The sequence below is a fragment of the Misgurnus anguillicaudatus genome, chromosome 3 (genome assembly GCF_027580225.2).
Source record: "Misgurnus anguillicaudatus chromosome 3, ASM2758022v2, whole genome shotgun sequence".
In the NCBI taxonomy this organism is placed as follows: Eukaryota; Metazoa; Chordata; class Actinopteri; order Cypriniformes; family Cobitidae; genus Misgurnus; species Misgurnus anguillicaudatus.
Genome location: NC_073339.2, coordinates 7007501 through 7121078, shown reverse-complemented (window position 1 = coordinate 7121078; position 113578 = coordinate 7007501). Strand labels below are relative to the sequence as shown.

Genomic DNA, 113578 nt, shown 5'->3' with positions numbered 1-113578 from the left:
CACTCAGAGGTCACTCGCAAACAAATCAAATGCAAAACCTTCATCTGACAAATACAACTAGAACTCATTTGAAAGACAAAGCAAGTCGTCTTACCTGTTTGCTTTCAGATGACATCCTCACTCCCAACTCACATATTGACACTTGGTCAAGACCCCTCGGTGTCATTGTATGATGAGCGGGGTACCCCTTCAGCGTCTGTTTCCTATGGGGAGGTTTTCGACCTTTGACGTCGTCTTTTAATGCGCAGGGTAGTCCAATAGACTTATATAGAGCTCTGAACCGGAACCTAAATAAACAAGAATAAATAGGAATAGGCAACAATAATTGATCTATGCCAGCGCAAGTCAAATGTGGCACCCAGATCATATTATTTGGTCATTCAATTGGTTAGTGTTTAGCTTATGGTGGTAGCAGTGCTTGCCTTCTCTTTGATATAAACACAAGACTAGTCCCAGACTAACATAATTGTTAGTGTTGTCTTGACGGAAAACAACTTGCTCTGACATATCTTAAAATATATCAGTGCGAGTGTTGTGTCTGAAGATTAGGGCTGTAACGATTAATCGCGTGTCCCATTAAAAATGCCTGTCTGAAATCAATTCTGAATCGCACAGCTCCGATTCTGTGTTTCACTTTTGCTCCGTTTCTTCTTCTTCTCCGAAATGAATCGCATTTTTGAGGGCCTAAACATGCTCAAAAACTCATTAAACTTTGCACACACGTCAGAAGTGACAAAAATTTACATGTGGTAAAGGTGTCAGAAGTGGGCGTGTAGAAATTAATCGATAGCGCCACCCATAGATATGTAGGCTATAAAGGCTAGATGTCTTACGGCGGAGTCTCTAACGTCATCACCTGGCAGCCTTCTTACCACAGACAGTTCGCTCACTCTAAGCATTGAGTTTAATGGTGCAGGTACTTTTAAATGACCACAACCTGCTCAACCTTCCACCAATTCTCAAACTGTTTGGTTTCTTACAAACATATAATTCTGGATGCTTTAACATTTTTCATGAATTTTTTCTATTTTTTTAGTGTAAGCATGCAGTGTCGTAGGTACATCTTTGACATTTATAACAAACCAAACCGTTTGAAAATCGGTAAAAAATTAAGCAAGTTATGGTCATTTAAAAGTACCTTTACCATTAAAACACAATGCTATGAGTGAGCAAGCGTCATGTGGTAAGATGGCCGCCAAAATGTAAACGTTCCACTCAATTGGCCAGCAGCGCGGGCGAGACATCTAGCCTTTATACATATCTATGGCGCCACCTGCAGCCCTCCCGCTTTGAAAAATTTGGTAGGGGTCATCTATCACCTCACCTACAAAAAGTCCATTGAAACCAAGCTCTAAACCCCACAGGAAGTCGGACATTTTGAATTTCGCTGTGATTTCTGTGCAAATTTTGGCATTTCCAGGCTTTGTACTTTAACAAACTCCTCCTAGAGATTTCATCAGATCATCATCATATTTGGTCAGTCTCATCTAAAGGCCTTTGCGATGTTAATTTGCGGTGATCTTTTCGTTGGAGGGTGTGTCTGTGGTGGCCTGCCAAATATCGACGTCTTCGTCATGAAACAGGATGTTGTTCTAACTCAGGCTTACAATATCCGATCTGACCCACGCTTCACATGTTTGATAAGTGTCCTGTCCTGAAGACATTTCCATGCCAATATTCAACTACAATTATAGCGCCACCTAGTTTTACGCTGTGATTCACTGCTCTTAGAGATTTAACCATATTAACATATTTGGTCACTCTAATCTTAAGGTGTGTTATGTTGATTAATAGTGAAGATCTTGACTTTTCATTAAGGGGCGTGTCCATGGTGGCGTGACAAAGTATGGTGGAATGAATCACATTTTTTTGAGGGCTTAAACATGCTCGAAAAGTCATGAAACTTTGCACACATGTCGCATGCGGGGAAATTTTTCATTTGATATAGGCTTCAGAAATGGGGGTGTAAAAATTGCTCTATAGTGCCACCTACAAAAATTCAAGAGAGCAGCCCCCCGCTATGTTTAACATACAGGTACGAAATATGGTAGGATCTTGTATCACTCCAAGACCTACAAAAAGTCTCTTGGAGCCGAGCTCTAAACCCCACAGAAAGTCGGACATTTTATATTTTCTGTGTAATTTGGGTGCAAATGTTTCCCTTTCCAGGCTTCATACTCCTCCTACAGATTTCATTAGATCAAAACCATATTTGGTCTGTGTCATCTAAAAGCCTTTGTGATGCTAAATTGCTGAGATATTGACTTTGTTGAAGGGTCTGTCCGTGGCGGCCTGAGAGATTTTGGCTTTTCGGCATAAAACAGGAAGTTGTTTTTAACTCAGGCTTATAATCTGACCCATGCTTCACATGTTTGTTGCAACATGATCTCACAAAGTTCCGTTGGATAGTCACAGAATTTTGCGCACATCCCTCCGTGGCATTCTCACGGATCTTCGCATTTTTCCGTGGCTCTGCCACGGACTGTCTTTTTCCGTGGCATTCTCACGGAATGGCCACTCAACTGCCCTTTCCCACCTCCAAACCATTCTCGCTTCGGTTTAGGGTTAGATTTGGTGTTTGCGTTAGTATGTCATTTTAACTATTGGTTTATACTATTTTTTCTGATTTATTTTTTTATATTTTCTAAACTTTAAACAATTGTTGCCTGGCGTTGGGGTTAGAGTTGGGTTTGGGTAGGGATGTCATTTCATGTAAATCTAACCCTAAACCAAAGCGAAAATGGTAAGAAAATAGGACAAAACAGTTGAGTAACCAATCCGTGAGAATGCCACGGAAAAATGAGCACAAAATTCCGTGACTATGCCACGGAAATTCGTGAGATCAGGTTGGTTTGATAAGTGTCCTGGCCTGAACACATCAATATGGAATTATTCACATACAGTCTTAGCGCCACCTGCTGACAGCAGGAAATGTCAGGTTTTAAACTGTGATTTACTGCTCATAGAAATTTAATTGGATCATCATCTTATTTGGTCAGACTGATCTTAAGGACTTTGTGATGGTAAATTGTCATCGGGTGGCAGTGCACATGCGTCCGAGGGCCCTTCCATCGCTGCTTGCAACTTTAATTTCCTTTGTATTTTTATGTATTTTATTTCTTGTGTTATGTCTTCTTGTTTATGTGGTTGTGACTATGTATGTTTACTACTCTGTGTTCTGTACGTTCTTTGCAATAAAAAAACACTTAAGATAAATGAGTTAGTATGAACTCCTGAAAGTTTAAACAGACCATAAAAACCTCTAACAATTCATCAATAATATGAGGGCACTTTATTTCTATTTATTACACGCCTCTCTGGAATGCTTGATTCTGATTGGTCAGTTGAGACATTTGCAGGTTCGTTCTTTTCAAATAATAACCGCTCCAAAGTAATAACCCATAGCCGGTACTACTTGTATGGTTTAAATCCCTCCGCGCCAACAAAGATTACTGTTTGGCACCATCTTGTGACAAACACTGGACAACCACAATTAAGAATGGAAAATTTTGACATTCATTTTAACATGTACGGACAAAACAAAACATTTAAACAGTGGATAGAAGAACGAACAACGACAAGACACAGAGAGCTTACTGAGACTGAACTTGACAAAATAGAGCATGACAGCTACGAAGCCAACACAAAAAAAAATACAGAATGGGCGCTTCGCGTCGGGTCCTGATCACACTGTCGGGGCTTATTTCCCGATAACTACCGGCTGCCTCTACATTATCCCTTACTTGTACTGTAGAAACATGGCGGCGCACAAAATGGCGACATCTATGTAAGGGGACCAGCGGTGTATTTTGGAAAAACAGGCTTATTGTAAGGTAATAAAACAATACAGTTCATTATGTAAGGTCTTCACTGAAAACAAAGTTATGTAAATTATATTGTGTTTCTGTCAAGAGATACTTAAAACATTTACACACTGCACCTTTAAGGTAGACATTATTGCACATGCAACGCATTTAGATTTACAGTTAAGCATTTTATCCCAAGTGACTTACTTGTGGTCATCATCAGAGCACTCACTGCATACAAAACAGAAAAATGAAAGAACTGAACAAGCCTATAAGAGCTGATTTATATGCTGAGTTTATTGGGCATAAATGACAAATTTGTTGCATTTATTTTAGAGTGCTGAACAGTTTAGGGGCAGTCAGCAAAGTAATCCGAGGCAACCACAGTGCTACACTCATTCATGTGCAAGAAGTGCATCCTAGAGGACACAAAACAAAAGTCAATAACTAATTTATCGCATTTACAGATTGAATAAAAATAAACATTCATCTGACTTAAAATACTACACAGTCTTCAAAATAAACTAAAAAGTTTGACTATTTTTTAAACTGCACACTGAAGTGCGCAAGTAAGATTGAACTCAAAGCTTTTTATGATTGAACCATTTCATCTATATTTGTATTTTAGTATTTCAATAAACATTAATAGATTTATAATCGTGATTTTTCATTGTTCACTTACCCGGTAGCAGGAGGATGTGGAGCATCTTCTATGCTTTAATGGAAAAACATTATAGTAGTATTATTATAGTATTAAATTATATTAGGCTCCAAAAACAAATGTTTTTCTTAGCATTTGGCAGTCTGCCATTTGTTTTATGAAAAAGTCCAGTTGATGATGCAGTGACACAACAAAACTTAATTTACACATCTATTATTCAAAGGGACTTCAAATTGAGAAACAAAGTTGCAGTATAAACACGTGTTGGTCAAAATGAAAGCATTCTGTAGTGTTGCAGGTGTAAAGAGGATTTTTCCCTCAAACTTACAGAATGCTCACAAACTTCATCACAATCTTCAGACAGCGAATGTCATCGCTGAGGTCGTCATCAGTCAGAGCTGTGAAAAAACAAATTTACACTGAAAAATGCAGGAGATCAGATATCTTTCTTTATCTTTTTTTTTTGCTGCACTGTAAAAAATACTTTGCTGCCTTAAAAACTCGGATTTACAAGTCATTTCAACTTTCTATTATTTATCCTGACTAGAGATGAGTTGTTATAACTACAGTTGAGTTGTTATAACTTATAAAATTAAGTTGACTTTCCTCAACTATATTTTATAAATTGTGACAACTCATCTCTGTTGACATTACTTGTAAATCTGAGTTGATTTAACAAAAAATGTTAAGGCAGCAAAGTATTTTTTACAGTGTGAGGTTCTGAAATAGTGTAAAAATAAATCTGTTAAGTGATCATTCAGGTCACTCACCACTGCAATCCAAGCGGCAGATGTTCAGACTCGGGTTGGATCCAGAATTGCAGGCCACACGATCGCTCAGCAGGAAGAGTCCATAAAGGTTCATGGTGGAATTTGATCCTGGTGCCTGGACACTGGTGGTAAAGCCGGTGTCGAGCCCTGAAGTCTTTTTCATTGAACACATGACTGAAAGAAAGATGGAAATACATTTGGACTGGGAAGCTTCACATTTATACCAGTATAAAGTTCTGCAGCAGACACTTACGTTTGGCGACAACGTCCCCGACTGTAACTCCAGGTGCACCATCGATTGTCTTTTCAGCTGCATCTGATCCATAAGCTTCTTCCATCTGAGCCTTCAGTTGACATTTATCCAGAACACGTCCTTCATTCACACTCGACCCCAGAAGAACCAGAGCCAAAACTGCCAACATCTTTATTGAGTGAACTCTCTCCATCTCTCTCTCTGATATGAGATCAGTAGAGGAAACACAATAAATCAATCCAGAAAACTCATAGTTCACACATACAAGAAATTTCGGTGATCATTAACAAGCTCTTCTTGAATTTTTGTCATGATACAACATTAAAACATGTTTATGAAATGGAAGCATTGGGGTACAAGAGATAAAAAGTGACTTTACCAGTAGATGTAGATCTATAGTCGTCTCTCTTGCTTGGATCTGCTGTTTGTTTCCAACGTCCGCTGTGTGTTGAACGGTTGAGCGAGGGGTTTATATACAGAAGTAAAGACAGAGACGTCATGATCTCAGAACATCATCAACTCATTTAACTTGTTTATTTATTACCACATGACTGAAGTTTGGCAAGCAAACATTTTTACCAAATAATGCAATAAACTGTGTTGTTGCCATGAAAGAAAAGGTATTTTTCATATTTATGTTTTAAAATTTTTTTTTAAATATTGTTGTAATATTATTTATAATTTCATTTATTTACTATGAAAGACAAACGGTTATTGCAAACCAACTTAAACAAATACTTCAATTGCTATTTAAACACTTTCAACTTTTTACACTGTGTAAGCCTCATATAGGGTGTGGTAATAGGCATAATTTTTAACCACTTTACAAGTTTTGCTTGCATCTTTAAAACAAATTTCGTTTGATACAATTTATTTCTTCATTTGAATCGATGTTCTGTTGGTAAATTTTGTGAATATAAATAAAAAACAACAACTTAAAGAATTAAGTAATTACAACCCACTGTCATGCTTCAGAAGGAAAAACATCCATCATTTTTTATAATGTAATGTAAAGGAGACTTCACTGAAAAAAATGATTCATTGAATTTAATCAATTTTTTAAGGTAAGTGGTTGCAATCAATTTATTTAAGCTACATTTAAACAAAAAAAGATTAGTAAAGTAAAATGAAATATAAAACTTTTGTTTAAATGTAGCTTAAAAAAAATTGATTGCTACCACTTACCTTAAAAAAATTGATTAAATTCAATGAATCATTTTTTTCAGTGTTGTTTGATCCAGTGCATTATAATGACATGCAGAAAATGTGCATTTATGCGGTATGGCTTCTTTAAAATCTCCCATCCACTGTAAATAGTGAAAAGTTGGATTATGTCAATTGGTAAAACAATTTGTAACACCTAAAAAGTTTTTTACCTAAAGTGAAATTTTAAGTATTTTATTTTATTTTATTTTACAGTGTATAAACACAGACATTTTCTGCCTAAATATGTATTTTTATATAAAAATACCATACAAATACGAAAGTAGTTATCACGAAAAAATAAATAAGCTGAAACTACCTCAATGGCTACAGTATAATAGAGGGGAATACATAAAAAAGAGTGTGTAGTTTAATAAAGACCAGGTTCAAGTTGAAGTTAAGGTTAATTTATTTGTATAGCACATTTAAAAACAACAGATGTTGACCAAAGTGCTTTACAAAATAGACACATCAAATCTAAAAATTTATAAAACACAATAAAAATAAGAAATAGATGCAAGAGAGTACAAATAGATATACAAAAGACCAATTAAGAGAATAATAAAAGAACAAGACCTGACACTAATCAAAGATAACAAAATAATGATAAACAGTAATATGTTTATTGACTTTTTTAAGCAAATGTTTGTCAAGCAACAGTTTGTTGACTTTCTTAAGCCAACATAATAAAAATAAATTTAGACAAACAACAGTTTGTTGGCTTTTATAAGCCAACATAATAAAAATGTTTAAGTTAAAAAACAGTTTGTTGAATTTCTTAAGTCAACATAATAAAAATATATTTAAGACAAACAACAGTTTGTTGGCTTTCTTAAGCTAACATAATTATGGCAACATAATTACTGCCTTTGCAGGCAAATGCAGAAAAGTTTCAGTCTTTGATTCTGATTGGTCAATAGCCGTGTTTAAAGTCCTTGATTATTACGCCAGAATGAGAGTATAGTTCCTAGCCATATCTGACTAGAAAATCACAACTTTTAATTTTCCATTGGCCTTAGTACACAATATAACTACAGAAGAGTCTAGTTTTAAATAGGAAAAAGATCGAAACTCTTTGGTTGTTTTAGGGCGATGCTAATGGTCTGATCAGATTCAATGGATTATGCTAAGCTATGCTAAAAGTGGTACCGGCAGACACGGAGATCGGCTGAATGTTTAACTATAGGGGAGCTGAAAAATAACATATTTTCAAAAAAGTGGAGTGTCCCTTTAAGAAAAAAACATTTTTCTCTGGACTCTAACATAGTGTGATATTATAATAATTATACTATAATGTTTTTCCAATACAACATAAAAGATGCTCCACCCCCTCCTGTTACTGGGTAAGTAAACAATGAAAATATCAACATTATAAATCTATTCACATTTATTGAAATGCTAAAAAACAAATATATATGAAATGGTTCAATCTTAAAAAGCTTTGAGTTCTGTGTGTAGTCTTAAAAATAATCAAACGTTTTATTTTATTTTGAAGACTGTAGTATTTTAAGTCAGATTAATGTTTGTTTTTATTCAAACTGTAAATGTGGTAAATGAGTTATTGACTTTGTTTTGTGTCCTGGACTTCTTGCACAAGAATGAGTGTATCACTGTGCAATAAACTCAACATATAAACCAGCTCTTAGACTTGTTCAGTTTCATTTCTCTGTTTTGAAGCCAGCGAGTGCTCTTATAATGACCACAGTAACATACACTATTGTACCTATCCTCAGGTGCGACTTTTCTGTATGGGCATTGGGCAAGTGGAGCAGTGTCCCATCAAATATTAATCCACTATAAAACTTTATCAATTCTAAACTCTCATAAATGTGTCAATATTCTTCAACAAATACATTTTTTTAAAAGTGAGAGTAAGAAGAAGTTAATCAGATAAAGAGCATCCTTGATTTTGAAGCATTCATTTTACTATGATTTCATTCAATGACATGATCTTACTCAGTCAGTATTAAAGATGTCATTGTTATATTTTTTACAGAATATTTTTTCCATTTAGAATGATTTTGTGTAGAAAACAGTAAACAAAAAAAAACTTGGATGGGTTTTTACAGGCAGGGTTATAAGTATCTACAGTCAGTGTATGAAGTTAAAGGTTTTTGGGGAACGGGTTAATACGAAGCAAATAACGTATTTGCTTAAGAATGTTGCATTTTATCTGAATATTTGATTACTGTACTGTATTTTTCTATAACATACATTCAGCCATGGTAGGTTTTTGACTAAATACTGATACATAATAAGCAAAAAATAATAGGTCTGTATTATTAAATTGCAAACAAAGATTTTGAAAAGCTAGGTTGGCTTGAATTTTCGGAGCCAAATGAATGCAGTAGGAACTTCATATTGTTTCATAAGGACAAATATTGCTAGTGGCACCACTGAAGTAAATGAATTGTATTTAGCGACTAAAAAATTGCATTTGAATGTAAACACATTTAGATGTAAAATTACGACACAATTGCATGTCAGTATGTAAGACGATCATTTGTTCTTGCATGTCTGTTTCATCCCAACGCAAATGACAAATAGTCATGAGTAATTACTTTAATTGGTACACAGCAATGAACACTGCTAGGTGTACATGAAGAGTTTGTTTTTCAAAGCGCAATAAATCCCAATCTTACAGAGAGTTAAAAAGTAACTCTGAACTGCAGTATTGTCTTTTCTTTTCTATAACATAACATGTTTTAAACACACAAAGTTATAGCAGTTGAAAAGAGCTAACATGCTGAGAGTCAAGTCCTACTAAAACAAACACTGATCACAATAATGGTGACTTTAAATGAAACAGCCAACATCTAAACCTTAGTTAAGAAAATAATTCTGCAAGTTAGATGTAAATGCAATTTTAGGTTTCAAACACAGATGGTGATAGAGAGGATAAAGTTACAGCTTTTTAACTCTCTGTAAGATTGGGACAATATGTAAACCCAGCAGAGTTAATTTAACTATGGGGATTTTGCTGTGTACAAACTTTCACATAACATCTTTAGGTTATAATTACATAAAAAAATCAAAATTCATAATTTAATTTTCAAAGATTTATTATAAAAACTGATTATTTTTTCTGCAAAATGCAATAAATCCATGATAAGGTTTTTTTTTCTCAAAATGTTATAAATCTGTTAAATCAATCTATAAATGTGCATTCATCTTTGCCATGTTATATTCATTTAGTTGACCACTGCTAAAAAAATAAACAAAATGGCATTAATCAAAACATTATGAACACTGTCAATGTTGTTGTCATCCTTGGGACGTCCTCGCAGAACTTTTTTGACAGCGATCAGCTGTAAAATGTTTTAGTCCTGTTCGATTTTTGTTGACTTCAAGTAAAATAATGGAAAGTTTTCATAAAACCCCCTGAGGTCAATGTGTTAGCATAACAGAAGCTTGATGCTGTCGTGTGAGAACAAGCAACAGGCGGCATTTTTCCTTCGCCGGAGTGCCTCTCGCGTAAATTATTAGATTTTGATGGCTTACGGTTTTTCCTTGTAACAGAAAACCACCACAGGTTTATCAATGCCATTAAAATTATTATTTTGTTTTTGTTTGTTTGTTGATCACTAAATACAATGTAGATGAGGACAACTAGGATTATTTGTTTTTTAAATTGTTGTTTACAGTGCGTGAAATGGTGCGCTATTTGTTGAAGGATTTATTGCATTTTGCAGAGAATGAAGACTTGAAGGAGAAAAAATGACATCATAATACACCAGATATATCGGATTTTGCGTAAAATGAAGAATTTACTTTTTAATACTGACCTAATACAATACTGATTTTGGCAGTAACTAATTTCTTTTAAAAATTGTGTTTATCGCGTTTTGGAACCAAACTCTTCATATGTTGTCCCAATCTTACAGAGTGTTAAAAAGTAACACTGAAGCATTACAGCTGCAATCTGTAACTTTATCCTCACCATCTCTGTTTGAAACCTAAAATTGCATTTTACATCTTACTTGTAGAGTTATTTTCTTAACTTGGGTTTAGATGTTGTTAAAGTCACCATGATGGTGATCAGTGTTTGTTTTAGTTGGACTTGACTCTTGTTCTTAGCTTTTTTAGCCAGTGCAATTCTATGGTGGTGGTTAGTATATAAATCAAACAGCATCACGGTTAAAAATTTGAAGTTTTTTTTACCTTAAAGGTATTCACCTTATTTTTCATGACAACATGGGCGTCACCATTGCGCTCATTTTGTCAACGTACTTCCGGCTGCATAGAGGATGAGCAGCTGAGGCAGTGGCGGAAGGTGACGAGTTACACTTACAAAGCTCACTCAAGGGCCTTTATGTTTGTTTCTTACCAATTTTAATGGACGGGAAGCCGACTGAGGAACACCCTTATCCCAAGTAATGGTTCAACTACGATGTTCCGGTAACTTTAAACCACGCGGGGTTTCAGGTAAGCTATCTTAGTTAAATGTGCTCTTTTGCCTAACGTTTCATTTGTGAAGTCCGTTCTGCGAATAACTTAAGATCAGTAACGTTAGTTTATAAAATGCAACTACTTTGAATGATTTTAATTGCTCGCCTATATTTCTATATTTACGATAGTGCAACGAGATATTATAGTACATTACATTCTTACAGTAGCCCACGTGATTCCTACAAGTTCTGTTTAAGTATGGGTGCCATTTATATATTAATTCTCATGATGCAAGTTTATTCTAAATGCTAACATAAATGTTTATGGTTATATTGTTTTCACAGATGAATTGATGTGTATTGATGCAGTGGACAACTGAGGATGATACAATCAACATGTTCCTAAACTGTGATGATTTGCGGAAACACAATAGGAGGATTCATCCGTCTCTGACCACAACTACACTTTAAAATCACAACTCAACCTGGAGCAACCTACATCTGATATTGGAAAACAATGGTGCGGTTTCCCGGACAGGGCTTATTCTGGTCCCAGGCTAATTTGCATATTTGAGCTACAATAACATGCGTCAGAAGTGGGTGTGTAGAAATTACTCGATAGCGCCACCTACAGCCCTTCCGCTTTGAAAAATTGGTAGGGTCATCTATCACCAAGAATTACAAAAACTCCATTAAAACCAAGCTCTAAACCCCACAGGAAGTCAGACATTTTTAATTTTCACTGTGATTTCTGTGCAAAATTTGGCTTTTCCAGGCTTTACTCCTCCTAGAGATTTCATCAGATCATCATCATATTAGGTCTGTGTCATCTAAAGGCCTTTGCAATGTTAAATTGCAGTGATATTTTCGTTGTAGGGTGTGTCCATGGTGGCCTGTCAAATTTCGACGTCTTCGCCATGAAACAGGATGTTGTTCTAACTCAGGCTTACAATATCTGATCTGACCCACGCTTTACATATTTGATAAGAGTCCTGGCCTGAACACATTTCCATGCCAATATTCAATTACAATCATAGCGCCACCTAGATGCAGCATGAAATATGATGTTTTATGGTGTGATTCACTTCTCTTAGAGATTTAACCATATTAACATATTTGGTCACTCTAATCTTAAGGCCTGTTATGTTGATTAATAGTGAAGATCTTTTTTCATGAAGGGGCGAGTCCATGGTGGCGTGACAAAGTATGGTGGAATGAATCACATTTTTGAGGGCTTAGACGTGCTTGAGAGGTCATGAAACTTTGCACACGTGTCGAATGCAGGGACATTTTTCATTTGATATGGGCTTCAGAGGTGGGGGTGTAAAAATGCCTCTATATCCCTTATACTTTAACAAACTCCTCCTACAGATTTCATTAGATCAAAACCATATTTGGTCTGTGCCATCTAAAGACCTTTGCGATGCTAAATTGCTGAGATCTTGACTTTGTTGAAGGGTGTGTCCATGGCGGCCTGCCAGATTTTGGCTTTTCGGAATAAAGCAGGAAGTTGTTCTAACTCAGGCTTATAATCTGACCCATGCTTCACATGTTTGATAAGTGCCCGGCCTGAACACATCAAGATGGAATTATTCACATACAGTCATAGCGCCACCTGCTGGCAGCAGGAAATTTTAGATTTTACACTGTTGCTGAGTCCCAATTCGCCTACTTATACTACGACCTAAAAGTATGTACTGTTTTTGTGAGGAAAATGTACGTACTTTTGAGTGTGTAGCAAAAGAGTATGCACGTTCTGGGACGTACTTCGATGACGTCATGCAACGTGAACGACAACGTGGTTGCCTAGTTACGGTACGCACACCAAACGCAGGTCGTTTGTGAGACGGCTGGTTATGATGTTCATGTGCAACAATGTGTGTAACGAAAGCTACTTATTTTAAAGTCAAAATAGTTAAAGTTTATAGTATAACTATTGTTTAACGTATTTTATGCTTATTTTATACTTATGTATGCAAATCAAAAATACCGCGATGAAAATGAACCATGCTTTTACTATAGTAAAAGTTTTGTAACCATATTTCTTAATAAAGTTAACATTTGTACAGCCACAGTATTACTACAAATAAGTCAGTGTGGTTAAACTAGTGTAGTAAAAGGTGTTTATTTTCATAAGGGTTTAAGGTTATAAATCTAAGACAGAAACATAAAAAGAAATACATAAAAAGACACATGCATGGCACAGTACTACAGCCATGGTACTTTATTTTCACAACATCAACCGAATATTACGAGACAATGAAAGATAACTTTAATTACGGTTAAACATTTGAATTCTTACACTTAAAAGGTGAGGGCGCATCTCGTCTTTGTATTTTTATGTATTTTATTTCTTGTGTTATGTCTTCTTGTTTATGTGGTTGTGACTATGTATGTTTTCTACTCTGTGTTCTGTACATTCTTTGCAATAAAAAAACACTAAAGATAAATGAGTTCAGATTTTAGTATGAACTCCTGAAAGTTTAAAGAGACCATAAAAACCTCTAACAATTCAGTAATAATATGAGGGCACTTTATTTCTATTTGTAAATAAAATTAAGACCTATTATGGAATCTGATTAGCCGTATACACCATCCAGCTATAAACTAGAGTAATGACTGGTGAAAAAAAAGGCTTTTCCATCATGCGTGAACACTGAAATTTTAGATGAATAATGTCAGGGCTGACCAGAATGACACCTCCTCAATACAGTAATGAGTTAACGCTCACATCTTTATTATCATCTGTTCTATGCTATTTTATCAGTCACCTTAAATATGAATGTGAGAATCACTTGCTTTCACACAGAATATTATATTTAGGATTGCCAACTTTCTCACTCTGAAATATGGGACAAAAGATGGCCTGCTGCAGCAGTGAGGATATGGTTTTGTGTATACAGTGTATTTAAGCCATTTGTCAAAACGATAGCTTATCTCCTAATTAAATATTAATTTATAACTTTTATCCCTTGGCAACAGATTTAGGTTTATTTGTTCATTTACATCAAAGTGAATTTCTGTAATGGTGTCTTTTGTTTTTTTTTTTTAGCAGGGCTAGTTCTGTCTTAAGCTAATCCCTGTCAGGGAAACCACCCCATAGTTTTTTAAATGATTTTAAAAAAATCAAAAAAGAAACGCCAACTCGGTTTTAGTATATCAGCTGAGTAGCATCTGCCTGCACAAGCGGAGGCTGCAGTTTCGAGACTGCAGTCATAGGACCGCAGTTATAGGACCCTAGGTTTTTAGTGACAACGCCACCTAGCGAACTAGAGGACCAACAAAGATAGATGACAAGCAGAGTGTGAGTATCAAGTGTGAATAATTTTTTATTTGAACATTAAATACAATCGTGATGCATTTCATTGGAAAGTTAACATAGCCGAAGTGATTGTGATTTGCTAAATAGTCTTGCATATCCATCATACGTAATATGGCAAGGCACGTTTATTTGTGTAGCACATTTCCTACACAGAGGTCATTCAACGTTCTTTACATAGAACACTGCTGTAAATGACTTGTTAGCAAATTGGTTTAATTAAACTGTTGCATAAAAGCTTGTGTTGACTTAGTGACAGTACAAGAAAACTGTATTACGCTGGTTGTAAAAACTTGTTAGTTCCTTGTTTGTTTGTTTTTTAGTTAAAATAATATAAATATGGGTAACACTTTAGAATACAGATCCATTGTTAATGAATAACTACACAGGAACAAATCAGTAATGCAGTATTAACAATCTAGTAACTACTGTTAACTAACAAGGAACTCTGATTAACAAACTGGTAAGTAATAGTACACAGATGAACGTGGTAGTTCACTATTAACTAATCAATAACTACTATTTTTTCATACTTCCAAAAAAAAACTACTGAGAAGTTTTATAATTCATGCAAACTAAACGACAACTAATATAGGACAAATGAATAACACTACATTAACACGTTTACTACTGTAAACTAATACACAAGACTGTTTACATTATCAATAGGTAATAGCAGACTTGTTCTCAGGAACTTATAGATTCGTCAACCATCTAACTTAAATGCCATACATACAGTTTGTGCAAAAGACTACGCAGTCTCACAAAGTTTCGTGATATAGTCACGTATTTTTTGATTATTTTTTCGTGATGTTATCACGAATTTCTGCGTTTTTCGTGATCGTATAACGAACTCCTGTTTTCGTGTGATTATCACGTATTGGTTACTCAACTGTTTTTTTCCTATTTTGAAACCATTGTTGCTTCGGTATTGGTTGCGCCTAGTAGGCATGGTTATGCTGAAGTATCGAGACTCGCGCGTACGGAGAGAAATAACGCGAGATCCTCTGTGGCAGTTGAGGAAGGTACATGTGCTGTCTTTCTAAAGTTTGTAATATCACAGATTGATGACATAACCGGTGAATAAATAACAGAGTGATGAGCGAAGAGAAGTTTTCGGGTTGGATTGACTACAGGTGGTGTATGATTGCATCGGAGTTCGCGGATATATGACGAGCCTCAATGATGTGCCTCAATAAAGATTGTAAGTCACTCTTGCTTATTATTCGGTCTTATCTTATTATCTGAAGAGTTGTTGGGTATATTGTTGCAAGTATTCAGATTGGATAACATAGCTGCAATGTTTTATATATTTATACATCAGATGCGTCCCAGCAAACATTGGTCCGACCGCAACGTCGTGTCCCTGGCCAAAAATAGTCGCGGTATGACGGCACAAATCGGTGAAAATATGTAACACAGAACATTTCATAAAAATGCATTCAGATACATTTGTACATGTCTATAGTTCTATGGGGTTGCATGTATAATTGTTACTTTGACTTTTACTACGCGTGCTTCAATATTTATACCCTGTTGTGAATCGGTTGTAAGAGGACGTCACTAGGTGACGTCTTTTACACGTGCATTTATAGTCCATCATGACCCTCTATAAAAAATCATAAACCTTTTATAAAGTCATTGTGAAATATGCAAATGCTGTGCTTACACCTTGGTTAATACTGCAATAATTAATTTAAGTGCAAAAAGTAGGTTTTTAAGAGGTTGTGAATAGACGTCCACTGACGTCTTTTACACGTCTAGACTAGACTAGTAGGAAAAAAACAGGATCATCTTTATGAAATACACGATTTGTATACAAAGTAAATATATTAACTTTATCTTGTTTAAATAAATTATAATCACAAAGTGCCCAGTGTGATTGCAAAGCCACACTGCATTTTAGTCATTATTCCGACCTGTTTTATTATTGAATGTATGCATATAAATGTAAAACAGATACATATCCGGTCACCATTTAGGTCTGAGTTGGATGTAATTTCAAAAACTGTGCTATTAATTTAAGAAATATAGTGATAAATCTGGGGATATTACAAAATCCCGCGATAGGACAGATTATCTCGCGAGATATTGGTGACGTCACGCGTTCTTCCGGAAGTTCACATTCAAACACGAGGAGCGATTACGAGGGAGTTTTGTCTATATATCATTCAAAATCTACTGTTGGGTAAGTACATTGTGTATTATTTGATTAACGTGCTTAAGTTTTACTTGTTTGACACGAAGGCTCCGAAATAAACGTTGCCAGAATTGTCCACACTGAGTATTGCAATAATTAGCTAGAAGGCTAAAAGCTAACGTACTTTGAACTTATACATGGTATAAAGTATGTTTAAGGATACAGTCAAAGTAACTTATTAATGTAGCCTCTTGAAAGTCTCTTTCAGAAAGTAAATTATCTGAAAAATAAAAGTTATTTGGCATTAATGGAATTACAATGATTTGATTGCCTAAACATTGCACATGCAAAATATTAAATACTGTTTTGCATTAAAAGTTTAGCAGAAGTGTTTGTTTGATTAACTTCCTTTGCTTTTGTTTTGTACAAAGGAAAAGCAGAACCTCATCCAAATAAAAATAAACAAGCTGTTAAAGGCACTGTGTCCTACACAGACCCTCCAAAATATAACCACCCAAAACCCAAGTCAGGTAAATGTCTCAGTTTGAAAATACATTAACAAATTGGAGTTGTTATTGTGGAGTTAATATCATTAATTACAATTTCGTTTTATTTACAGTTGAAGGTCAACACAAACCAAATAAAGATGTGCATTCTACAAACAATAAAAAAAGGTATGGAAAACTGTAGATATGAATTTTTGTAGATATGACTTAAACAGTCTACACATTTGTTAATGTTCTAATGTGTCATATGTCCTTGTTTGTGCTAAAGATCAAGTTTTGTGTCCACCACACTTAGATGAGGCGTGCCCGACCCCTGACTTTGTCTACCCTACATTAAGTTGTAAGTTTTTGACTGCTTTTGCTTAATACTACGAAAAAACATGATTCTTTCAAAAATGACTTTTATATATTTCGATATGAAACTCAAAAATGTATATAAATTGTTTTGGTGTATTTTGTTTACACAGGCACACTTCATGACAGTAAACATCGGTATCACAATGGTGTGATTGATCTATACCCTAGAATAAGCTGTGACACTATGAGACGTACGTGCTACTGATGCTTTTTTTTTGGTGCATTCCCACACTATACAAACACATTGCTTGGCTCCTAAGTGCATACACTTTTGCCTTTATAATGTCATTCTCATTTTTAGGTAAAAATGTATTCCATGAGTCAGGGTTTTGCCTGAATGTCAACATAATATCCAAAAACTTTTATATAAAAAGTGATTTATTTTAATATTTTACACTACTATGTATTTTTTAAAATACATTGTGCATGTGTATGTTTATTGTACTTAATGAAATTACATGCAAGGTGTCATGCAAGATTTTACATTAGTGACAACAAAGCTAAGAGTATAAACATATTTACATTTCTCTGAATCTGAGTTAATAGTTACAAATACAGAGCTTATAATATCTGTCATTGCTCAACCACAAAGACCTAAAAGTACAGCCAGCTGATTTCATAACTAATGCAGTATTACACTGTGAAGTGATTTACTGTTAATATTTTACACTACCATATAATTAACTCTATTTGTACAGGTGAGGTAACACAACAAAAAAATTACTGGATGGAGACTACCTGATTCTTCACCTCTGGCCTCAGCTTCAAATGCAACATGTAAGAAATGCTATATGACTGTGTATTGTGCATTATGAATACATCAAATATGTTGATAACAAGGTGATCTGCGTAAGTTGTGACATAAAGAATATGTATATATATTTCCATCTTTCTTTCTATAACATTATTTCAATTGTTTTCACATTTAGGTCCAGCAACTGTCTGAGTTGGTGGATATTCTGTCAGAGACTGCGTGAACAACGTTATGAACAGGTATGTATTTCTCTTGATTTGTGTAATCCTGCATAATATTTAAGAAAATATTTTGATTACCACCATAATTAACCCAGCTATTTATATTACTTCAATTCAGGATTTAATCCGTCACACATCACTTGTTGAGAAGTTTTAATGTTCGTAATGACTTAAACAGTCAGCCATACTGAAAACAAGAAATCAAAACATAATTTCAGTGTAAGCCATTACTTGTCACCCAAAGTTAGGGATGAGGATATAGTTCATAGCACTTGTTACATGGTAGATGAAACAAGTGAAGTTGTGAAGTGTTAACACATAGTGTATGTTTAAACATTGTATGCAATTGCTCATTACTGTTAATTGTGATTTATTGACCTTTTAGGTTATTTGTCTAAGGTGAAGTAATCTTACATTTCTTTCACAGAATGATGTCAAATTGTCTTATGGCAAAGTTCAATATGAGGGGTGGTGGACATCTGGAAAAGAAGTCTTTTAAAGGCACACCTTTGTATTATGTTATTCAAGGTAATTTGGGGAATGTTGATCTAAAAAAACTTGTTCTTGTGTATTGATTGTAATTTTATTGTTATGCTTGATCTATTCAGGGGACATCACAGCTCACCTGTCTTTATCAGAAATATCCTGTTCATTTTTTGACACACCTAGTTAAGGGTCTTTCTCAAGGGCACCACAGTGGTTTTGTAGAGGGAGGGGACAAATGCTGTATCCCCCACAACTGATCTAACACTTATTTAAAGCAGAGCATATTTTGTACAATAATATATATATATAATATTAATATATCATTTTAGCTGTAGACCATCAAGATTTTGAAAGTAAGTGCATGTCATTTACCTCAAAATTTTAATTGTATTTATTTAAAAAAGAAACATTCTTCTCTTCCTTCAGATGCTGTGAAAAGGTGGAGCCCAAATGCCACAGACTCGGAAATAGATGCAGCTATGGCAGACCACCTCAAGCACGCTCCAGGAAGAGCTGGGGGTGGTGGATACAAAAAAGCCAAACAGCTGTGATGTGTTAAAGAGAGAGTTCACCAAAAAAGGAAAATTGTTATAATTTTCTTATCCACATGTTTCAAACCTGTATACCTTTATATTTTCTGCTGAACACAAAGATTGAAGAATGTTTGTAACTTCACAACCAATTAACTGTCAATATTTTTTTTACAATTGTAGTAATGGGTTGTGGGATCTGCTTTGTTAAAAACATTCTTTCACATATCTTTGTGTTTAGCAGAACATAGAAGGGTATACAGGTTTGAAACATGAGAGGGAATAAATGACTAAATATTAATTTTTGGGTGAACTATCCCTTTATAGAAAGTGTTTTGAAATTGTTATTATAGTTAAATGGTTAAAAAAAATAAAAAGTGCTAAATCAGAACATGCTTCTTTTTTTGTTATGGCCACAAATAATGTATTCTTTAATGTGTTTGTGAAGTACACGTGGTTAAAACGGTTTATGGACGTTCAGGTCTGACTGGACCAATTTTGAACTGATTTTGAACCTTTGTGAATATGTGTTAAACCTCAATACAATTGATTGCCTTTCACGATGTTACACAATGGGTGTATATTCATTTTATATGCATACATTTAAACTATGCAGCAACACATTTAAACATCCAGAAGACGGCACATTTAGACGTCCAGGGACGGGCAGAAAAGACGTGTAATTCACGGCCAAATGACGTCAAAGACGTCCGCTCAACTTTAATTTAGGGTATTTTTCAACCGCGATGGGACGTGACGAAGGGTCGTCTTTTCAACGGTCATAAAACGTCCACATGTTTGCTATATGAGGGCTTAAAACATATATTTAAACTATGCAGGAACACATTTAAACATCCAAAATACGGCGCATTTAGACGTCCAGGGACGTGCAGAAAAGACGTGTAATTCACGGCCAGATGACGTCAAAGACGTCGGCTCAACTTTCATTTTGGATATATTTTTCAACGCGGACGGGACGTGACGAACGGACGTCTTTTCAACGGTCATCACACGTCCAAATGTTTGTTGGGGTGTCTCACGTGTTTAACGTTAACCTTTTAAGAGCAATATTATAAAGTAAGTTAACGATTCTTACAAATGGCGCTTTATTTGTTTTATTCTAGAACCACATCACACACACACACACCGACATACATAAAAATCCCGGGTGTCACGAGCAACAATAGAATATCATCGCAATGAACTCCAATCCCTTCATTTATAAAGCAACGGATGGATCTGAGGAACACCTGTTCAACACGTGAGGATTTCCACCATACTGAGGAGCATCTCTATTTCAACACAACGGGTTACATCAAGTAGACATTCCCTGAAACTATTGGGACTTTGCTATTAATCACTGATCTTGCTTTTTATTATTCATTACGAGATCTCCAATTAATATTTTTTTATCTAACTTTGTTATTTCTTTATTATTGTTAATGTTGTTATGCAGGATTACACTTTGTTTTGTTCATTTATTTGAATGCTTTATTATGCTCAATGATTCATATTTTAAATACAATGATACACTTGAGAAATTGTACATTGTGACTCTGGCTCTTTACTGTCCTCGTGGTCCCTGGGCATTGGTTATTTGCCCTAAGGTGATTATTACCGGAATATTAAGTAGTGCATTGTACAGTCTGTCAAACACATATATTTTTTGATAATAATTTTATAATCACTGTTTTATGTATGATTTGAATCAGTGTTCTAAAGTTAAGATCACGGTAACACACTAGTAATTACTTTAGAATGATGTAGTAACACTTGAGTCATTAGTAGTGGGTTACCATGATCTTCACTTTAAAATACTGATCCCAAAAAATAGTAATTAATCTAGATTGATGTAGTAACACTTGAGTCATTACTAGTTGGTTACCATGATCTTCACTTTAGAATACTGATCCCAAAAAATAGTAATTACTTTAGAATGATGTAGTAACACTTGAGTCATTACTAGTTGGTTACCATAATCTTCACTTTAGAATACTGATCCCGAAAAATAGTAATTAATCTAGATTGATGTAGTAACACTTGAGTCATTACTAGTTGGTTACCATGATCTTCACTTTAGAATACTGATCCCAAAAAATAGTAATTACTTTAGAATGATGTAGTAACACTTGAGTCATTACTAGTTGGTTACCATAATCTTCACTTTAGAATACTGATCCCAAAAAATAGTAATTAATCTAGATTGATGTAGTAACACTTGAGTCATTACTAGTTGGTTACCATGATCTTCACTTTAGAATACTGATCCCAAAAAATAGTAATTAATCTAGATTGATGTAGTAACACTTGAGTCATTACTAGTTGGTTACCATGATCTTCACTTTAGAATACTGATCCCAAAAAATAGTAATTAATCTAGATTGATGTAGTAACACTTGAGTCATTACTAGTTGGTTACCATGATCTTCACTTTAGAATACTGATCCCAAAAAATAGTAATTAATCTAGATTGATGTAGTAACACTTGAGTCATTACTAGTTGGTTACCATGATCTTCACTTTAGAATACTGATCCCAAAAAATAGTAATTAATCTAGATTGATGTAGTAACACTTGAGTCATTACTAGTTGGTTACCATGATCTTCACTTTAGAATACTGATCCCAAAAAATAGTAATTAATCTAGAATGATGTAGTAACACTTGAGTTATTACTAGGGGGTTACCATGATCTTCACTTTAGAATACTGATCCCCAAAATTATTAATTACTTTAGAATGATGTAGTAACACTTGAGTCATTACTAGTGGGTTACCGTTATTCATATAGTAGTTAATGGAAAGCTAATCTTAAAGGGGAGAATCTTAACCATTTACAGACTATTCACATATGAGCTTGGAGCCATACATAAAGAAAAAGGTAAGAAAAAAATCACTGTATAAGCTTTGGATGGTTGATGAATCTATAAGTTCCAGTAGTCTTTCAATGATTCAATGAGAACAAGTCTGCTATTACCTATTGATAATGTAAACAGTCTTGTGTATTAGTTTACAGTAGTAAACGTGTTAATGTAGTGTTAGTAATTTGTCCTATATTAGTTATCGTTTAGCTTTGCATGAATTATGAAACTTCTCAGTAGTTCTTTGGGAAGTATGAAAAAATAGTAGTTACTGATAAGTTAATAGTGAACTACCACATTCATCTGTGTGCTATTACTTACCAGTTTGTTAATCAGAGTTTTGTGTTAGTTAACAGTAGTTACTAGATTAATATTGTTTAATTACTCATTTGTTCCTGTGTAGTTATTCATTAATAATGGATCCGTATTCTAAAGTGTTACCTAGTTGGTAAATGAATTGTGAACTAACATGAAAAAACAATTAAAAGCTTTATTTAGCTTAATAAAGATTAAGGTTAATAAATACTGTAACAAATGTTTTGCTTATGGTTTGTTAATACATTAACTAATGTTAACTAATGAACCTTATTGTAAAGTGTTACACTATTTTTTTGTGTGTGTTCAAATTCAACTGTTGCAAATATAATTTTATAAATACACAAATTTTAAATCTACCCCCAGAGTCATCCTTGTGTATTCTCTCTGTACTTGAATATGTGATTGACTAAAAAGGCAAAAGTACACAATTCCTTGTTTATTTTACTCGATGAGTTATTAAAAAATGCAACGTAGAGCCAATAATTACTTAACATTCCTAAAAATCAGATTTAATTTAAATAAAGAAAGCAGTATTTGGGTGTAATAAACCTTTAAAAACATCTACAACTTTAAAAGTAGTTTAAATTGGGTGAAAATACTGCATTTGAGGCACTTTTTTCGAGTAGCATCTGCCTGCACCACCAGAGGCTACAGTTTCGCTAGATGGCGCTGTTAAAAAAAACGAGGGTCCTGAAACTGCGGTCCTGAAACTGCAGCCTCCGCTTGTGCAGACAGATAATGGCCCTGTCCCAAATGGCGCACTTCATGTGGACTTTCGGTCTCGTGGCCTTAAATTGCGCGTGCTTGCTTAGTCCACGAGTCCGTAGGGTGTCCCATCTGTCATTTTTACACGTTGAAGTGTGCTCATCAGCGGCTCCTTTGCCCCTTGATGCGGTCTTCAGAGAAGCCCGCACTGCAGCAGGCTTCACGCACTTTACCAACCCAGAAGTCCTTGCGAAAGAGCAATCAGACCAATCAGACGACGGAAGGGAGGAGCTCACACTGACGGGCAACTTCTCTACCTATTTCCGGTGTGACGCTCGAGTCTGTCCCAAAATACGACTCCGTTGCACCAGTGGCGCCCCCAAGGGGGGGCCGCGGCCCCCCCTTAAAAGTCACTGGCCCCCCAGTGGCCCCCCCAAACAGAATGAGATTTTTTTTTTTTTTTTTTTTGAGATTTTTAGATTGAAATAATAGTAGTAATATGTATTCATTAAAATGTACACTAAAAGCTATGTAAAAAAATAAAATACATTTGTATAATGTGTTTAATAGAATACAACCTTAACCCCTCCCCTCTCCTTTACCCGCGATTACGCGCAGCCGCACTATCATCCATGTGACGTACACGTGACGTCCTGTTCGCTCCTGTTCAGCCATTGCATGCATTACAGAAGAAACTCACAAACTAGTAAGTAAAACTCAGTTAATTATAGGTTATATAAAGCATATTGTTTCAACTTAGATAATCACTGTCAGGGTTTAAATTGGGCTGGGGCCACCCGGGGCTAAACCCCGGCACCAGAGACGTCATGCCCATTCAAACTGACCCTTGGTTTTTGAGCCAACTGGATTTTGCATGCAACCTCAAAATCAAAGAAGCATCCATTAAGCTGTTACTTGTCTTTTAATCTGTTTAATATGCGCAATATTATCAATTCTGTGCTGCATCATTGTCACTTTCACTTGTCATTTTCGCCGCTTTGATCGTGTTAAATTTCTTTATTCTGGCGTCATCAGCGTCGGAGCGCGCTCACAAGCTTTGCTGTTGCATTTGGCTATCTGAGGAATTAAAACGTCTAAGAAACGCTCACAGCATTTCCAAACCCCAGGACCGTCTGGACTTTATATTAGTAGAGATTTCTAGATTTATCTTCTTGGCACAACGCCAAAGTTCGCCAGAGTTCACAGGGGCGCAGAATCACACATGCTCACATACGAGGTAACATTTAATGCAAAAGTTTGTTACTCTAATAATTTTATCTAAACATATTGTTTTAAATCGTTATTGAACATTACAATCAATCACGTGGCTATAGCTTATGTCATTTTCGTTGTTATGGATTTAAAATTACATTAATTTCATAGGATAATGCAGTTGTTTTGCAAAATGCATTAATGACACAATTAGAAGTCATTAAACAAAACGTAAATAAACAAAACATGCCGTTTCAGATGTAAATATGATGCCAATATGTCATTAATCCGATTGAATAGTATTTGATATAAAAGTTAGTCAACACTTTTGTTTTGGAGGTTTTTGCATGAAGGCTGCGGGGCGCTCAGCTTATTACAAATGTAAGTGCCATAGAAAAGACTGAAGAATCTATAATATTTCGTTTGATGTCTGTGTATGCACACATTTCTGTGAGCTGTGCACACTGTGCCCCTTAATAAAATGGTGCATGACGCCCGTGCCCGGCACATAGGCTGAAGGTCTCGCTCTACTCTTGCCAGTGTACCCGCTGCGCTTGTGCGTGTGCACTCGCTGCCTGCGGTGCCACGAAGGGAATAATGTGTTTCCATTCATTATGTGGCATACTCAACAAACGAGTAGATTACATACAAAGTCAATGCAAAGACGCAATCAGACAGACGCGTCCTCGCAAGGGGCGATGCGAAATGCCAATGATGCGAATTGGGCTGCGCAATTGCCGAAAACACGCGCTTTTCCCTTCAAACGCGTCTTTGTGTGTATGTGTATGTTAGAGATGCGCGGTTGGCGGTTACAGCCGCGGACTTCGCGGATAAACCGCGGATCGGGCGGATGACGTGACGAAAAATATTTTTTTAATTAAATTCGGGCGGGTGGCGGATAGACTGCTTATTAGCTGTGTCCTTCTAAGCATGCAACCTTAAAAGGTGAGCACTGTCTTTCAGGGTGGCAGCCTCAGAAGTTCTCAAAGAGAACTGAAATGAGACGGTCTAGCCTTCTGAGGACCCATAATTTGCGTCACCTGTTGCACGCGCCCCCAGTAGCGCCCACCGCGCCTGTCGGCAGAAAACAGCGGAGATATTTCTGACTTATTAAAATAAATATGTAATCAAAAATATTAATTTATTTTAGAAAATGACACATTGATGTAGATTAAACAAATAATCAACCTTAGAAATATACGCAACATAAACAGAATAATATTAACACAAAACATAACTTGTAATACTAAAACAGTGACAAGAAAAAGTTTTCTAATACACTTTTATTTAATAAAGGTTTTAATTGTTTGGGATAGCCTCGGCTGTTAAGGATTCATTCGTTCTATCATTATAACAGCACGGAGAAATGAGGACGCATTTTGACACAGCTCTTATCAACGCCGGCGAAGGAGGTAACTTACATGGCAAACTCAAAAAATAAGAATTGAAAACAAAGGAAATAGAAGGTCAGAAAAGGGTTGCCTGGAATAAGTTTTACAAAGTGGTAAATCAGGATGATACCAGTGCAGACTATGTAATTTGTGCGTTTAATTTAGGCTATTTATTTATTTATTGTTGTCCCATGTGCGCTGATCGGAGACTGAGTTCACTGCTGATATTCGAGAGCTTTAGGCCCTGTATATATTAGAGCATTTGCGTTTTAAAACGGCATTTTAAAATGAAAACGATCCTAGTTTATACTGGCATTTTAAAAACAATCTTCATCCACACTATACACCACCATAAATGCATGAAACATGCACAATCATGTAACTGGGCATGCGCATAAAAGTGTAAAATAACTTATTACTCTAATAATAGCTTACCTTTGCGCGTTTATGCAGCCTGGGGGTGTGCGATATTGACAAAAATTCATACCTGGGTCCTTTGCTGGCAACTATAACAGACACTATTTTTGAACCTATAAAAATGTGTTTGGGAAAGCCTTATACTGTTCTAGCTCCCCCCTACAACATATTTATATGATTAATAGGTTAAATTTGATTTTATAACTAAACAGAAAGGTCTTTATGATTTAAAAAGAAAGCATTCAAGTGAACAGTACTAAACAGTAGCGAGCTTGAAGCAAAAATAAATTTCAGCAAATGCAAACTTCAATCAAGCATAGTAAGAGGTGAAGTATTGCTTTAGCCTACCAGAAATGCTTATTGCATTAATTTTTAAAAGTGTGCAAGGTCCGTGCACGTCCTCCGCTAGCAACACTAGCTAAAAGCGCCTAAACGAGCATTATATATTTATGACGTTGAGTTTATTGTTTTTATTAATTTATATTCACAAAACTTATCAACAAAACATCGATTAAAATTAAGAGACAAATTATCTGAAACGAAATTCATTTTAAAGTAGCAAACAAAACTTACATTAAACTGGAAAATAATGTCTGAGCCATTACAATTCTCCCTTCATATTGGCCTTTACAACGCCTATTTAGCGTTTAAAATTACAGTCTATCTTTCGTAAGCTAGCTAAATTTAAACAAAACATAAACACATTACAACAATATTCAAACCCAACAATACTCAAACGTTAATATAAAACAGACATTATCTATAAGGATACATGTTAAAACAATCTGATATAGCGTTTATAATGGCTGTCATCAGCAGCGCCTTGCATTGCCCAGTCAGCGGATGGCGGGTGGGTGCGGTTTTGAAAACTGGTCAGAAACGTTGGTGCGGATGGATGGCGGAAGGATGATGAGTTTTGTTATGCGGTTGCGGATGAAATAATAGCCCATCCGCGCATCTCTAGTGTATGTGTGTGTGTGTGAGAGAGAGAGAGAGAGAGAGAGACAGAGAGAGAGGTAAGATTGGTGCCCACGTCGAGAAAACTTTATAGAAGACTAGAAACGTGTTAAGGACTAAAGTATGTCACTCGTTTAATTACAGTATGTTAACTGGATAACACTGGATATAACTCATTGTAATAAAATAATGTATTTTAAATACACAAATCAAACGATGATCGGTCGATACTCATCTTTGATAGATTAATACTATTCCACCATCTGATCTTTAAATTATTTGCAATTTTTATTTGTCTCTAGTAAATCATATACTAGTAATAAATAAGAACAACTATACAAGTAGCATTAAAAGCAATAGGAAAACTGTTGACCATTAGATTCAGGCATAATAATTTTTTTAATTGTGCCACCCTAAGATTTGTACTGGCCCCTTTGTGCCCCCCCCATGAAAACAATCCTGGGGGCGCCACTGCGTTGCACCCACGTGGACTCTCATTAATGGTCCCTAAAGTCTGGACTACGTGATGTCATCAAAGTGTGGACTCAGCTGGGGGTGGCCTTTAAGAATAGGGCCAATCAGATCAATAGATAGCAGGTTCACCAGAAGCAGAAGCTCGGAACACGCCCCGGGAACACGCAAAGTAAAAGTGAAAGTAAACTTGTGTGCAAGCCATCGCCGTTAAAAAACAAGAAAAAAGAACTTTTGAGCAAGGCTGGCGTCGCCATTTTAGTACAGCGATTAATATGCCCACAAAAACTTGATTTTAACGTTTTAAAAGCGTGCGCAAACATGTAACTTGCGCGTGGTTCAAGACAGGATAACACATTTTAACGTGAATGTAAACCGAAACTGTAATGGCGAGACACGTATCTGATGATCTCTTTACATGTTGTTAGCTGTTCCTGCTGGTACATATCTGTTTTTGTCTCATTCTTATTGCTCTTTAAATTTTTGTTTATTCCTGATGACAGGTCAGAGTATATCTGGTACATGTTTCCACATTCAATGGGTGTTTCCGTCTCCTCGTACTGATTTAAATTAACACATGAGGTATGAATATTTGTTTATAAAGTCATGCAATAACTAAAGTTAAAATCAAAATGTAAAATGTTTAGTTTAGATAACAGCCTGTATTTTGAGTTCTGAACATCTGTAAACATTCCAAATATCCATTTAAATCAGTAGAAATTTATTTTCTGTTGTAATTGCAACAATTAAAGTTATTATAAATGCTGGTAAAGAGATATGGTCATTTTCCACCAACTAAATAGGAGGAAGTTTTTATTTCAATTTAAAATAGTCCACTGCTGTTTGTAACTGTAGAAACCCAACTATTTTTTTACTGTGTGTGATTAACTGTTTACTACATAAAATTATCCTATTATGTAAAGAACATTCTGTGAAAACATATAACCTCGATATCTTTAATATTTAGTGTCAAAGATTGAAATCAATGTGAAATCAAACTTCGATGCTTGTAATCTCATTATAACCTGAATTTCACAGACAGGGTCACGTTTATGCACTTATTGTGTTGTTTTCTGAGAGCAATCATGAAGTGTTGTGCATTGGCCCATCATCACTGTTATGAGCTGTATCTTTGTCATTGAACAAAATTTATTACAAGAGAAAGTCAGCAATTTTAGTTGAAAGACAAGGCATAAAAAAAAAAGTTTGGTTCCGGTTGGTTGTCAGTTTAGGTCATGGGTCGGTAGGGAATTTATTTTATTTTATTTTTTATTTTTTTTTACAGTGGCAGCAAGGGATAGGTAGGAAATTGTTAAATATTTAAATTGAATAGCGGATATATTTGAGGTGACTTTGGCCATATTGCGTATTTGTCTCACGCAGCGCAGAGCCACGGATCTCCACGGATTATCTCTTTTTAATTGTGTGTGTGTGTGTGTGAGAGAGAGAGAGAGAGAGAGAGAGAGAGAGAGAAAGAGAGAGAGAGAGAGAACAGTAAATGCAGCTGAACGAATACACTGCGTGTTTTAAAGTAAAAAAATAAATAAATAACGAAACGCAATATGTGGAGGCCGGTGTTGAATCTGTCTGTATGATATGATAAATATCTTACGTGAGCCTGTGGCTAAAGTATAAAAGTGGAACTCTTTGTAGCATAATCAGGGCTTGACATTAACTTTTTTGCTCACCGGCCAAAGTGGCTAGTTGTTTTTCAAAGGTACTAGCCAAAGTTAAATTGTATATGATTAAATTTAACTTTGGCATCCTAAAATTACTTTAATTCGAGCAAATTTACTTGCTAAATTAGATGCAGACTGAATTTCAAATGCAGTCTGACTACCCGAATTAAGACAACATTTAGCTGGTATATAGCTGGTATATCAGTATAGATCATATAAGATGCATGAAAAACATGCTAGTAAGTAAGGCATAAATAGATTAACTTTGAATGAATATATTAAAAGTAGAACAGGGGTGTAGAAGAAACACTAATTCTAAACTGAAAAGATAAACACAAAACCCATCGATAACCACTTTAAATATTTATTAACAACAGCAGTAAATACTGTCAAAATATGTACATTCATTTTACTGTCATGCAGATGTATTTTATAAGCTAAATGGTTTCTGATAAAAGTGATTTAAGACTTTTAATGACAAATGTCGGGAGGGCATTATTGTTACATTAAAATGATGCGCGAACCTCTCGATGGCGGGTTTCTTTTGATTTCGTGTGCATTCAGATATGCGCTGAATTTCTCTTCGCTCTTGCCCTGAGAGTTTGCACGCAATTTATATCTAATCAATCACTTCCATGCAATTGTTTTATCTTTCCCGAAGTGTGTATGCGCTCAGACTGCGTCCTCTTGTGCATTCGCAAATCCGCAAATCAGCTCTCGCGCGCTCTCTGGAAGGTGAAGCTTTGGTTCGCAACGCCCCGCTGATCGCGTGCGCGTCTCTCAACAGATCTCTGTGCGTTGCTCTGGGTGCAGAATGCTCATGGAAGTTGTAGTTTCCCAGTGTCGCATTGCGTATTGTTTATCATTTCGCATAACTTTTAAGAAAACAGACCCGCCTTACGGCCGAAATCTTACCCGCGTTTGGCGGTGTTAATGTCAAGCCCTGGTCATAATACCATAAATTCAAATATTATAATTCACTTACTGCCAGCAAAAATGAGCCTTGGTTTGTGCTCTCTGGAAGAGAAAAGCCCACTTGCATATCGTTGTTCAGCTCATCTTTTTTTGTCTGTAATTTACAACTTTCGGCGGGGCAAAAGATCACGTTGCTGTGCACGAAACAGCATCTCGAATGCACACCAAAAATTACCACATTACCAGTGCCTTTGTAAGTGGCGACAACGATCTGTGAACTATTGTGTTAACGACTGTGTAGCTGCTTTGTTTGTTGCTGGAGGACGCGTGCTTTACAAAAACGGTGCTGTACTAAAAGGTAAATTATAGGTCGCCTCAAAAAATTTTTTATTTGTGTATTTATTTAATGTGTATTATTTCTTCCCCAAGCTCATAAAATAAATTTGGGTCGCACATAAATTGGCAGGGTCGGTCGGAAACCGGAACCAAACAAATTTTTTTTTTAGGCCCAAACATTCTTTCTTATACAGTCTATCATTATTACACTATCTTTGTCACATTTTCTCTTCATGTTTTGTCACAGTCGAGTCCAGATGGACAGATCAGATCCCAGCTGTGTGTCCATGAAGAGTGACCGGTCTATAGATCCTTCACCTCGGTTACAGGAACACAATGATCTTGACTTTGGGTAAATGATACACCAAACATGTTGATCTTATTCAATCATTTTTAAAAGTGTAATCATTTGTCCTGGAAACAAAACTAATGTTTGTGGGGTTTTTTGTGTATTATACTAGGACATGTTTACACAAATATAAAATTGTTTTAAGAATAATTAATTTGAAAGAATAATAATAACATTTAAATATTTCAGGCAGTTATCACTTTCTGAATTTTTTCTTGAATGTTTTCAGAAGTCTCAACAAACTTCAAATATCAGAGTCACCAGAATTCATCTGTGTGTCCATGAACAGTGACCAGTCATTGAATCTTCCACCTATTCAGGAGAAAGGTTCAGATTTTAGGTACAGTAAAGTGAATTACATCAAGACTGTTGATGGTCAACTTTGATGGCCCTTAGAATATTTTCTGCAAAGAATATATAAACATCAAAATAAAGAACCAAGCCTCTGCTTAAAAAAATAAATAAACCTTTTCTGTCTTCATGCGTTCATTTGAAATCACCATTTGAGTACATGTGAGTTTCGTTAAAAACTTAACATTTTGGACAAAAAAAAAGAGAAAAATGGGAGTGTATTTTCAAGCAAAATACATATACTAAAACAAAAAAACTGCGTAACCATTCCCAGAATGTAAGGGGACACAACAACTTTTGTAGTACAACAACGTCTCCCTTCTCAAACCCTTATGTGCACCCTTTGTGTTAGGCTGATACATATCACAGAATTTCAACACGAGTTGATCCAAGACAGGCCGGACTTTGTATAGCCTGTCAGTGTCATTGGCTGACCTCGCTGTAAGTGAAGAAATCTTCATATTTTATCAGTACATCAGAAATGAACCAATCAATAAACTCTTTAGGTTCTTCTGATTCAAGAGCAGCAGCATCACTGAGAGACCCAGGATGAGAGGAAGGAAAATTTTTTGGCTGACAGTTTGACTCTTGCCACCCATGGCTAACTCAGAAGCTTCAGCCGGATGGTTCACAGAAGCCCTTGTTTGGTCAATGACATCTGCCTTGTTGCTGTGTTCTACCTGTAAATAATTATATGAATAATTAAAATTACTGTAACAGTGACATACACGCGCGCACACACACAAATAAACAAACATGCACGCACACAAGCATGTTTGCAAGGACACACACAAGCATGCTATGGCACTCACAAACATGCATGCAAAATTGCCCAGCTTGTCAGTGAACTGCTGCTTTGTGTAGTAAATGCCGCTTTATCTGAAAGCAGGTGATGGCTTTTTACCACTAATCATGAGCATGCCATTTACACAAACATGTTATATATAAACGTTAAATGCGCACAAGAAAAAAACAGTTTTAAACATTGTCTTATTTTGTCTTACCTTTATTCACTCTGGCACGTGGGAACAGGGACGTGCACAGACATTTTGAGGGCAGGGGCTCAAGTGAAATAAAGGGCACCTTTCATAATTATGTATATTTTTTTCTTTCTTTTTTATTTTAAACAAAAAGTATATATATTAACACAATTCTTACTTCCTTTTTAAAAAAAATATTTAAAAAGTTAATTAATTTTATCTTCCTCAAACTCCTGCAATTGTTTAATTTTCAAAAGATGTCTACAAAATAATCAGTTCACACAGACACCATGGTCTCCTTAGTATTCTAGGTTTTTAGAGCAACAAAGGAAGCCATTACACAATGTGCATGTTTTGAAAACATTAAATTACACATTAATTACAAATTTGTTAAAATGCTAAAAACAAAGTTGTGACTGCTGAGTTAGCGCTATATGCCAATAAATGCTATATCATATGCTAGCGTTTAGCTGATTAGTTGTTAGTTGCTACTCAAAATCTATTTTTGTCTGATAAGGGCTCAAAATATAAGGTCTGTTTACTAATGTGAGCTTCTGGCATGAGCCTCAGAGCAGAGCTCAACATTATTATTCATGACCCTTTCAAATAGGGCAAAAATAGACCATTTAATTAAAATGACAAATTCTAGGGTTGTAAATAGACATATAAAAACGTTTCTGGATAATTTTTGCACTTAATAAAGCAACATACCTTCCATGTAATTGTCAAAGAACAATTTAACATATTATGACAACACATCCTATGGCACCTTTAATCTTAGGTTTCATATTTATTAGGGTTACACATGTCAGAAACAACAAATATAGATTAGGCCTATTTTATTTGTATTTTATATTTTACTTTTTTGTAATGTCAGTGAAAATTCAGACTTGGCAAGTAAAATACTGAACCATCAGATTTCTTCCAAATCTACTCCAGCACTCCAGTATAACACATTATAGGTTACTTATTTAACAGCCATTACAAAAAAACGCAAACAAAAAGCTTACTACTGCAGTTAGCAATTATTTTATTGTTTGTTCTTTATTATTTTATGAGCAGTCTGTTTAAACTACATACACTACACTGTTACAAGTTTGCAACTCTTCAGGTTAATATGGGATTGCCATGGAAAACAATGTCCCTGAATCGTTATGTGTAACAACGTGTCTCATATTTTGTGCATAAAACTGTTAATATAAGAATGCTTTCTTCTTCACACACTTACCGGTAGCTGCCTGCATAATCATGCACATCGCGTCTCCTTGAGCTTTGGCGCTTGAAGCGCGAATGATGCAGCACGAGTGTAGACAAGCCAATCATAAAGGGAAGTGAGTTAGAGAGGCGGGACCAAGGAAAGGTAAAGCCAATCATATTAGCGATGTGAATTTTGGAGGCGGGAATCATCTGTTAACCGTTTGTGTGCCACAAATAGCGCTATTTTTCTTTATATAAGAGTTTAAATCTCATTTAAATGATTCCTGGATAAATGCATGTTAAATTAAATAAGCAACAAGTAAAAAACACAAGAAACAGACCGACATCAGTTGTTATATGAATAAAGATCATATTATTATTATTTTTTTAAAGCACCCCAGAAAAAAAGGGCACTTTCTCTCCAGGAATAAAAAGGGCAGGTGCTCAAGCCCCCTTTGATGTCTATGTGTGCACGTGCCTGCGTGGGAAGGTAGAACAAGACCTCGGCATTAAATTGCTCCATGAAGTGTCTGACGTATCGCTGTCTGACTCTGAACTATCAGTATCCACACATTGACACACCGGGGCACTTCGTCTTCGTTCAGAATGAAGGGTTATTGGGCTATCAACGACATGACTAGAACTTTGTGACACAGACGCGAAGCTTTATATGTCTGTAAAGTCGTCCCCCTCAGACTGTCCCCTTCCTGGTCAGATTCAAAATGGTCAAAACATGAGTGATCGGAGTCCGAGTCTATTAACACCTCCAGTGCCTGTTTAAATGTATACCTCTTCATTTTTATATGATATTACAATCTACATTTTCTCTGATACTTCCCTATAGCGCCGATCATTGCTGTAGTTTTGATAACGCACCTGCAAGTACCATAACTCATTTAGGAGATGCGCAAGAGCCTTCTCTACCGTAATCAGGCCCGGATTAAGAGGACCTTGGGCCCTGGGGCTATAGCAAACACCAAAGGCCCCCCTTCATCTGATTGCCAAGCCAGTCTTCTACCGCAATAGCCTACATATTTTTTATTGTTATTAATCAATGTATTTAATTAATGTTTTTCTTTATCATTATTTATTATTATTATTTTTGCACACTAAAGAGTTCAGGCTATTTAACACAGTAACCCTCCACTGCACAGATTTTGGGAACATTTTATTGATAAAACATTTGTACTCTATGTAGTGCATTTACTCCAGATATGAACTCAAAAACATAAAGGTTGCCAAAAATCAGCAAAAACATTACTCCTACTTCAGTCATACTTCCTCAATAAGTACTTAACCATGAATTATTTAGGTATAGTTCAAAAACATCACCCTCATGTTGATAGCATGAGGGTTATTAATAGCCTACATTTACACTCCATTTACAATTACATAAATGCTATGATTGTTATTTTAGAAGAGTTTATTGAAGAGCTGATATACAAGGTGATTTTGGCTACACTACCTCTCAAGCATTGCAGAGCTTTACGCCTGTTTCACACATACTCCATATGCAGTGCGTTTGCTGTGCGTAATTTTTTACGTAGCCATGTTAACAGGTTAGAGCTTTCACACAGCATACGTATGCGGTCCGTCCTATCCGTTGCAGATGCGGTGCGGTGCAGCAGTGCTGCGATCGTTTCGGCAGCGAGTCTATTTTTGCTGTATGGCACGCAAGCTGCACGCGCTGATTTAAAGTGATAGCGCATGTTTTGTGGTCAGAATGAACACGGATTTACACAAAAATGCAGTAATTTCGCTCTAAATGGATGTAAATAAAGTTTTTCAGTAGTTTTTCTGTAATCTTATTTGTTTAATCCCAGTATGAAGCAATTAAGGCAAAACACCACGAGTTAAAAAAATTATATGTATAACATCTTGTTAAATATTCTACCGTGTTTATATACATTGCATATACATAAAGTATGCTATTAATTTTACCATTGTTTAATTATACTAACATAGTCTTTTAGTTTTTATTTGTAAAACAACAGTAACCAAATTTATATTGTCTTATAACAATATCCATAACCATGGACATTTTAGTTAAACTAAGGTAATACAAATCATAATCAATCTGACAAAAACCACTTTGTCAAACGTTAAAATTATGGTTAATTTTTCTAAAGAGAACTATACAAAATGATCTGTTTGATAGACGGGGAAGCGCACCTGTCAATCAGCGCTATTATAACAGAGCGAGGCGAGAGACGAACGTGCTCAGTAATATGGAATAATGTGTTGATCTTGAATGATTGTAAGAATACATTTGCTTTAAATATAATGTTTGTCATACAACGTTTTGGGAAATAATAATGATTTTTTCAATTGTTATTGAGCTTATGTAGACTTGTTGCAGTTATAACAGCGTGTTTGGCGTATTTAGAGTTTATTTCAGTAATAATGCTGTTTTTCCGGTAATAATAATACAATTTGCATGTCAATCTTGCTTCCTTTTCTGTTTATTCATGTCATTATGCTGTTATTTTAATTATTTGAGAATATTTCTTGCCATATGAGCTTCATTGCCGTTATATAAATACTCTCGTCTATGCAAATAGGAAATGTAGCCTATAACGTAACCATGCCTGTCACCTATATTTTCTCTTCAAAAGTTATAATGCTAATTTATATTTATGATATGTGGAGATAAATAGACCTTTGATCCTTTAATGTGTCCTGTCCATTACACTAGAGATTTTAAACATCCTAGTCTATCAAATAATATCTAAAGTATATTGTTTTGTGAAGAAAAAAAACACAGCAGTCTATTTAGTTTATAAAACACGCTGATCGGGGACGAGGCAGGGGGGTGAAGCTTGTTTTCCTTTTTTTGTGAAACACTTTCACTTTTTTCAGCATTTTTTAACTCCAGCGGAGATGGGTATGTCTGCAAGAGATGGGCGTAACTATTGCTCCAGCGAGAGTTTTATAGCGCTACAATGTTCATGAAAGCATAACGAAAAGAGGCGTTTCCCAACGTCATGGCGCAAATTGTAGAGTTAATTTGATTGGGCGGTGAATTATATCATTCAAGTCACATTTTCCAATAACGTCTTGTTATTTTATTATACACAAATCAACCACCTATGATTTGACAATCTCATTTCCTCCAGCCAATCACGGGCCCCCTAATCCCGCGGGCCCTGGGGCTTCAGCCCCACCTAGCCCTTATGTTAATCCGGCCCTGACCGTAATACACCTAAAACATGGATTGCAGAAAAACCCGTAATTGGCGGGGAAGCATTTTCTCGCAGTTGATGAGATAACTTGTAAATGGCGGCGTAAGAGTTAATAGCAGCATTAAAATATTTATCTATGAAATAATTCAAAGAACCTGATAAACACAGTACATTAAATATATAAAGAAAGAAATAAATAAATGTGTAACATATCTAATAGTCTAGTAGTTTGGAGGCCTAAAATGTCATAAAGCAGGGGGGATTGTAAATTGTAGGAATTACAACTGTTTCTTTATGAAATTTTGCTCTTTATATCTCGGTACAGTTACCTTTTTAACTCTTTTGTTCCTTTAACAGCCCTAACCCTAAATGTGCTGAAGTCTTGAACACATTCAGATCAAATCTACAGAAGAAGTTTCAGTGTTTGTATGAGGGAACATCAATGCAGGGAAACCCAAAAATACTGAATGAGATCTACACAGAGCTCTACATCACAGAGAGTGAAAGTGGAGAGATCAGTAATGAACATGAAGTGAGACAGATTGAGACACAATCCAGAAGAACAACAACAGAGGAGACACCAATCAAATTTAATGACATCTTTAAACCTTTACCTGAACAAGACAAACACATCAGAAGTGTGCTGACAAAGGGAGTCGCTGGCATTGGAAAAACAGTCTCTGTACAGAAGTTCATTCTGGACTGGGCTGAAGAGAAAGAGAATCAGGACGTCCACCTCATATTTCCACTTCCTTTCAGAGAGATCAATTTGATGAAGGACAAAACACTCAGTCTTTTAGATCTTCTTCATCTTTTCTTCCCACAAAAAAAAGAAATGGAAATCTCCCATGATAAATATAAAGTGTTGTTTATCTTTGATGGTTTGGATGAGTGTCGTCTGTCTCTGGATTTTCACAGCAGTGTAAAGTTGTGTGATGTAAGTGAATCAACCTCAGTGGACGTGATGCTGACAAACCTCATCAAGGGGAATCTGTTTCCTTCTGCTCTCATCTGGATCACCTCCAGACCAGCAGCAGCTGATCTCATCCCCTCTGAGTGTGTTGATCGAGTCACAGAGGTACGAGGATTCAGTGATCCACAGAAGGAGGAATACTTCAGGAAGAGAATCAGTGATGAGAGTCTGTCTGATCAAATCATCTCACACCTGAAGTCATCCAGGAGTCTCTACATCATGTGTCACATCCCAGTCTTCTGCTGGATTTCAGTCACTGTTCTAGAGAGAATGATGAGTGAAGCAGAGAGTCAAGAGATCCCCAAGACTCTCACTGAAATGTACACACACTTCCTGATCATTCAGACAAACATCAAACATCAGAAGGACTATGAGAAGAAAGTGAAAGATGAAGAGATGATCTTTAAACTGGGTAAACTGGCGTTTGAGCAGCTTGTGAAAGGCAATCTGATCTTCTATGATGAAGACCTGAGAGATTGTGGCATTGATGTATCAGAAGCATCAGTTTACTCAGGATTGTGTACTCAGATCTTCAGAGAGGAGTTTGGTTTGTATCAGGGGAAAGTTTACAGCTTTGTTCATCTGAGCATTCAGGAACATCTAGCAGCTCTATATGTGCTGTATTCATTCCTGTTATATAAGAAGGATATACTCAATGAATATTTACCGTCAAAATATGCAAACGAGTTCACATATGACACAATATCAGATCTGCATCAGAGAGCTGTGGATAAATCTCTACAGAGTAAGAATGGACATCTGGATCTTTTCCTCAGATTTCTTCTGGGTCTCTCACTGGAGTCCAATCAGAAACTTCTGCAGGATCTTCTGAAACACAAAGAGAAAATCTCCTGGAGCAAAGAGAAAACTGTTAACTACATTAAAACCAGAATAAGATTGAATCCCAAACCAGATAAATCCATCAATCTGTTTCACTCTTTAAATGAACTGGGTGATCAGTCTCTTGTGAATGAAGTCCAGAAGTATATACAGTCTGGAAATCTTTCAAACAAGAAAATCACCTCTTCTCAGTGGTCAGCAGTGGTTTTCATTTTGCTGACATCAGAGCAGTTAGATGTGTTTAAGTTGAGTAAATACACAAACATACACTTAAACAAAGATCACATGACATCAGATGAAGTTCTTCAGAAGCTGCTGCCTGTGGTTGAAGCATCTAGATCAGCTGTGTAAGTCACAATGGGTGCAATCATTAAGTGTGTGCGCGTGCATGTTTTTTTTCTGTATTTTGTGGATTAAATTGTATCTCTAATATTTTGTCGTTCTCAGGCTTACTTATTGTGAACTGTCAGAGAAAAGCTGTTCTGGTCTGACTTCAGTACTAACTTCAAAATCTTCATGTCTGAGAGATCTGGATCTGTCTGGGAATAAACTAAGAGATTCAGGAGTGAAGCGGCTCTTTGATGTACTGAAGAATCCAAACTGTAAACTGGAGAAACTGAAGTAAGATCATAAATGAGTTTCATCTTTAACAGATGACTTTTGTGGGTTTATATCATCACATTTGTCTTCAAATTCTTTACTGATATTATTTAATAACACAGTTTTGATTTTTACAGTGTTTCCTCTCAGTTTCTCTCTTTTTGTATATAAACAAACAAGCACAACAATCATTTATTTAAAGCTGAGCTGTCTTTTGATTTCATTCATTAATTTAACCAAACTTAAAGAAACATTGATAAGCACAATTGATGGGTGATTTTGCTTATTTTTTCAGAGACTTTAAATCTGAATGTATGTGATATGTAGTAAAGTGAGAGAGTTCAGTGTGTGTTATTGTTCTCTACAGGTTGAGTGGTTGTAATATCAAAGATGAAGGTTGTGCAGCTTTGGCTTCAGCTCTGAAATCAAACTCACATCTGAGAGATCTGGAACTGTCTAATAATTCTAAACTAAGAGATTCAGGAGTGAAGCGGCTCTCTGATGGACTGAAGAATCCAAACTGTAAACTGGAGACACTGGAGTAAGATCATAAATGAGTTTCATCACATCTTTAACAGATGACTTTTGTGGGTTTATATCATCACATTTGTCTTCAGTGATTCTTTACTGATATTATTTAATAACACAGTTTTGATTTTTACAGTGTTTCATCTCAGTTTCTCTCTCTTTGTATTTAAACAAACAAACAAACAAACAAAACAATCATTTATTTAAAGGTAGGGTAACATATTTGATCCTGAAACATTTTAGTTATGCTGGTTAAAAGTCTCCTCACATCCTGATAGCAATCACTGTGTTAGGTTGTTGTGGTGTTTAACACACTTTAACAGGACACACGGCACGCTGTGTACAACTCACATCATAACTTTATTCTTCTCTTGACACATCACTCAACACAATCCCTCATTAGAGCCCCTAGTGGTGCAGTTCCACATTAATGTGTTATATAGCACTTACTATGAATTGAACATTAAATATTGTATGCTTCTTAACACAACACAACAGTTGTTTAAATGTATTTGTAGAAATTTATGTCATCTGTGAAAGGCGTAGGACCAAAGGCGTAGATTTTGGTCCGAACGGGCGTTTCCTTTTTTGTCCCTCATACGTAAGCGTAATTTGAATGCCCACCGCACAGCGAGTCCACGCAGACACCATACGTCATCGGCGCGTTCACGTGCGCTCACCTCCTGTCTGTAAACAGCAAGAACAGCAAACTTTTCTGCTGAATTGACAACCTGTACATGAGTCACAAAACGAAAGGCATCTTTTATAACAACAACAGCAAAAACTGCCTGGATCAGCAAAGAGCAAAAACCCAAATTAACATTAGGAACTTTACTGCTTTACCATGACATGCAAACAGCTGCAGAAGGCAAAGGGTCTGAAAGGGTCATTGCCAGAGCCGGATTAAATAAATGGACTACACTATGCAGGCTGCATTTTTGGCCCCCCCCCCCCCATCGAGGTTATTTATGAATTGAAATCTGAAACTTACCAAAGTTACTAATAAAAGTTAATTCACATTTTACATAGCCTAGTCTTTGGTTACAAATTGGTTGTTTGTATACCAAATTAAGTCATGTGTTGTATATTAACCAGTCTATCAGACAATTTTTTGCTAAATTTATTATTTATACGTCATTACACTGCTCTATTAAATGCTATTAAATTATCCTCACCTTATCCATTGGGAGTGTCATTGTTAAGGCAGTAGTACCAGTAAATAACCAATAGGTGTCAGTAATCCGCGGGAGAGCTTCGCTGCATATTTCTCTTCAAGATTGAGAATCGCAACGAAATCCTCGTCGAGCAACACGTCCACTGAGGTAAATGTCCTCAAAACACTGGTTATTTATGTTTAATTTATATGAATTATATAATAACAGTTTTTATATTATGTATAACAGTTTTATCTCAAAGTAATGGTAGTGCTAAAGTCTAATGTATCGTTTCTGAGGCTGCTAGATTTTTCTTTACGATATTCACGTTTGTGAAGTGAATTTAAAACACAGATTGCTTGCAGTTGACTTAGTTAGCCACTATCCATTGGTTTTGTTATCATGTTTGGTATCTAACCTGATTTTTGTGGGGCTTAAAGAAAAAAAAATCTTGACCCCGCTAGTTCTTGCAGTCATGAATTATTATGCAAGGAACTGTTTTTTTTTTTTTTTGCCTCGTTATTATACGCTAACATGCCTTATATAACGTAGGGAAATTATTGTTTGTCCTTTATTTATTTATTTTTTGCAGCAACCATGTCTGTGTCCTTAAAGGAACTCTGTCAGGTACAGATTAGAACTATGAACTTGAAAATCAACCATTCTGATGACTGGCGTCCCCATCCAAGTCACCACCTCAGACAACAACAGTCATAAACTCACAAACACAAATACACTCAGTAATGCGCTTAATAAAGAAAGACTTAACTATGATTTTATCTGTGTTAACCTATGATATCAGTTATTGATGTATTTTAAATATTTACGTATTACTAGGCTTATCATACATGCATTGAAGTTTTAAAATGTATCTAATATAAAACTTTAATTAAATTGAATGTTTTGGATACCACCATTAAATTATTTTGTGCATGTAAAACACAAGTAGCAATGTTTTATTGAATTCAATTTTGAATTAAATTGAATGTTTTGCATACCACCATTAAATTATTTTGTGAATGTTAAACACAAGTAAATGTTTTATTTATTGGAGATAAAATGGCTGTTTAATTAATATAATACTTCTGTTTGTTAGGCACTAACAAGTGAAAATAGTTAGGTTTGAGTACATTTATTAAAACTCAATAGCTGTAATGCTTCTGTGCAGAAGGAAGCCCGTGAGCCACGAAGGTAAGTTTGCGAGCAGATTCATTTCCACTTATTAGACAGCAGTCCGCTCATCGTGTTTTGTATTGCATCACTTAAAGATCGTAAACCTTTAAAATCGAGTTTAGTAAGATGTATACTACAGTCAGCTTTGGTTAACTATTGAAGCATCGTCTTTAAGGCTCAATGTGACCGCAGTATTTGTTGAACACTGCTGGCAGCGGCGACGTCTGTGTCCGTATTATTTTTATCAATGAGAGCATAAGTTCGTATCTCTCTGCTCCGGAGCCATAAAGCTCGTCTTTAATGAAATAATGTTTAATAACTTAAAAAATACGGCGTTTTTTTAATTTCCTGAAAAACAATGGTTTTGGACATACGGGGATCCCGCCCGACAGCTGCGAAATTGTAGATGGGACATTTGTAAAAAAAAAAAAATTCCCCCTCTGTCTGGGCCCCATCCCGCCAATCGGGCCCTAGGCACGTGCCTAGTTTGCCTTTGGGTTAATCCGGCTCTGGTCATTGCACTGTTTATTTTGGTAAGGTAGGTACGCAATATGTTTGTATTGAGATGGATTCAGATATTCTACTTTGATGAAACATCGTGTTGCTTATGAAATTTGTTCGTTTACGGATTAGCGTTAGCCTGACGTTGTCATACTCAATTCTAGTCAGAATTTGAGTCTGCTACCGCTCCATTGAGCTACAATTATGAGGCGTGTCTCAACCGAAAAATGCCTCTCCACTCAATTGGATAGACCTACGACCAATCAGAGCAACGGAGTGTGTGACGTATGTTGAAATGTCGTCTTTTGCAGCCTGACCGAACTGCTAGTTATTTCGCTACAATGACACTTACATCATTGTGATTATGTCACAGGGTGACTATGGTAGGGCGGAACCAAAAGTGGTGGAGATTGGTTCAGCCTGAAGATGGTTTCCGCCCGGACCCGATTTTCAAGACACGTTTACTTCCTGGTCTCCCTGACAACACAAATTATGGATGAACGCGCAACAGGTGCGGCGATTTAATGTGGCAGCTCCGATTGGAAGAGGAAATGAGGACGGGCAATATAAATAGAGCTGTAGAAACACAAAGAAGAAAGAGTTGATTTCGGGGTAAGCTCCGTTCCGCCAAGGGCGGATTAAACATCCACTCCTCTGAAGGCGCCGTTGACCCGGGGATCGCTAAATGCGAGCGGAAAGAAGACGGCCGAAGGAGCCGAAAGAAAGGAGTGGAGGTCGTTTTATTCAAGGAGCACCACAGAAGAGGACACGAGAAACCAAGTTGTTGTTGTCATAGGCTGTTGTTGCTGGTTGCTGTCATTGGTTACAGTCGGCGGTGGTGCGGCCGTATATGGTGGTGAAGTGGATATTGTACTGCTGTGGCGTGGAAACGGAGGAAGAGGAGAATCGTTTGGATGAGTATATCAGAAGTGTTTTGACATTGTGAGAATACTGACATGCATGTGATAGTCGGATGAGAACGACTGGATTACCTGCAGTGTGAAGGAAACCAGCCAGTGTGGATCTCGTGGAGGACTAGGAGAGAAGAGCGATAACTTACCGTGAGTACAAGGAACGTACGACTGGAAGTGGTTATTGAGAGTGCATTGTTTAATGTGTGTGTGAGCCCCCAGCGAACTAGGATAACGCCCCTATCACGGAGCAAAGTGGTGGGCAAGCCGGCAACGTAACATTACAAGGAAGGAAGACCATCGCAGCAGCAACCTTTAACCATCAGCTTTCCATGATTACAACGCCCCGCAGGTTCGCAGCCCGGCTCCAGGAAGATCATGGCCTGACCTTACTTTTTGTCACTGAAGTGTGTCGTGGGTGAGTCTTGACTTTGCAGTGTGTGTGTACACTTGATGTCTTGCCGTGCCGTGCTGTGTATCTGTTGTCAGGAGCCATTATAGGGAGTCAGCCGTGAGAACAGACGTCGTGCGGTGGGTGGAGTGCTCTTAAATTATATGCTGTGCGGCGATACAGTGTGGAGACGGTGGTGGACTGTATTGAAGACCCAGACCTTTGCGTGAGTAGAAATTCAGAGTGCTAATGCATATGTGATGAAGAGGTACATTGTTGTGGAAACTCAGTGTGTAGTAACTTGCCTGTCGCGGAGCCTCTTCAAAGGTGCGCCCCTGTCCAGAGCTCTGGAGCTATACGTATGGAGAGGAGAGGGCAGCGTTCGGCTTGACGGTGACAGTGCTGTTAACCCATCGGCTGGAACAGAGGCCTTGGAGGTAAATACCACGAGTAGACATCTTACCACGAAAGGTCTGTGAGTAGATCCATCTCCTGTGAACACGATAGGTCATGGTAAGCCACCCACTGTGCCGAGTCCTCTAAAGGGGGAGACCACGAATCAGTTACCTGGAAAATACTTACCGTATCCACTGCAATCAGCCACCTGTAAGAAAGAAGAGTCACAGTTAACAGAGAAGTGTGTTCTTGTGTTTGCAGTGCCGAGCCTTCTACAGGAGGAGACCACGAACCAGTTACCTGGAGAATACTTACCGTATTCACTGCCATCAGCCACCTGTAAGAAAGAAGAGTCACAGTTAACAGAGAAGTGTGTTCTTGTGTTTGCAGTGCCGAGCCCTCTAAAGGAGGAGACCACGAACCAGTTACCTGGAAAATACTTACCGTATCCACTGCCATCAGCCACCTGTAAGAAAGAAGGGTCACAGTTAACAGAGAAGTGTGTTCTTGTGTTTGCAGTGCCGAGCCCTCTAAAGGAGGAGACCACGAATCAGTTACCTGTAACGTACCTACCGTGTCCACCGCTACCAGTCATCTGTAAGAAAGAAGAGATACAGTTAACAAGGAAGGGTGATTCTGTGTTTACAGCCACTAACCTTCGAAGGGAGTAGACCACCAACTGTCTGTAAGAGAGAGAGAAAATTACAGTTACATATATAAAGTGACAATTCTGTGTTGCAGACGTGAACTAGAGACCAACGAGAACTGACCGTAACTGCAGCTATTCCCCCTGAAGTTCTGCCTCCAGGATAACGGAGGGCGCCACGGATAGAAGAAACCACAAAAGGCCCCGTCCCCTCCCTTTCCTTTTAAACTTTGCCTGGAGGCCAAAAGAGGCCTTCATTTTAAGTTCCCCTTTCCCCTCTCCAACTTACTATTTTACGGTCAACGAGAACTGACCGTAACTGCAGCTATTCCCCCTGAAGTTCTGCCTCCAGGATAACGGAGGGCGCCACAGATAGAAGAAACCCCAAAAGGCCCCGTCCCCTCCCTTTCCTTTTAAACTTTGCCTGGAGGCCAGAAGAGGCCTTCATTTTAAGTTCCCCTTTCCCCTCTCCAACTTACTATTTTTAAATAATTTAAATAAAGCTCATTTTAATTTTACTTGTACCTTGTGTGTCTGGTCATTGGGGTGGCTTTGGGAACCTCCTCGAGGTGGAAACTAGGAAGGGGCGTGATCCTTTAGCTATCTCGGGTCCGCTCCGACCTGTGACCATTATACTAAGTCTGAGTTAGCGAACGTACATCAACACCTACTATGTTTACAACATTTCATTTATATCACAACATTAAGTATTTACTAAGTCATACAGTAAGACTATCTCTTACCATTTGTACATTAGTTGAACTTCATCCACGATGATACCCATTACGTTGGCTGGAAAAATATCGGAGCCTAGCATGTCCCTCCACTTATTCAGCAGTCACGATTCCGGGGTTCCGAAAAGAAGCTGCCAACGACCGCTAATTATATCCATCTCGTCGTGCACGCCGAGTTGCATCGCCGTGACACTCATTTCAGTTGCTTCTTTAACTTTGTCCTCCATAAGTGCGACCAACTTTTGCCGAATCCCGAAGGAATGACGGCAAAAACATAAACAAATGCCTTGATCGCGTTTCTCTGTTCCTCTTTTTAAGTCAATGCTCTGTCGATATCTTTTAGAACAGACTCAATGTCAGAATCCACACATCTGAAGTCTCCAGCGGCAGCCATTTCATTGTAAACAGATTCAACACACGCGCTCTTTGGTGACGTGGTTGATACGTTACTGTTTATCATCTGCCCATTATCGTATAAAGCCCGCCCTCACAATTTGATTCGTCGACCAGCTTTGGGACTCGCATAGTAGCTCCTCAACGGAAAAACGCCTGATCGATCTTCCCGTTTTTTCAAAATGTGGTGGGCGGGGCTAAGATCGGCTGGCACCCAGGCTAGATTAGCGTAACAATATAGTTACTACGTCTACACAACCGAACGTGTGCTTTAACTAATTCTGATGTAAACTAGTTGTTTATGTTGGTTATTTTGGAAGTGTTATTCACTTTGTACTGCAAAGTTTTCTCACTGGTGAATGAGACATGAGATGTGACTGTCTGATCTGCAGTGTTGGGCAAGTTACTTCCAAAGTGTAATACATTATATATTACAAATTACTGTCATTTGAAAGTAATTAGTTACATTACAATATTACTGTCTCTGAACTGTAATGAGTTACACTACTTTTGCGTTACTTTTGAGTTACTTTCATCAAAAGAACAGAAGTATGACTAGGCATTATAAAATGTTAAAATGTAGTTTGTTGCTGCTTATAAATCTAGAAGTTATGTGTTGGCCCTCGACCTTTGAATAGGCCAAGTGAAGACTTATACAGTAAAAATCACTGTCAGAATCATAAACATAGACAAATGATCTGGTAAACGTCTGGTAAATTATGGTACACATACCAAACACAATAGAGCCCACTATAATGCAACCTATATACTAATAACATGGTAAGACACGCAACCTCTTTTCATTTCTATTCTTTAGTTCACTTTTAATTCAGATTCACAGCACAAACCTGGCATGCACTTGGTTGACACTACTTATCAAAAAGTGCTATTGGAGGATCAGGCCTCAAGGAATACAGCTCATTTCAGTACAATATAAGGATTACATGTAGACTAACATATAAAACACAGACAAACAGAGGAACACTGCTTTTTACCACACAATGAATATAGGCTCCCATACAAAGACCGGTAAAAACTTTAAACAGTGATGTTTAAATGTTCTACACTGTTAAAAATAAACCGTACATTTTACGGTAGAAAACCGGCAGCTGTGGTTGCCAGATCTTTACCGTCAAAAATACGGTAGCAATGTTATTGGTTTTACGGGATTGCACCCATTGTACTGTATATTTTACAAATTTTAAATGTTTTTTTTACAGTTTATAATCTGTCAAATTCAAGGGTTAACATTGTAATATTTATGGTTCATTACCATTTTTTACAGCTCAAAATTATTTATTGTAAAGGTTTATGTTGTACAAATGACGGTTCGGTACCATCTATTTTACAGCTCAGAACTGTCTAATTTAAATGCTACACTGTAAAAAAATCAGTAAAATAGATTACCAGTACTATTTCCATTATGTTTATAGACATTTCCTTTAATTCCATTAAATTACTGTAGATTTACAGTACATTCTCCGTAGTCTTTACAGACACTTTAATCCGCCTATGAAACGCGACAATGGTGACATTCAACAACAAAGCTTCATGCTGCAGTGCATGCTGGGTACCAGGATTGTAGAAAACTCATTCATAACTCCCATCATGCATTGTGACATGACAAAATTGTGCAACTTTCTTACCATTTACTGTCACCATCGTTGAGATTTGTATCCAAAGTGTTGATGTATAAAGAAACTAAAAAAAGGAAACTAACTAAAGCATTACAGCAGTCTTGTTCAAAACAGTGTCATTTGCATAGAGCATCACTTTTTTTGTGCTTTATATCTTTAATGTTCTTTTATCATTTTATGTTCATAAAATATTTATAAAATTTTATGCATATAAAATTATATGCATGACATACAAGCAATCAATAGATCACATGATAGTTTTTCCTACTCCCTCTAGCAATAAACAAGTGGTCTTAATAAAGCACTGTTGCAATTGCTAAAAGAGGAGAGCTAGGTCAATAAAGGTCACAAGGACAAATGCATAACTAAAGGAAACACTAATTACAATAATGGTGACTTCAAATGAATCTTAAACAACCACAAACTGGAGATTTAATAGGATAAATTTGGTGGAAAATATCCATTTGACTTGTGATTACATCACGTCAAAAGAAGATTTGTCTACTAAATCATGTGTGTGGATGCTGGAATAGTTGAGCACTTGTATCTTGTTTTGACAGCAGTTGTAAACTTATCGTCCATGTTTAGAAAATAATTGTAATTTTATGTTTAAAAGTAAATTTTGTGTGATAAAAGTAGAAACTTGATGACAAATGCCTGCATGATGACCACTATAGTGCAGACTGATATTATTCTAATTTTTAAACTCTATCAACAAGGATTTAGTAAAATATAAACAGATGTTTCAGTATATTGGTAACAAATATATTCTCTAAAAGTTTTAATGTTACACCAATAACGCATAATGCCATATCTATTACGCTGATATTGCTCAATAATTTTTTTTTTCATTTTTATGGTAATACAGTATCTTGTTAATTTTACTGAAATAAACCATATTTTTATATGTTTTTTACTGTTAAATGTAAGGTCTTAGTCTGTAAAACTAATTAAAGTTTTTCACAGTGAATCCTACGGTTATCACATGTTTTGTGAAATACGGTTTTATTCTGTATCACTTATACGGTATTTTACTGTTTAATTTACAGACATTTTTTACAGTGTATTTAGATAACCATGTTTAAGTCTTCACTATGTTATGTTGTAGTTTAGGTTGCTGTTTGTAATAAAACTGTAGATAGCATAGGAATAGCCTAGCAAATAGCAATCTATTTAACACGGTCTCAATGGCGTCAATATTTGACGACACTTGACCATGCGTCAATATGTTGACGCGGAGGGTATACCTTTCGCGTCATTTTTTGACGAACTGGGGACTTCAATACTATTAGGTACGCGAAATTAAACAGTTGTCGCCTGGCATTGGGGTTAGGGAAAGGTTTGGGTAGGGATGTCATTATGTAAATCTAACCCTAAACCGACGCGAAAATGGTAGAAAATGGTAAGAAAATAGGAAAGAGAATGCAACGGACTTAATAGTATTGAAGTCCCCAGTTCGTCAAAAAATGACGCGAAAGGTATACCCTCCGCGTCAACATATTGACGCATGGTCAAGTGTCGTCAAATATTGACGCCATGGGGTGAGACTGGGTTGATCTATTATGTAAATAGACTGTAACCACAGCAACGTTAGCTTACCTTGTCATTGCTGGTGTGATATGGATACTGGCAACATTTGTAAAAGTATCTTTACTTCTGAGGTTCAAGCAGCACAGGAGACCGATAGAAACTTTCTATTGCTTTAACTTAGTGCTCTTATTCGCAAAATTATGCGTGTGCGCGCTACCGGACCTGATTGCGACCACTTTAGTCAATGCTTATAAAGCCGCAGACTTCCCAGATTCGGCTCTTTAAGAAACATGTCTATATTTGACGCGCACCGCGTCCAAAATCGCATTTCAAATACAAAGTCAAAGTAAAAATGAATGTGGAAACAGACATACGCTGCGTCCCAAACCGCCTACTTCCATACTATATAGTAGGCAAAGAGTACGAGAAGTAGTGATTTTCGCCCACTGTATAGTATGAAAGTATGCGGTTTGGGACGCAGCCACGCAGCTTTTTCATGTGTGGATGCTGGTCGCGCGCATTGGTCAAAAATAAAAAAAATAAAAATAACACGGTCTAAATTTGAAATGCATTGTTGTAACGCGCTTGTTACTAAGACTGTAACGAGTAAAATATTACCAACATTTTATTAGTAATGCGTTATATTACTGCGTTACAGCAAAAACTAATATATTACTGTAATATATTATATTTTGTAATGCGTTACTCCCAACACTGCTGATCTGTGCGTGTTCATGTGTTTTGAAAGAGGCGTGACTTGGATGGCGATTTGACTTGAGGGTGGGGTTGTGATTTCATTGCTAGACGGCTACCGTTAGCATTTTTTAAAATGTGTTACCCTACCTTTAAAGCTGAGCTGTCTTTTGATTTCATTCATTAATTTTACCAAATTTAAAGAAGCATTAATAAGCACCATTGATGAGTGATTTTGCTTATTTTTTCAGAGACTTTAAATCTGAACTTATGTGATGTGTAGTAAAGTGAGAGAGTTCAGTGTGTGTTATTGTTCTCTACAGGTTGCATAGATGTGATGTCACAGATGAATGTTGTGCAGCTTTGGCTTCAGCTCTGAAATCAAACCCATCACATCTGAGAGAACTGGATCTGGTTGATAATGGTCTAAGTGATTCAGGAAAGAAGCTTCTCTCAGATTTAAAGGAGGATTCACATTATAAACTAGAGACACTGGAGTAAGTAAATAATTGTCTTTGTTGTCACATTTTCTGAAGTGATTGTTGAATGATTATTATGATTTTAAATGGACTGGTTATTAAAATGATTAAAGTTGCGTCCCAAATCACAAACATATGCACTATTCTACGTCATTTTCTAGTAACAAAAGTTTAAGTACTGTGTTCACACTGAAAATACCACAGAAGAAAGTGCATTTTAAGTACCCAGATGGTGCAATCATTTAAAAGAAATTCGAAGTGTGCAACGCTGGACACTTTATACACTCAACAGTCACTGCTTTCCTTATGTAACAGAAGAGAGGCGGAGCTATCAGATGCTGTAAGAGAGCAAAGTTTACCTGCGGAGACACTTAATGAAGTCATGTTGAACAAAACAAATAACATTAAAAGAACTGTACAAATAGATTTTCATTTATTTGCCCTATACTGTGTTGTGCTATGTGTTTAAATTCATTTGACCTCGTCTTGTAACCACTTACATTTACATTTAGTAAAAACATTGTGTTCAATTTGGGATGATACTGCTCTTCTAAAATTCATACCCTACATGATCAAGTTCATAGTGCATATAGTGTATAGTATGTCATTTGGGACCCAGCTTATGATTGGACTTATTTTGATGATGAAGATTATGATAATGATCTCTTTAGGATCTGATGATGATGATGGAGCCACTACAGTGATGTCACAACTCATTCAACAGAATGAACAAACACTGAAGACACATGAGTTCAGATTTCAGTATTAACTCCTGAAAGTATACAGACATCATAAAACCTCTAACAATACATCATGTAATCTGAGAGCATTTTATTTTTATTTGAAGTAGAAATTCTGACTAGCCGTAAACACCATTCAGATACCATGAAAACCCTGTATGCATTTCACAATCACATTATAAATCAATCATAGTAAAGTGACTGTGAGATGGTTTAAGGTGTGATGATAGGAGACTCATGTTATCTGTCCAGTGAAAGTTATCATTCATGATCAAAGGAGAATTATAATAAGTTGGGTAAAGTCTGAGTAAAGTCTAATTTCAGAGATTTGTAAAACTATACATATATAATTCTCAAGCCATATTTGCTTTAACATGTCTGTGTTGTTGTATTGTGATAAATAAAAGTTATTTTATATTATTGTTATTTGTTATTCTGAGCATATTAATATTTGTATTTGGTGTGCCACTGTGGGCTTGCCCACAGAAAAAACCCAAACAGGGCCCATATGGGCTAACCCATGCAGGCCCCTTATTACTTTGCCCTTTTGCGCCCCATGAGGTTTTTTGTGGGCCATCCCACTGTGGGCTTGCCCACAAAAAACCCACACAAGCCCCCATTATTTTGCCATTTATTCTTGGATCCCTCACATCCAAGTCACCCCATTTTTTAACTTTTGCCATCTGGCCGGTGCTTCAGAGCCGCGAATACCAGAACAGTAAGGCACAAAAACAGTTTCTTCCCCCAGGCAATCTACCTCATGAACAGTTAAATGTTCCCCACTCATGCTCATGCAAAAAAGTGCAATATCCTTATATTTATTTGTTACCCCTCCATTCTAGTACATCCCTGCATCTTATTTAATCCTATTCAATTGTCATTTATAGCACAATTGTTTACACACCTATTTATTTGCCTACAATTTTTGTCTGTGTGTTGGTGTCTTTGTGTACTGGAAGCTTATGTCACTAAAACAAATTCCTTGTATGTGCAAGCATTCTTGGCAATAAAGCTCTTTCTGATTCTGATTCATTTATCATAGTAATAATATTTTTTTAAATATTTGAATTATTAAAATAAGTATAATTATTATTAAATTATTAAAATAATTATCATTGGTTGTTATTATCTTAGCAGATAATTTCCTTTTGATGTTAATTGTTGTTGTTAAATCAAAAACCATAGTTACTACACTTTTGCTATAATAAAACCATTTTTATAAATTTTTATGAAGGTCTGTCCATTTAGAACAAAATGTGCATGCATGTTTATGTAGAAATAATTTAACACACCCCCGGATAAGGATCTTAAAAGCTATGGTTTAAAGCACAAATTTCTGTTTATTTTAAAACAATAAATATTTAATGTTAAACAAGTTCTAATTTTCAGTCCGTCTGAATGCAGTGCTTCGCTATGAGAAGCACTTTCTTTACCATCTTTATTGTTTTTTAACATGTTTTCTTTTGTTATGTGTTATTAGCACTGATCTCTATAAATGACTGGATTGCGCATGACGTAACAACTGTGAAGCCACCGCGCCGCCATGTTGGTATACCCAAACATTCTATTAAATAAATGGACGCGATCAGATTTTAATGATAAAACATCACTTTACTAGTCTTCGTTTTTATATCTGAAATTACCCTGTACATTATTACAACACAAACATCCTAAGCATGTACATAGTTATTTGCTGAAAGTTGTACATTTTAGTTTTTAATCAGTTATTATACATTTATCTTCATTACAGTATCAGATCACCAGACAGACCGCAGCATATTTAGTGTGGCCAGTGGCGTCAGATACTTGAGGAAACTGTATAAAATTATATAGTGGTCGACTATGCCACCCGGTATATACACCGGGAACTCAGCCCCAAAACAAGGGACACAGGTTCGTAACCAAAAGAAATGGGTGAGCAAAGAGACATAGGCCAGGGAGTACCAAAGATAAGCAGCTTTATTCAAATACAAAAGTAAAAAAAAAACCCAACACATTGACATCATAGGCTCAATAGCCACATATCAAAAACAAAATGCAACACTTTACAAAACTTCAAAAAGAAAATGAACACAGAAAGAAAGAGATACACGAGAAGGCTTAAGGGGTAGGGTGATGGCCTGCTATGACCCTCAATACACACGACACGCTTAATATCCGTACATGACACACTTAATATCCACACACACCCACACTGGTGAAATCAAGTCACTCAATGCACTGCACTCAGTGTGAACCCGTTAAATAGCGGCTAAACCCCTCCTCTATAAACCCTCTTCGTCACGCGATATATAAAGAGTTAAAGACACACAATAAACATTAACCTGGCAAAAGCCAGCCCCCAAAAGGGAAGAAAATCAGTTCACAACAAAACAAAACAAAAAGAAATAATAAACAAAACAATATTAATGTCACTCTCATTTTGGGAACTCAACTAAACTTAAATCTAACAAAGAAAATAAATTAAATTGCAAAATACACAAGTGAACACAAAACAAAAGAAAACAAATCTCATTTATGATTGGAAACAAAATGAGACACAAATCAAAACAAACTACAATCGCCGACACATTCAAAGAGCAGGGCAAACCAGCGAGAGACAGCCACGTCCAGGTTTGCTAGAATGAAAGTTTAAATTCTCTCAAATAAGGAAACAACAAAATCAGTACAGGCAAGGCAGCAATGCGTTCATTAACAAACGCGCATCTCGTCCCATAATATAAAGATGAAACCCTTGAGCCTTTCACTCCATCTGTGAAACATGAAACGGCAAAATTAACTAGAAAATGCACTTCCAGAGGAACCGCAAAAGTGTGCTTGCTCTGGTGCGGTCACTAATGTGATTTGTGAAATGTAAAATTTTAGAATATTTTTATCTTGTGCATCCTTGCATTGGAAATCAAATCCTCGCATTGTGAAAGCATTGCTGAGACACACACACACACACACACACACACACACACACACACACACACACACACACACACACACACACACACACACACACACACAGAAATGTACACAGGCTTGTAACCAGGGATGTCTCCAGCATTGAAGGCCATCCGGGGCTTAGCCCAGACCATTTTATGTAAATACAGGGATCACTAGCCTACATCACCTGCTCTAGCTAGCCTAGAACCAATTACAACGGCTGTACATGTTCAGTGTTTTCTTACAAAAATAAATTAGAATTGTAATTTAAATAATTTTAATTTTGGGTGAACAATCCCTTTAAAGTGCCCTATTTTCACACACTAGTTTTGTACATAATATACCAAAAATTCTTCTTTAGTACTTAAAGCTCCACTGTGTACTTTTTTGAGTTAATTTTTAGCAAAAACCCATGTTTTCTTTCAAAAGTATGTGCTCATTTATGTGTAATTACTTCCACCCACTAATCAAAGTATTCTTGTAAGTGTAGAATCTGCTATTTAAAATACATACGTTCGAGTCGCTCGACTGGCTGAATCCATGTTGCGCCTCCATCTTTGAAATACATTCGCCGACGAGGGACATTCCTGAAATTCAAGCTCCGCCTTTCGCGCTTTCAGACTACACTCAAGCTGGCCGCTAGCTGAAGCCTCCGGAGGTTGCATGTGTAGGCGGTATACGTCATCAAGACAGTCTCGGAATATTAACAATTATAAAGCTGACAATTATTCTTAGTTAATTGTAAATTGATGTAATATGCTTATGACTTGCTAATGTAATGCTCAGTTAATTTAAATAAACCAGGCTTGATGACGTATGCAGCCCAAATATATGCGACCTTGTAGACTGAATCCTTCGGATTAAACAACAGCTGCATACCGTGATGATCCCGCAATCTAATGGCAGATTTGAAAGCCTGTTGAAGACCTATTTTCGAGGACATTAAAACACGTTGCCAAGGAATCGAAACAGGGATTTAAAACGACAACGTGACAGGAAAAACAACCAGACCAAAGTCAATATTGTAGTAATATTTAGTTTACCAAGATGGGGCTAAAGGGACACCGAAGTTGCCTATTTCTATCTTCTCCACAAGTAATTAAGCATATTTGTTTACATCTATACAGTCTATGTTGTAAACTTGAAGTTTTATAGTTCTTTGGCTAACTATGAGATGGTTATGCATAACACTTGTTAGTGTAAACACGCATGTGGTTTAATGTGTTAAAACAGCCACACGCCGTCTCTCCACCCATTTATGTAATCTGAGGTACTGAGATAAATGTTTTTCATCTTTTCTTTTTAGCCTTTCATTGTTAAAACTAACGCCGCTGATCTGCGCGTCTTTCGTATTTTTTTACAAGAGTGTGAAAGTTGCGCGATCTTATTTCACCAATATCAGAGAAAGCTCTTATATACACTGACATGTAACATGTTTACTTAAAACATAAGCATTGGACTCTGACATAATATTAGTTTGTGTACATTTAAACCCGTCATTACTCCCGCTCATGATTAAATGACAGGAGAGGGACTCGTCCACAGACCATCTCCGTAATCTGGAGAGAAGCGGTTGAAAATGGACAAAAAGAGAAGGATTTAAACACCAAGTGTAAAAGTGATGTGTCTCTCTTGTCCACTTGTGATCCGATCGGCGAAAACGCATCTTAAAAAATACCAAGTGTAACAGCCCCTGGGATATTTTTCCTTGCGTTGATGAAAAAGGAGTGTCTAAGCTACGTTTATGGTTGCTTGTTGTATGTGATTTTAAGCGGACATATCATATAAATCAGACTTTTTCCATATTTAACATAAATCTGTGTGCTTTGACGGATCACAGGCAAAGGACATTGCAAATTGTTAATTTATTTGATTGCTTTTGCTTTGTAGCTACTGGAAGCCATGTTAACCTTGGCATGACACAGCCGGGCCACCGTACGAGGTAAAACGCGTTCCAAATGGGGGGGGGGCTAGAAAGTAATATTCAGTTGGTTGTCAAATAGAATTTTACCGCTAGATGGGAGTAGATCCTACACCGTGGAACTTTAAGATAATCTTAAAAACATGAGGCTTAAAGGTGCAGTGTGTAAATTTTAGCAGCATCTAGTGGTGAGGTTCCAAATTGCAACCAAAAGCTCAGTTCACAGCTCACCCCTTGCTTTTGAAATGCATAGAGAATCTACGGTAGCCACCACCAGACAAACATGTCATGATTGGAGACAACGTAATAAAAAAGTTTGTCCATTAAGACTGTAGAAACATGGTGGCACAAAATGGCGACTTCCATGTAAGGGGACCCTCTGTGTATGTAGATAAAAACATCTCATTCTAAAGTAATTAAAACATAACAGCCATATAAGAGCCATATGAAAGGTCTTTATACACCCCTAATAATATAGTTTTGTATATTATTTTGCATTTCGGCCAAGAGATCCTTCTAAAAATTACACACTGCACCTTTAATGTAGGCCAGAGTTCACGTCACCAAAAGCAGCAGATAAAAGCTGCATTTTATTGATCATAAGCTCATTTTTAAAATAAGCGATAGGAAAGAGCGACAGCAGCACTGATAGCCTAATATCGTTTCATTTCTTTACTATGAATATGATTGTGTGTTGAGCGTCTACGACAGGGCTATTCAACTAGTTTGTCATGAGGGCCAGAGATATATCAGTGATGATGACTACATATACATTTAAACATACTCATGTTGTATTTTGAAACTGCATAAGAACAAAATCAGTGCATTGTACAATATACTTTTTCTAAACATGTATTTTCAAACTGCATACAACAAAACTTGTGCATTGTAATATGACCAAGTAGGCTTTATCTACATCCAGACATGTTCGTATTTTGTATTTTAAAACTGCATAACAACATAAATGCATTGTAAGATACCCGAGTAAGCTTTATTCTACATTTAAAGGGGTAAATAAGAGCCATATCACACTCATTGAGAATTTAACTTATTTACTCACTTAAGTACACATAACCAAAAGTTTATAATATGGAACATAACATTGTTTTATGCAGTTTTTTGTCAATGCTAATTATTTCACTACCTCTATTTAAACTACAACCGCCATCTTAATAACTGGCAAACATAAGGCTAGCTTCTAATAAGAGAAATTATACTTTTAGATTTCGTCAGGGCAGTAAAATCAGGTGTATGTTTGTCAGCGCGATACGCATACAGTGGTGCAGGTGCTGGGCTGTGAGCGATGGCCGATTAACTTAAATTGCACTCTTGTGTGAGAACGATGACTCGCATAATATTTGAGCCTTTGTCTGCTTTGAACTTAGGAGAAACGCCAGGATCTTTTATCTAGTTCACAAAAATTTATTAAGACATCTAATGTCATTGTGGATAAGGAAGTGATCATTGAGCCGACATATCACAACAACTGTCGGAAAAGGAGTTGTTGTAAGCTGGAAATACAATAAATAAAGTTAAAACAGCCATAGAGTCTGTGGTCTCTTACCTCACCACCAGAGGCGGACAATCCATGTGCCATGAGTAAAAGTCCTCTCCAGTATTTTGTTCCAATCACCTGGATTTGCTAATTAGCACACTTTTTCAGCAGGAGGTGACCTCCTGACTCATTGGTGTTTTAAGCCCTCAATGAAGCCTTCAAGGCAGCGCTGCCTGGAAGGCACTCCACGTGCCCCGAGCATTTCAGCCAATCACAGCACTGGTGCTAGATATTGAGCCTTCCGCCAGCTTCTGGCAGTTTGAGCTCACCGTTGGTCAGGTGAGTAGCACAGATATGGTAAGATAGGAATGTGACTGAATTTGCATTTAGCTCAAAATGTTTAGAGCGTTTAAGTGTCGTGTTTCCACGTGTTTGTGGCATGACTTTCTTTTTCATGCCAGTTTCGTGTATTGGTTACTCAATTGATTTTCCTTTTTTTTTGTCGCTTGGGATTTGGGTTAAAACAACTTTCTGTTACAGAATATTACATCCTCACCCTAACCCTACTCTAAACCCAACCACAACCGAAAACGATATAAATTCTGACTTATAAACCAATGCATAAAATGACATCCACATTTATGCCAAACTTTATCCTCACGCGAAAACAGCCGAAAAAAATGAGAGGAAAACCACAAATCTAACCCCAATCCTTAGCGACAATGGTTTGAAAAAATGAAAAACGATTGCGTAACAAATACGTGAAACTGGCACAAAAAGAAATTCGTGCCACAGACATGTGAAGATGTGAAAACACGTCACTTAAACACTCGAAAAACTTCGAGCTGTGTTCAAAAACACACATATCTTACCATATCTGCGCTACTCACCTGACCAACGGTGAGCTCGAACTGCCAGAAGCTGGCGGGAGGCCCAATATCTAGCACCAGTGCTGTGATTGGCTGAAATGCTCGGGGCACTTGGAGTGCCCTCCAGGCAGCGCTGCCCTGAAGGCTTCGCTGAGGGCCCAAAACAACAACGAGCCAGGAGTTCACCTCCCGCTGAAAAACCGCGCCAACCAGCAAATCCAGGTGATCGGAACAAAATAATGGAGAGGACTTTTACTCATGGCACATGGATTGTCCGCCTCTGAATAACTTTAGCTTGTATTCTGTTATATAAAACTATGCAAATGTAAAAAAATTCTGTTTGTATTCTAATATAAAGTAATTATACCTTTGCAAAAATGGTAACCTGTAAGATTTTTGTGCAGTACAGTAAACACATTTGTAACAGTACATGTGAAGTCACACATTTTTATATGGATAGTAGTTCCTGTTTGCATGTCAGTGGAAAAATATTTGTTTTTAAACAGATATGTATCTAAAGATTCACAGGTCAACGCTGACTGTCTATAATGTAATCTGCAATGTCATTGTGTAGTCATCTAGGTGACCATCTCTTAGTACTGAGATAGTTAGATTAAAGTCTTTCACTCATCCACTTTTTATTTGATTTATTTTGATTTCAGCTTTATACAGTATTTCTGAATGTATATGCAGAAACATACAATAAATTTGGTATGTACCAGTGTATCATGCACACCTCTGCTAGTAGTAAACCTAAAAATGTGTACACTGTCAGAAAAATATTTTAAAAAGTACACCTTTGCACCTAAAAGGTACATATTGGCACCAAAGAGTGCTTATTAGTACCTCAAATACACATATTAGTATTTATTGAGTACATAATGATATTAAATTTATACATATCTGTTAAAGGGTACTGGGGTACAAATTTTGACAATTTTTCAACAGTGAAAGTATAAATTCATACATTTTTCACTAAGAAATATTTCACTTTAAAAAACATGAATTAAAGTTGAGTGTGCATTTTGCAAATGTCTGTTCGTGTAGTGATTGATTGATCTATAGGGAAGTTGTACTCATGTTCATGTTTGTCATTTTTTGAAGTGTTTCGTGTGTCATGCATTCTGCAACCTGTTGTGTTTGTTTAGATACACGAGCAGGTAAAGTGATTTTGTGGCATGTATTACATCATCACACATGACTCTACAATGATAACACAACCAGAGATATGTCATAAATAAGCCCTTAAGTCATAAACCATTAGACATTAAAATACTATTGCTTTATTCCAAATGGAGATATGTCTAAGTGAATTTAAGTATTAAATTTGACCATTTTCAATACAAAATATTTTGATAATCTCTAGTATAAACCTATAAACAGGGTGCAATTTGTGAAAAAATTAAAGGGGAGATGTTTTTTAAATATGAAAATATTTATGAACCACATGCTTATATTGCTGATATATCAAGCTATTTCTTTTAACTGTTAAAATAAAATGTGTATAGAAAATCGAGATTCGAACCCCTCTGGTCTGTTATAAGAGTTTAACAAGGAAGATAAAGGCCACGACCATCGGCGTCTGTCGACTACTTTTGAAGTTTACTTTTACTGCACAGCTCTCACCTCTTTTGCTTGTATTGTTTTAAATGTCTGCATGTAAATGTTTTGATGTAAATCATTTTATTATTTTATTATAATTTGCTGTTTTCTTTTTATGAAGTATTTTATTATTGTACAGCACTTTGGTCAATGCTCTGTTGTTCTAGTAGTGATTTATAAATAAATAAACATAAGAGCTGGCCTCAATAAAATGGATCCTTTATGCTTTGCGCCAGTCATTCAAAACACTTCTTTATAATCATAATATTTAATAGAAAAAGTATATTTTATAAAAAGTAAGAAATAAATGGTTCTTGTAGATACATTTGACAGAATGCTTATCTCAGGAACCAAAATATGATCGCCTTTATTTTAAAAGTGTGGGGTCTAGTGCTTGTTGTCTGGCTTTTATAATGATCTGGGGTCAGCGGCCCAATTGAACAGAAGCCTTCAGGGCAAGAATATCAAAACTTTTCTAGTAACTGCACTCAATGCACTAGACTCCAAAAACCTTTGTGTCGACCTAAGACAGAAAGAACATATGTTTTCGTATAATTATTTAATATGACGTAGATTTAAACCCTACAATGCTCAGTCCATAAAGCATCACCATTGTGCACTTGAGCACATGTGATTGGTTAAAAACATTTATTATTATACATTATATCGACCTCTGTGCTTAAGTGCGCCCCTTGTGTCCACTGAGTGAACTACAGAGCCCTAAACAGATTGAGAACTGACTGATAAAAATGCTATAAAAATGTTGTTAAGTCATAAATATTCAGAAAAAATGGTCAATGAAGCAGTACGCTTTGAAAAGGTCCTGATATGTACCATTTATGTACAGCAATACAGTACCTTTGGTAACAATATCTACCTTTGATTTACTAAAATGCACACATGAGGTACACTCTAAAAAATATTGGGTTGTTTTTAACCCCGGACTGGGTGGCTATGGGACAGAGCACATTTCTGGGTTGAAGTGGCCCAAATAGTGGGTTGTTTTTACCCAACTGCTGGGTTATTTCAACATGGTTGATTAACAATAACCCAGCAGTTGGGTTAAAACAACCCATTATTTGGGTCAATTTAACCCAGAAATATGTTCTGTCCTATAGTTACCCAGCCCTGGGTTAACTATTTTTTAGAGTGTAGCTATTATGAACTCTATTAGGTACAGTGTTGTCATTTTTATAACGGTACATTCACACAGGGCGAAAGCGTTAACGCTTGACAAAAGGCTTGTCTGAAGCGTGGCCAACGGCCAATCACAGTGGCCGCAACACATGCTCCGGCCTTCCATAAACCTAATTGGCTGGCTCTGCCTAAGTTATATGCTGACAGACCCACAATTCAGTTCGACAACACATGACATCACCCATTAAAAGTGAATGGGAAGCGTTAACGCTCACGCCCTGTGTGAATGTATCGTAAGGGTACTAACCAGGGACCCCATTTTTTTAAAAATTCTGATAGTGTATAGTTAAGTGAATGTGTGTGTCACTTTTGTTCACCTGTACATCTGTGAGCTGAAGGTGTGAACTCTCGCGAGCTGACCTGGAGACAGTCCTTGTACGTCTCGACCCTGATGCCGAGCACTGGACAGACAGAGAAAAAAACGAAATACATCAAACAAATACACAAACCATCTATTACTGCACACAGTAAACTATGATCAGACATAAACACGATCCAAACATGCATGATTGGATTTGAATTATTTTGCATTATTGATGAGTTTAAAGATGAGGACTGAGCTTTTGCACTTGCATGTGTGTTTGTTGATGTGTTTTGGTGTCTTGTGTTTCTTTAAACTCATGCAACTTTAAGGCAACACCTGACCCGGACATTCTTCACTAGACCCCTGCACAACAATATACACAGGTCAAATGTATAAGAAATGCTATATATCTATAATCATTATGTTGTTGTTTTTTATTTATTGTCTGATTCTGTTAGCTTGGTTTCATCTTTATGTTGTTTTGCACAATATGTCACTCAGAGGTCACTCGCAAACAAATCAAATGCAAAACCTTCATCTGACAAGAACTCATTTGAAAGACAAAGCAAGTCATCAGGGAAATTTTTCATTTAATATAGGCTTCAGAAATGGGGGTGTAAAAATGGCTCTATAGCGCCACCTACAAAAATTCAAGAGAGCAGCCCCCCACAGGTACAAAATATAGTATGATCTTGTATCACCCCAAGACCTACAAAAAAGTATCTTGGAGCCGAGCTCTAAACCCCACAGAAAGTCGGACATTTTGAATTTTCTCTGTAATTTTGGTGCAAATGTTCCCCTTTCCAGGCTTAATACTTTAACAAACTCCTCCTACAGATTTCATTAGATCAAAACCATATTTGGTCTGTGTCATCTAAAGGCCTTTGCGATGCTAAATTGCTGAGATGCTTGACTTTGTTGAAGGGTCTGTCCGTGGGGGCCTGACAGATTTTGATAAGAGTCCTGGCCTGAACACATCAACATGGAATTATTCACCATAATAGCGCCACCTGCTGGCAGCAGGAAATGTCAGGTTTTACACTGTGATTAACTGCTCATAGAAATTTAATTAGATCATCATCTTATTTGGTCAGACTGATCTTAAGGACTTTGCGATGGTAAATTGTCATGGGGTGGCAGTGCACATGCGTGAGAGGGCCCTTCCATTGCTGCTTGCAGCTTTAATTTTCTTTGTATTTGTATGTATTTTATTTCTTGTGTTATGTCTTCCTGTTTATGTGGTTGTGACAATGTATGTGACAATGCATGTTTACTACTCTGTGTTCTGTACGTTCTTTGCAATAAAAAAACACTAAAGATAAATGAGTTCAGATTTTTGTATGAACTCCTGAAAGTTTAAAGAGACTATAAAAACCTCTAACAATAATAATATGAGGGCACTTTATTTCTATTTGTAAATAAAATTAAGACTTATTATGGAATCTGACTAGCCGTATACACCATCCAGCTATAAACTAGAGTAATGGTTGGTGAAAAAAATGGCTTTTCCATCATGCGTGAACACTGAAAATTGCAATTAATAATGTCAGGGCTGACCAGAAGGACACCTCCTCAATACAGTAAAGTTAACTCTCACATCTTTATTATCATCTGCTCTATAATATTTTATCAGTCATAATATATGAATGTGAGAATCACTTGCATTCACGCAGAACATATTTAGGATTGACAACTTTCTCACTCTGAAATATGGGACAAAAGATGGCCTGCCGAAGCAGTGAGGATATGGTTTTGTGTATACAGTGTATTTAAGCCATTTGTCAAAATGATAGCTTATCTCCTAATTAATTAAATATTAATTTATAACTCTTATCCCGACCCTTGGCAACAGATTCAGGTTTATTTGTTAATTTACAGCAGGTACTTTGCAAACTCTTCTCATAGTAAAGTAAAGTGAATTTCTGTAATGGTGTCTATTGTTGTTGTTTGTTTTTTTTTAGCAGGGCTAGTTCTGTCTTAATCCCTGTCAGGGAAACCACTCCATAGTATTTTAAATGCTTTAAAAAAAATCAAAAAAAGAAACGGCAACTCGGTTTTAGTATATCTGCTGGGGGTGGCCTTTAAGAATAGAGCCAATCAAATCAATAGAAAGCAGGTTCACCAGTTTCAACCAATCAGAAGCTCGGAACACGCACCGGGAACACGCAAACTCCTGGGGCCTCATGTATAAAGCATGCGTACGCACAAAACAGGGCTGGAAACGTGCGTACGCCAGTTCCCACGCAAAGGTTGTGATTTATAAAAAAAACAAACTTGATGGGAGAATGGGCTTGCAGGGTGGGATATTAGGATGATTCATGTACACACACTTGCATGTGATCTGTGATTTATAAAGGGAACATTGCTTTGTTTTATAAGTCTTCATAATTTTTGGTGTATGCCATTTTTGGCTTTTGTGCGTACGTAGAGTTTTAGTAAGAATCCCACGCACAGTTTTATACATGAGGCCCCAGGTGAAAGTAAACTTGTGTGCAAGGCATCGACGTCGACGTTAAGAAACAAGAAAAACAACTTGTGATCAAGGTTGGCGTCGCCATTTTAGTACAGCGTACATTAGTACAAAAATACTCGTTTAACTGATTTTAAAGTTTTAAAAGCGTGCGCAAACATGTCCGCGTGGTTCAAGACAGGATAACTCATTATAACACAGGTGAGTGTGGAGGATGTTGAAGTGCGTCACAACGTATCCGAAACTGTAATGGCGAGACATGTATCTGATGATCTCTTCATATGTTGTTAGCTGTTCCTACTGGTACATATCTGTTTTTGTCTCATTCTTATTGCTCTTTAAATTTGTGTTTATTCCTGATGACAGGTCAGAGTATATCTGGTATACATGTTTCCACATTTCTTTGCGATTCAGTGGGTGTTTCCGTCTCCTCGTACTGATTTAAATTAACACCTGAGGTATGAATATTTGTGTATAAAGTCATGCAATCACTAAAGTTAAAACCAAAATGTAAAATGTTTAGTTTAGATAACAGCCTGTATTTTGAGTTCTGAACATCATCATCATCATCAATCTTTATTACAGACTCAGGGTTCAGATAAGAATACTACAGACAAGACATTAAGACAACATAAACAACCCACAACATCTACCACACACAATAAAAAGTTACAAAATACAACAATACCAATGTCTTCACAGCTTAGACTGATACTGTGTAGTACTAACCCCAATATTCGATAGACCCACAATAATCTCATTTTGAATTATTTAGCCGACAGTTAAATCTATACATAGGATTTTGTAACATTGCTTTAAAAGTGATTATTCTAGCACAAACATTTCACTTGCACTATACCATCTAAGTCTCTTTAGTAAAATTATCATTGATCATTATAATCTACCTGCAGCTTCTGTAAACTTGATGTTCTAGTTAAACCACAGCTGAGCAGTATAAAGTGTAGTGCAAAATGCTTTAAAAAGAGACACCTTCACCTCATCTGAACAGAAACTAAACTTACGTAAAAGTATATTCGCCTGCATATACATCATACGCTGTTGTCTTTCTATATCTTCATCATCTGTCAAGTGTTCTGTGATAAAATGACCAGGTATTTTACTTTCACAGATACAGTAAGACTCTTATTAGACAACTTGAAGACTGGAAATTGTATACTTTTATCCTCCTTAGTCCTGCAAATCAAAACCACACTCTTATCAGGATTATATAAAATATCATGTTCAAGACCATACTCACAACACATATTTAAAAGCTGTTGAAGACCAGCACTGCTAGGACTAAACACCACAATATCATCTGCATACATAATGATTCACACACACATTCCCAATCATACACCCAGTTTTATAGGCATTCAAACATTCTGATAGATCAGCCATGTAAAGATTGAAAAAAATTTGGGGACAAAATCCCCCCTTGTCTCACACAATTACTAACCCCAACAGGGCAGAGACTTTATTGCCCCATTTGACTTGCATCATCTGATGGGCATACCAATAAGCCAGTATTCTCACAATATATTCTGGCACCCCTCTTTGTCTCATTTTTAAAAAATAACTTTTCATGGTTGACCCGATCGAAGGCTTTAGATGCGTCAATAAAGTACATAAAAACTGATGAGTTTTTATTTCTAAACTTACTTAAAGGTAAAGGGGCTATCCTCTTACTTTCATATTTTAGATGTTCAGCAGAAATATTATCTAGTCCACTAGCTTTATTTTGAGGCAATTTACTTATAGCATATTCCACCTCACGTGACATGATCACTATTGAATCATTAGGTTGAATATCATCCACATCATATAATTTATTTTGGACAGCTTTAAACATCCCCAATATCCCTCTAAATCAGTAGAAATGTATTCTCTGTTGTAATTGCATCAATAATTAAAGTTATTATAAATGCTGGTGAAGAGATATGATCATTTTCCACCAACTAAATAGGAGGAAGTTTTTATTTCAATTTAAAAGAGTCCACTGCTGTTTGTGACTGTAAAAACCCAACTATTTTTTTTTACTGTGTGTGATTAACTGTTTACTACATTACATTATATTATGAGACTTTAACCTGATTTTTCACAGACAGGGTCATGTTTACACACTTATTGTATTGTTTTCTGAGAGCAATCATGAAGTGTTGTGCATTGGCCCATCGTCACTGTTATGAGCTGTATCTTTGTCATTTAACAAAATTTATTATAAGAGAAAGTCAGCAATTTTAGTTAAAAGAGTAAAGGACATTCTTTCTTATACAGTCTATCATTACTACACTATCTTTGTCTAATTTTCTCTTCATGTTTTGTCATAGTCGAGTCCAGATGGACAGATCCGACCCCAGCTGTGTGTCCATGAAGAGTGACTTGTCTATGGAGCTTCCTCCTAAGTTACAGGAACACAATAAACTTGACTTTGGGTAAATGATACACCAAACTTGTTGATCTTATTAAATCAATTAAAAATTTTTTTTTGTTTTGGAATCAAAACTCGTGTGAGGGTATTGTGAACCACTTTTAATGCTATTTAGCTGTGTGTGTATGTGTGTGTGTGTGTGTGTGTGCACGTGGTGTGTGTGTGCACGTGTGTGTGTGTGTGCACGTGTGTGTGTGTGTGTGTGTGTGTGTGCACGTGTGTGTGCACGTGTGTGTGCACGTGTGTAATAAAAAGTCTGGACCTGCAATAGATTTTATTCTAATAACAATTGAGGCAGAGGCGGACAATCCATGTGCCATGAGTAAAAGTCCTCTCCAGTATTTTGTTCCAATCACCTGGATTTGCTAATTAGCACAGTTTTTCAGCAGGAGGTGAGCTCCTGGCTCGTTGTTCTAAGCCCTGAACGAAGCCTTCAAGGCAGCGCTGCCTGGAAGGCACTCCAAGTGCCCCGAGCGTTTCAGCCAATCACAGCACTGGTGCTAGATATCGGGCCATCCGCCAGCTTCTGGCGGTTCGGGCTCGCCGTTGGTCGGGTGAGTGGCGCAGATGTGGTGGGATAGGGGTGTGACTGTTTTTGAATTCGGCTCGAAGTTTTTCGAGCATTTGGGTGGCGTGTTTTCGCGTCTTCACGCGTCCGTGGCGCGGCTTTCTTTTTGTGCCGGTTTCATGTGTTGGTTGCGCAATCGTTTTTCATTTTTTCAAACCATTGTTGCTAAGGATTGGGGTTAGATTTGTGGTTTTCCTCTCATTTTTTTCAGCTGTTTTCGCGTGAGGATAAAGTTGGGTTTGGCATAAATGTGGATGTCATTTTATGCATTGGTTTATAAGTCAGAATTTATACCGTTTTCGGTTGTGGTTGGGCTTAGAGTAGGGTTAGGGTGAGGATGTAATATTCTGTAACAGAAAGTTGTTTTAACCCAAATCCCAAGCGACAAAAAAAAAAGGAAAATCAATTGAGTAACCAATACACGAAACTGGCATGAAAAAGAAAGTCATGCCACAAACACGTGGAAACACGACACTTAAACGCTCTAAACATTTTGAGCTAAATTCAAATTCAGTCACATTCCTATCTTACCATATCTGTGCTACTCACCTGACCAACGGTGAGCTCAAACTGCCAGAAGCTGGCGGAGGGCTCGATGTCTAGCACCAGTGCTGTGATTGGTTGAAATGCTCGGGGCACGTGGAGTGCCTTCCAGTCAGCGCTGCCTTGAAGGCTTCATTGAGGGCTTAAAACACCAACGAGCCAGGAGGTCACCTCCTGCTGAAAAACTGTGCTAATTAGCAAATCCAGGTGATTGGAACAAATTACTGGAGAGGACTTTTACTCATGGCACATGGATTGTCCGCCTCTGAATTGAGGAAAAAGCATTGTATCATTGTAGTTTCTCTTCATGTTTTGTCACAGTCCAGTCCAGATGGACAGATCAGACCCCAGCTGTGTGTCCATGAAGAGTGACCGGTCTATAGATCCTCCACCTAAGTTAGAGGAACACAATGATCTTGACTTTGGGTAAATGATACACCAAACATGTTGACCTTATTCAATCATATTTAAAAGAGTAATCATTTGTCCTGGAACCAAAATTTGTGTTTGTGGGGGTTTTGTGTATTATACTAGGACATGTTTACACAAATATAAAATTGTTTTAAAGGCGGAGTCCACGATGTTTGAAAAACGTATTGGAAAAGGAGACGGGCCGGCTACCAAAACACACTTATAGCCAATCAAATCCAATCAAATGCTGGGTTGCGTATGTGTGGGGCGGGTCTATCAACAGAAGGTTCAGATTCTATTGGGGTAGGGGCGTGTTTGTTTGGGTGATTTCAAATATCAACATTGGCTTTCAAACATCGTGGACTCCGCCTTTAAGAGAATTCATTTGAAAGAATAATAATGACATTGAAATATTTCAGTAAGTTATCACTTTCTGAATTTTTTCTTGAATGTTTTCAGGAGTCTCAACAAACTTCAAATATTAGAGTCACCAGAATTCATCTGTGTGTCCATGAACAGTGACCAGTCATTGAATCTTCCACCTATTCAGGAGAAAGGTTCAGATTTTAGGTACAGTAAAGTGAATTACATCAAGACTGTTGTTGGTCAAATTTGATGGCCCTTAGAATATTTTCTGCAATGAATATATAAACATAAAATATATTTAAATAAATAAACCTTTTCTGTCTTTATGCGTTCATTTGAAATCACCACTTGAATGCAAGTGGGTTTCGTTAAAAACGTAACATTTTGAACAAAAAACTGAGAAAAATGGGAGTGTATTTTCAAGCAAAATACATATACTAAAACAAAAAAACTGCGTAACAATTCCCAGAATGTAAGGGGACACAACAACTTTTGTAGTACAACAACGTCTCCCTTCTCAAACCCTTATGTGCACCCTTTGTGTTAGGCTGATACATATCACAGAATTTCAACACGAGTTGATCCAAGACAGGCCGGACTTTGTATAGCCTGTCAGTGTCATTGGCTGACCTCGCTGTAAGTGAAGAAATCTTCATATTTTATGAGTACATCAGAAATGAACAAATCAATAAAGTCTTTAGGTTCTTCTGATTCAAGAGCAGCAGCATCACTGAGAGGCCCAGGATGAGAGGAAGGGAAAGTTTTTTGGCTGACAGTTTGACTCTTGCCACCCATGACTAACTTGTTCAGAAGCTTCAGCCGGATGGTTCACAGAAGCCCTTGTTTGGTCACTGACATCTGCCTTGTTGCTGTGTTCCACCTGTAAATAATTATATGAATAATTAAAATTACTGTAACAGTGACATACACGCGCGCACACACACAAATAAACAAACATGCACGCACACAAGCATGCATGCAAGGATGCACACAAGCATGCTATGGCACTAACAAACATGCATGCAAAATTGCCCAGCTTGTCAGTGAAGTGCTGCTTTGTGTAGTAAATGCCACTTTATCTGAAAGCAGGAGATGGCTATTTACCACTAATCATGAGCATGCGATTTAGCGTGCAGCCGTAGCGTAGACGAACACAAACATGTTATATATAAACGTCAAATGTGCACAAGAAAAAAAACAGTTTTAAACATGTCTTATTTTGTCTTACCTTTATTCCTTGGCATTAAAATGCTTCATAAAGTGTCTGACGTATCACTGTCTGACTCTGAACTATCAGTATCCACACATTGACACACCGGGGCACTTCGTCTTTGTTCAGAATGAAGGGTTATTGGGCTGTCAACGACATGACTAGAACTTTGTGACACAGACGCGAAACTTTGTATGTCTGTAAAGTCACCCCCCTCAGACTTTGTCCCGTTCCCGGTCAGATTCAAAATGGTCAAAGCATGAGTGATCGGAGTCCGAGTCTATTAACACCTTCATTTTTATATGATATTACAATCTACATTTTCTCTGATACTTCCCTCTTGTGCCGATCGTTTCTGTATGTTTGATTACGCACCTGCAAGTTCCGTAACTCATTTAGGAGATGCGCAAGAGCCTTCTCTACCGTAATACACCTAAAACATGGATTGCGGAAAACCCCCTCATTGGTGGGAAAGCATTTTCTTGCAATTGATGAGATAACTCGTCAATGGGGGCGTAAGAGTTAATAGCAGCATTAAAATATTTATCTATGAAATAATTCAAAGAACCTGATAAACACAGTGCATTAAATATATAAAGAAAGAAATAAAGAAAAAACAAATGTGTAACATATATCTAATAGTCCAGGCGTTTGGAGGCCTAAAATGTCATAAAGCAGGGGGGATTGTAAATTGTAGGAATTTGCAATCAGCTCACATTTACAATTACAACTGTTTATGAAATTTTGCTCTTTACATTTTGGTAAAGTTACCATTTTAACTCTTTTGTTCCTTTAAAAGCCCTGACCCTAAATGTGCTGAAGTCTTGAACACATTCAGATCAAATCTACAGAAGAAGTTTCAGTGTTTGTATGAGGGAACATCAATGCAGAGAAACCCAACACTACTGAATGAGATCTACACAGAGCTTTACATCACAGAGAGTGAAAGTGGAGAGATCAGTAATGAACATGAAGTGAGACAGATTGAGACACAATCCAGAAGAACAACAACAGAGGAGACACCAATCAAATGTAATGACATCTTTAAACCTTTACCTGAACAAGACAAACACATCAGAAGTGTGCTGACAAAGGGAGTCGCTGGCATTGGAAAAACAGTCTCTGTACAGAAGTTCATTCTGGACTGGGCTGAAGAGAAAGAGAATCAGGACGTCCACCTCATATTTCCACTTCCTTTCAGAGAGATCAATTTGATGAAGGACAAAACACTCAGTCTTTTAGATCTTCTTCATCTTTTCTTCCCAGAGACAAAAGAAATGGAAATCTTCAGTGATGAATATAAAGTGTTGTTCATCTTTGATGGTTTGGATGAGTGTCGTCTGTCTCTGGATTTTCACAGCAGTGTGAGGTTGTGTGATGTAAGTGAATCAACCTCAGTGGACGTGATGCTGACAAACCTCATCAAGGGGAATCTGTTTCCCTCTGCTCTCATCTGGATCACCTCCAGACCAGCAGCAGCTGATCTCATCCCCTCTGAGTGTGTTGATCGAGTCACAGAGGTACGAGGCTTCAGTGATCCACAGAAGGAGGAATACTTCAGGAAGAGAATCAGACATAAGAGTTTGGCCAAGAAAATCATCTCACACCTGAAGTCATCCAGGAGTCTCTACATCATGTGTCACATCCCAGTCTTCTGCTGGATTTCAGTCACTGTTCTAGAGAGAATATTGAAGAGTAAAGCAAAGAGAAAAAAGATTCCCAAGACTCTCACTGAAATGTACACACACTTCCTGATCATTCAGACAAACATCAAACATCAGAAGGACTATGAGAAGAAAGTGAAAGATGAAGAGATGATCTTTAAACTGGGTAAACTGGCGTTTGAGCAGCTTATGAAAGGCAATCTGATCTTCTATGATGAAGACCTGAGAGATTGTGGCATTGATGTATCAGAAGCATCAGTTTACTCAGGATTGTGTACTCAGATCTTCAGAGAGGAGTTTGGTTTGTATCAGGGGAAAGTTTACTGCTTTGTTCATCTGAGCATTCAGGAACATCTAGCAGCTCTATATGTGCTGTATTCATTCCTGTTATATAAGAGGGATCTACTCAATGAATGTTTACCGTCAGAACATCAGTTCACATGTGACACAATATCAGATCTGCATCAGAGAGCTGTGGATAAATCTCTACAGAGTGAGAATGGACATCTGGATCTTTTCCTCAGATTTCTTCTGGGTCTCTCACTGGAGTCCAATCAGAAACTTCTGCAGGATCTTCTGAAACACAAAGAGAAAATCTCCTGGAGCAAAGAGAAAACTGTTGACTACATTAAAACCAGAATAAGATTGAATCCCAAACCAGATAAATCCATCAATCTGTTTCACTCTTTAAATGAACTGGGTGATCAGTCTCTTGTGAATGAAGTCCAGAAGTATATACAGTCTGGAAATCTTTCAAACAACAAACTCTCCTCTTCTCAGTGGTCAGCAGTGGTTTTCATTTTGCTGACATCAGAGCAGTTAGATGTGTTTGAGTTGAGTAAATACACAAACAGAGACTTCAACAAAGATCACGAAGATCACATGACATCAGATGAAGTTCTTCAGAAGCTGCTGCCTGTGGTTGAAGCATCAAGATCAGCTGTGTAAGTCACAATGTGTGCAATCATTAAGTGTGTGCGTGTGTGTGTGTGTGTGTGTGTGTGTGTGTGTGTGTGTGGATTTAAATTGTATCTCTAATATTTTGTCATTCTCAGGCTTACTGATTGTGAACTGTCAGAGAAAAGCTGTTCTGGTCTGACTTCAGTACTAACTTCAAAATCTTCATGTCTAAGAGAACTGAATCTGATTTATAATGATATAAGAGATTCAGGAGTGAAGCTGCTCTCTGATGGACTGAAGAATCCAAACTGTAAACTGGAGAAACTGAAGTAAGATCATAAATGAGTTTCATCACATCTTTAACAGATGACTTTTGTGGGTTTATATCATCACATTTGTCTTCAGTGATTCTTTACTGATATTATTTAATAACACAGTTTTGATTTTTACAGTGTTTCCTCTCAGTTTCTCTCTTTTTGTATATAAACAAAAAAAACAATAATTTATTTAAATCTGAGCTGTCTTTTGATTTCATTCATTAATTTAACCAAATTTAAAGGAGCATTGATAAGCACCATTGATGGGTGATTTTGCTTATTTTTTCAGAGACTTTAAATCTGAACTTATGTGATGTGTAGTAAAGTGAGAGAGTTCGGTGTGTGTTATTGTTCTCTACAGGTTGAAGTGTTGTGGTGTCACAGATGAAGGTTGTGCAGCTTTGGCTTCAGCTCTGAGATCAAACACACATCTGAGAGATCTGGATCTGTCTGATAATGAACAAATAAGAGATTCAGGAGTGAAGCTGATCTGTGATGGACTGAAGAATCCAAACTGTAAACTGGAGAAACTGAAGTAAGATCATAAATGAGTTTCATCACATCTTTAACAGATGACTTTTGTGGGTTTATATCATCACATTTGTCTTCAGTGATTATTTACTGATATTATTTAATAACACAGTTTAGATTTTTACAGTGTTTCCTCTCAGTTTCTCTCTATTTGTATATAAAAAACAACAATAATTTATTTAAAGGACAAGTTCTGTATTTTACACTTAAAGCCCTGTTTTCAGATTGTTTATGATGAAATAGAATGGTTTTGACTGAAATTTCGACATATGATGCTGCCCCGAGAATCTTCGGGTGTTTGCGTTTCACCTCCCACCTCTATAATGGGTTTATAGGTGCACAGGAACAATCCTTCCTAAAATGCAAAAAACAGGGCTTTAAGTGTAAAATACCGAAGTTGTCCTTTAAAGCTGAGCTGTCTTTTGATTTCATTCATTTAACCAAATTTAAAGAAACATTGATAAGCACCATTGATGGGCGATTTTGCTTATTTTTTTCAGAGACTTTAAATCTGAACTTATGTGATGTGTAGTAAAGTGAGAGAGTTCAGTGTGTGTTATTGTTCTCTACAGGTTGTGTAGTTGTGATGTCACAGATGAAGGTTGTGCAGCTTTGGCTTCAGCTCTGAAATCAAACCCATCACATCTGAGAGATCTGGATCTGTCTGATAATAATCTAAGTGATTCAGGAAAGAAGCTGCTCTCAGATTTAAAGGAGGATTCACATTATAAACTAGAGACACTGAAGTAAGTAAATAATTGTCTTTGTTGTTTTTAGCACATTTTCTGAAGTGATGATTGAATGATTATTATGATTTTATGAACTGGTTATTAAAATGATTAAAGTTGTGTCCCAAATCACACACGTATGCACTATTTTAGGTCATTTTCTAGTAACAAAAGTTTAAGTACTGTGTTCACAATGAAAATACCAGAAAAGAAAGTGTACTTTAAGTACCCAGATGGTGCACTTATTCAACAGAAAATTTAAGTGTGCAGCGCTGGACACTTTATACACTCAACAGTCACTGCTTTGCTTATGTAACAGAAGAGAGGCGGAGCTATCAGATGCTGTAAGAGAGCAAAGTTTACCTGCGGAGACACTTCATGAAGTCATGTTGAACAAAACAAATAACATTAAAAGAACTGTACAAATAGATTTTCATTTATTTGCCCTATACTGTGTTGTACTATGGGTTTAAATTAATTTGCCCTCTTCTGGAAACCGCTTACATTTACAGTTAGTAAAAAAACATTGTGTTCAATTTGGGATGATACTGCTCTTCTAAAATTCATACCCTACATGATCAAGTTCATAGTGCATATAGTGTATAGTGTGTCATTTGTGACACAGCTTATAATTGGACTGATTTTGATGATGAAGATTATGATAATGATCTCTTCAGGTTCAGTATCTGGTGATGATGATGATGGAGCCACTACAGTGATGTCACAACTCATTCAACAGAATGAACAAACACTGAAGACACATGAGTTCAGATTTCAGTATTAACTCCTGAAAGTATACAGAGATCATAAAACCTCTAACAATACATCATGTAATCTGAGGGAATTTTATTTTTATTTGAAGTAGAAATTCTGACTAGCCGTATACACCTTCCAGATACCATGATAACCCTGTATACACTTCACAAACCACAATAGATATTATAATATAAATCAATAATGGATCACATTATAAATCAATCATAGTAAAGTGAATGTGACTGTGAGATGGTTTAAGGTGTGATGATAGGAGACTCATGTTATCTGTCCAGTGAAAGTTATCATCATTCATGATCAAAGGGGAATTATAATAAGTTGGGTAAAGTCTGAGTAAAGTCTCGTTTCAAAGATTTGTAAAACTATACATATATAATTCTCAAACAATATTTGCTTTAACATTTCTGTGTTGTTGTATTGTGATAAATAAAAGTTATTTTATATTATTATTATTTGTCATTCTGAGCATTTTTATATTTGTATCTGGTGTTTATTATGTTTATTCCAGCTTTAAATTATACTAATACATTATAGTGTAACACTGTATACTGTATGTAATGGAGGCCAGCTACTCAGGGGTCTTCTACTACTCTTCTTCGAATCGAGGGTCAGATTTATATTATTTATTTGAGTTTTACAGTTTTGGAATCCATTCAGCTGATCTCCGCATAGCTAAGCACAATCCATTGATTCTGGTTAGACCATTAGCATCACGCTCAAATATGACCAAAGAGTTCCGATATTTTTGGTATTCTAGGCCGATATGTCTATGAACTATACTCTCATTCTGGTGTAATAAGGACTTTGCTGATGTAACATGGCTGCAGCAGGTGCAATGATATTACGCAGTGCCCGAAAATAGTCCCCAGCTATTGAAAGTTATCACTATGCCTGCTGCAGCCATGTTACATCAGCAAAGTCCTTGATTATTACGCCAGAATGAGAGTATAGTTCCTAACCATACCTGCCTAGAAAATCACAACTTTTAATTTTTCATCTGTCTTAGTCCACAATGTAACTACAGGAGAGTCAAGTTTTAAATAGGAAAAATATTGAAACTCTTTTTTACTGCGATGCTAATGGTCTAATCAGCTGAATGGATTCTAAAACAGTAAGAATCAAATGTTAAACTTTAGGGGAGCTGAAAAATGAGCATATTTTCAAAAAAAGTGGAGTGTCCCTTTAAGAAAAACATTTGTTTCTCTGGACTCCAATATTATGAAATACTATAATAATTATACTGTAATGTTTTTCCATTACGGCATAAAAGAGGCTTCACCACCTCCTGTTATTACCGGGTAAGTGAACAATGAAAATATCAACATTATTAATCTATTAATATTTATTGAAATGCTAAAATACAAATATAGATGAAATGGTTCAATCTTAAAAAGCTTTGAGTTCAAACTTCCTTGCTGCCTTCTGTGTGCAGTCTTAAAAATAATCAAACGTTTTATTTTATTTTGAAGACTGTAGTATTTTAAGTCAGATTAATGTTTGTTTTTATTCAAACTGTAAATGTGGTAAGTCAGATATTGACTTTGTTTTGTGTCCTCTAGGATGGACTTCTTGCACAGGAATGAGTGTATCAATAAACTCAACATATAAACCAGCGCTTAGACTTGAGAGCGAGTGCTCTTATAATGACCACAGTAACATACACTATTGTACCTATCCTCAGGTGCGGCTTCTCTGTATGGGCAAGTGGAGCAGTGTCCCACCAAATATTAATCCACTACAAAAACTTTATCAAATCTAAACGCTTAACTTATAAATGTGTCAATATTCTTCAACAAATACATTTTTTTAAAAGTGAGATAAATATGTTTGGTAATTGACCGCACAGCTTGGTTGGCTTCTGTGTGTATTATGATCGAGCTGAGAGGGGCAGAGGTTGCCAGTTGAAGAAGAAGTTAATCAGATAAAGAGCATCCCACTTTGATTTCAAGAATTTATTTTACTATGATTTAATTCTCTGACATGATCTTACTCAGTCCGTGTTAAAGATGTCATTGTTATCTTTTTTACAGAATATTTTTTACATTTTGATGATTTTATGTAGAAAACAGTAAACCACAAATAAATACTTTGGATGGGTTTTTACAGGCAGGGTTATAAGTTATAAGCTAAAGGTTTTCGGGGAATGGGTTAATACAAAGCAAATAATGTATTTGCTTAAGAATGTTTCATTTTCTCAGAATATTTGATTACTGTACTGTATTTTTCTATTAAATTTACATTTGCACAATAAAACATCTGCTAGCTACAGTACAGCCACGGTAGGTCTTTGATTAAATACTGATACATAATGAGCAACAAATAATAGGTCTGTATTATTAAATTGCAAACAAAAATTTTTAAAAGCTAGGTTGGCTTGTATGTTCGGAGCCAAATGAATGTGGTAGGGGGCCCAACTTCATATTGTTTCATAAGGACAAAAATTGTTATTGGCGCCCCTGGAGTAAATTAATTGTATTTAGCAACTAATACACTGCATTTTAATGTAAACACATTTAGATTTAAAATTGCGGCACAACTGCATGTCGGTATGTAAGACGATTATTGGTCCTTGCATGTCTGTTTCGTCCCAACGCAAATGACGACTAGTCATGAGTAATTACTTCAATTGGTACACAGCAAAAACCCCAAAGTTAAATGAACACTGCTGGGTGTTTCCAAAGCGCAATAAATCCATTTAGACTAATTTGGGAAAAAGCGTGTTTTCCATACCAAGAAAGTAACAAGATAAAAAACACTATTTTTTGTTACAAACTTCCACATAGCATCTTTAGCTTATAAAAACATTAAACATTCTAATGTTAATAATCATAATTTCATTTTCAAAGATTTATTATAAAAACAGATTTGCAGAATGCAAAAATCCATGAAAAGTTTTTTTTTCAAAATGCTATAAATATATTGAATCAATTTATAAATGTGCATTCATCTTTGATATTCATGTTATATTTATTTAGTTGACTAGTGGCACTGATAAAAAAATAAATATAATGAACACCTTCATGTGTCATGCTTGGGACGTCTTCACTGAACTTTTTTGACAGCAATCAGCTGTAAAATGTTTTAGTCCATTTCGGTTTTCGTTGAATTCGAGTAAAATAATGGAAAGTTTTCATAAAATCCCCAGGGGTCAATGTGTTAGCATGACAGAAGCTTGATGCTGTCGTGTGAGAACAAGCAACAGATGGCATTTTTATTACTATTTTGTTTTTGTTTGTTTGTTGATCACGAAATACAAAGTAGATGAGGACAACTAGGATTCTTTGTTTTTTAAATTGTTGTTTACAGTGCGTGAAATGGTGCGCTATTTGTTGAAGGATTTATTGCATTTTGCAGAGAAGGAGGACTTGGGGAAATAAGGAAGAAAAAATGACAGAATAACACATCAGATATGCGATTTTGCGATTTTCGCGTTTTGGAACCAAACTCTTCATATGTTGTCCCAATCGAACAGAGGGTTAAACAGTAACACTGAAGCATTACAGCTGCAATCTGTAACTTTATCCTCTCCATCACCATCTCTGTTTGAAACCTAAAATTTTATTTTTACATTACTTGTAGAGTTATTTTCTTAACTTAGATCTTGTTAAAGTCACCATTATGGTGATTAGTGTTTGTTTTAGCTGGACTTGGTTCTTCAATTCAATTCAATTTTATTTATATAGCGCTTTTCACAAGTGTTAATTGTTGCAAAGCAGCTCTACATGAGAAGATGTAGAGGAGAACACAGAAAATCAATAGATAATATATGAAGTAGAGAAAGCGGTTAAACCGTACAAGCGAGCATATTAATAATGTAACGTATACTGTAAAGTGCTAAATTAATCCAAAGTTGGCTGACTATCCCTGGGATTAAAAAACCACTAGGAAAAAAAACCCCAAGGGAAAAAATCCTAGAAGGACAAAAAACCATGGGAGGAAATAAAATATAATTATATATATATATAAAAGGTAGGGATAGGAGGCGGGTAAGCGAATTAAACTGGTTTAGCCGGTGGTCGTTGGTCGGGCATCGGCTGGTCATCACGTTGAAGGACAGCCAGTGGATCAGTGATGCAATGATCTTCACAGCAACCGGAACTGGGTCTGTTTGTCTCATGGTCCTCGTGGTTGAGGACGAGACAGGGAGAGAAAAACAGAATTCTATTAGCGTAGGGGCCGTTCACATGCAATGCAAGTGTCAAACATTATAGTGGTTCAAGTCAGCTCGGTTCCAGACAGGCTAACTATTGCGGCAATAGTATATTACCCATATGAGGTATGTGAGTGCTTTGTTCTAGACAAACTAACTACTGCGGGAAATGTACATTTACTGGACATTTTATGTGAATGCTTTGTTAAAGAAGAATGTCTTAAGTTTAGATTTAAATTGATCGACTGTGTCTGATACTCGAACATTATTTGGTAAATCATTCCAGAGCTTAGGGGCTAAGTAGGAAAAGGATCTACCACCTTTAGACACTTTTGATATTCTAGGGATAATTAAGTGACCAGAATTTTGTGAGCGCAGTTTACGTGATGGATTGTATTCTGATAGTAGTTCTTTAATATACGAAGGCGCTAGGCCATTTAAGGCTTTGTAGGTGATTAGTAATATTTTAAATTGTATGCGATATTTAACTGGTAGCCAATGTAAAGATGCCAGAATTGGACTGATGTGGTCATACTTTTTAGATCGAGTAAGCACTCTTGCGGCGGCGTTTTGAACCAGCTGTAGCTTGTTTACCTGATTTGCATGGCATCCCCCGAGTAACGAGTTACAATAGTCTATTCTAGAGGTCATAAAAGCATGTATAAGCTTTTCTGCGTCTGATGCAGACAGCATATGGCGTATTTTTGAGATATTTCTAAGATGGAAGAATGCTGTGCGGCAGATGTTGGCGATATGACTATCAAAAGATAGATTGCTGTCGAACATTACGCCTAAATTCTTAACCGTGGAAGATGGCACCACCGTGCAGCCATCTATGGGCAACTTGTAATCTGACATATTATGTTTGTAGCGATTCGGTTCAATAATAAGTATCTCTGTTTTATTGGAGTTTAGCATAAGAAAGTTTTGTGCCATCCAGTCCCTAATATCACTAATGCAGTCTGTTAGCTTAGAAAACTGGTGGGTTTCGCTAGGATGCGACGAGATGTAAAGCTGGGTATCATCCGCATAGCAGTGAAAACTTATGTTATGTTTCCTGATAATGTCTCCTAGAGGTAACATATATAACGAGAATAGGATAGGGCCTAGAACTGATCCCTGAGGTATGCCGTATTTAACGGGGGAGTGATATGACTCTTCCTCATTTACATAAACAAAGTGATATCGATTGGTTAGATACGATCTGAACCAGGCTATCTGTAATGATTCGTAAGAGACGGAAGCAAATGCAGGTGAAAATATAACAATGTTTATTAAATGTAAACAAAGAGAGAGTATTCAGAGTCAATGCGGAAGTAATCCAGTCCGGTGTTGTGGTGGGCAATGGTGACGATGACTACGGTGGAAGTTGGTGTTTTGAGTGCGGCGTTGGTGGAGTGGTGAGCAGTGGTGAAATCCAGGCTGACACGGAACATCCACACGAAGACGACGACGACAATACACATCCAACTGTAACACGTAATCCAAAGCACACGAAACTACCAAGCAACACGGAGACTGAGCGAACATAAGAATCTGGCAGGGAACAGAAAGTCAGGTGAGTATATATGGAGATGATGTAATGATGAACAGCTGGAGCGAGACAATCAACACACAGGTGAATGGGATTGCTCTAACGAGCACATGGCAGGGGTAAGTGAACAACACACACACAACAACATGACACGGAGGAAAACAATGGATTTTCCTACCGTGACACTAACGCCTGACCACTGATGCCAACATAGTTTTCTAGTCTATTGAGTAAGATTGTGTGATCTATTGTGTCAAAGGCTGCACTAAGGTCTAGTAATATAAGGATTGAGATTTCACCACGATCGGATGTTAATAGGAGGTCATTTGTAACTCTAAGCAGCGCTGTCTCTGTGCTATGGTGGGGCCTGAATCCTGATTGGAACTTTTCATATGTATTATTATTTTCTACGAATGTGCGTAGCTGGCTTGCCACTACTTTTTCTAATATTTTAGAAAGAAAAGGTAGATTTGAGATTGGTCTAAAGTTATTAAGATCTCCCTGGTCAAGGTTTTGCTTTTTAATGAGCGGTCTAATAACTGCTAGTTTGAAAGCTGTTGGAACGTATCCTAATTCTAGAGATGAGTTAAAGATATTAAGTACCGTGTCTGACACTACATGAAATACCTCTTTTAGTAATTTTGTGGGAACGGGGTCTAGTATACAGGACGATGATTTGGATGACGTTACTAGTTTAGAGAGCTCTTCTATTGTAGTAGGATTAAATGACTCAAGATGTTCGTTTGGTAATCTAGTGGAAAATGTACTATTGGGTAGAGTGATGGCTGCTTGCGTAGTTTCTATGTTTTCCCTAATAAACATAATTTTGTTAGTAAAGAAGTTCATGAAGTCATCACTATTGTGTTGGAGTTTACTATTGGTTTCTGTTTGTTCTTTGTTTCTAGTCAGTTTCGCAACTGTGCTAAATAGAAAACGAGGGTTGTTATGATTTTCTTTAATAAGCGTACTGAGATAGGTAGATCTGGCAGTTTTAATAGCCTGTCTGTAGTGTTGAACACTCTCTTTCCATGCTGAACGCCATACCTCTAACTTTGTGCTTCGGTAGTTTCTTTCCATTTTTCTAGCTACTTTTTTAAGGGCTGCAGTATGATGATCATACCATGGAGCTGGCGGTTTTTCTTTGATTCTCTTTTTTCGAATGGGAGCAACGGCATCCAACGTGCTAGAGCAGACGTTGTTCAGGTTTTCTATTATAATATCTAGATCTTCACGATTATCTGCTACATGTTTCATTTGAGACAGGTCTGGAAGAGTGCTAATAAAGCTCTCTTTAGTGGTGGAAATTATTGTTCTGGCTAATCTGTAGCATGTTGTAGGCTGAGCGGTCCTATCTAGAAGTATTGTGCATGACACAAGGCAATGGTCTGAAACGGCATCGCTCTGGGGTGATATTTCGATGTTATTAATATTGAGTCCGAGTGACAGAATTAAGTCTAGTGTGTGATTACGAGTATGCGTGGGCCCTGACACGTTTTGTTTAATGCCGAGAGAATTTAGAACATCCATAAACGCACGTCCTAATGCATCTTTTGGATTATCCACATGGATATTAAAATCACCAACGATAAGAGCTTTATCTACAGTGACTGTAAGCTCAGATAGGAAGTCTGCTATTTCTTTAAGAAAATCTGTGTGATGGCCCGGAGGCCTATATATGGTAGCTAAAATGAACGAAAGTCGTTTGTTGTTGCGATCAGTTATTTCCATATTTAACAGTATTATTTCAAACGAATTAAATTTTAGGTTGGATTTATGGTTTACTTTGAATATTTTATTGTATATTGTAGCTACACCACCCCCTCTCCCTATTAGACGAGGAACATGTTTATAATAATAGTCTTGTGGGGTGGATTCGTTTAAACTGGTGTAATCGTCTGCTTTAAGCCAGGTTTCTGTTAAACAGAGTGCATCTAAGTTTTGGTCAGTAATTATTTCATTGATAATTGGTTCTTTGTTGGTAAGTGATCTAATGTTAAGAAGGCCGAATTTTAACATTTGAGTTTCATCTGTTAATGTATTATGTTCTAGTTTTATGTTAATAAGATTTGTACGAGACGAGGTAAACGGTGCTCTGTATTTATTTGTTCGAGGAACAGACACAGTCGAGATGTGTTGGTACTCTGTTAAAAAAGGCTCTATGTGCTGGGATATATGTGATCTTGACATGTCAAGGCAGCTAACAGACTGATGGGTAAGCCGATCTGTCTGTTTCCTGACCTGGGCCCTGGATAGTCAGACAATATCAAAAGTAAGACTATTGGTCAGATTTCTAGAGAGTATAGCACTTCCTTCCGGAGACGGATGGAGGCCATCTCTCTTTAGCAGGTCAGGTCTTCCCCGGAAATGCTTCCAATTGTCTATAAACCCTACGTTATGCTGAGGGCACCACTTTGACATCCAGCCATGAAGAGACACTAATCTACTGTAAGTTTCATCCCCCCGGTAGGCGGGGAGGGGACCAGAGCAAATTACATTGTCTGACATTGTTTTTGCAATTTCACACACCTCTTTAATAGTATCTTTGGTGATCTCCGACTGGCGGAGTCTGGTGTCATTCGTGCCGGCGTGAATAACAATCTTAGAAAACTTACGGTTAGCATTAGCCAGCACTTTAAGTTTGGATCTAATGTCAGACGCTCTGGCTCCCGGTATACAATCGACTATGGTGGCTGGTGCCTCAATGCCACCGTTCCTGAGTATAGAATCTCCAATAACCAGGGCACCTTTAACAGATGTCTCAGCCGGTGTATTGCTGAGTGGAGAAAATCTGTTTGATATTAAAACAGGAACATGATTTGGATGCCGAATGCGACTAGGCCGCCTGACAGTCACCCAGTTAGTCAGCCGCCTTGACTCTGAAGTCGGAACCGAGCCAAGTGTATTACGCTTAACACTAGGCGCACCCGAAACAGTGTTTGTAACATTAACATTAACATTCTTGTTCTTAGCTTTTTTTTAGCCAGTGCAATTCTATGGTGGTGGTTGTATATAAATCAAACAGCAGCACGGTAAAAAAAAAATTTTACCTTAACATTTTCATTTAAGTGAGAAAATGTTAATTTATAAAACTTTTTACTAGTTTTTGAACTTAATTGAGCTTAAATGAAGTAAGTTCTTCTATAGGTATTGATTCACTCACAATATCAAAGAAATTAAAATATATTAAGATATGCACAAACTACGTTTCCTTTGTTTTGCGTCAAAATGCATGCAAGTAATGTTTTTAGTAAGGCATATTTGTTAAAACTAGTTATATTGCCTACTTAAACTAAGGCCTAGTCCTGTTTTAAACGAATCCCTGTCCAGGAAACCGCCCCAAAGTGTATTACAAGTCCCATATATTGATATTGCATAATATCTTACTACACCTTTAGTGGTCTTGTATTGCTGAATGTAAAGTGACAAATGCAAAGCCTTTCTGCAAACATACAAGTGGCTTTATAAAGATCATAACATTTGTACATGCTCTTTGTCTGCCAAAGTGACAAAGGCTCTTTTTAAACTACTATAAAAAATTAAGGTAGTATGAAGGAGGACAAAGGATTGAAACATTTACAATGCAAACATTGTTTATTCAGAAAAATGTATAAACTGTTAAAAGCCATAGCCTACATGGCACACTTGTGTGCATAACTTATTATGAAATAAGAGTGTTTTAAAATTTATTTTAATAAAAGCAATGACATCTGAAGGACTTTTCCAATAATAATGTTTTATTAATATGCTGCCACATATGCATTGCTATCATAGTGTTAAGTCAACTACAGTAACACATAAAAATGACAGGATTGTTACATATCATATGGAGCTGAATATTTTAGGCGCAGTCAGCAAAGTAACTTGAGGAATTCACAGAGTGACACTCCTCCGGGAAAAAGAAGTCCATCCTGCAGACACAAAACAAAGTCAATATCTTATTTGACACAAACAAACACATTCATCAAACTTGAAAAAAAAGTAAAGTTATGACACAGATATATTGAGAAATGGCTATTGAGTTGGCTCGTGCAATTTCGTTATAACCTCTATATAGATTCACAGAAAAGGTCACGTAAACATATGGAGCATTGATTTTGTGTTGCATTATATTCATTTTTGAGAAATTCATATTTTGGAAGGATTTTGCGATTGAGACAGCCCCTGAAAGAACCTTTTGATTAATCGGATAACAATCGTATTGATGGACAATCGTACGTAATGTACTGAGAACAATGATTTTACATCGGACCTGACAGACTTTCATTGCTAAAACTTTTGTTTTTATTTTGCAAGTAAGTTGCACAAGATATTTCATTAATTGCTCTGAAATATCTGAGAAAGCCCTTACAAATCACTGTGAAAAACATGTTTTCTAACAACAAAACATAAACTCTGACATAATATCAGTGCATGTCAACTTAAACCCATTCGTGTTTAAACAATTCACCCCACCCCCTTAAAGTAATCAGGACAGAAGCGGTCGAAAGTGGACAAAAGAGACGGATTTAAACACCAGGTGTGAATGGACACATGTCTATCTCGTCCACTTGTGGTCCGATCGACCAAAACGCATCCTAATACCACGTATAAACAGGGCGTGAGACGCACCATATAACAATACACAGCACGCACATTACTAAATACTCATTAAAATCTTAACAGATTTTAACAGTGTTTTATATCTATATTTATATTTCAGAATTTGATCATTTATTTATAATCACAATTAATGTTGCATTATAAATTAAATGCATCCATTGTTCACTTACTGTTCAGGAAGAAGAGGGGAGCCTGGATCAGCCGTCGTTCTGTAAGAAAAGATAAACCGAACATGAGCACTATATACTGTCTGCCATTGATCTAATTAAAGTCCTGCTGATGATGATGTGACGCAACAAAACTACATTTAGGCTACACTTAGTCATTTACAACAGGGTTATCAAATTGAGGGTCAAAGCATTATGTGGTGTAAAGAGAAGCATTTACACAAACATACGTATTGCTTATTTTTGTGATCAGGGTCTTCAGACAGCCAACATCGTCTGTGATGTCATCATCGGTCAGAGCTGCGAAAGACAAAATCTATGTTAAAAATTCAAGTGATTTTGCTTTTATTCAATATTTTTACTGTTGGTTCTGAAATACCCATCCGTAAATTCAGCGAGAACCTGTGAATCTCCATCTTCCATTAATTTTGTTGTGTTTAGTGAACATTCAGGGTACTCACCACTGCAACTCATGCGGCAGATGTTCAGACTTTGGTTCGATCCAGAATCGCAGGCCACGCGATCATTCAGCTGGAAGATTCCCAACAGCTGCAAGGTCACATTAGGTGAAACACCTGAGCTACTGGGTGGGACCATGTTGTTTCCTCCTTCTGGATTCCAGGGAGGAGATCTTCTACTCCTTGGTCTTCCATCTGGACGTCCCACATTTGATGGAGGAGGTCTTTTACCTGGACGACCCCCATTTGATGGAGGAGGTCTTTCACCTGGATGTCCCACATTTGATGGAGGAGGTCTTTCACCTGGACGTCCCACATTAAATGGAGGAGGTCTTTCACCTGGTTGGCCCTCATTTGGTGGAGGAGGTCTTTCACCTGGACGGCCCTCATTTGGTGGAGGAGGTCTTTCACCTGGATGGCCCACATTTGGTTCAATTGGTTTTTGGTTTGGCTGATCTGGACTTGATAACTGGATGGTGGTGATAACGCTGGTGTTGAACCTTGAAGTCCGGTTCACGAAACAGACAACTGAAATAAAAACAGGAGAACACTCGAAATGTGAGGCTTCACTTACTTACATTTATATTGTGTCCAAAATGCAATTCGGCAGCATTTACCGTCACGACACTTACGTTTGGCAACGAGGTCTCGAGTCGCATTGCATCCAGGCATATTGGTGGTCATGTTTGCGGTCACATTTCTTCCAAAAGCTGCGTCCAGCTGAGCCTTCAGCTCACATTTACTCACAATCCGTCCTTCATTCACACTGGACCCCAGCAGAACAAAACCCAAAACTGCCAATATCTTCAATGGGAGAGTTTTCTCCATCTCTGTGGTATCAGTAGATCAAACACAATGGAGAAATCCAAAAATGTAAAGAACCTAACCGTTACTGGTTTCACTTACAGATGATTTTTTCCATCCTGATAATCATTCTAGTATTTTCAAAGATGCACATCTAAACATACTATCTCCCTTGTTAATACTTTGCATATCAGGAATCTGTCGCCATCGTCCTATCAGATCAATGTGGTAACAAAAAATTTCCAAAGTACCTGAAAGTGCATTGTCAACATGCACAGTTCTTTGGAACAAGGTTGAGACTAAATGCTTACAGGACTTAATTCAGTTTATATGTTGATTTATCAAAAGCATCTCAAGAGACCTCAAGAAGATGCTTAAAGGAATATTTCACCCCAAAATAAAATAGTATGTCATCAATTCCTCACCCTTATGTTGTTGTAAATCTGTATGGGCTCCTTCATTTTTTCGAATACAAAATAGCTATTTTTGTAAATGATGGTAATCATTGTCTTCCATAGTAGGAAAAACAAATACTATGGTAGTCAATGGGTACCGTCTACTGTATACTTACCATCATTTATTAAAATATCTTCTTTTGTGTTCAACAGAATAAAAAAAACTCATGCAGGTTTACAACAACACAATGGTAAAAAAATGACATAATTTTAATTTTTGGATAGACCATCAATGCAAAACGTACATAATAAAGAGATGAAAAGTGACTTTACCAGTAGATGTCGATCTAAAGTCTTCTCTCTTGCTCGAACCTCCTGTTTGTTTCTAGTGTTCGCTGTGTTTTGAACGGATGATCGAGGGGTTTATATACAGAAGTATAGACAGAGACGTCATAATGACAAAACATAATAAACTGCCTAAACCTGTTCATTTTTCCACGTGATGTAATGCCAGCTGACAGAGATGCATTGCCTCATTTTGACCAAACAATGCAATACACTCTTTCTATATATTGTGATGTAATGGAGACATGCAAACATATTGTAAGAGAGATTAATTTGTCATCATGCCATATCTACTGTTTGAAAACTTGACAGTGAGATAATAAGGCTTTAGTTGTGTTTAAGCCTCATTGTTTGACCCAATGCAATACTGCAGGGGCGCCAATACCAGTTTTGGGTTTGTAAAAGAATATGAGGTTGGGCCCCCACCACATCTATTTTAGATCAAACAAGTCAATATACATTGTAAAAAAATGCAGCATAAAGTTAAAACAACTTGGTTTTGCAAGTCAAATCAACGTAAAGTGGACCTAACTTATTTTGTTAAGTTAAAGTAACATAAAAATATATGTTGATTTAACAAAAATGCTGCATTTTGTACATTGTCACTATCAAAAACCTTTGTCTGCAATTTATTAATACAGACCTATTTCATTTTGCTATTGCTTTTCACTATTATTTAATCAGGGACCTACTTTGGCTGTAGCTAGCAGATGATTTGTTGTGCAAATACAGTATTTAAATACAGTACAGTATTTAAATGTTCAGAGACATTTCAACATTCTTAAACAAAGTTTAAACATACATGATATTGTGTGTATGAACCTTAACCCAAAAACCTTCAGCTTTATACACAAAAGAATCGTGACTCTGCCTGTGAAAACCCAGCTTAAGTTTTTTTTGTGGTTTACTGTTTTCTACATAAAATCATCCGTCATACAGTAATGTAAAGAACATTATGTGAAAATATAACTTTGATATCTTTGATATTGACTTGGTAATGTCATGTCAGCAATTTGAATCATATGAAGTTAATGCTTAAAATCAAACTGATTCTTTTTATCTTTACATTTGAGACCTTTCAGTGACATTCTCTATCTCATGCCCTGGAAATGTTTCCATTTGTGCCTGAAAATGTATTTTTTATAAATATTATTTTAATATTATATGATACGTTTTATAAACCAAAATGTTTATCACTTTAAATTCAAAATTAAGGTGAAAACTAAGTTTTTTTTTTAAATCACTTCAGTTGTTAACACCTAAAAAGATAAGTTTGTAAACTTAAATTTTCTCAATGTGAAAATTAAAGTTGGAAAAATTATAGTCACTTCAATTGGTAATACCTAATTTTTTTAACTTAAATGTTTCACTAAAAGTGGCTTTACAGATAGCTTTACCAATTAAAGTAATTTTTTTATTTGATCCAACGTTTAACTTTTACACTGTAAACCTGGTTTACTTAAAAAATTGGAGGAAAGTTGTTGCCCTAACCAATAGTACATTTAACTTACAATTTTTAGTAATTCCAATATAATTCAGCAAGTTTAAACTTAATTAAGCATTAAACTTAATTTAAGTTGATTTAATTTTTTAACATTAGTTGCTCTGTCCAACATCTCCACTTAGTTAACTGAGTTTAGTTTTTTTATATATTTAATTACATTATTATATAATACCTGATTTATAATATATAATGACTATAATACCTGAACAGTAACTTTACAAAAATATAATTTACAACAAAACAACATCAATAATACAACAGCTTAAACCTCAATTTATGTAAGGAATAGTTGACGACGGGCCATTGAATTGTAAGAAAATAATGCACACCAAGGTGGTAATCCGGCACGACGCGAAGCGCAGGTCTGCATTATTTTCAAATAATTCAAAGGACCGGAGTCAATTATTCCGCTTATACCACGGTTACCACAAACATTGCTCTAGTGCCTATTTTTAAGACATTTGACAAGCTAGGTGTGCGGTTTACAGAAAAATAATCAACACCCATAGAACATGGGTGAAAACAATACTACTACTACTACTACTATTAGATTCATGTACTAAACATACTCTATGTTTAGTTATCAGAGGGGTTTATTATAATTTATACATTGTGCAAAGAAAACAATTTCATAATTTTATAGTAGGAAAATGCCACAGAAAAACTAGTTTGCATTTTTCTTGTATAACATACTAATTTCAAAGTATAAAAAGTTTCAGAAAATAACTATAACTATATCGTATTTTAATATCAATTATTGCAAACTGAGCTTTTGTAGCCTGTATTAAAATGACACAATTGCTATAGTTTACTAAAAATAACTTTTTATTTACATTGTCGAATGTTTACACACCTCTGTGGAAACTTCAGACTCTATGATTCATACATGTGAAGGATTTGCTGGACTCAGTTTCGACTGCACACAGTTTCGACTGCATTTTGTGTTGTTAACGAACCCATTCTCCTTTTGAAAAGTAATACAATACATAAGCCAAAGTCCAATTTTGTGTGCATGTGATATGTCAGTGCTTCCCGTTCACTTAATACCACACATATTTTCGTGTAATTTTATTGTTTTCTCAATTTTTTTACCATTGTCGCTTGGGTTTGGGGTTAAAACCCAAGAAGTTTCTGTTACATTTTAGACATCCTAACCCAAACCCCAAATCTAACCTCAAGCAACCCTACAGGACACTTTAATTAATTTGTTGATAATATGTGTTTAATGCATGCATTTATATAACGCATGCAGGTTATATGCTCTACAAACATATGTGCACAGCTTATAGGCTGTAAGAAGTATATAAATGTATTATAATACAATTAGTATTAGGAACACAGTAAATACAAAAAAGTTAACATCTTTCGCTTATTCGATACAAAAGTTCAAACTAATATTTTCTCAGTGCTAAGATTTCCTGAATTTGGTTGCAAAGCTAAAAAATTTTCTAATCTTAGCCAAATAGTATTTTATATGGTTTCTGTTTTATCAGTGGATTGTTAGTTAATGATGACAGATAATAACATTGCTGCTGGTTGCTATTATACAGATTAATTTTTTTCTATTTGTATTTTGTATATAAAATTATTTACATATAAAATATACTTGATTAAAACAGTATAAACTTTTGATTTAAAAACACTTTAATCTTGATGTATAAATAAAAAAAACATAATTACCGTATAAAGATAAAGAGTTGTTCAGCAATATTAATATTTATTAAAGCAAGTATAATATTTATTTTAAATGTTCTCTATTTGAGATGCTGTATGTGTGTTCATATCAAGAACTTTAACCTTTGCCTTTCTTTAGTCGCTTTATAATCTGCCGTTTTAATATATCTGGTGACATGAAGGAAAAAGTGCTAAGCGTATAGCAAGACACGTAATACTCCACTTTAAAATACACAATTGAAAAAGCATGTGAGAGGACGCAAAACAATAAAAGGTCCAGCAGAATGTCATCAGCTATTTATAACATAGTACATTCTCAAAACTCACCTTCTCAGGTGATTTCTACATTCTCACCCTTTGCCTTTCTTTAAAAATGTGCACATTGCAAAGCGTGTAGTATGACACACAATTGAAAAACCATGTCAGAGGACACAAACAATGAAAGGTCCAGCAGAATGACATCATGGCTTTTAACATACAGTAAATGTTAAAGATCTCAGTACATTCCCAAAACTCAGACAAATGGCTTCTGGAAAAAACAGCGAACAGCGTGTAGACGTGTGGGTGGTGTGTCAGCTTATGTGTGCCAAACCTTACATTTAAACTTTCTTTTCTTTTAAATAAACAACAATACAGTTCACCATAATATACCTAAAAGCTGAGTTGTATTTTCATAATTAGCCTAATGCAATTTCACATTATGTTACTTCGTCATAAACAGTTCATCCAAAAACAAAAATGCAGCTTTGCCACCTCCAGTTTTGTTGCTTTAGAAAAGTTTTATGATCATTTGTATTTATTTATCAAATTATTATTAAGATACAAACAGAAAATAGAGGAAATGTGTACGGTACACAATTTCAAGCCAAAAAGTTTTCTTCAAGGAAAAATGTCATTTAATGTATAATTTAGTATAACTTTAGCTTGTATTCTGTTATATAAAACTACATGCAAATGTAAAAAAAATCTGTTTGTATTCTAATATAAAGTAATTATACCTTTGCAAAAATGGTAACCTGTAAGATTTTTGTGCAGTACAGTAAACACATTTGTAACAGTACATGTAAAGTCACACATTTTTATATGGATAGTTCCTGTTTGCATGTCAGTGGAAAAATATTTGTTTTTAAACAGATGTATATCTAAAGATTCACAGGTCAACGCTGACTGTCTATAATGTAATCTGCAATGTCATTGTGTAGTCATCTAGGTGACCATCTTTTAGTACTGAGATAGTTAGATTAAAGTCTTTCACTCATCCACTTTTTATTTGATTTCAGCTTTATACAGTATTTCTGAATGTATATGCAAAAAACATACAGTACATTTAGTATGTACAGTGTATCTTGCACACATCTGCTAATCATAAACCTAAAAATGTGTACACTATCTGAAAAATATGGACTGTACCCTTTTAAAAAGTACACATTTGCACCTTAAAGGTACATATTGGCACCAAAGAGTGCTTATTAGTACCTCAAATACACATATTAGTATTTATTGAGTACATAATGATATCAAATTTATCTGTACATTAAAGGGTGCTGGGGTCCAAATTTTGACAATTTTCCAACAGTGAAATTATAAATTCATACATTTTTCACTTAGAAATATTTCATAAAAAAAAAACATGCATTAAAGTTGAGTGTGCATTTTGCAAATATCTGTTCGTGTAGTGATTGATTGATCTATAGGGAAGTTGTACTCATGTTCATGTTTGTCATTTTTTGAAGTGTTTCGTGTGTCATGCATTATGCAACCTGTTGTGTTTGTTTAGATTCACGAGCAGGTAAAGTGATTTTGTGGCATGTATTACATCATCACACATGACTCTACAATGATAACACAACCAGAGATATGTCATAAATAAGCCCTTAAGTCATAAACCATTAGACATTAAAATACTATTGCTTTATTTCAAATGGTGATATGTCTAATTAAGTGAATTTAAGTATTACATTTGACCATTTTCAATACAAAATATATATATTGCTGATATATCAAGCTATTTCTTTTAACTGTTAAAATAAAATGTGTATAGAAAATCAAGATCCAAACCCCTCTGGTCTGGTATGAGAGTTTAACAAGGAAGGCCACGACCACCGGCACCTGTCGACTACTTTTGAAGTTTACTTTTACTGAACAGCTCTCACCTCTTTTGCTTGTATCATTTTAAATGTCTGCATGTAAATGTTTTGATGTAAATCATTTTATTCTTTTATTATAATTTGCTGTTTTCTTTTTATGAAGCATTTTATTATTGTACAGCAGTCAATGCTCTGTTGTTCTAGTAGTGATTTATAAATAAATAAACATAAACACTGAGCTGGCCTCATTAAAAGGATCCTTTATGCTTTGCGCCAGTCATTCAAAACACTTCTTTATAATCATAATATTTAATAGAAAAAGTCTATTTTATAAAAAGTAAGAAAGAAATGGTTCTTGTAGATACATTTGACAGAGTGCTTATCTCAGGAACCGAAATATGATCGCCTTTATTTTAAAAGTGTGGGGTCTAGTGCTTGTTGTCTGACTTTTATAATGATCTGGGGTCAGCGGCCCAATTGAACAGAAGCCTTCAGGAAAGAAATATCAAAACTTCTCTAGTAACTGCTCTCGATGCACTAGACTCCAAAAACCTTTGTGTGGACCTAAGACAGAAAGAAAATATTTTTTGTATTGTTATTTAATATGATGTAGATTTAAACCCTACAATGCTCAGTCCATAAAGCATCACCATTGTGCACTTCAGCACATGTGATTGGTAAAAACATATTATTATACATATATTATATCGACCTCTGTGCTTAAGTGCGCCCCTTGTGTCCACTAAGTGAACTACAGAGCCCTAAACAGATTGAGAACTGACTGATATAAATGCTATAAAAATGTTGTTGAGTCCTAAAAATTAAAAATCTCTATGCACAGTCAGAAAAAATGGTCAATGGGGCAGAAAAGGTCCTGAGATGTACCATTTATGTACAGCAATACAGTACATTTGGTCTCAATATCTACCTTTGATGTACTAAAATGCATATACTATAAAATGTAGCTATACTATTATGAACTCTATTAGGTACAGTGTTGTCATTTTGCATTATCTAGGAGTTTAAAGATGAGGACTGAGCTGTTGCACTTGCATGTGTGTTTGTTGATGTGTTTTGGTGTCTTGTGTTTCTTTAAACTCATGCAACTTTAAGGCAACACCTGACCCGGCCATTATTCACTGAACCCCTGCATAACAATATACACAGGTCAAATGTGTAAGAAAACAACAAATGCTATATATCTATAATCATAATGTTTTTTTTTTTTTTTTATTCTCTGATTCTGTTAGCTTTATGTTGTTTTGCACAGTAAGTCACTCAGAGGTCACTCGCAAACAAATCAAATGCAAAACCTTCATCTGACAAATACAACTAGAACTCATTTGAAAGACAAAGCAAGTCATCTCACCTGTTTGCTTGACGACATCCTCACTCCCAACTCACATATTGACGCTTGGTCAAGACCCCTCGGTGTCATTGTATGATGAGTGGGGTACCCCTTCAGCGTCTGTGAAGAATAAATAGGAATAGGCAACAATAATTGATCTATGCCAGCGCAAGTCAAATGTGGCACCCAGATCATATTATTTGGTCACTCAATTGGTCAGTGTTTAGCTTCTGTTGGTAGCAGTGCTTGCCTTCTCTTTGATATTAACACAAGACTACCAGACTAACATAATTGTTAGTGTTGTCTTGACGGAAAACAACTTGCTCTGACATATCTTAAAATATATCAGTGCGAGTGTGTTGTGTCTGAAGATTAGGGCTGTAACGATTAATCGCGTGTCCCATTAAAAATGCCTGTCTGAAATCAATTCTGAATCGCACGGTTCCGATTCTGTGTTTCACTTTTGCTCCGTTTCTTCTTCTTCTCCGAAATGAATCACATTTTTGAGGGCCTAAACATGCTCGAAAACTCATGAAACTTTGCACACACGTCAGAAGTGATGAAAATTTACATGTGGCAAAGGCGTCAGAAGTGGGCGTGTAGAAATGAATCGATAGCGCCACCTGCAGCCCTCCCGCTTTGAAAAATCTGGTAGGGTCATCTATCATCTCAAGACCTACAAAAAGTCCATTGAAACCAAGTTCTAAACCCCACAGGAAGTCGCATATTTTGAATTTCGCTGTGATTTCTGTGCAAATTTTGGCATTTCCAGGCTTTGTACTTTAACATACTCCTCCTACAGGTTTCATTAGATCAAAACAATATTTGGTCTGTGCCATCTAAAGCCCGGGATACACTGCACGATAATTGGCTGTCCCAGACGAAAGATTGCCATCGTGAAACTATCGTCGCGATTTCTGTGATCGTGGCTCTCCATCGGTGGTCCTATGTCGTACAGTGAGAGAGGTTCAAAGACGGCCGTTTTCCCGGTCTTGCGTCCAAAGATAGCCTACGATAGATTTCTGGCAGTGTCAGAAATTCGGCATGATCACCGCACAGTGTGTTTGCTGCTACGACCTGCACGCCGGTATTTGTTTACCACGAGCGCATGCTGGTGACGTTGCGCAACGTGTGACGCAGCCGCTGAAGCTTCCGTGTCATCATCGTACAGTCTACACGCCTCTCGTACCCGAGTTTAAACGATACATGTCGCACAGTGTGATAAGGTAATCATCTTATAAGAGGACAAAAATCGTGCAGTGTATTCCGGGCTTAAAGGCCTTTGCGATGCTAAATTGCTGAGATATTGACTTTGTTGAAGGGTGTGTCTGTGGTGGCCTGAAAGATTTTGGATTTTCGGTATAAAACAGGAAGTTGTTCTAATTCAGGCTTATAATCTGACCCGTGCTTCACATGTTTGATAAGTGTCCTGACCTGAACACATCAACATGGAATTATTCACATACAGTCTTAGCGCCACCTGCTGACAGCAGGAAATGTCAGGTTTTACACTGTGATTTACTGCTCATAGAAATTTAATTGGATCATCATCTTATTTGGTCAGACAGATCTTAAAGTGACACCATGTAATTTTTCAACCTTCATAATACATTTTCAAGACCCTTGTGATAGTACATCGACTTTAAATAGGTTGAATGACATGTCTACCATAGCCTGACGGGGTCTGCACTTTTACTCGTAGTTTAAAACTTAGGGTTTCTGGTAGTAACCAGAGCACAAAAAAACTATAAAATTCGACTGCTTTACGGCATACGTCACTTCCTCCACACAATTTGTTTTTAACGTGAATTTTGCTGGAGGCTACTTAAGGAGTGTAGAGAGCAACTTATATTATATGACTCTGTGGCACTGTGTTAGTGTCATGAACCTATGACACGGGCGACCAGGGTTCGATTCCCCTTTAAGGCAATTTTTTATATAAACTCACGATCTTGATAAATACATAAATGCGATCTTCTTTATAAATGACGGCGATTCTCTTGCTTATAGTTCGCTGTATTCAGATGCTGTGTTCACGTATTTGCCTTTCTTTCACTGTGTCTATGGTATTTACATTACAATCCAGGGTGCTATAGCAGTCAAACTTGCTCAAACTCACACAGTGTAAAACCAAACCCTATTCATTCACCAATCAGATCCGAGCGTTTCTCTCTTCTCTCTTCCTCATTTGCTGCGTTCCGCTGTCACTCGCGTGACGTATTACAAAGCGGCAGACCTAAACTCCTTGCCTAAACACATCGGTTTATTGGATTTGGAGCAACAATTTTCACACAAAAGAGAGGAACAACGAGCGCCATTGCGTAAAATCCTGGTGGTGAAGGAGAGAGAGACGATGCAACAATATTTGTTTTGAAAAACGCAAGGAAATACTTCTGGTCGTTTCTCAATTGGAAGGCTGCAGCCTCCGGAGGTCAAATATGCAGGCTGCATACGTCATCGAGCCTGGTTTATTAAGGTAAACTGAGCATTACATTCGCAAGTCATAAGCATACTGCAACAATTTACGATTAATTAATTATAATAGTCAACTTTATAATTGTTAATATTCTGAAATAAGACAGTCTTCACGACGTATGCAGCTTAGAAATACGACATCCGGAGGCTGCAGCCTTCAGATTGAGAAATGGCTTCTGCCACGAGTTTCTCATCAGAAAGTTGTAACATGACTGCGTTTCTCCCTGTTGTCTCAAAATGTTGATCGTTTAGCGTTTTAAATGTTTAGTTTTTAGTTTAGTTTTAAGGTTGGCCAGTTCCTTTCCTTTGCGACAGTGCTGCGGCACTTGTGGCCTCAAGGGGCGCTAGGCGTGAAAAATACATGTCTAGCAACCCCTAGTGGCCAAAAAGTTTCATGGTGTGCCTTTAAATGACACAAAACAACCTAGTAAGTGAATTGTGTTTTCTATAGCAATATTTTTACAGAATCTTCTGAAATAATGTTTATTAACAGTTTTAAAATAAAGAATGCAATGTTTCTCTATCATTTAAATAACAAGCAAATTGTAAATACCGAAAACTGTTTTAAAACGTCATAGTCATAACATTTGAAATGGTAGAATGTAACAATTCTCTAACCCAGAAACGTTCTTAAAACTGGACACTTTTCATGTTGGCATAACATTTTTGTGAATGTTGGAAACGTTCAAGAAACATTCTTAAAACTTTTCTTTGTTAGCTGTGTTCGGGAACGTGATGTAATACTCAGATCTCATTGGTCGACCTGTTAAAGAGGACAGAGAATGAAAAACCATTTTTACCTTGTCTTTGTTGAATAATGGTAGTCTACCACGCATTCACAAACATACAAAAAGTGCTAGACATGCTAAACATCTCAGTCTCATATAAATTCCTCTTTTAGAAATGTCAGCCAGAAAACAGCCCAATCTGAAAAACTGATGCTTATGACATCACAGGCATCTAACTGTCCCTCCACTTTAAAATGATTGGCTACATTTTTTGAGTGGCAGCAAAGTCAGCCAATCAGTAATGAGATTGCAAGTTAAGCTAGTAGGGGGAGCCAAATAGGTGCAAAACCACTTGTTTAAAATCCCCCACCCTAATAGAGCTATCTGAGAGAGGTTTTTAAGAAGCTTCTAAGGCAATGTGCAGCATCCACCTGGATGATGCGACGGCAGCCATATTGCGCCAGAACGCCCACCACACACCAGCTTATTAGTGGAGAGGAGACAGAGTGATATAGCCAATGATTAGTATCTATGGGGGATGATTAGTAGGCCAATAGGCAAGTTTGGCCAGGATGCTGGGGCACACCCCTACTCTTTTTGAATAACATCCTGGGATTTTTAACGACCACAGAGAGTCAGGACCTCGGTTTAACCACGTTTCATCCGAAGGACGGGGCTTTTTGACAGTATAGTGTCCCCGTCACTACACTGGGGTGTTAGGACCCACACAGACCACAGGGTGAGCACCCTCTGCTGGTCTCACTAACACCTCTACCGGCAGCGACCTGGATTTCCCAGGTGGTCTCCCATCCCAGTACTGACCAGGCTCAACCCTGCTTAGCTTCAGTGGGCAAGCTGTCTTGGGCTACAGGGTGATATGGCTGCTGGCATAATTATCTGAGCAAAGTTCACGAAAGCAGATGACTTCTTGTCTTATATAAAATGTAATAATACAATTTAGTTGTTTGTGATTACAAGTTTTGCTGAAATAAAAAGAAAATAAATAAAAATTCCAAATTAGATAAAAAGTAATAAAACAAAAATACAGAGTCTAAAAAATACTAAGTCTAGAGCACACAAGATTTCAGGCTGTCAGATAACAGAGATGCTGGCAGGCAGCGGTGTCCAGATCTGAATAAGTTCTGCAGCAGCATCAATTTATAGGGACGGTCTCAAGGCCAAATTCCAGGAATCATATTCAAGGCCTCGTGGCCTTTGATCCTTACATTTACTGGGAAATTCCCCAATCATCTTATATATGCGATGAAGTCTCTTTGTTGTTCTTCTCCGAGCTCTTCTGCGCTTTCTCCAATGAAGACAGGTCTTTAAATCATGCTTTAAACTGTAATGTATCCCTTATGCTTTGTTCTAATACTTGTATCAATCTCTCTACTCTTAATAAACTAGTAAATACAAAACCATGTCATTTTATTAAACATGCAATTTAAGAGTTGTCATGCATATATTCCCAACTCAGTGATTATAATACTTTGCATTAAAGCAACACTTGGCGTGTAAAATAATACAAATAGTTTAACATAACAAAAAGAGTATAAAATAACAAACCATAGGTTTCTATTGCTCCTAAGAATTACATATAAAATTAGGTGTATTATCTGGCTTATAAAGCTTGGATAATTTGCTAAGTCTTACCCAACAGTTTCAGTATGTTTTTTCTGATGATTCTGAAAACTTTCAGAATGAGCAAATCTCTCTCCACAGATTGGGCAGACGTACGGTTTCTCTCCAGTGTGAAGTCTCTCATGGACTTTTAAGTGACCTGCCTGAGTAAAAGTCTTCTCACAATGAGAACATTTGTAAGGTTTTTCACCTGTATGAGTTCTCTGGTGTAACACTAAACCGACACGTAGGTTAAAACTCCTCCCACAGACATTACATATGTAAGGTTTCTCTCCGGTGTGAATTCTTTCATGGGTTTTTAAGGAAGCTGAATGAGCATATATTTTCTCACACTGAGAGCATTTGAAAGGTTTTTCACCTGTATGAATTCTCTGGTGTGACACTAAATGTTCATGTCGACTGAAACTCTTAACACAAACATTACAGTGATGAGGTTTCTCTCCAGTGTGAACTCTCTCATGGACTCTATTAGAACTTAAATCAGAGAAGCTCTTTCCACAGATCGGGCAGACGTAAGGTTTCTCTCCAGTGTGAACTCTCTCATGGGCTTTTAAGTGACTTGACTGAGTAAACGTCTTCTCACACTGAGAGCATTTGTAAGGTCTTTCACCTGTATGAGTTCTCTGGTGTTTCACTAAACTCTCATGTCGATTAAAACTCTTCCCACAAACATTACAGAGATGAGGTTTCTCTCAAGTGTGAATTCTCTCGTGGACTATCAGATGAGATTTATAACCGAGACGTTTATCACAGTGTGAACATTGATAGGGTTTTTGTTCAGTGTGTAGTGTTTTGTGTGATTTGCACTGATACAGTCTCTCATTAGTGTGTTTCTTCAGATGATGTTCATGTTCTGTGTGTTTTCTCTCATGGCTCTCTAAATATCTCAATGTCTTTCCACCGCTCACGCAGGAAAGAGTCGAGGACGTTATTTCTCCATCCAAACACAATTCACTCTTTACATCTGACAGAAACATGAAACAAATAAATTGACTTTTATTTATATAAAGTAGGATGAATTGAGATTTAGTATCTTTTCTATATTCACACAGAGAGAGAGAAGACAGCTGTCAGTGTTGCTATTATAGCTGCTTGGGTAATTACATATTGATTAAATCAAATTGTTTTATCTTTTACTGAATTTATACTTAAAACCACATTTTCCTTATAATAGTTTACTAAAAGGGTTAACATAAAATTTAGCTTGTTGTGTTTCTATTCAGGGCTCATAAGATGACTTGATGAGTGTGCTTTACTTTACACTTGGTGTCATTGTTTGCTGCATACTCTTGTGAAAAAAAATATATTATTGCATAGCTATTAACACAAAGTTTTAGAAATTTGAAAAATACATTCTTGGAGCTTTCCATTGTAATGATTATTTTAGGTTTACAGTATGCTATTAGTGTTATAAATGTGTATTAACAACTTGATCTCATCCGTGTGCCCCTTACATTTGACAAAATTCTCACTCTGTCATTTTCTTTCTCAAAAAGGTGATGAATTTAACCTACACACTTAGAGCAACATAAACAGTTTGTGTGGGCCCGCAACAGTTAAGGTTAAAAAATAGTAAAAATGCAACAATTGTGCAGACATAAATTTACCTGACAGAAAAAAATCATGACCATCATTGTGATTGTCTTCATATTCATCAGATGTGGGTTCAGTTTTGATCTTCATCATGAGGTTCCTGAAGTCGATGAGTTTGACTGACCACATCTTGAGTTTGGTCTGCAGGATCTGCTGCTGTTCTCCAGCGTTACAGACAGAATCCAGAGACTCTGTGGAGATTTGATCAGTAGATTTCTCATCCTGTAAGCCCTTATCAGTTCCTGATTTACAGCACATCAAATTCATCTCATAATCAACACTAAAATACACAGAGACAAGACTCTGTTTACACTCAATAAAACACTCAAGAGAGAAAAACACTGAGGATACACAAACACATCACACGCGAGCTCTTTCTTTCTTTCTTTCTTTAGTGGGTTTATTGGCGGACTAAATAGCTACAGAGCGCCTCCTGCTGTACTGGAGAGAGAAAACACTCAACACTTCATTCATCTCTCATTCATTATACAATGAGGTTGATGTTTCTTCATGTTGTGTAGGTAATGGCTTTCACAATGCTGATGGAGGAGAGGTAACTTATACTCAGAATCTGTTTCCAAAGTAACTTACTCGGTGAACTTAACCTAGTCAGGAATAGGTTTTATTCTGTAAACTCAAAGTTTTTGTCATCTGATCTCTGGCATCCAACAAATCCTTCTTGTGAAATGAATGGGAAGTTTTAAGCGTCTTCTCTCTCCAGTACAGCAGGAGGCGCTCTGCAGCTTTTTAGTCCGCCAATAAACCCACTAAAGAAAGAAAGAAAGATAGAGCTCGCGTGTGATGTGTTTGTGTATCCTCAGTGTTTTTCTCTCTTGAGTGTTTTATTGAGTGTAAACAGAGTCTTGTCTCTGTGTATTTTAGTGTTGATGATGGATGTGATGTGCTGTAAATCAGGAACTGATCAGGGCTTACAGGATGAGGAATCTACTGATCAAACCTCCACAGAGTCTCTGGATTCTGTCTGTAACGCTGGAGAACAGCAGCAGATCCTGCAGACCAAACTCAACATGTGTTCAGTCAAACTCATCGACTGCACAAACCTCATGATGACGATAAAAACTGAACCTACAGAAATAAAAACTGAACCTACAGCAGATGAATATGAAGACAATCAGGATGGTCATGATTTTATTCCTTCAGGTAAGTTATGCCTCCTCACTATCAAATAACACAGCTAGGGATGCTACTATCCACTTTTTATGGTATGCCTATGCTATATATGGTATTAGGCATAAAATTAAAGAGTGACTGCCACCATAAGACTGAACGAACCTATGTCTCACGGAGCTGCATATAAATAGCACGAAGTGTAAAAATCGTGCAATACATACGCCAACTTCCACTTTGGCGTGCATATGATAAACCAGTCCTTCCCATTCACTTAAACGGTGCATCTTTTTTGTCGTTTTATTTATTGGTTTCTCAATTTTTTTGCTATTTTTTACCATTTTCGCTTGGGTTTAGGGTTAGAACAACTTTTTGTTATATTAAAATGACATCCTATCCCCAACTCCAAGTGACCACCCAGCTAGCAGAAAAAAGTTCTAAGAACGTTTCCTGAAAGTTCCCAAGGTTCCCAAAAACATTCTGCCAACGTTAAAAGTGTCCAGTTTTCTTTCAAGTTCTAAGAACGTTTCTGGGTTGTCTGAACGTTAGAAGAATATTACATTTTACCATTTTTAAAGGGGGACTTTTTCAATTTTTAAGTGCTATAATTGGGTCCCCAGTGCTTCTATCAACCTAGAAAATGTAATCAAGATTAACCCAGTAACTTTGTTTGGGTAAGTTATTTTCTGCAAGCATGTGAAAAATTAGGTCGTTCAGATTTTGCCTGTTTTGTGAGGTAGGTAGTAAGGCGAATTACAATAATACCGCCCCCTTTATCTGCAATATCCAACCACAGCACTGCCATAGTGCAGAGAGAAAGAGAGAAAGGAAAAAGTACTTGACAGCACAATTGAGTTTCAATTACAACAAACCACCATCATTGTGATCAGTGTTTGCACTTCATCCGCTCATTTGCATTTTAAACGACACACCCAAAAACGGCTCACTTTTGCTCAGACCTACAAATTATCAATTTTTACATGCTATAATAAATTAGCTGTGGAGTATTTTGAGCTAAAACTTCACATACACACTCTGGGGACAGCAAAGATTTATTTTATATCTAAAAAATATGTCATATTATGACCCCTTTAAACGTTATGACAAATGTCAAGTTTTAATGTTCACACAATGTTTAAAACAACAACTATTTATTATATTGACTTAATTGTTATATAAATGATAGAGAAACTTTGCATTTTATTATTTTATAAAACATTATTTCTGAATGTTCAGTAAATATATTGCTGTAGAAAACACAATTCACTTATTAGGTTTAGATGTTGATGTTTTGTTTCATTTATAGTCACCATTATTGTGATTAGTGTTTGTTTTAGTTGGACTCTTGACCCTTGACTTTTTGCTTGCTATTTTTTTTCCTGGTTGTGTTAACTTTTTGTTAATACACCACATTTGTTATGAAAAGTTAGTAGTGTAGTTCTGTGGTGCTTTGTACATAATGGTAAATATCATCACCTAATTAGTTTACTAATCAAAAGTTTATTTTTTGTCAAAAATGTAAATGAGATCCAGCACTTTCACATCAGTTTGTCATTAAGGAGTTTAAGATACTTTGGACAAAAAAATATCTGCTGTATAATTGGGACCCACAAACATCAAGAATCAGAGTATGAATTTCAACCATGGTGTGTTTATATTTAAAAATATAAACAATGTTTATAATCTTTTTTTATACTTTATTTTATAACCGCGTAAGTAAATCTTTTCTTAACCTTATCTTAAATAAATAGTTCTATTAAAACCTTGCACGAAACTAACAAATTCAATTCCTGAATACATTTATGAAGTATGGCCTACATTTTTAACACCAAAAATTGTTTCTGTTTTAATTTATTTTGGATTTTTTAAGTCACAGTATTACATTGATTAGGTTCCATATCTGCAAAAAACTAATATTACTGCTCTTTGTGTAACTGCATAGCAATCAACAAAATGATATATTAGATATATTTCATTATACACTTATATCGAGATGAGTGAGCTGCATACATAAGCTACTTTTATCTTTTGTACGTTTCTCCTCATCTTTCCTCTTTTCATAACTTGGGCACCTGATGTTTTTTCCTCATCCATAGTTTAATTTGTTGCATTACTTAAAGGACTGTGACTTAAAGGAAAACAACACTGTTTTTCAATATTTTACTATGTTCTTACCTCAACTTATACAAATTAATACATCTCTGTATTTTTTTTCAACTCATGCTCTACATCTTTGCACAGCGCATCGTGAATGTGTTAGCATTTAGCCTAGCCCCATTCATTCCTTAGGATCCAAACATGTTACACAACATTTTAAAAACTTATTTAAAAACTGTTAGACGTCTATTCGTACCAGACCGTTTCGGTACATGGCTTTCAGCACGGTGCACATGTGCAACGAATGGCCGAATGCAATCTTTTGTGTGCGGAACATAGGTAAATTTTCGTGTTTCCGCACGAACATATTAAGTGGCGAAAATTTCAGCGCAATTCTTCTGTCAAACATATAACATAATTCGGCTCGCAGAAAGATTTTTATTTACTTAGTTGTATATTCCATAACTGTTAAGTATCCTGTTTTGGCCGGGAAATTCCTGTATTTTACCCTTCCTTCCCGCCGTCCTCCCGAATTATTATTTTCCCATAAATCTCCCGTATTTTAACCTGCGTTATTAAAAAATAACAATACCCCGGGCAGAGAAAAAAGTACATTCGCAATCTGAGCTCTGTCATTAGCCTTGCGATAACTGACACCTACAGGTACTTAGCTGACAGTTGTCGTGAGGTTAGTGTGTGAGGTCAGATGATGATGAGTGACAACGGAGAAAAACAGACAGATGGTGGACGCTACACTCTAAAAATAATCCGTAATAAAACGGATATTGTCCTGGCAGAAAATTACCTGTACTTTTTCCGTTATGTTTATAGACATTTCCGTTTATTAAAAAACTGAACATTCTGTAGATTTATAGAACACTGTCCGTAGCCTTTAGGGACACTTCAATCCGCCTATGAAACGCAACAATGGTGACAATCAACAACATAGCTTCATGCTGCAATGCATGCTGGGTACCAGGATTGTAGAAAACATTTATTTCTTAACATTTACTCTCATCATTGTTGAGATTTGTATCCAAAGTGTTGATGTCTCTGAAGGAAAAACCACAAATGACACATTTGCAGCAATCTTATTCAATACAGTGTATTTTTAAATCAGCATAGAGTGTCACTTTTATACATTTCAGTTCTTTATTCTTATTTTATCATTTCATAAATGTTAGGCAGCATAACATAAAAACAAAGTATATATGACATACTAGACAATTCTCCTTCCTCAAGCAACAAACAAGTTGCAATTGCTACAAGCAAAAACACTGTTGTAATGCCAAAAGAGCGGAGTCAGTTCTGCAAGGTTAAGGGACAAAAGCCTAACTTTAATGTGATGAATTTTGTGGTAAATATCCATTTGACTTACACGTCACGTCAGAAAGAAGATTTGTCTACTAAATCACATGTGTCGATGCTGGAATGGTTTAACACTTGTATCTTGTTCTGACAGCATTTTTTTAGAAGTTAAACATCATCCATGTTAGAAAATAACTCTGCAAGCAAGTTGTAATTTTAGGTTTCAAACAGAGATGGTGATAGAGAGGCAAAAGTGAAAGATTGCAGCAGGAGTTACCCCCAGGAGTTGCACCCACACTCTAAAAAATGTCCGTAAAATAACGGACAAAGTACTGTGTAAATATAAAGGAATTTTCTGTATTTATGGTTTACAGGTGTGTTTCCTGTTTTTTTTTTATAACACGTTGCATTATGGGTGCGATAACACCTGCTGCAATCTTTCACTTTTGCCTCTCTATCACCATCTCTGTTTGAAACCTAAAATTACAACTTGCTTGCAGAGTTCTTTTCTAAACATGGATGATGTTTAACTTCTAAACAATTGCTGTCAGAACAACATACAAGTGTTAAACTATTCCAGCATCCACACATGTGACTTAGTAGAAAAATCTTCTTTCTGACGTGACGTGCAAGACAAATCGACATTCACCACAAAATTTATCAAATTAAATCTCCAGTTTGCATTTGTTTTAGATTCTTTTGAAGTCACAATTATTGTGATTAGTGTTTCCTTTAGTTAGGCATTTGTCCCTTAACCTTCACTGAACTCTGCTCTTCTAGCAATTACACCAGTAATCCTTACCCTTAGCAACTGCAACCCGTTTGCTGCTCGAGGGACGAGAAAATCCACGATGTCACCTAAGCTTGATTTCTCTATGTCATGATGCCCAACATTTAATAACGAAATAAGAACAAAGAACTAAAATGTACAAATATGACACTCCACGCCGATCCAAAAAGACACTGCACCGAACAAAACCGCTCCAAGGTGCCAGTTGTCGCGTGCCTCAGAGAGACACAAACACCCTGGATACAAATCTCAACAACGGCGACAGCAAAGAGTTTTCTACAATCCTGGTACCCAGCATGCATTGCAGCATGATGCTTTGTTGTTGATTGTCATCATTGTTGCGTTTCATAGGCGGATTGAAGTGTCCCCAAAGGCTACGGACAGTATTCTGTAAATCTACAGAATGTTCTGTAAATCTACAGAATTTTTAGTTTTTTAATAAACGGAAATGTTTGTGAACATAACGGAGAAAGTACCGGTAATTTTCTGCCAGGACATTATCCGTTTTTTTGCATAATGCAACATGTTATAAAAAACAGGTAAAACGCCTGTAAAACATAAATACGAACAATTCCTTCATATTTACACAGTACTTTGTCCGTTTTTTACAGATTTTTTTAGAGTGTACGACAGAGACAGAAGGCACTCCTGACAAAAAACAAAACCCTCATGTAAATAATGCAATCAATGGGCCAGCGAATATACTTTTCTGAAGAGGAGCAGGGCAGGGGACAGTCACTTTGTAACTGCGACTTAACATCTCACACAGGGGAAGGAATAGGATGACGTTAGACAACAGAACGGTTTGCGCTCCACTCTCATTAAAATTAACCACTCTGGCCCATCCCACAAATACACTCCCTCCAAAACAATCTTAAAGGATGCATAGTATCAACAAACTTGTACAATAACAAAAGAGTAAAGAAAAGGAAATGAAAAGAAAAACTGTACAAGAAAAGCAATATGAACTGAAAAGAATGTGTGGAATAAAAATAAAATGTAAATGTAAATATAAGCAATATTAAATGAACAGAAAATATGCAAATAAGCCTTCAAAAAAATGTATATTCCATGGCATTAAAATGTTAGCATTGCCACTTTGTAGATGTGAGCAAAAATGTGTAGTTTTGGTGTGTCCTTTAAAATGCAAATGAGTGGATGAAGTGCAAACACTGATCACAATGATGGTGGTTTGATGAAATTCAAACTCAATTGTGCTGTCAATTATATTTTTCTCTCTCACTTTCTCTTTGCAATAAATGGCAGTGCTGTGGTTGGATAGTGCAGATTAAGGGGGCGGTATTAGTATAAGATGATCTCCTTATGACATCATCTTCGTGTTAATAAAAGTGAATATAATTGTTTCATGTTTCTTTCAGATGTGAAGAGTGAATTATGTTTGGATGGAGAAATAACATCCTCGACTCTTTCCTGCATCAGCGGTGGAGAGATATTGAGCTCACAGAAACATTTAGAGAGAAAACACACAGAACATGAACATCATCTGAAGAAACGCACCAATGAGAGCACGTATCAGGGCAGTGAATGTGGAAAAACCTTCAGGGATTCTGATTCATTGAAAAAACACCAGAATATTCATTCTGAAGAGAAACGCTATAAGTGCTCACACTGTAATGACAGTTTTGTGTATAAATCTGGTCTTATAATCCATGAGAGAGTTCACACTAGAGAGAAACCTTATTACTACAGTGTTTCTTGGAAGAGTTTTAATCAAAAAAGTGAAAAACCTTTCATATGCTTTCAGTGTGGGAAGACGTTTGCTTATTCAAGTTGCTTAAAAATCCATGAGAGACTTCACACTGGAGAGAAACCTTACGTCTGCTCTCACTGTGGTAAGAGCTTCTCTAATCCATCTCATGTCCGAGTTCATGAGAGAATTCACACTGGAGAGAAACCTTATCACTGTAATGTCTGTGGGAGGAGTTTTAATCAAAGTAGCAGTTTAGTGTCACACCAGAGAACTCATACAGGTGAAAAACCTTATCACTGTAATGTCTGTGGGAGGAATTTTAATCAAAGTAGCAGTTTAGTGTCACACCAGAGAACTCATACAGGTGAAAAACCTTACAAATGCTCTCAGTGTGAGAAGACGTTTGCTCATTCAGCTTCCTTAAAACTCCATAAGAGAATTCACACTGGAGAGAAACCTCATCACTGTAATGTTTGTGGGAGGAGTTTTAGGCAACATATTATCTTACTAAATCATCAGAGAACTCATACAGGTGAAAGACCTTACAAATGTTCTCATTGTGAGAAGACATTTTCTCATTCAGCTTCTTTAAAAACCCATGGGATAGTTCATACAGGATAGAAACCTTTTGTCTGCTCTCACTGTGGAAAGAGTGCTGTTCTGGAAGTCTTCAGCATCATCAGAAGAAACATAGGCTGTTTCTCAATTCTAAGAACGCAAAGAACGGACTTGCGTTCTTGTAGAGACTGGTCTTGCAAGGCGACCTTGGAAGAACGAACTCAAAAGTTCGTGAGAACACAGAACGCATTTGTGAGAATTGAGATGTGTGTGATCTTCCTGCTGGTCACTCGACCTCCCCAGATTTCAACGCGCAAGTCTGCACTCGATGCATCCTCGATATCAAGAACTCATCCGGGTATTTTCACGCGTCCTCTGTGCTTGCGTTCTTGAGAATTGGAATTGAACTTCGACTGTTAATGATGACATAGAGCAAGGACGCAAGATCGCTGAACAATGCATATTGAGCAACAGCCATACTGAAGAACAAACTACACTAAAATCATCATAGTGCCTTCAATTCTTTACACACTGACTGTGTATATTTGATGCGAATGTTTGATGCAACAATGTACTAAAATAAAAACAATTGATTTCTATAAATAACTTTACCTTGGTTATTTGCACTGGGACATTTTTTTAACCACTGTATCGATTTTTTTCTCTTTCGCCCATCAAAATAAACAGGTCGACCAATGAGATCTGAGCATTACGTCACATATCCGGAGCCGCTGCTATTACTCAAAAAGAAGAGACGTGGCCCTACAGCTGTGTTTCCCAGTCCTGGTCCTCGAAGACCCCCTGCCAGAATGTTTTAGATGTCCCCAGCTAGAAATAAAAAGTTCTAATAACGTTCCCTGAAAGTTCCCAAATGCTCCCAAAATCATTCCGCCAAGGTTAAAAGTGACCAGTTTTTTTTAAGTTCTAGGAACGTTTCTGTTGTCTGAACGTTAGAGTAATGTTACATTTTACCATTTTTAAACGTTATGACAATGTCATGTTTTAATGTTCACACAATGTTTAAAACAACAACTGTTTATTATATTGACTTGTTTAATTGTTATGTAAATGATAGAGAAACATTGCATTTTATTATTTTATAAAACATTATTTCTGAATGTTCAGTAAATATATTGCTGTAGAAAACACAATTCACTTATTAGGTTTAGATGTTGATGTTTTGTTTCATTTTAAGTCACCCTTATTGTGATTAGTGTTTGTTTTAGTTGGACTCTTGACACTTGACTTTTTGCTTGCTAATTTTTTCCCTGGTTGTGTTAACTTTGTGGTAATGCACCACATTTGTTATAAACATGCAAAGTTAATAGTGTAATTCTGTGGTTGTTGGTACATAATGGTAAAGATCATCACCTAATTAATTTACTAATCAAAAGTTTTTTTTCTGCCAACAATGTATACTAGATCCAGCTCTTCCACAGCAGTTTGTTATTAAGGAGTTTTAGAAACTTTGGACAAAAAATCTGTTGTATAATTGGGATGCACAAACATCAAGAATCAGACCACGAATCCCAACCATGGTGACAAACAATATTGTTTAAAAAAAATCCTTATTTATCCATGCTGCAGTGCATGTTAATACCCAGCATGCATTGCAGCATGAAGTTTTTCATTTAATTGTCACCATGATTGCGATCCATACTCCGACTCTTGATGTCTGCGCATCCCAACTATGTAGCAGACACCTTTGTCCAAAGTTTCCAAAACTCCTTATTGACAAACTGCTGTGAAAGTGCTGGATCTCATTTACATTGACAGAAAATAAACTTTTGATTAGTAAATTAATTAGGTGATGATCTTTACCATTATGTACCAACAACCACAGAATTACACTATTAACTCTGCATGTTCATAACAAGTGTGGTGCACTGGCACAGAGTTGGCACAACCAGTGGAAAAACTGGCAAGCAAAAACTCAAGTGTCAAGAGTCCAACTAAAGCAAACGCTGATCACAATGAGGGTGACTTGGAGTTGAACAGAGCATCAACATCTGGGCCTGGTGGGTGAATTGTGTTTTCTACAGCAATGTATTTACTGAACATACAGAAATAATGTTTTATAAAATAATAAAATGCAATGTTTCTCTATCATTTACATAACAATTAAACAAGTCAATATAATAAACAGTTGTTGTTTTAAACGTTGTGTGAACATTGAGACGTGACATTGTCATAACGTTTAAAAATTTTAAAATGTAACATTACTCTAACATTCAGACAACAGAAACGTTCCTAGAACTTAAAAAAAACTGGTCACTTTTGGCGTTGGCAGAGTGTTTTTGGGAACATGGGGAGCTTTCGGGGAACGTTCTTGGAACTTTTTATTTCTAGCTGGGTTAGCCCAAAGACATCCAAGCTTGTGTCAAAAATACACTTTTAATAGCTAAAACATGATAAACATTTTCTAAGTGGTGTTATTTTTGCCAGATTATCTTTTTAATAGTGCTTAATAAAATATCAATGTTCCACTGAGTTAAACTAAGAACACTTAACACTGATATCAAAGAAGTTGTTCACCTCAAAATGAAAATTCTGTCCTCTTTTATTTACCTTCTTGTTATTTTAAACCTGTATGACTTCTGCAGAACACAAAATAATATATTTTGAAAAATATTGGTAACCCTAACATTACTTCCCCATGACTTTGACTAATGTAAGTCAAAGGGGGGCCAATCGTTTTTTTTTTTAATATTGGCTCTTTTTTTACTTTCCACTTAATTCATTGTTCCTTTATTTGTCCACAACTATTCTCTCTTTAATATACATCTTAATTTTTCTTGTTGGATTTCTTTTTAATGTCATACCCCCTCCCCCACCCCCCCTTACACTCATCTCTTAATTCATCCAGGATAAATAAAAAAAGGATATGTTCCTGGATCTCAAACTTAAACCAGCTTGGGGCCATTTCTATGATTGACATCTCGTTGCAGGGCTGCAAAGCTATTTTAACATATAATACACAATATAAATTACATATTTTTCTATTATTTACCACAGAAAGCACTGTTTATATTGCACTGTATATTTAACTATATAAACATTTTCTTAACATTATCTTAAAAAACTTTATATTAAAACCTGGCACTAAACTAACCCATTTAATTCCTGAGTATAAATGTATTAATGATTATACATTTTCTGCAACCAGGTAGTGTTTCTATTTTGATTTGTTTAGGATTTTTTTACAGACTTGACTTGGTTATGTTCAATCTCTGTTCAATGAATATAAGGCTACTGCTCTATGTGTAACTTAAGCACAGACACAGCAAGCAACATGATTATACTTCACACAATTTGAGATGAGTGAGCTTAATAGCATACAGTCTTTAATTTTTGCACCTTTCTCCTCATCTTTCCTCTTTTCCTAACCTGGGCACTGATGACTCTATTTTTTAATCCGTAGTTCAGTATGTGTTACATCTCCATCTCTACAGTATATGAGGTGTTGCCATAAGCTGTGAATTGGCGTGAACTAACCCCGCGCAGCTCTTCGAGTAACAGCTGAGTAACCCCACAGACAGAGTAACTGATCTTCTCGGGCCAGTTGTTCAAAAAGTTTAATCTGGATCAAAATTATCCAGATTTGGAAATCCCATGTTTTGCTATCCAGGATCAGGTAAACCATCTCACTTTTGTCCTGGTTTTTCAAAGCAAAATTGGATTGGATCACCCTGATCCAAATACACACTTTTTCAGATTAGCAAATCTGGATTAAATGGGATCACATGTCAATGTTGAATATTAGCTATGTAAGAAAGATCATGTAGTTTGGTTTGTATGGAGTCACTAAGTGTTTTTACTTAAAAAGACAATAAAATAAAAAGTAAGGGAAAGTTGTGTTGTTTTAATTTAACATTCAGTCTGTTCTTCTGTTTTGTTTGAAGTCATAAAGAGGTTAAATGTCCGGTAGTTTACATTTGTAGAAATGCTGGTTGTTAAAACTTTTGACTGTTTGGTTTCTGATGGTTGTGATTTAATGAATATACTGTACAGTGCCAAATGACAGTTAAAGGTTACTTTTGTTAAAATAGAATTTTGGTTTGCTATTGTCTGCTGTATGAGGGACTTTTTTTCTCAATTGACTGGAAGGTTTAATAAAGCCCAATGTTATACTTTGAATACTTTATCATTAAACTGAACTGAACAAAATTTCAACAAACAAATGATACATTTATAAATATTACAGAATACAAATGTTGTATTGTAGTTAAACTGAAGGTTTCTATGTTTTAGTAACATTTTATTGGAAGTTTTGTTACATTTTTGTTCCTGAAATCCACCCTTCTGATGGGATCAGAATAATCCTACTTTTTGGGATCAAACAAATCCCAATCTTACTAAAATGTTTTGACCAACACAAAGCGACGATCTGATCCAGATCAAAACCTAGATTGTATTTTGTGATCCAATCCAAATTCAGAATCCATTATTTTGTTTTGAACAACCCATTTTGAAATTTTGATCCAATCCATTAGTCAAAATCCAAATGGATTACTTTTGAACAACTGGCCCCTCTAGATGAAAACTCCAAAGTCCCGACAAGATTGATTGCATGGTGGCAATGATATGATTGACGTGAGGTGCAAATGAGCAATTTAAATCCGATCACGCATTCAGTTTACTCGCTGTCACGGAGAGCGCGCTCATGGTTGCATATAGCAACGAAAGACGCGCCACCTCTCACGCCTTTTGGAAGGGAAAAGAAAGGTCTATAGACACGTGAACAGCCCCTTAACCGTTTACATAATTAATCAGACGAGCAAGTTGAAAGTTCTTGACGAGAGATTTACGGTTCAGCTGTAATATAAAATATTTTAACAGATAAAAAATAGTGACTCGCATATCAGGCATATTTTTATAACAATCGGGGCTTTACTGAATAGGTCCGGGGCTCAAGCCCTGCTAGCCCACCTCTAGCGCCGCCCCTGTGCACAACAACTGAAAATCAATGCAAAGTTTAATGTTCTGTCTATGAAATTTCAGATAAGTTCAGCGGACATTATCATATCAACCAAAAAGCGTCAGCTAACACTGCCAAGCAAGGGGTCGCCATCAGCGTTTTCAGCCATGTCCCAGCCAACATTGATATGTGGGCCCCAGGTGGGTCCCATCTGGGCAGCATGGGTTACATGTGGGCATGGGCTTCACATGGGCAATATATGTGGGCCCCATATGGGTTTGCCCATGTGGGATAATAATGTGGGCCCCTCATGGCACCTATGTGGGCAAAACATTTTTATGCTTGAAATACATCTTTATACATTTACAATCTTAAAATAATAACTTTTGGTTGATTGTCACTTTTAAATGCATTATTTTTTACATTTAATTAACATTGGTATGTGGGCCCCACGTGGGTCCCATATGGGCAACATGGGTTTCATGTGGCCATGGGCTTAACATGGGCAATATATATGAGTCCCATGTGGGTTGACTATGTGGGTCCCATGTGGGTTTCCCTATGTGGGCCCCATATAGGTTTGCCCATGTGGGATAATAATGTGGGGCTCTAATGGCACCTATGTGGGCAAAAATTTTTATGCTTAAAATACATTTTATACATTTACATTCTTAAAATAATAACTTTTGGTTGATTGTCACTTTTAAACAAATGGCAAATAATATAACAGATATGATTGGATCAGTATAAAACATTTTAAATAAAAATGCATTTTTTTTACATTTAATTAACATTGATATGTGGGCCCCACGTGGGTCCCATATGGGCAACATGGGTTTCATGTGGCCATGGGCTTAACATGGGCAATATATATGGGTCCCATGTGGGTTGACTATGTGGGTCCCATGTGGGTTGACTACGTGGGCCCCATATAGGTTTGCCCATGTGGGATAATAATGTGGGGCCCTCATGGCACCTATGTGGGCAAAACATTTTTATGCTTGAAATACATTTTATACATTTACATTCTTAAAATAATAACTTTTGGTTGATTGTCACTTTTAAACAAATGGCAAATAATATAACAGATATGATTGGATCAGTATAAAACATTTTAAATAAAAATGATTTTTTTTTACATTTAATTAACATTGATATGTGGGCCCCACGTGGGTCCCATATGGGCAACATGGGTTTCATGTGGCCATGGGCTTAACATGGGCAATATATATGGGTCCCATGTGGGTTGGCTATGTAGGTCCCATATAGGTATGCCCATGTTGGATGATAATATGGGACCTA

The 113578-nt window shown here is 36.5% G+C and overlaps 5 protein-coding genes, 3 long non-coding RNA genes and 1 pseudogene across 13 annotated transcripts; 5 read left to right on the top strand and 4 right to left on the bottom strand.

The window, feature by feature from the left end:
- Positions 1-4085: 4085 nt before the first annotated feature.
- LOC129445263 (lysozyme C-3-like) lies at positions 4086-5704 on the bottom strand. The gene is made up of 5 exons (XM_073860478.1): positions 5491-5704; positions 5238-5411; positions 4796-4865; positions 4489-4521; positions 4086-4225 (listed from the first exon to the last, which is right to left on the bottom strand). The coding sequence occupies exons 1-5, from the start codon at positions 5681-5683 to the stop codon at positions 4156-4158; spliced, it is 540 nt and encodes a 179-aa protein (XP_073716579.1). The 5' UTR covers positions 5684-5704; the 3' UTR covers positions 4086-4155.
- A 9053-nt stretch (positions 5705-14757) lies between these two features.
- Positions 14758-20940, top strand: LOC129445480 (uncharacterized). The gene is made up of 2 exons (XR_012365233.1): positions 14758-15604; positions 20519-20940. It is a non-coding gene; the product is annotated as an uncharacterized lncRNA (long non-coding RNA).
- On the top strand, positions 16341-19785 carry LOC141358792 (uncharacterized). 2 transcript variants are annotated; one of them, XR_012365213.1, is made up of 9 exons: positions 16341-16588; positions 16972-17070; positions 17160-17214; positions 17315-17386; positions 17514-17594; positions 18102-18180; positions 18333-18396; positions 18806-18906; positions 18987-19170. It is a non-coding gene; the product is annotated as an uncharacterized lncRNA (long non-coding RNA). The 2 variants fall into 2 exon arrangements; XR_012365212.1 differs by lacking the exon at positions 18987-19170 and adding an exon at positions 19291-19785 and having other exon boundaries at positions 16342-16588.
- A 7002-nt stretch (positions 20941-27942) lies between the features above and the next one.
- LOC141349164 (protein NLRC3-like) lies at positions 27943-73512 on the top strand. Of its 4 annotated transcripts, XM_073860348.1 has the most exons (8): positions 27943-28088; positions 64188-64279; positions 66152-66256; positions 68234-68344; positions 70150-71958; positions 72070-72243; positions 72593-72766; positions 73335-73512. In XM_073860348.1, the coding sequence occupies exons 3-8, from the start codon at positions 66162-66164 to the stop codon at positions 73510-73512; spliced, it is 2541 nt and encodes an 846-aa protein (XP_073716449.1). In that variant the 5' UTR covers positions 27943-28088; positions 64188-64279; positions 66152-66161. The 4 variants fall into 4 exon arrangements, with proteins under 4 accessions (XP_073716449.1, XP_073716446.1, XP_073716441.1 ...); XM_073860334.1 differs by lacking the exons at positions 66152-66256; positions 72593-72766; positions 73335-73512 and adding an exon at positions 67685-67789 and having other exon boundaries at positions 27945-28088; positions 72070-72262; XM_073860345.1 differs by lacking the exons at positions 66152-66256; positions 68234-68344; positions 72593-72766; positions 73335-73512 and adding an exon at positions 67685-67789 and having other exon boundaries at positions 27944-28088; positions 72070-72262.
- LOC141349284 (protein NLRC3-like) lies at positions 30149-51209 on the top strand. Its single transcript, XM_073860323.1, has 7 exons — positions 30149-31006; positions 31233-31343; positions 37071-38873; positions 38974-39147; positions 39494-39667; positions 50137-50310; positions 50964-51209. The coding sequence occupies exons 1-7, from the start codon at positions 30888-30890 to the stop codon at positions 50968-50970; spliced, it is 2562 nt and encodes an 853-aa protein (XP_073716424.1). The 5' UTR covers positions 30149-30887; the 3' UTR covers positions 50971-51209.
- On the bottom strand, positions 59249-64915 carry LOC141358802 (uncharacterized). Its single transcript, XR_012365241.1, has 3 exons — positions 64844-64915; positions 61365-61448; positions 59249-60373 (listed from the first exon to the last, which is right to left on the bottom strand). It is a non-coding gene; the product is annotated as an uncharacterized lncRNA (long non-coding RNA).
- An 11294-nt stretch (positions 73513-84806) lies between the features above and the next one.
- Positions 84807-86776, bottom strand: LOC129444022 (uncharacterized). Of its 2 annotated transcripts, XM_073860462.1 has the most exons (4): positions 86713-86776; positions 85805-86019; positions 85176-85700; positions 84807-85014 (listed from the first exon to the last, which is right to left on the bottom strand). In XM_073860462.1, the coding sequence occupies exons 2-4, from the start codon at positions 85998-86000 to the stop codon at positions 84908-84910; spliced, it is 828 nt and encodes a 275-aa protein (XP_073716563.1). In that variant the 5' UTR covers positions 86001-86019; positions 86713-86776; the 3' UTR covers positions 84807-84907. The 2 variants fall into 2 exon arrangements, with proteins under 2 accessions (XP_073716563.1, XP_073716554.1); XM_073860453.1 differs by lacking the exon at positions 86713-86776 and having other exon boundaries at positions 85805-86630.
- Positions 86777-97304: 10528 nt separating this feature from the next.
- Positions 97305-97421, bottom strand: LOC141363578 (5S ribosomal RNA; annotated as a pseudogene).
- Positions 97422-100480: 3059 nt separating this feature from the next.
- Positions 100481-108252, top strand: LOC129445358 (uncharacterized). The gene is made up of 2 exons (XM_073860420.1): positions 100481-100927; positions 106469-108252. Exons 1-2 carry the CDS (start codon positions 100654-100656, stop codon positions 107419-107421), a joined length of 1227 nt encoding a protein of 408 aa, XP_073716521.1. The 5' UTR covers positions 100481-100653; the 3' UTR covers positions 107422-108252.
- The last annotated feature ends 5326 nt before the right edge of the window (positions 108253-113578 follow it).

Excerpts from the sequence above, each read along its gene's own strand:
- LOC141349164 (XM_073860348.1), top strand. The coding sequence starts at position 66,162 with ATGGACAGATCCGACCCCAGCTGTGTGTCCATGAAGAGTGACTTGTCT. Across the intron at positions 72,244-72,592 it reads TGTAAACTGGAGAAACTGAA|GTTGAAGTGTTGTGGTGTCA; the intron begins GTAAGATCATAA and ends TGTTCTCTACAG. Across the intron at positions 72,767-73,334 it reads TGTAAACTGGAGAAACTGAA|GTTGTGTAGTTGTGATGTCA; the intron begins GTAAGATCATAA and ends TGTTCTCTACAG.
- LOC141349284 (XM_073860323.1), top strand. The coding sequence starts at position 30,888 with ATGTTTTGTCACAGTCGAGTCCAGATGGACAGATCAGATCCCAGCTGT. Across the intron at positions 31,007-31,232 it reads CACAATGATCTTGACTTTGG|AAGTCTCAACAAACTTCAAA; the intron begins GTAAATGATACA and ends GAATGTTTTCAG. Across the intron at positions 38,874-38,973 it reads GAAGCATCTAGATCAGCTGT|GCTTACTTATTGTGAACTGT; the intron begins GTAAGTCACAAT and ends TGTCGTTCTCAG.
- LOC129445263 (XM_073860478.1), bottom strand. The coding sequence starts at position 5,683 with ATGGAGAGAGTTCACTCAATAAAGATGTTGGCAGTTTTGGCTCTGGTT. Across the intron at positions 4,866-5,237 it reads CTGCCGCTTGGATTGCAGTG|CTCTGACTGATGACGACCTC; the intron begins GTGAGTGACCTG and ends GTTTTTTCACAG. Across the intron at positions 4,522-4,795 it reads ATGAAGTTTGTGAGCATTCT|CATAGAAGATGCTCCACATC; the intron begins GTAAGTTTGAGG and ends TTTCCATTAAAG.
- LOC129445358 (XM_073860420.1), top strand. The coding sequence starts at position 100,654 with ATGATGGATGTGATGTGCTGTAAATCAGGAACTGATCAGGGCTTACAG. Across the intron at positions 100,928-106,468 it reads TCATGATTTTATTCCTTCAG|ATGTGAAGAGTGAATTATGT; the intron begins GTAAGTTATGCC and ends TGTTTCTTTCAG.
- LOC129444022 (XM_073860462.1), bottom strand. The coding sequence starts at position 86,000 with ATGGAGAAAACTCTCCCATTGAAGATATTGGCAGTTTTGGGTTTTGTT. Across the intron at positions 85,701-85,804 it reads TCGAGACCTCGTTGCCAAAC|TTGTCTGTTTCGTGAACCGG; the intron begins GTAAGTGTCGTG and ends TTTTTATTTCAG. Across the intron at positions 85,015-85,175 it reads CTGCCGCATGAGTTGCAGTG|CTCTGACCGATGATGACATC; the intron begins GTGAGTACCCTG and ends TGTCTTTCGCAG.